This window comes from Chionomys nivalis, chromosome 4 (assembly GCF_950005125.1).
Source record: "Chionomys nivalis chromosome 4, mChiNiv1.1, whole genome shotgun sequence".
Lineage (NCBI taxonomy): Eukaryota > Metazoa > Chordata > Mammalia > Rodentia > Cricetidae > Chionomys > Chionomys nivalis.
The window spans coordinates 92,309,779-92,424,061 of NC_080089.1; the positions used below are offsets into that span (position 1 = coordinate 92,309,779).

General features: G+C 41.6%; 2 protein-coding genes and 1 pseudogene across 4 annotated transcripts; 2 read left to right on the plus strand and 1 right to left on the minus strand.

The window, feature by feature from the left end:
- The first annotated feature begins 1,958 nt into the window (after positions 1-1,958).
- On the plus strand, positions 1,959-59,109 carry Pcolce2 (procollagen C-endopeptidase enhancer 2). The gene is made up of 9 exons (XM_057767559.1): positions 1,959-2,195; positions 2,925-3,033; positions 32,509-32,764; positions 38,254-38,378; positions 41,528-41,664; positions 43,793-43,947; positions 54,592-54,675; positions 56,680-56,847; positions 57,003-59,109. The coding sequence occupies exons 1-9, from the start codon at positions 2,116-2,118 to the stop codon at positions 57,131-57,133; spliced, it is 1,245 nt and encodes a 414-aa protein (XP_057623542.1). The 5' UTR covers positions 1,959-2,115; the 3' UTR covers positions 57,134-59,109.
- On the plus strand, positions 49,055-52,676 carry LOC130873043 (ubiquitin carboxyl-terminal hydrolase 42-like; annotated as a pseudogene).
- Positions 59,110-66,113: 7,004 nt separating the features above from the next.
- On the minus strand, positions 66,114-113,924 carry Trpc1 (transient receptor potential cation channel subfamily C member 1). 3 transcript variants are annotated; one of them, XM_057766736.1, is made up of 13 exons: positions 113,239-113,924; positions 103,631-103,785; positions 97,373-97,474; positions 92,143-92,345; positions 87,079-87,210; positions 84,625-84,820; positions 81,400-81,736; positions 79,230-79,369; positions 77,556-77,699; positions 71,991-72,166; positions 70,337-70,538; positions 69,904-70,098; positions 66,115-68,157 (listed from the first exon to the last, which is right to left on the minus strand). In XM_057766736.1, the coding sequence occupies exons 1-13, from the start codon at positions 113,456-113,458 to the stop codon at positions 67,930-67,932; spliced, it is 2,430 nt and encodes an 809-aa protein (XP_057622719.1). In that variant the 5' UTR covers positions 113,459-113,924; the 3' UTR covers positions 66,115-67,929. The 3 variants fall into 3 exon arrangements, with proteins under 3 accessions (XP_057622721.1, XP_057622719.1, XP_057622722.1); XM_057766739.1 differs by lacking the exon at positions 113,239-113,924 and adding an exon at positions 103,885-108,919; XM_057766738.1 differs by lacking the exon at positions 97,373-97,474 and having other exon boundaries at positions 66,114-68,157.
- Between the last annotated feature and the right edge of the window lie 359 nt (positions 113,925-114,283).

The following is a 114,283-nucleotide window of genomic DNA, read 5'->3' on the forward strand; positions in this document are numbered from 1 at the left end:
TAGAACTGTAGTTCCAGGTCAAATATGTGTTTTTAAGAGCAAATAACATGGTTCTTAATAAACTTTTAAAATCACATGGTAAGATCTTTTTTGTGAGTGTCAACAACAGAATGATCCATGTTAGAACCTTTTACTTCTTAGTGAGAATACAAACACAGCCATTATCCGATAAATTAAGAAGAGAAAATAATTCTGTATATTTGTGCTCAAGCAGTTTTCAATTTATACATGGTTAACACTTATTTATTTTATTTTTATTTTTTTAAAATCCTACAAATAGAATAGTTTCAGGCATGAAAACTCTAAACCATTACTAGAAAATGAAGTTTCACTTTAGATCCCCAAACTATGATTTTTTAATAAACCATCATCTACAAGGTCTTGACTTTCTGGTAGCTTATTCTGAGACTGTGTATCAAATAAACAAATTAATTTCTTCTTGGCTCTTTTAAAGAAGTTTTTACTAAGTTGAGGGTGTAAGTTCCAGAATATAATGTAAGCTGCCAAATTCTGTAATTCCTTTTACAAAAAATGTCATACAGGGTGTGGTACATTTAGGGAATTTTTTTAAACTTGTAATTCCTGGTAAAGTTTTTTTTCCCCTTGCTTTAAAACAAAAACAAAACAAGCAAACAAACAAAGAGCAGTGATAAGGCAGGAAGGGGCTGGAGAGATGGTTCAGCGATTAAGAGTCCCAGCAACCCTTCCAGAGGACCAGGGTTCAATCCCTAGCACCCACATGGTAGCTCACAACTGGCCAGTTCTAGGGGATCTGATATCCTTTTCTAGCCTCCGTGAATACTACACACAAACGGTGCTCAGACATACATGCAGGCAAACCACCCAAACATGTAAAATAGATATTTTAAATTATTTAAAATACTGATGCAATCTAAACTCTGAAGAGGGCTTCCAACTTTCAGCCTGTAGTCTTTGCTTGCCAGAGTGTTAAGTTCTTAACATTACAAACTCATTATTAGCAATTAAGTCTTTTAAAAATATTAGTGTGTGTGTGTGTGTGTGTGTGTGTGTGTGTGTGTGGTGTGCTCGCACCCATAGAAACCAGAAGAGGGCATTAAATCCCAAAGAACTGAAGTGTCTAACTGAGCTGCCTAACATGGATTCTGGGAACCGAACTCGAGTCCTCTGAAAGAATGGCAAGCACTCTTAACCTCTGAGCTGTTTCTTCAGCCTCAGAACTGGAGTCATAAAAAAGCATTGCCTTAATTTTTTTTTCCTTACCAAGAAAAAAGTAATTTAAAAGGAGCAACACTGAGGAAGTCTCACAGTTAAGTTATATCTCCCATGGGTGACGAGTCAATTCTGCTGCTCTTGGTCTTTTATGGCTCTCTGGTGACGTGCCACAGTAAAGGTAAGACATTTTTCTGTCATTCAGTAAAGCCTCGGTGGCACAAGGCTAGAACTGCCCTCGTCCAAAGTGTGTAAATATTTTAACTCATCAATAAAGTTTCCTTTTCCAGCCGTTGGGGTAACTCTTCAAATAACAGACATGCCCGAAGAGAAACACCATTTTCAGAAGCTAACGTGGGTGGTGAGATGAGAGGATCTGACATTTAATGACAATTCACTCACAAATCTCTTACTTGGAAACGCATGTGGAAATCTACCCACAAAACTATCTCTCTAGTCATTGTTACAGTCCCGTGAACACAGGTTCTAGCGCGTGTGTATTTAAAGCAAGCATAAGAGCTGGAGGTCCACTATGGAAGGATCTCTTTACTTGTCCCTTGGGGCTGCAGTTCCAAGAAGACAAAGGACGGGGAGGGGGGCTCCCCAGCAGGCCCGCTGCGTTTTACTTAAAAGCAAGCTGGGGGCAACCCCCCGCCCCCACCCCGGAGAACCACGGCTGGCCCTGGGTACCGCTGGCTGGGCTCCCTTCCCCCGCGGCCGCCCCGGGGGACAGGCCGCGGCCCCTCCCGCCGGAGAACAAACGGGACATTCAGCCGCCGCCCGCGACTGCCAGGGCGCGTCCCCCGGGGAAATTAGGCGTGGAGTCGGCCCCGAACGCCTTCAAAAGCGGCCCTCCCGCCGGCCGCGGCGCACTTGGTACCTGGCTGCGGGCGCCGAGCGGGATGCCGCAGTGAGCTGCCGGCCATGGGGGGCGCGAGCGCCTGCATCCCACTCTGCCTGCTGCTGGCTGCCGCGCAGCTGGCCCGGCCGCAGACCCCAGAGAGGTAACACCCGCCTGGCCCTTCCCGCACCCCTGACCCCGCACCTCGCCACCGAAGGCTGGCGCTGCGCCCCCCCCCCCCCCCCGGGCCACCACGTGGCGCGGCTCCCTCTCCCTTGCCTTGCCTCCCCGCTGTGTGCGGGTGCAGGGCACACTCGCGCTCGAATGTGCTCCCTCCTCTTCCCTGCTCTTTACTTCCCAGTATGGCCAATCTAAGCGAACCCAGGGAGTCGCTCTTTTAAGTCCTCACTAACATCCAGGGAAGAGGACGGCTAACTCCCGCGTCACCTCCAGCCGCCTCTGTCTTCCCCTTTCCCTGGGCGCGGGGAGGGGCGCACGGAGAAACTCAACTTTCCGAAAAGGGGAGAAAGCAAGGCCTGTCTCCAAATCTAGGAACTTACAAACTTTATATTTACCACGACTTTTAAACCATGCGACTCCCCCAGAGTGTCCCTCACCGGTGACCTGTCCCACTCTCTCCAGTTAAATCATGCTATTTTTATACAATACTCTCTGTGAGTGGAATATCTCTAAGTTAATGGTGAGTTTGGATGAGTTATCAGGCTATGATTTCAATATTCTAAGAGCTGGCAAGCTTTCAGATTTTTTATCTCGTGCAAGATTTTGCCAATCAATATTAACTCGTTCCTATCAGCTCTTACACCTTTCTGAAATGCACATTAGATTGCTAGACCGTGTTTCAATTTAAGTGTTCTCTCCTCTATTTTCCCAGACCTGTTTTCACATGTGGCGGCGTTCTCACCGGAGAGTCTGGATTTATTGGCAGTGAAGGTTTTCCTGGAATGTACCCTCCAAATAGCAAATGTACTTGGAAAATCACAGTAAGCATTCCTTTTAAAGTTGTTCTTCTGGACGTGGGTACTGCAAAGAGTGCACTGTGATGCAACCCCCGCCCCCCGCCCCGCCCCGTGTCAGGATTGGGTTTAGCGGGAGATGCCTAAGAACGTGAAATGTTGCGTTTACTTCATTTGGGAGGTTTTTATTAAGAAAGCCGGTGGTGTCCTGCAATAGCGATCAGACCTGGCTCAAGATATGGCTGAAGGAAGGAACCCCTCAAGCAGATGTTTCTGAGTTGGTTGAGCTTTATGAATTCACGATTAAGGCTGTTTCCAATCAGAGGTCTGTTGTAAGGACCTTTGACAGCTAGATGCTGTTCATGCCTGCATAAATCCCTCGTGGGAAATAAAAGATCAAAGTTTTGACTTCTTTATACTCAAGAGAAGAACAGCAGTTACCACCCTGCTGCCGTCATTCTCCCTTCTTAGGAACCACCACCACGGCAACCTAAGAACGGAGAGTGCTAATGAGGGCTTAATAAAATGCCATGGTGGTCAGCGCTGGCTGTATTAGCCCAAGTCAAGGCGAGAAAGCAGATATAGACACAACGAATGTAAGCAAAGGTCCGGATTTAGAGTCAGCTGGCTGAGCCATATTTCTAGTCATTGCTGCTGTAACTTTTGTTGCTACCTTCACTTTGCTGTTGCTCTTGGTAAGTTATTTGGTATTCAAAAAAGCCCATGTAGTCAGGACATAACACCCACCGATTGTGATTTGTTGTGTGTGTGTATTTTATGTTGCGGAAGGGTTCACCAGGGCCTCATATATGCTAAGCCCCGGATCATGTTTGAAGTACTTAAATGAGCCAAGTAATTAACAAGTGTTTCACAGAATCCACAGAATCATTCTGATCGCTGTTTTGCCTATTTTATAGATGGGAAAGCTGAGGCCTAACAGAATTATATAGAGACATTGATTTGATAAGCCCTCCTTCACCTGTGGTGCAGTGATGTTTGGCAGACTGATTTGGGAGGAAGACCCCTCCATAATATAAAATTTGACTTTTTTTGGTACATTATTGCCCACCTGTAAAATCTCAGTGAATGGGTACAGACTTCATTATGTTGTTACAGCACATGAGACGTCCCAGAAGCAGCTTTGAAATACTGATATTGTTAATAAATGTGAAATAAGACTAGGAAGCAAATGTAAGATGATTTGGCTTTATATTGTCGTTGTGTTTTCATTGTGACTCAGTGGTTTTGAGTTCAGAATGATCCAAGAGGCATCATGTGTCTAACTAGACGAAATTCATGCTTGGTTGTGTAGTTGGGGACGGCATCGGACTTTCATGAGAGAAGTGTGTGTCCAGGGAAGATGTTTCTGGATCAGGGAGGGCTTTGCTTCAGAGGAGGTGCAATTGCCAAAAAAAGAGAGAAAAAGAAGGGCCTAGGGGTGGGGCGGTGGAATGGGTGTGGAGTGTTCAGGGGTGGGGTGGAGAAGAGGTTTAATGACCTTAAGAACATCGAGGAGGGCAGTGTGACTGGGACAGATGAACAAAGACCAAAGTCTGGAGAGAAGTGGGGAAACCGAGCCAAGAGGATCCTGAGTTTGAAGCCAACCTGAAACCCTGAGCAGTGAGTGTTGGGGGGAATGACAGGTGCAGGGGGCTGGGATACTGTTAAGGGTCCAGGAGAGGATGGGGTGACTAGGGTTCTAAACAACAAGAATGGGGCATCTTTTGCCTTCAGTATTTCATAGGCAGATGGACATACAGCCAGGGTTAGGTGGCACCAGTTGAGAGGCCCATATGCCAACTTGTCCCCTTTCCTTTGTGGCTTCTGTCCTAGACAGGGGTGACTTCTGCTGGGGCCTTACCCAAAGCCTTCTAGAAAGACTTTCTCAGAGCCAGCTGTATTAAACAATGTTCTCTAGATAATTGGAACCAATAGTGTGTGTTTGTGTGTGTGTGTCTGTGTGTCTATGTGTCTGCATGCTAAAAGCAGATCTATTAGGCTGGTTTGTACATATGGTTTGGGGAGTCCACCTGTGCCTGTCAGCACAATAGACAAGCAAGGAAACAATCAACTCAGTAACCATTCAGTCAACACAACTGGGTACCTCCGCAGTCTCAGTCTGGCATTGGGAGCCTGGAGGCTCCCTGGAGAGCAGCTGGAAAGCAGAGGAAGCCAGGGTGTGATGTCAGTATAGGATGGCGGCAGCGGGGACAGATACACTGGCTCCCCAAGAAGAGAAGGCAGGGTCGTGCCTACAGCTGTTTCCTCCTGCCTCTTTACATCTGAGGTGCTGGGGAGATGGTACCACCCTCAGTCACTCCTCTCTGAAAGACAAACAAATGACAACCCTCCCCTGATAAGAAACCCAAACACCTAAAACCTCATAGATGTAGTGGGGCTGTGGGCCTCTTCCCACAGCCCGGCTCATGGCTGCCTAGCTAGCTTATGCCCCGAAATAACAACACAAGCATTGTATTCTTTCAAACACTGCTTGGCCCATTTCTGTTCATGTATGTAGCACCCCAAGGTGCGCTTACCGTGAAGATTCTAGCCTGTCCATCCTGGGTCAGAGCTTCATCGTGCCTGCTCTGGAGAGGAGAGCATGGCGTCTGTCTCTCAGAGGAGCTGCCCTGCATCTGAGCTCACTTCCTCTTCCTCCCAGCATTCTATTCTGTTTACTCCACCTATCTAAATTCTGCCCTATCAGATGGGCCAAGGCAGTTTCTTTATTAGCCAATGACCTTCCTCCATCATTTCCCCTTTTTCTGTTTAAACAAAAAGGAAAGGCTCTAACATAGCAAAATTACATATAGCAAAACAGTTATCAAGTAAGAATTACAGTTACAATATTTACATCTATTTTATCTTTATCATAACTAAAGAAAACTATAACTATCTATTCTTCAACTCTACCAAAGACTCCAGAAGGATATAATATTACCTAAGCAAACAAGAAATAAGCAACTTCTAAACTCTAGAAATGACAGAGACATCTCGCTGCCTTGACAGTCACCCAAAGTTTCTCTGTACCGTTGGGGCATCCATCTTCGGCCTAAAGGCCCATAGTTTCCAACACACATTTCCATGAAGCAGGAAATTTCAAAGTCAGTTCAGTCACTATCTGCTGTGTCCTGCAGAATGTCTCGCAGACTCCTTCATGAATCAGGAACCCCGAAAGATCATCTCACCTTTAGGCAAGTTCAGTAGTCCTCTCTCTGTGGGTTCTCTGTGTCCAGTTTATGCAACAGTCCAGGCAAGAGCAATTTCTTGCCCAAATGGCTATCAAACTCCATAAGGTGCCTCTTCGATGCCCATCTTCTGCTTGAAGTAGATTGGTGCTTCCAGGAGCAGAGTGTCTCATTGTCATGAAAACCCTAAGTTATTAAAACATTTAAAATACCATATTCTCTAGCCTTTGAAAGATATGATGAATGCCTATCTGAAATATATGCATGCACATCTAGAAAATCTAACATGACTACAAACTTGACTATTATTGATAATTATTCATTAACAACTTATATACATAACATTTTTAAATGAGCTACACAATCACAATACCTTAATCAATATCAGAAATATATATACATATAACAAAATTGACCTTAAATTTATATCAACAAAGCAAAATTTATATCAATGTAAATTATTCGTATCTATATCATTTCCCCCTTTAAATGTAAAAGAACATTTATAAACAATATATGGGAACATGGGCGCAGTTTTTTCTCTCCAAACTGCTTCCTGCTGAATGGGGGCGCTGTTATTCAGATCTTTCATGGAGTAACCTGTGTGCCAGGGTCATCTCAGTCGGCAGTTGAGTGAAGTAATTTTCTGAAGGTGTTCACAGCAACCTTTCAGGAGGGCGTGGTCTATCATACCATATTGGAATAGAAAAAATCGACAGGGTCTCATCCTCTGTGAAAACAAAAGAAGAAACTCCTTTCCAAAGCATCATGTCCTTAGATTCAAATTTTAAAGTCAAGGTATTTTGAAAATATCTATCTTGGATTAGTTCAGTAGCATTTATAAACAAATATCTTTTAGCATCTGTTGCTCCTTCCTCAGCATTCAAACAATTCAAAGAGAGCATAATAGCATACAGTATCAAGATTCTCTGTGTATTTTCCATCTTTGTGCAGCTTTATTTTAACTCTATTTTGTTTACTTTTACTTTTATTTTATATTTTCTGTATATCTTCGTCCTGGAATAACTCTTTAGACCAGGCTGTCCATGAACTCACAGAGATCTGTCTGTCTCTGCCTCCCAGGCAGTAGGATTAAAGGCTTGTGCTACCACACCTTGAAGTCTCAGAGGTCACTCTCCCTCTGTCTCCCAAGTGTTGGGATTAAAGGTGTGTGCTACCACACCCAATTACTTCCTTATTTTTGTTTTTTTTTTTTTTTACTTTTAAGAACTTTATCTTTCAGCCTGCATATATTTTTAAACACACTGCAAATCATTTAAAGTTTTCTTTGTCTTTGAATCTCTCTTTACTGTATATCTCTCTTTTTCTGACCACATGAGTCTTTAATTTACCAAGCAATATCAGTAGGATGAAAGCCGTGGCTTTGATGGCTGGATCCAGCCATTCCTTAGCTTTCCAGCCTCGTGGCTGAGGTACCGGCTGTAGCCATGTTTATCACCACAACTCTCTGGCGTTTCAAGGTCTTTGCCAACAAGCAAACTGCAGCATTACGTCCACAGACAACAATCAAGTCCTCTCTCTGTAGTCGGCCCTCCTGCCTCAAACAGTCAGAGTTTGCCCTGGCAAGACGGCCCAGAAAGCCAGCATTTTAAATAAAACAGCACAACTTTTTTCCTGCTACGGCTGAAAACCGAAAAGCATGCATTCAGCTTTTCATCAACACCGTTTAAGTGTTTCATAGCAGGACCTCTTAAAAGGGCAGCAAGGTTTGCAGCTAAAGCTGAGTCAGGAAGCCTCTCTTAGATGAGAGCGCTTGCTTGCCTCTAGCAGGCAGAGTAGAACCGAGAAATTGCTACTACCACGTCGGGCGCCAGATGAAGGCGCAAGTCATAAACAATCCCACACCAGTTTGGAATTGTGATTAATAGGGTGGTATTTATTTAAAGGGGAATAAACTTACAGATCACGGTCCCAGACATAGACACGCCCTGAGGTGTGTCTTCTCTGTGACTCGAAGTTCCATCAGGTGGACAATCAAGATCAAATGTCACCTCAATTGATCCCGTCCAGTTTTCCGCTCCTGCAGCAGTAAAGCAAGAGTGGAGCTCCACTGGAACTCAATATTACATATTATATTATATTAATGATTATATATGTGTATGTGGGCGTACATGTACACATATACAAGTTGAAGTCAGAGGTTGACATCTAGTGTTTTCTTCAACGCTTCTCCACCTTACTTTGTGAGACCCTTCTCCCACCCGGTGTCTAGACTGGCTGGCAAGCCCCAGGGCTCGTCCTCTCTCTGCCTCCCCAGCTACCGTCATCCTCCACTAACAACAGACTTTACGTCCCCCTCCCACCCCAACCTTTCCAGCTGAAGATGTGCACAGCAAGGTGGATCGCACCCCTAGATGGTTTCCATGAAGCTGCTTCATCAGTGGGAAAATAAGGACGTCTGATGCATGTTTTAAAAGTTGTCCCAACCAAATGTTTTAGCTCCTTGTCTTGGCCTTCCTGGCATGGAAGAGCAGCTTGCATATGGGACGTTTATCTTTTTCCTGGTTTTCATTTGTTTTTTGTTGCCATGATAAAGCTCTGACCATAACCAATTTGAGGAGAAAAGGGTTTATTTCATCTTAGACTTTACAGTCCGTCATTGAGGAACTCGAGCAGAAATCTGCATGCAGGATCTTACGCAGAATCATGGAGAAGGGGTGCTGCTTACAGGCTTGCTTCCTCCGCCTGGTCCAGCTATTTTTGTTATATAGCCCAATCTCACTTACCTGGGCAAGGCACTATCTATATCTACATATCTGTATCTCTATCTATATCTACAACTAGATATAGATATGAATATTGACTGCTCTGTCAATGGGGAAATGATATTAGTCCTCCATAGTTGATGACTTAATCCTGTTGACTCAGCCTTGTCAATATTGATATCAATATCTACGTGTAGATATATAGATCCCTCCTGTATCAATTAGCAATAAGAAAATGCCCCACGGGTGTGTGACATAGGCCTATCAGATGGAAGCAACTCCTCAGCTGAGATTCCCTTCTCCTAGTTGGCTCTGGTTTGTGTCCCCTTGACAAAGACTAACCAGCACAGGCCCGATAGAACTCACTTCCCTCAGAGGTGGGGATCAAACTCAGGGTCCTCAACAAACAAAACCCTTGCTGTACAACTGAGCTAGATTCCCAGCCGCCATCCTAGCACTTTAAATTCTAGGCAACTTCGTGGATGACAGCACGGTTGTCCACACGGACTGTATAAATTAAATCAGTTCCATTGCTTAATCACAGTAGCCACTTTTGAGTGCTCAATAGCACTCCCTCTGTCCTCCCTCTCCCGCGTGTGGGACTACACGTTTGTGAATATTTCCATCATTATAAAATGCCCCTTTGGGCAGTTCTAGAGAATTTTAGGGATTGGTTTTCTTGTGGACAGACATAGGGAGAATGGAAGTGCTCCAGACTGCCTAGCTGTACTTCTGCCCCATCAGTGGGGAAGTGATATTAGTCCTCCATAGTTTGATGACTTAATCCTGTTGACTCAGCCTTATCATTCTGACCATCAACGTACAGTGGTGGCCATAGCTGGCTGGGTTTTAGTACTTCATCTGGCTGAGTGTGTTCTTAAAAAATGCATGTCTAGACATTAAATCGGATGAATTGAGGGTTATGAAATAGTTGGATATTTTGTAATCCATGGTGAGAGTGAGTGTTTCTTGACTTCCTGTAGATGCTAAGGCTACAGGCAGCTAACCACATGAACATCTGCATCAGATGCCAGAGCCTTGCGCCTGTTGTAAGGGGCAAGGATTGAGTACAGTTCAACAACTACCGTCCTTGGAAAAATGGAGATCAATCTGGTTAAGCAGGTTTGAAATAAAAGATTGCGGTGAGACTGACATTACCCCGAGGACTGGAACATGAAAACCACATGCCAAACCCAGCAGCAAGAGCTGAAACTCCAGATCTTGGCACACTCCCACCACACTGGGTTACAATGCTCCTTCGCAATGATGTGCAGAGGATGATGGGACGTATCTGAGATCCTCAGAGAAAGTGGGGAGGCAGCAATGAACCTGGGCAGCAAGGACTTAGCCAGTGTAGTGATCTCACTGACCAGAAGCCTTTACAGCATCCCCCATCCCCACCCCAGGCGAGCCCAGGTGATGTCAGAAGTGGTGTGAGCACATGAAGAGGACCGTGAGATGCGGGCTAGTGAGAGAAAGTCCTCCAGACCTCTGCAGTTCTAGCTCCTCCGCGACCCTGGCATCTGAATCATCATCCTGTGGAACAATTTCTGGATAAACCTAGCACAAACTCGGAGAATCGCTGAGTTGTTCCCTGGTGCTTTCACCCGTTGCCTGTCCCTTCTATAATCCCCTCGGCAGGGTTAAAGAAACAACTTGAAACAATCACACTCTTCTTCTGTAGGAAAGTCAACAGCCGAAGCTTTGCTTACAGAAGAAACTATAAATTACAGGAAACTTGAAGCCCAGAGCCTTCTGGGAACTCTTGAACATGTATAGGAATTGTTTAAAATTAGTTCCTGACCTTAGAATCCAGCCCACTATCCAAATGTGTAAAGGGATGCTGTTACTAACGCTGGGTCTGCAGAGATGGGCGAAAGTCATTTTATTCTTAGGTTTTAAGCCGGACACAATTGGCATATCAGTTTGAAAATGCAGAGGTTTACGTGTAGAGCTCAGTTGTCATGCATTATGACTAAAATCACAAAGTTTTTACTCTTTGTAATTGCTTCATTTATTAAAGATGTTTGAAGTCAGTCGCTTACTTAAAGTTTTAAATATTAATTTCAGCATGAATCTGATTTGGAGAAAAAAATCAGCAAGTCTTTGAGTAATTTATTTACGTTTCTTCTGCAGAAAGACCCTCGGCTGCCTGACCAGGGCACGTACTGTCGTTTCATAAGCTACCAGCTTTATTCTGGCCAGCTAACATTTCCTAGACTTACCGTGTAATTCGTGCTACTAAGATGATAATGCATGCCTTCAGCCTTCGCATGTACTGAGCCGCTTTATCTCATTTGCACTGAACTCTGAGTGGGTGAGGCCAGCATTAATACACCCACTTCACAGACAGAGAAACAGTTATCTGCAAAGCCTTTGTTAGATTTGAACTGGGTGTGACTTCTTACACCTGTAGTCCTAGAGGTAGGAAAGACCCATGAATTGGGGTCAGCCTGGTCTTTACAGTGAGGTCCTGTATCAAGAAAAGTAATCTAAACAAAATTTGTACCTTGCCTAATAACATTGTGTCTATAAACACCATGAAAAGAATCGCAATTTCCTGGCTCAGTACTATAATTAGCTGTGCATGTACTTACTTACCTCTTGTATAAACATTTACCTCAATTCACTGAGTGTCCTTGTATAGGTGTTGCATTGTGCCGGCCCCCTGGGTAAAGAGAAGAGGCAGGCTTTCCATCCCCAGAGAGTTCCGAGCTGGTAAGGAGGAGATAAGGAGAATCCCTGACAGGAATATTTAGAAGTCGTTTTGCGGCTCACTCTTAAGGAGCTTTATGTGCTGAAATTTTCGGAGACGTTGTAAGGTTTTGGATTTACAGGCCAGCTTTACATGTGCCTTGGTTATTTTCAAATCTGAATAATAATGAACCCTAGAGAGGTATTTCTGTACCATTGCCTTGAGGGTAATCTTATAAGTTATATCTGTTAAAGTCATCATACTGAGTCTGTCTGCCAGAAGCCTGGTTACATTGAAATGGCGTTCACATTTTGCTTAGAGAATTTATAAATTAAAAGGGGGTTGGGGCTTGTTTCTTCTCAACAATTTTTATGTGGTTAAGGAGAAGAAAATCAGCAGGGACAGACATGGTGTTGTGGATGTTTGAATATATAGTGATGTTCTAGGAAGACCAGTGGTAAGTATATAATTTGAGAAAACACAGAATTAATTTGGGCAGGAACTCAGCATTTAAGTCAGTTAATTATACCAAAGGGTAAAAAAGGGGCTCTCCAATCATTGTAACTATTATTTGTCTGGAATAGCCTCAGCAGGGAAGAGAGAGGAATGGGATTTGGGGCTTAGCCACATATTTCCTGACTTTTGGCTGCACATAGGATTTAACATTATATGGAGACTTAAATTCTAATCTTAAGTATTTTTTTAAATGAACATATACATTTCTCTGATAGGCACAGCCATTTAGCCACCTGAGTAATAATTTTATCCAGTGCTGAAGTTGGTATGAGTTACGCCGGAGGAAAGCACAGCTGAGTGAGATCACTAAACCAGATTTGCATCTTCGAGCTTGGGCATCCTATGGCTGGGCCGAGAGTGTGCAACCATTGCTTGTCTTGCGTTTTAAACTGATAACGTCTAATTCGGAAGCTTTATGAGTCTTAAAGTGGATAAATTCCTCCAGTGAGGATTCAGTTACTAAGACACTAGAATTACAAAGCTTTCCTGTTGCCTCTGGGCCTTTGGGGAAGGACAGATACAAACCCTAAATAAATAAGCCAGTGGGTAACACTTTCCCAATGGGGCCCAGGCCACTTTTCCTAAATTTGTTTAGTTTTCTGCTTGCTTTTGAGGGCATCTGTTGCCTCTTCTAATTTTGTTTTCCTTTGCTCTTTCAGATGGAAGTTAAGTATGTTTTTATTGACTGGAAACCCGGTGTTTTATACATATACTTCTTTATTCTGCCTGTGTTTTTAATGCTGTTTTCAATCCAATGCCTTTAAAAAGCTTAATGAACAGAGGAAGGAAACACGAAAATGAAGTCTTCATGTTTTTCTTTTTTGACAGAAATTCTTTTATAACAACATTGTCAATGGAAAAGGCATTCAATAAAGGTAAACAGCCAGGGAGGATTTTTTTTTTAATGTGTTATTAGAAGGACTGACAGATCCCTTTCACATCCCTTGATCATGCCACAGTTCAATTTATGGTGTGAATCCAGTGGTAAAGTTGAGTTGTTTCATGATGACTTTGCAAATTCCTTAAAAGCAATCAGTGAAAAAGTGGGCTCCTTGATTGGTTTCGTTTGCTGAAGACAAATGCAGTGTCAGAGGCTTTGACTTTTCACATCCTTAGAGTTGTGTGCGCTCCTACAGATGGTTGCTGCATCCTGAGAGTTGGGCATGCTCTTGCTGATGGTTGCTGCATCCTTAGAGTTGGATGTGACCTTACGGATAGTTGCTGCATCCTTGGAGTTGTGCATGCTCCTGCAGATAGTTGCTGTGCTGTGTTCTTCATGCAGAGGGATGTTGTTTATGAACGCAGGTAGAGCCTGAAGAGCAGCCTATGAAAGCATTCACTACCCTCACATCTCTACCTCAACAGTGCAATTATGCCTTTGGGTATCTCCAAATTTCTTACTCTAGGAACTTGGGGGAAAACAAGTGTTTTCCTCAAATACTTTATTCATTAGCTCATGAGCGGCAAGTCTTTGACAACCTATGTAGACATCCTGAATAAGCCAGAGACCTAGAACAGTGTAGTTGGAATCAGAGTGTCCTAAAGCGAAGTCCTGCCACTAAATGTCACCCCTCTCTCACCACCATGCCCCAGGCTCCCTCCCCAGGGACACTGGACATAACCAAATAGTGTGTCCCCAAATGTTCATGGCTAGAGAGATGCATTTGTCAAGGACAGGCTTTGATCTGACCAGGCTGAAAAGCAAGGCACGCAGAAGCCTGCGGCAGCTTTACTGTTAGGTACCCCTGGAGATGGATGCTGAGTTTGACTGGTAGACACAGACTTGCCAAAATCTCTGGGCTACAACTGACCTCTTCTGAAGGAACCATAATTTATTAATTCACTAAAACTGTTCATGATGCACCCACCTGGTGAGAGGTCACATCCCTGAATAGGAGCACGGATAGGCATGGTGAACGGGGATCAAAATATTGGGTTGTGTGTGTGACATTTCTTGGAGCCTAGAAGAATAAACACTGGAGAGTCATATGGATGTGGGCTTTAATCCCTGTTTACACATTTGCTGGGCATACGGAGAAATTTCTGGAGCTGGCACCCTCTTGATGTGAGGACTGGAGTAGGCATTAGATGGGAGGCCCCTTGGCACAGGGCGAGAGGTGTTGTTGATCTTTTTTAAACTACTTCTCCAAGGCTGTAATGAGGAATGAAAATGTGGTGTTTGTGTAGAGCTTGCCTGCAAGCCAACTGGTTTCAATCTGGATGGTAATCCCTTAGGGCATGGCGAATTCCCGTCGGAAATGTCTCACTGTGTCCTTTCTTCATTTAAAATACGATCTTTCATAAGATTTCATCCACAGAAGTGCCTCCAGCCCTCCCTTCCCAGCCAACTCCCATCCCGAAACCAACCGAGGGTTCCTCATGACTTTGAAACTGGAGTGTTGAGACTCAGAGAAAGGCCTGTCAGTGAAACTGAGGTAGGGTGAACTCAATGGAAGGGCATGTGTCTGTTTGTGCGAGGTCCTGGGTTCTGCCCACAGGACTACCTTAAAAACATTGCAAGGATTTTTCTGTCTTTAGAGATGGAGGCTTTATCCTCCTTTGGAATTCCAAATTACCAAACAGGCCCCTAGCTACACAAACTAGCTAAAGGGATTCCCCAGGGATTCCCAATGAAGACACATCATGACCTCATGTTTAAGGTGTGGTGTTTGGAGCCAGACTGCTGTGCTCCATCCCCAGCCCTGCACTTGGAGCCTCCAGAGATTAGCTTCTGATTGCTGTGCCTTCAGGCTTCCCATGTCCCCCAACAGAGTTTTGAGGGGTCTAGAGAAACAGAGAATGATGCAAATGTGATTTGTGGGAGTGGCCTAGGGAGAAAGAAGTCCTGGCTTTTGCCCAAGTCCTTTGTCTTCCTTTCTCCCCTCTCCTCCCCTCTCCTCCCCTCTCCTCCCCTCCTGCATTCTTCCCTCCTTTCCCTTCTTTTCTCCCTTCCCTCCCCATCCCTTGCTTGTCTCTCTCTTCCCTTCCTCCCTCCCCCACCCTTTCCTTTTCTTTGTTTTCTATATTGGGCATCAACCCAAGAGTCACTGACTACCTCCCCAGTTCTGCCTTGGTTTTTAAAAATGTACATTCTAGAGCCCAGGAGGTGGTGAAATGTTCATAAAGTCTCAGCGTTTAGGAGGCTTGGACAGTAGGATGGTGAAATTAAGGATAACCTAGGCTTATAATGAATTTGGGGTCAACCTGGGCTACATAAGAAGATCCTATCGCAAAAAAAAAAAAAAATCAAGTGTCTTTGGAGTCTGAGGGGATGATTTGTTCAGTAAAGTGTTTGAGCTGCAAGCATGAGGACCGGAGTCCAGATATTCATCACTCAAGTTAAAAACCATAATCCTGGGTATAGTGGCACCTGTGTAGAACACGCTTACAGGGTAGATGGAGACAGGAGGCCTCTCGGAGCTCACCTGCCAACCAAGGTAGCCAAACAGTGAAATCCAAGTTCAGTGAGTGAGCCTGTCTCAGAAAAGGTAAAAAAAAGATTGAGGAAGGCACTTGAGTGTTGGCCCAAGTTCCATGAATGTGTGCACTCACATGCATACACGCACACACACATGCAAATGTACATACACACACACCCCAGGTGGTATAAAATCCCTTCTTAGGACCATCATTCTGTGAGTATGTCCATGGGGAGACTTTCAGGCAGCTCTCAGAAGTTGTCTTCAAGGACGACTTGTTAGACTATTAGTGAAAAAGTCACCTTGGAGGTCCGGGTCCTCAGAAGACTGTTTCCTGCTTGCTCATAGTAACCGCAGGAGAGAATCAAGCAAGAACCATCCACCTGAGGCCACTTGAAAGAAAATGACCCCCAAAGTGAGTGACACTTGCTGGAGCAGGTGTGGTCTTGTTGGAGGAAGTGTGTCACTGTGGAGGGAGGCTTTGAGTCTCATATATGCTCAAGATACCACCCAGAGTCTCAGACCACTTCCTGTTGCCTTTGAGTCAAAATGTTGGACTCTCAGCTACTTTTCTGGCACCATGTCTGCCTGCACGCCACCATGTTACACCACGATGATAGTGGACTGAGCCTCTGAACTGTAAGCAACCACTCCAGTTAAACATTTTCCTTTATAAGAGTTGCCATGGTCATGGTGTCTCTTCACAGCAATAGATACCCTAGCTCAGACACCTATGAATTCCCAGTATCACAAAAGGAGAATATCGTTGTCTTAAGCCATGAGGCTTTGGGGGATCTTGTTATAAGCCATAATTACCTAGATAATTCCTTCCCAGCTGAATGACCTTGGTCTTGTTAGTTACCCTCTTTGTCCCTGGGTCCCCTTATCTGTAGATGGGAATAATTCACTCCTTCATAGGACTGTGCTAGGTCTTATAGTATTACACGAATGGCATTAAGTACAGTGTCTAGGGGCCTAGAGAGCTGGCCCAGCAGTTAAGAGCACTGGTTGCTCCTCCACGGGATCTTGGTTTGATTCCCAGCACCTACATGGTTGCTCACAACTGGCTGCAATTCCAGTCAAAGAGGATCTGTCATCCTCTTCTGGCCTCCACCAGCACCAGGCATGCACACAATACACAGACATCCATGCAGACAAAACACCCACACACATGGGAAATATAAAGTTTAAAAAGCACAACACCTAGTGCAGAGCAAACCCTAAAATAGTATTTTTTTTCATGAATTATTTACTGAACACTTAGTGTGAGTCAGGTTCTGCTGTATTCTGGGGTATGGTAGGGGAGACTGCATTGGATAGTGCTTCCCAGAAGCAGTGAAACGGGTAGAAATCAAGGAGTAACAAATGCTGAGAAGACAGCATGTGGGCCGTGTAATGAGGATGGCAAACTTAACTCAAATGGGGTTGATGGTGTGGGGACATCTGAGTCTCAGCTCAGGTGTCACAGAGCTCATGTTCCTCAAAGAATGTGTGAAATTGCACTGCTCCAGGTGCAGATAGTTTAGTCTGTGGGGTAACCCCTCTCTGAGTCTCTGTTCCCTCAATGTGGTGCACACCAAGCCCCCAGTCCATCTGTGAACCAGAAGGCCATGCCTGGGGCTCATGGCTCCCTTCCCAGAACATACAGAGAGAACCTTTGTCACAGCACTGATGGATCACGTTCTGTGCTCCCTGTCTGTTCGCTAATCCGTGTCCTCTGCTACACTGGAAAGCCTTTGAGAACACAGCCTTTGCAGTTTCTTTTCCTCTCTGGAATGTCCTACCCCAGCCCCACAGAGGACATGGAAACCTAAACCCTCCTACAGTTTAGTCCTCTGCTCACATGGGAAGGCCTCAGCTGAAAGTAGAAAAACAACTTGAACAACAACCACAAGGTGGGGGGGAGGTATGGAGGGAAATGGGGGGTGGTGGGGGAGGGTTCAACCACAAACTACTCTACATATGTAAGTTTCAGCATTGAAACAGCATTAAAAACCAAGACAATCTGTCTCCTCCACAAGTTACAAATATCATAATGATGGTACCCAACGAAAATGACCAGTAAGAACTCTCAAGGAATTCAAAAGAATGACTTACGTAAGTTCAATCAACTCAAAGAAGACATGTGTATACTCTAGGAGAATGAAAAGAGAGAGAAATTAGATGAGGACATCCATCTAAGATACGAAAATAGAATCCAACGAAGAGATAGAATTGCTGAGACCTAACCTGAAATAACGCTGGAAATGAAAAATTCTGTAAGCCAACGAACACCTCATGGGAATTTCCAACAAAATGGATCTGAAAGAACCGGGTGGGTCTCTAGGTGCACCTAACCTACAAAAGTTAAAGCAAGGTGATGTAAATGATCTAAACAGACTCACAGCAACTGAGATGAACTCGGTAATTATAAAATCTTCCAACTAAAAGATGCCCAGGGCCAGGTGGATTCTGCTCAGAATAGTACCAGACCACCACAAGAACTAAGACCAATATTCCTCAACTTATTCTATAAAGTAGAACAGGAAGGACACTTCTAAATTCTGTTGGAGGTATCACCATCCCTGATTTCAAGTAATAAAAACAGCATGGTACAAGCATAACAGCAGACACACTGATCAAGGAATAGAACTGAGGACCTACATAGAAGTCCACACTCTTGTAGCCTCCTGATTCTCAACAAAGAGGCAAAAAAATAAGAACAAGAGCAAAAACCACATTGGAGAAATGACAGCATCATCAAGAAATGGTGCCGGTCAAACTGGATAGTTCCATATAGAGGATGAAACTAGATCTTTATCTGTCACCCTGCACACAACTCAACTCCAACTTCAACGTAAGACCTGACCTGGTACCCACTTCTGATAGAGGGGGAAACAGGGAGGTTTTAACTTAAAGGCGTAGAAGAGAATTTCTGAGCGGGACTCTGGTAGCACAGCCCATAGGAAAGTGGGACCTCATGAAATTAAAAAGCTTCTATACAGCAAAGGAAATAACCTAGATGTCCCTCAGCTGATGAATGGATAATGAAAATGTGCCAGATACATACAATAGAATATTATTCAGCTGTAAATAAAAACATATTTAACATAGACAATCTAATATAGGCATAGCGGAGACTCGTATTTCAAAGCAACCGTTTAAGAGAGTGGGTATGCAGTGCTGGGGATTAGACCCAAAGGATTTGTGCATTCTGTCCCAAATGAAGTGAATTCTCAGCTCACAGCTTGTCTTTTCTAAGCATCACCCGGATGCTGTTTGGAGAACAGACTGTGGAGTCTAAGAGGGGAGGCCAGTTAGGAAACTTGCTGCAAAATATGAAAAACACTTTCTTGTGCTAAATGTTGCCAGGACTCTGTTCATGGCCGCAGCCCAGATGGAAGCAGGCAGCCTTGTAGATTGGAAGTGTGATGTGTTCATCAGCCGAGCATTTGTGGAATGCTGGATTTTGTGAGAAGAAATGACTCTGTTACTTTTGGGTTCTTATTTGATGTATTTCATCAAAACTATCTGAGGAAGACAAGAAACACGTGTGGCATTGTTATGAAAAATCCACGTGAGTCTGTTTAAAGGGTATCAAGGATTCATTAAGATATGAAAGAGGGGGGATACACTCACAGATACAGGACATGGTAAATCCAGTTACAGAGTCCTTGGAAAGCTGGGGACCAATCGCACACTGCTTCACGCCCACCTGACCCAGTCTTTACCACTCAAGAGAGAGCAATCCCCTCTGTCTTTCCACGTAAGAGGTTATGAGAAGCACCGCCGCCTCTATCCGGCCAAGGTCATGGGCTGTGTGAATACCCACTTCAGGGCATTCTTGACATCTTACTGTTCTCAATTGTGAACTCGTAGAGATAAACAACAAATGCTTTAAGGCTAGAGTGTTGGCTCTGGTTAAGAGCTTTTCTTAAGGACCTGGGTTCAATTCCCAGCACTCACATGGCAGCTCACAACCACCTGTAACTCCAGTTCTAGGGATCTGATGCCCTCTTCAGGTTTCTGATGGCACTAGGCATGTACATGGTACACAGACATACATGCATCCAAAACAGTCACACATATAAAAATAGAATTCATTTAAAAAAAATCTCTCTTTGAGGTCATTAGCATAAGGACTGTCATACATTAGAACCATCTTTCTCATGTGAGCATGGTACTGTGTTCATCTGAAAATGTCTCAGCTCAGTGAATGTTAGAATTGAACTCAGGTCTAGCATTGATGGACAGTACGTGTGGCTAAGATTCATCGATTGCCCTTGGAGGCCAGAAGTGACGCTGTCATCCTGACAATGTTGTCATGGGGAGCAGAGAACTCACACTTAGCCTTCATCCTCTCCTTAGAGCCCAGTACATGACCTGACACAGACAGTCATAGGGCTTGACAAATATTTGGTTAATTATTTTTTAAAAATTGGCTCACTTTCACAGGGGGTGCTAATTAATAACACAACTTCCCCTTGTTCCTTGCCCCACCCTCAAGGAACTGAGTTCATACCTGAAGGGTTTAAGCTCATGTCACTTCTTGGTTTTATGACCTGCTGTGATTCTTTTCAGGCCTCAAAGGTACTTTCTGAACTGAAGCCAGGGACCACAAGTCTGGCTGGAAATGTAGCCCAGTGTGGGTTCATGTTGAGCATGAGTGAGGCCCCGGGTTCAGTCCCTAGCACCACATAAACCCTAGCATTCATAAACTGGAAACCAAAACAAACCAAAACAAACAAACAAACAAACAAAAAACCTTACTTTAGAGCCATTGAGGGAACTATCAAATTAGCCATTGATAAACCTTTTGTGTGTGCTGGAGATGGAACTCCTGGCCTTGAATATGCTTGACCAGGGCTCTACCACAAAACTGTAGCCCCATCACTGATTCTCTTTTTATTTAGAGAATTAAAAAAAAAATGTATGTGTACATATGTGTGCCTGGTGAGAGTGTGCACACCACATGTGTGCAGGTGTCTGCAGAGGCCCCAAAAGGGCTTTGGATCCCCTGGAACTAGAGTTATAGATGGTCGTGAGCCATGTGATGTGGGTGCTGGGAACAAAACCATGCCCTCTGCAAGAGCCTATAGACTCTCTTGGCCACCAAACCATTCCTCCAGCCCCCACACTGATATTTCTAACCTATAAATGGAGTGGTGATTATTTAAAACTAAGGACACAGATGGTAAAACTAGCAAGATATGTGTGTGGCCCATAATGAGTTACTGGATTTTTCCAGTAGGTAGCAAGGTGGCAGACTGTGAGTACATTTCAGGTAATTTGTTACACGGATCCATAGCAAACAGTTTCAACTGGTTCCTAAGTAGCAGGTTTCAAGTCGGCCCTTAACCAGTGGTTTTATTGTGACAGTATTTTTTATTTACTTCTATTTTATATATACGGGTGTTTTGTTTGTATGTATGTACACTTTGTACAGTAATGAACAGAGCCCAAGGAGACCAGAAGATGTTGGATTCCCTGGAACCCAAGTTATAGATGGTTGCAAACCACCATGTGGGTGCTGGAAATTGAACCAGGGTCCTCTGCAAGAGCAGTCAATGTTATCTCTCCAGCCTCCATAGTATCATCACGTTAGCCAACCTTTATCCATAGTGAGTGGACAGTGAGCACTACTCTGAACTCAGCTGACTGGCAGATAAATAGACACGTTATTATATCATACAGGTCTTAGCACCTGCAAGGCACGTGGGTTGGCTCTCTTCTCTATGACGAAGACTTTATAACATCAGCTCCAAGGAGGGAGGGAAGACTCATTTCGGCTCACAGTTTCAGAGGTTCCAGCCAGTGGTCACTTGGCTGCTGCTTCTGGGCCTGTAGCAAGGCAGGAGCATGACAGGAGCACCAGGTGAAGCTGGTTGCTTGCTGAACGACAGGCAGGAAGGAGAGAGAGGAAGAGGAGAAGGAAAAGGGAGGCAGGGAGGCACAAACCGTCAGTAACCTACTTCATCCAACTCAGCCACCTCTCTTATGGTTTCTCCCACATTGTGACCGAGAATTCGTCTCTGCAGTGAGAAGTTAAAACACTGAGCATAGAACCCGAAGACGGCACCTGATGGTGGGGAGACCTCCTGGGTTGGCGGAATAAATTTTGTGAAAATGGCTATATTACCAAGCAGAGCTACCAATTCAATCCAATACATAAGAAAATTGCAATGATCTCCTTCACAGAAGTAGAAAAACAAAACAAAATAACAAAACAAAACCAATCCTTCAACCATTTGGTTTTTTTTAAAGCTGGGGATACATCTCGGTTGTCAGAATGATTGCCTAGCATGGAGGAAGTCATGAGATCGATCCCCACCCCTCAGCCCCACTGTGTTTTAATTCTTGGTTCCTCATCTTCTGCTCTGGAAAGCAGTAAGAGGGAGTCCCTGCTTCCTTCCTTCCTTTATTCTTTTGTTTGTTTCTCTGTGTAGCCCTGGATGTCCTGGAGCTCACTCTGTAGACCAGGCTGGCCTCGAATTCAGAGATCACCTGCCTCTGCCTCCTGAGTGCTGGGATTAAAGGCGTGCTCCACCACACCTTTACTTCTTTTTTATTTCTTTAAAATTGCACCTGGCCATCTTGAAGCATTGCTGCCATTTCCATCAGTGCGGCCAAGGCCTTCGCTGAGAGCAGACCAAGTTTAAAAGTCTCTTCAAATTTTGATCTGATGTCTCTAAATTGTCAATCCTAGAGAACTTTTAAAATCTAAGTACAAAGAAAAGAATCTAATAATAAGACGTACATCTGAGGCACAGCAAATCTGGTTTGTACATACACTCTGCCAGGAGGGAGATGGCTGGCACTCCTGGGTGGCTTCTTTATTGAGATCACTCTACCCAAAGTGACAGTGACCTCCAGGCCCCAGAGAGAATGCCCCAGCCCTGAACAGTGTTGTTTTCTTTCATTCTTCAATCAGCAGCCAGGACTCTGTTTTGCTTTCATGCCAACGATAACTCCCCCAGGGTATTTCTGAGGAGGTGGAAGCTGCTCATAAGTTCTCAGACACATTACAAAGAGAATGTGTGCATCGCTGTGCACTCTGAATGAATGAGTTTGCAGCTGCCAATCATACCTAAATGGAGCTGTTGTTTTTAAGGGTCGTAAGAGGGGATGGGACTTCAGTTTGGAAAAACTGGCCTGACTGACATTTGAGCTCTCAGGGGACTGTGGGACCCTTCCTAGGGATTGTGGCCTAAGGGGTGGGGTGAGGACAACACCCCCCAGGCCTGGCTTCCTGGCACTGACTAAGAAGCCCCACAGCATCCTGCACTGCCAGCCAGCCCCTCAGGTAGTGACGTGGGTGGCAGGGGGGGGGGCTCTGAGTGAAGGGGCTTTAATCTTTTCGTGAACTTAGGTCAAGCTCTGTGGTTGAAGAACTAAAACCACGGAGGACACCTAGAGATGCCAGGCACACCACACACCATTCCCGGCACCCACAGTGGCCTGTCCAGCCACGTGCGTCAGGCCCTGCACAGCAACAGTGCCGAGCCTCCTGTCCTCTCTCTCCACTGGTGTCCTTCTGGGTTTCCCTAAGTGTGTCATTCACCGAACATTGAATTAAATATCCCGCCATCTGAACACACTGACTCACTCTGCCTCGTTGTGCTTAAATACCATGCTAATTTATCCATTTTTCTTCTGTTTTCAGTTTCGTTATTCTTTTTAAAGCTTTTTGGGTGAGGCTAAGTGGAAGATAATTCAATTATTTTGAAGAGAATTTATAACAAAGTTAGCTAGGTTTCTCCCTCACCTCCCATGACCCCTCCTCCCTCCTCACCCTTGGTTTTTGAAATAGGCTCTCACTATGTTTCTAGCCCGGGCTTGCTTTGAAGTCACTATCTTTTGCCACAGCCTTCTAAGTACTGTGGTGACAAGCAAGGTTTTTTTTTTTGTTTGTTTGTTTTTGGTTTTTTTTTTGTTTGTTTGTTTTTTTCTGAGATGGGAACTCACTATGCCCCAGAGCTGCCTATGGAGGCTAGTTTGGCTTCACACTGGCTTCTGTCCTTCTGCCTCTGCTTCCCAAAGGCTAGGATTATAGGCTTGTCCATCACACATTCTAAGCATCCTGGACTACTGGCAAGAGCTTTGGAATTACATGGGGGAGGAAAAAGGAAGGAGCAAGTGCTATGCACAGCCAGTCATGGTCATATGGGTCTAGTTGACCCATTTCTTAAGTCTGCTTCTGTGGGACCCAGCTGGCCCCAGGAAGTCTTTATTGCCTGGAAATTGGTAATGTGGTTATTATCTGTCATTGCGGAAGGAGGATCACTATTCTTGGAATTCAAGATGAGTTGAGGCAAAAATGACAGCCAGAAAAATTGAGTGGGTTAGAGAGACGAAACTGGAGGTTGACAAGGCCAGAGCCTTTGTGGCAGTCACTTTGATTGCCCTTTGATATTGTAGCATATGATTGTAACATCTTAATCTCAACATTTTCAAAAATAAGCCATTGTTCCCTCTGCCTCTCTGCATGTCTTCTAAGGTTAAATAACGCACGTTTCTTCTCTTGACTGTGTTTCTGATGGTGCCCATGGCCTTGCTGTCTCCAGGATACCTTAATGAAGTGTCTCTTCCTTGACATTGTTCCTCTGGTCTATCGTCACCTTAAGTAGGCTCAACTTTCCCCCACCATGGCCACAGTGAACTCAGATAACAATGACGTCTCTCCTTATTTCCCTCTGTAATGTGTGTGTGTGCACCTACCTACTAAGTCTGCCCATGTTGACGACATCCAGTGCAGGAGAAAGTACTGGAAATAGGAATTAATACAGCTTTCTGTTGTTAATATTCTGTCAGTCTTAAAATGCTGGGGCTGAGGAGATGTAAAAACCCTCTCCGCGTAAGCCTGATGACCCGAGTTTCTATCTCGGAACCCAAGTAAAAACAGTAGTGCAATTATCTGTAATCCTGGCATGCTTGCGAGAAATGGGAAGAGGAGGCAAGAGAACTTCCCGAAACTCAAGGGTTGGCTTGGTTTACCAAGCCATCCAGGGTCCGTCTCTGACAAAGTGGAAAAGCAACGACCAACATCCAAATTCGTATGTGCATTTTATGCATCTCTCTCTCTCTCTCTCTCTCTCTCTCTCTCTCTCTCTCTCTCTCTCATTCTCTCATTCTCTTTCTCTCTCTCTCTCTCTCTCTCTCACACACACACACACACACACTAATAGTAGGAAAATAAAATAAATTACTCACAAGTCTTGAGTTCATCAATTTCTATGAATCTATTCTGTAGAGATATTTTCTTAAACACAGGATTTGTGTAATTACGTATATATCAACAGAATGGATGTTCCTGAGGAGAAAGTGGAAACCATGGGCTATTGATGCCTATATTGGGAGGGTTTCATGTTAGAGACTCAGAAAACTAAGCAACCTACAAGAAATGCAATTACCACCCTAGAGAAAACAAATTCCATGAGAAATTGTGAGGGCACACAGTATTGGACCGTTCCTTCTTGAAGGCCAGAGAGTTCAAACCCTTTCTTGCTCCTCAAGGAGGAACAACAGGATGTTTGACCAAAGGTGTGGCTACGGCTACTGGATGCTTTGCTCCTCAAAAGCCATACAAGGGTGTTTGACTTAGGGCGTGGTGTTTTGAGCTGTAAGGAGGTAACTATGCTTGCTTGTTCTTTGTGTCATGGAAGACTTCTGCCGGGCCCTTTTGATTCGGGTATGTAAGGACTGTGAGTTATGAACTCAGGGCTTTCTGTTACAGTATTCACTGGAAGCCCTCCTGACTCTACTGTCTCTTGTCTGTTTCTTTCCTCAATCCACACGCCCCTTCTCAGGAACGTACGGACCAGTTGGGTCAGATTCAACAGGAAATATAGCATTTTAGTTCAACAGTGATGTTTACAGGAAGGTGGTACAGGGAAATCTGCATATTGATTTAACTAGAAATTTGATGGAGGTGTATGGGGAATTATAGGAAGCAAAGAGGTAATGAGTAAAAGAGATAAACCAAGATGAATCACTGGAGGTGAGTCCTACAAGGGCTAGCTCGGAGTTAAACTGGTCACCTGTGAGAGGCAGATGCCAGGGATGGGAAGATGGCCTGGGCTGGAACTTCTCATTAAAGCCTGCAGTTCTGTTGTAGATTATGGTCAGTAACATTCATTTTTACAGAGAAATTAGATTTTCAAATAATCGAGTTGTCTCTTGAGGCAACTGTATGCAACCCCTTGAAGCCTTTTTACTCATGGGAGAGGATGGGATGCTCATCTGTGTATATTCTGTTTTAATTATTCAATTACCTTGCCATGACCTCAGAAGGGAAGGGTTTTTGTTTCAGTCCTTGTAAAATACCATTATAATTTTATATTCAGGGTCCATTACAGATCTACCCAGTTAAATTCCAGATTTCAGAAATATTCTCGAAAGTGACATTTCAGGGTTCCCTCCTCCCTTCTTTAGGTTGCTGGATAGAGGCAGGCTCTACCTTACAAAGGTTTGGCAGTATCACACTTCGGATTGTTTAAAAACGCTCTGAAGGCTGGGCGAGAACAAGGGTGGTAAATGCTGCTGCAGAATCTGGTCCTCGGATCCTGTGCAGAAAGCCAGGCATGCTCTCCGGGGCTTGCAGTCCAGTCAGCGTAGCCTAATCAGAGAGTCCCGGGTCCCAGTGAGAGACTCTCGCAACACAAGCTGGACAGCTCTTGGAGGACAACGCCTGGGGTGACCTCTGGCTTCCACAGGCTCGTACTCCTGCATACACGTGTGAACCCATGTGCACGTGTACACAGCCTCGGAAACACGCACACTCGTGCTCGCACACACAAAGAAGAAATCTTCAGTGCTGTATGATGAAAGGGCTCTACTAATAAAAGTCTCCTCTGGCTTTTATTTCCGTTGTGCTTAAAAGTAACTGTGACATGGGCTCTGAGTTTAATGTAGGGACACTTTTTCCTTCCCCAAATCTCCACCCATTGTGTTTATCTTGTTCTGGATTAACTCATCTTGACAACTTCTGGAGATCTGCAAGAATGTCCTAAAATGACTTTTGAAGAAGAGAAATCGGCTTCCTTTAGTTTTATGGCTGTCCGAAGTCTTTCGTCAGGAAGCATAGTTCAGAAAAAGAAGTTACGACCTCTGCCTTTAAAGTTCCCAGCCCTGTACACATGGTTGAAAGAGTATGACAAAGGAGACCCAGTGGGGCAGGCATAGCAACCTAGCCCCAGGTCCCGCCGCTCATCTCAGCGAGGTCCAGCCTGCTCCAGGAAGGCATTGCCAGGCTCTGGGCCACATGGGTTCTTGGAATTCTATTCTTTCTTCTCTGTTGGCTATGACTGTCCTTCCCTGGTATTTAAGGAGCACTTGTTGATTTGAAAAATAGATCATCAGACAGCACAGAAAAGCCTAAAACTCTTCTCACCTAGATCAAAATGAAGAAAATGAAGATAGAAGTGTTTCCCTCCTCCTCCACCTCCCCGACCTTCTCAGCTGCCTGGGCCTCCCTGCTGTGTTTAGTTACACAGACAGATCTCAGAGGGGTACTGTCTGGCTGTGCACTCTGAGGTGGAGGCTATGGCAGAGAGCATGGCGAGACATGCGGTGACTGGTGGTCTGCCAAGGGGAGAGGAATATGGGCTCTGGCAGGGAGAGAGGATTGATAATTCTTCCTAGATATGGCCTAACAGGGTGTGGGAGGCAGGTTCCTAGAGAAGATGTGTTTGGCCCAACTTTGAAATTGGGGTGGGAGTCAATGGTTGGAGATGAAGGGAAAACTATATTCCAGGAAGGGAAAATGCTCGTGGAGAGGAGGAAGGGGTCAGTTTATGGTCTCAGATCAAGAAATAGCTGCTGGACGCTTCTTCCCCAGCTGTCCAGCTAGGTAAAGGCGTCAGGGTAGTGGTGGTGGTGTTTAGAGACTAAATTTAGAGCTGTAGTCTGTAGTGTGGATCTTGAACATGCCCTGAAAACACACGCATGGAAGCTTCAGCATTTAGCCTCGGGTGTCATTAGGACAGTGGTTCACAGCCATGTGGGTTGTGACCCCTCTAGGTTCACCTAACACCACCCTGCATATCAGATATTTACATGATGATTTTTAACAGTAGCAAAATTACTGTTATGAAATAGCAATGCAATAATTTTTTGGTCGGGGGTCACCCCAAAACAAGGAACTGTATTAAAGGGTTGCAGCACTGGGAAGGCTGAGCCTGCAGGTCCCTGCTTTGAGCCCCTGCCCTGACTTACCTGGACAACAGCCTACAAGCCATAAGAGGGGCGTAAACCTTGGCCTCCACAACTTGTTTTTGGCCATGTTGTTTTATCAGAGTCATAGGAATCCTAACTGAAGCAAGGGCATTTCCGGAAATCAAGATCTTGGCCCCTTCATACTTCTCTCTTTCACTTCTTGGCTGCAATGAGCCTCTCTCGGCACCGCCACATACTCCTGACGGTGATATGTGACTTCGTCACAGGCTAAGAGGCAACAGCGTAAACCTGTGAAGGCCTCTGCCCAAATAAACACCGCCTGTTCTTATAGTTCCATCATCCCAGGCAGGTCACCACTATAGAAAGCTGACAAGCACTCTGTGCCCCGGTTACTCTGCATTGTCTCACTTCTGTGATTAATCCAAATGGCTCACGCCCCTCTACAGTGGCTTGTATTTAGTTGTATATTAATGAAGTACGGCTTGCCAAGCACACTCTACATAGCTGTCATCGGGCAAAGCTGTTCCTCCCTTGGCTATTTTCAGAACCTGCTTTGTCTGGGAGGCACACCGTGATGTTTGCTTATAAAGAATGTATAGACAGACACCCATAACAGCAACAACGACAGCTGCATGTCATGGAGGTGTTGGGGAAGGACAGCCGGCCGATTCATGCCACTACCTGGGTCGCTAGCAGAAAGCACTGAGCTTCCCTAACAAGCAGCTCCCCCGAATCCCAGTGGCCTGACCTAGCACGTAGTTCTTGATCTCTGTGAGAGGCTGTACTGGGCAGCGGAGCTCAGCAGTAAGTCCTTCCCTGTGAAGCTGTGCCATCTCCTAGGACCTCCTATTTCCTGCGCTGAATCCTTCCATTAAACCAGAACTCCAAAGGGATTATACAGAATATTTGATGCATCGCTTCTGCTGATCCAGATCTCTTCACATGGCCCCATTCTTCCTGCAAAGAAGGCTGGGAAATGTGAACTTCCTATGTGATTAGAGAGAGGAAATGAGCTTGAGAAGCCTCCCCTTAGTCGCTCCCAGAGCCAGGTCATGGGGAACACTGTGGAATCCTCCTTCCCTCTCGCCTGTCAACCATAAGCCTGAGAGGGGGACAAGGCAGAAGAGGTAACAGAAAGCTTTGTATGGGGAGCACGAGCGGAGACAGCCCTCTGCGAGACAGACTTCAGTGAATCAGCTCAACTTTATTCCAGAGTGAAAAGGGATATATAGGTTTGGGGAGCTAGGGGACAAACCCTAACTTGCAGTAGGTGGCACGCTCCAATCACAAGGCTTAGTATGTGGCCATCGGCTCCTATAGCAGAGCTTCCAGCACAAATCTTCTTAGCAGGGGTCTGTGCCAAGGGTCAAGTGAAAGGTGAATCAGGCATCTGGTTTTAGAAACAGCTTTTAGATAAGGTCAGTCCTCCATGCCCAGGAACATTCTCCAGATAAAAGCGGGTAGAGATCAGGAAGCCTTGCTGGGGATGGGGGGAGTTTCTATAGTACCAACTTCGAGAAAGATGCCAGGCTATGGCAGACGGCGACCTCTAACCAGCCAGCAATGTATTCCAACAAAACACAGCAAGCTACAAATCTCGGGCTCTGCCACAGGCTTGCTAAGTGGCCTTAGACAGTCATTAGATGTCTCTTCCTGTTCCTAAGGTCAGTAATGTTTGCTCTGTATTTTTAAGTGAGTTTACATTTTGCATAATGATACGCATGAACGGTGGAAATCACAGCCCGCCGATTGCCAGAATGCAGTCATTTGCTCAACGGATAGCTTCCGAGCACCGTGCTGGGTGCCTGTAGGTAATTCTGCTCTCTACACCATCCCTGCTGGTGGTCATACCGGTGCCAATAATCCGTGAGGAAGTAGTCGGGCTATGTGATGCTCTTGGTCAGGGTATGGTGCCTGAGGGCTCGGGTAGACCTCCGTGAAGAGGTAAGCCTTAGCTGAGACCTAAGATAAGATGAATTTGATAGAATATCAGGAGGAAGCGTTGGCCAAGCAGCGCTCCTGAGGTGGGAGCCATCTTTGGAGTGCTCCTCAAACCGTAAAGTAACTGCACGGTAGCCAGACTGTTTGGGATGGATGAGACATGAGATGGCCAAGGGCTGCATCAGGTAGGGCCTTGACCTCTTTCTCCCTCGGTTTCCATCACCTGGGCCGATACCAGCGGCAGCTCCGTGGAGTCACCGGGAGTGTTTGTAGGAGACAACATGGACAGTGTTTAGAAATGTACCTGACACCCAGAGTTGAGGGTTATTAGGGTTCCAAACGCAGCAGGAAAGTTTGGGGCGGTTTCCAGCAGGGCAGCGTGCCTGGCTCTCTGTAGACCCCAGTGGATGAGTTTTCTCCCTCCTGCACGTGAAAGGAGTTTAAAATTTTCGGTGAAACTCCCAGGAACAAAAGGAAATGTTCAGAATATTATGTGTTTCTTCTATTAAAATTGTTGTATTCTCTAAACATTGGCAAGATTGCCCTTAAAAATAGTATAAAGATGTACAGGGGCTGTATAGGAGCAAGACCTTGTCAGCTTCTGATTTATTCCCATCTTGAAAAATAACCAAATATTTATGCATACTTTTAACATAAAATTTTCTGGACCACATATGGGGCGCATGTGCGGTGTTGCAGTGGGCTGAGCACCTTTCTTCTCAAGCTTGATGTGAATAAACTGGCCTGAGCGTTCCCATGTCGGAAAGAAGAGAAACCCTGGAAGTTGGAAATGATGGTTTAACAAAACAACAACAACAACAACAAAAAAAAAAAAACCAAACAAACATGGTGCAGAAACAGATCTGTTCTCTCAAGTAACAAGTGATGCTTTGGTGGAGGAGAGCTGCAGACCGGGAGCAGAACCAGCTACAGACGTTTGGCCTCCGCAGCAAAGCTGCCCATGGGTTTGCATTTCGCTCATCCTTCCCTGAAAATGCAAACTGCCAACTTCGAATGCACTTCCCCTGTGTGCTGGCAGGAGCCCTGGCATCAAGTGACTTGGCAAGCGTGCCTGTGACAATAGGACATCCCAGGGGCTGTGGGTGAACTGAGGTCATTGCCGCAGCCTTTGGCCTTGGTCCACACAGAACTCGGCTGTTGATCGGGGAAAGCACGGACATGGGATTTGTTTCTCCTCCAGGCAGATAATGAATCCCCTAGCCAATATCATCTCACAAGACAACAGCGTCATCTAATTGCCACCAAAATAAATAATTGTCAAGTGTTTGCATCATATGTGAGCCTTTGGAGAAGATTTGGAATCAAAGGTCTCTAAAGAGCAATGCCTGGCTTTTGTGAGAAACCTTAAACAGTAAGCTGCACTTTCTCTTAGGTTCTTAGGTCATATCTCTGGAGTTTCTGATACTTGCACAATTAATACAAATCTTTAGCAATTAGAATGCAAGCATGGAGTGCTGGAATATGTGGCTTAGTTGGTAGAGTACTAGCCTGGTGAGCATGAGGCCCTGGTTCAATTCCTAGCACATTCTAAACCACAGCCTGGTGGCCTGTACCTGCAGTCCCACCATGTGGGAAGTAGAGGCAGAATTTCACATCATCCAAAGTTACATATGGAGGTCAGTGCCAGCCTGGACTACTTGAGACCCTGTCTCAAAGTGTGGGGGAGGGAATGCCCTCTTGGGATTTTACCACCACAATTTCCCCTGTGGGTTGTATATGGGTTTGACAGAAAAATTAAATGGCACTGAAAATACATTATTTTACTGTAGCCAAACAAAAGGTGCCCTGGGGAAAGCAGGTCGGTGTTAGTGTCTCTGGCCTTTCATTCTGAGGCCCTCCAGATGGATGCAGAGCCAGTCAGCTTAAACTTGCAGAAATGTATTTCCAGCTTTGACCTTTGTCATATCGTGGGTACAGAAGAAAATCCTGAGCGTGAACTCCTGCGGTTGAAACTCACGCGGTTGAAACTCACGCAGTTGAAAAAACAAAGCACATGATCTGAACCTTAGGGCGGAACCACTTGAATAAAGTAAAAGCCACAGGACTGAGACTGGTGACCCGCCATCCCTCCAAATGCCTTGGTAGACATTTTCTCCTTCCTCCTCACAGGGCAAAGACGGAAGCACCGTTAGAATTGCATGGGGAAATTACAACAAGAAAATAAGACAGAGGAAAGATTGCTGGGCATAGAAATCCAGCGCCACCTGGTAGACACACTTGCCACCCAAGGAAAACAGATCAAAATGTTTTAAAGTGTAGTGACTTTTTTTTTAAAAGAAGAGATGAATCAACAAATATCCAATTAACTTAATATAAATTTTGTTCATTTTTTTCCTGGCCTCAGTCAAACTACCTAAAAATTCACGATACAATTGCCAAATAAGCTGTTAACTGTGAACTTTACAGAAGCATACTCTATAGTGAGGCTGGCCTTTGTTTCATTTGCAAAAACTAAAATAAAATAAGATGATGTTTCAAAATGTTTCTTTGTCTGGAACTGGTATTTTTTAAAAACAATGGCGCCATCATAGTCCAGTATTCTGCGGCTTTGAGATAAATTCTTTTACAGAATAGGTCCCAGGCAGTGTGCTGGGAACTCTTCCTGGTTTAGTTTAGCCCTGAAAAGAACATCACCTTGAGTCACTTACTGGTTTATGAGTGTGTGGTTGCTGGGATCCAGCCCAGAGTTTCACACATGCAAAGACTCTGCCCTGAGGCAGCCCCTCTCCCCCACACCCCAACCCCCACCATACCACCCTGGTGTACTTCTATCTTTGGTGCTGATGGACCACAGATGTTGCTTTTTTGATCCAGTTTTTTATCTGGCTCTTTTTTCTTGACAGGTCCCCGAGGGCAAAGTGGTTGTTCTGAATTTCCGATTCATAGACCTGGAGAGCGACAACCTGTGCCGCTACGACTTTGTGGATGTGTACAACGGCCATGCCAATGGCCAGCGCATCGGGCGCTTCTGTGGCACATTCCGACCAGGATCCCTCGTAGCCAGTGGCAACAAGATGATGGTGCAAATGATTTCCGACGCCAACACTGCCGGGAGTGGCTTCATGGCCACCTTCTCGGCTGCTGCCCCAGATGGAAAAGGTACCCGTTTTCACACAGGGGCAGTTACAATAATGATGGCGGGTCTTGGGGATTCATTACCTACTGTGTGTTGGGCATCGTTCTTGGCACTTTATGTTTCCTCCTACAAAGCACAATAGCAGTTCTCAAAGTGCCAAGGAACGCCAACAAGTTACTAAGAGATCATTCTGCAAAGTCTGTCCTTTTCAGAAAGTCCATATGTATTCTTGTAAAAAGTCAAATATTAAATTCATGTGGTTGAATGAGAAGCTTGAACGTATTTTCAGAGCCATGCAAGCCACGACTTTACCTCATCCTCCGCAAAGGCATCACCAATGGTTTCTACATCTTTCTCTCCGTGTTTACTTACATTCATGTACTTTTGTGGCAACTCTTTACAAACCTAAGTGAAATCACATATCATTTCATAACTCTCATTTTACTTAGCGCTGTGTCTTGGGATAGTTGTAGGAGCTCTCCTAGGAAGCACTTTGAAGGAAGACTGCGGTGGGCAGGCTTACTGAATCCCAGCCCTCTGCTCCAGGGTACTTGCTCAGCTGCCCTGGGTTTGCTCATAGTACCACATGACTAGATTGAGAAGTCAAAAGAACAGGATTGAGGGCTGGCAGTACAGCCAGAACACTGGGGGAGAAATCCTAGCAGGGTGCTAGACAAAAGCATAGAGTTCAAAACATACACAGAAATCTACCCATGTCTTTGACAGCAAAACTACAGTTTCAGGAATGAGGAGCTGGAGAGATGGCTCAGCCATTAAGAGCACTGACTGCTCTTCCAGAGGGCCTGGGTTTAATCCCAGCACCTATGTGACAGCTCACAGCTGTCTGTGACTCCAATTCCAGGGGACCCAACACCCATGACAAAACACCAACGCACATTCAAATAAAATAAAACACTACAATTTAAGGACAAAGGCTCGAACTAGAAAATACAGAATTTGATATTTATAATTTGCCTACCAAGTGTCCTGGAGGTTACAGAAACAGTTCCCCACAAATAGAAGTTACCAGGCTGAAATAGCAGCCTCTGGTCACTGCCAGGGAGATAGACTGTTTAGCTGTAGCTAAATGTCTACTAGGAGAAAAGTGATTTTTCACAGGAATAGAGCAGACTCTAGAGTATAATGCAGCCCATTCAATGCTACATATCCTAGTGAAGAAAAAGGCAGTCAGTAGAAAACCATCATAAACCAGAGGTTGCCGTTAGCAGACGAATGCTTCATCTTTCTACTGAGACGTTTATTATATTTGTGCACTGGTGATTTCTCTATAGAGAAATAAACCAAAGGGGACAAGTGGAAGTATAAGACAGACAGACAGACAGGTTTGAGGAATGGCTCACTACAAGCAGTACTTTAAGCAGCTATTGTGAATCTGTTTCCTGGATCCCAGGAAGTCACCCAGGAAGCTGAGGAAGGAAGATTTCAATTTGAAGGCTAGCCAGAGCTACAGAACAGACCCTTTACTGGGGGGGGGGGAGCTGGAGTTGTGGCCTAGTGCCTAGTGGTGGGGTGGGGGGTGGAGGTGTGGCCTAGTGGTGGGGTGGGGGATGGGGGCTGGAGGTGTGGCCTAGTGGTGGGGTGGGGGATGGGGGCTGGAGGTGTGGCCTTGTGGCAGAATGCTTGGCTATCTTGTACAAAGTCCTGGGTTTAATTTCCAGTTTTGAGGGAGGGAAAAAGGTTTCAGGATTTAAAAGGAATGTATGTAGAATAAAAATAAGAAAAGTGAAACAGAAACTATAAAAAAGTAAGATGATGATATTAGAACTAGAAAATACAGAATTTGGTATCTCATAATTTACCTACCAAGTACCCTGGAGGTTGCAGAAACATTTCCCCACAAATAGAAGTTACCACTCTGAAATACCAGCACAGAAAAGATTGAAGAAAACGGAGATCAAAAGACCAGAGAAGTAGTATCAAATTGCCTAACGTATTATGTGTTTTATCTGTAAAACAATGATAATAGTTGTTAGGAATATTTCCTAAGCGAGCTCTCTGACGACGCAAAAATTCCCAATCAAGCCAAATCAAAACAAGCCGAATTAAGAAATATCCAGGTTTAATGGGAGATCTGCGCTCTCGGGTGGCCCCGAGGGGGAAACGGGAAGCCACAGAAAAGCAACCCCCGGGAGGAAGAAAGGGGGACCACGTGTTTTTCTTTTGGGGGATCACTTAAGTACCCTGGGGAGTGGTCCTGACCCCACCTCCAGGGAGGGGTCAGGACCTGGCCTGCTGGGATTTGAAGTCCAGACCAGGCCTGGGATAGATGCGAGGGACTGGGGCCTAGGCTCCCAACCTAACAATAGTACAGAAACAAAAATATAAAGAAAAATGGCTTAGGTGCACCTAGATTGAGCAAAGTACATGAATCGATGCAGCCAAGAAGACAATAAACTCTAAGTAGGTTAACTAAAAAGGAAATATAAAAATAAAAAATGCTTAGTCCATTATAACTGAATCACAGAACTCAAAGGATAAAACTCCTAAAGCCAAGTAGACAGACCGAGAGAACGAAGAGCCGAGCTTGGCCTTCTGTTGTGAGCACCGGAGGAAGCAGAGGGCACGGTCATGGCGTCCTCCAAGTGCTGGTATGATGATGCCAGGTATCTTCTCCTGCCTGCTTTCCAACAGGAAAGTGAAGGGAAGCACTCACAACGCGTGCTGTGAACATCTCAGAGACATTCTCATCCTGTGCCGCAGGAAATGCTGATGCAGACCATGTCGAGGGAAATGACAGCAGGGCCCGGTCTGAAGTCAGTGAAGGACGCCCCCTGGGAATGGTTAGCATAGACGAGCACATAGTGTGTTGTCTTTTGATCTCTTTTCACGTGTGTTCATGACTAAAACATGAACATTGTATTGTGGAAGACATAATAATGTCTTATATTTGACAACAAAGGACAGCTTAAATGCAGACACACACATACACACACACACACACATGAAAATGTCCGGAATGACCTATGTATAGGTTATAATGAGTTAAGTGTGTAGAGCTCCATTAAAACCAGAAGATCTATGCTTAACAGACAAAGGATTTAAATAGAATACCGAAATTGCCCACGTAAAGAAAGCTTGAAGGAAGAACGCATGTAATAAAAGGTCTGAACAAATTGAAAAAAAAAAAGCAACAGGCACACTAAACCCAAGACATCCATAAATACACTAGATGTAAGGATTAAACACTCAAATAGAAGAAAGCTATTGTTAGGACTGATCAAAAGCCAGTCCAGACACATGTTGTTTATCAAAAGCCACCTGAAATACAAAGACCAAATAGACTGAAAGTAGAAATATGAGAAAGACATTTACTGTGTGAACTTCATCAAAATTAAAATCGATATGTATTAAATTATACCATTACAGATATGAACAGGCAATCCACAAAACTAGAGGAAATATTCACCAAGTGCCGGTTTATACTCAGAACACATAAAAATAGCACCCAACAGCAGAAGAATCTCAATAAATACAAACTGAGCCAAACACTTGTACAGCATTTCACAGAGTACGCTATGAATGGCCAATGTTGTTACTCATCCGAAAAATGCTAAGTGAGACAGTGAGGGGCTGAGAGATGGCTCAGCGGTGGAAAGCACTGGTTGGTCTTCCAGACGACCGGGAACTCTCATCCCAGGAGAGCTGATGCTTCCTCTGGCCTCTGTGAGCACTGCACAGGGTGCGCAGATAACCCCAAATAAACATCAGCAGAAGAACAGGTAGTAGTAATCTGAAGTACAAGTGCTGATTACGCCACCTGGAAGACCCTGTTGGACATCGCAGAAAGGCACAGAAGACCAGAAGGATGACCCTACGGGGCTCAGCCCATACAAAGCTCTGCATTAAAATTAAGGTGCAAGGTTTTTAAGGAGAGTGGCATGGCAGGAGTTTGTGATAGATGGCGTCTGTGTTACTCAGGAGCGCGGCTCACAATGGGTGTGTTCATCTGTCAGTCATACAGAGGTTAAGATTGTGAATTTACCTCCCCCAGCCTGTGACATTAAAAACAAAACAGTGAAGCGGGTGATGGGGGTTGGGTAGCAACAGGGAGAAAACAAAACCTGTAACTCTTGACAATGGCTGATGGGGACACAGAGGACTTTATATTCTGTCTACTTTAAATGCTTTAGGTTTTCACTCATAGTTTAGAAAATATCCTAAACTCAATTCTTATAATATGGTTTCTTAAATTTAAGTATGTTTTAAGAATCTTCTATGTCAAAGAAATACTTTGTTCCTTTAGTCTCAACTCAGTTATTTGTAAGTTAATTCTAAGTGAAATTAAATTTGTAACTTTATATCAAAATAGATTTCTAAAACTATTTCCTTGACTTAACAATATAAATGCATTACATGCCAGGACATGTCAGTACATGTGTCTAATGCCTAAATTAAGATTCTTTAAATATTAACTGTGGTCGATTTTAGGTGGCGGGACTGGGGTAATATTTTACTTGTATGCTTTCCTGTACTGCTGAAAGTTTATAAGCGTACTTTTGGGTGGGCATGGCTGTGTGTATACATGGTCATGTGACCCTCTATGTGTGCACACACATGTGTGTAAGACAGACATCAACCTCAGGTATTGCTTCCAGCAAGCCTCCACCTTATTTTTGAGATAGGCTCTCAAAGGGGCATCTGGAGCTTGCCAGCTGAGCTCGACTGGCTGGCCAGTGAGGCGCCAGGGGCTATGTGCCTCCACCTCCCCGGGGCTGGGATTGCGAGCACATGCTACCATGCCTGGCACTTTTTACTGGGTTCTGGGATTCAAACTCGGGTCCTCAGCAGCACTTTGCCACTTGGCCTATGTCCTCAGACCTGTATATATGTATTCTTTTTATGAACTGAAGACCTCTACAATTTATAAGTGTTACTAGATGTTATAGTAGTTTTATATATGTGTGTATATGTGTGTGTGTGTGTGTATAATACTAGATAATAGTAATGAAAATCGTGTATAACAGCCAATTTAATTTTTTCCATGGAACTTTAATATATAACCAATGAACAATTGCCTTGAGAATTCTTAGAACCTGATTCCTTGCACTGTCTACAACTATGAATGAGTGGGAATTTTTTGTTCAAAAAGAGGAGGAAACACCAGAAAAGCTGTGGTTCTGATTCCATGCCTTCCCTCTCTTGTGACACGCCAGGCAATGACAGAGTACTCAATGAACTGGCTGTAGGAATGAGGTGTCTGTTATCAGAGCGGTAGGAGGTGGAGGCAGGAGGACCAAAGCCAGACTCGACTACATAGTGTACTCATGGCTGGCCTAGGCTGTGTTAGACCATCTCAGAAACAAACAGTTGGATGTGGAGAGCAGATTGTATGATCGTTTTCTTTTTAAAGAGAAAACTGAGCAGCCCCTACCATTGCCTTGACGTGCTGTGATACCCCTGATGTTCTCATTCCTGACCTCCGGGTGATTGTACGGACTGTGACCTATGTTAGGGTATAAACTTGTATGTTCTTCATATGTAATAACCTCAGGAGACAGGTACTGTGGAGGACGCCTTGAGAAACCTTCCGGCTCTTTTAAAACCCCCAACTGGCCAGACCGAGACTACCCCATAGGAGTTACTTGTGTGTGGCATATTGTTGCCCCGAAGAACCAGGTAAGGCTCCAGAAAATGTGGCGAAAGTGAGTATGTGTGAACTGGCCCCATTGTGAGCCCCTGCCTCTGGGATTTGAGAGTTAAAGACGCAAGCTAGGAAAGCCAGGTAGACACCAGTACTTATCCTTACGAAGACCAGGCTAAAGTTGCCCTTGGCACTCTGACTTGCAAAGCCATGGATTCTGATTTTTCTATTATGTAATTATAACTTTCAAAACAGTTTTGAAAATACAAATTATAAGCAAATTCCACATAGGACCGTGCAGGCCTGGGGCAGATGCGAAGCACAAGAGGCTACAAGCGTCAGCACCTAGCAGTGTGGGGAGGAGAGTCCTCAGGCATGCGCACCCCGCAACTTCTCCATTGCTCAGTCCCCCCACCTCGTCCAGGGCAGGCCCCACTCCAGCAAAGCCAGGCAGCAGCCACAGAGCCTTCAAGGAACCCCCATCTCTGGTGATAGAGCATCAGCTTTTGGGGATCGGGGTTGTTTGAAACAAAATGTGTACAGATTCCACATCTGTTCCTCTAAAGCAGTGGTTCTCAACCCTCCGAAAACTGCGACCCTTTAATACAGTTCCTCGTATCGTGGTGACTCCCAGTCATAAAATTTTCTCATTGCTACTTCATAATTGTTAAGGAATGTAATGGAAATGCCCGATACACAAGATGTCTGATAAACAACCCTAAGAGTCAGGACCCACAGCGAGGACCACTGCTCGAAACCAGTCCGCTGAGATCCAGTGTTTCAGTACTTATGAATATGTGATTGCATGAATTTCTGACCTTTCTAGGAACCACCACATATCAACTGTAGGACAGAATATGATACAGGAATAGATGGGTCTTTACTGTAGGAAATTTTAAGAATAAATTTTAAAGTTATTATTGTTTCACATACTACTGACTTTAGTCTAAACACTCTCTGGTGAGCATGCTAATACTGCTTTCTAAATTATTTGATTGAGTTACTTTTATTTTCTGTGTATGAGTATTTTATCTATATGTATGTCTGTGCACCAAGTGTGTGCCTGGTGCCGGTGGAGACCAGAAGAGCGAATCAAATCCCCTGGAACTGGGGTTACAGATGATTGTAAACGGCCATGTGGGTGCTGGGAATCGAACCCCAGTCCTCTGAAAAGACAACCAATGCTTCTCCACACCGAGCCACCTCTACAGCACCATGATACTCTCCACGTGTTTGTTTCTAACGTCAGTTATGATCCAGGCAAACACACTATGCAAGTCACTGGGGTGAACACCATGTACATAAAATGCAGACATCCACACTGTGACCATAGCTCGAATCTCAGTCTTCATTTAAAGACTAGAAATAGAGGCTTTTAGTTAATAATGAAAAACTACATGTCTGTTGAAGGGATTGCAGTTTATAGTAATATTTAAAAGTGTATTTTTTAAATACTTAAAACCATTATGTAATTCTTGAAATTGTGTTGATTTATGACATTGTTAATATAGCTGACCAAATAAGGTCAATATCATTAGCTCCCAAATTACGGTCGCATCTCTTCTCTCATGGTTCTTCCCCCATTATTGGGAATTTCGGGTTTGTTTGATATCACTCAGTTGAATTTTTCACCAGCATTGAGGTATTTGGAACCCACAGGCAGTTCTGTCCAAAGAGGAAAAACAGCAGGAAAATTAAACCCTGCAGAATTTCTGTGCAGCCTCTGGAACGTTCTTCAAATGCCTCTGGAGAGGTCCCAGCTTTCTCCTCTCTCCTCTTAGTCCCTTTTAAGCGCCTCTCCAAAAGCTCTTTCATTTTTAGGGCAAGAAAGTTCAGCCAGTCTTTAAATGGAAAGTATTTTATTAGTTGCTGGTGAAAAGTCAGTGGCCCCAGTGGAGATTTTGAAACATGGTTGAAAGCAATTTTTAGCATGACTAAGGCAGAACTCCCCCGCCATAAAGAGGCAGGTGAATATCACATGTATGACTCTTACGATGCAATCAGAATTGGCCTGTGTCAACTGGAACACCATTGCTCATGCTGCCTTTGCTCGGACTGATGTGCAAGCATCTTCTTGGGAATGAATACCCTTCATCTAGTGGGAATTAATTTCCATAATCCTCCATGAATTAGCAGACAGGTCTCTGGCTACCTAGAGCCCAGCAAGACTGGATAGCCGCTGAGCGCCACAGGGGTTAGTGACCCAGGGAGATTTTTCTACTGAAAATGTTCCCAGCAAAACTGCTTGTTAAGGGTGGTAGGGGAACAATGATGGTTTATGAAATTAAAATGTTCTAGTCACATGAATGACTTAGGACACTGTTCTTAGTACTAGAGGGGAACAAAGGAAACGTTTAAAAACTCACTTTGTGTATTAGTTCTTCTGTGCATCCTCTTCAAAAATCACCCCTCGCATGACTGTACTTGGAGTGTGCGCAGTGCGGGCCTCACTCTTCAGCGGCCCTAGTCAGCTCCACGTGACTGTACTTGGAGTGTGCGCAGTGCGGGCCTCACTCTTCAGCGGCTCTAGTCAGCTCCACGTGACTGTACTTGGAGTGTGCGCAGTGCGGGCCTCACTCTTCAGCGGCTCTAGTCAGCTCCCCGAACCTTTCATCCCAAAGCTGACTCCTTTACATAAGATGAGAACGTTTGTCTCCTCTCAAAAGGAGAAATCTACACGTCTCATGACCATACACACCATGCACACATGCCACACCCAGATCTTAGACAATACTTTTGATTTCTGTTCATTGTTTTCCAGAGAAGAATGGATTTGGCATACAGGTCCCTTTATCACTCCAACACACACCCGGGTTTCAGATGGAACCCCCCTTTTATTCTTTTTCTCCTTAGCTATTTCTCCCTATTGAGGCATAGTTGGCAAATAAACATTGTAAATACCTACAATATAGAGTGTGATGCTTTGATGGTGCATAGCTTATGAAATATTACGATTAAACTAATTAGCATATCCCTCATACAGCATGGTTACTCTTGTGGTTGCGCACCTTGACAACGTGTAAAGTCTATGCTCTTAGCAATTTTCAAATTACCTTATTATTATTATTATTTATAGTTGCCATGATAGATAACCATATAGTTACCATGTAGTTATAACCATATATACCATAGAGTTACCATAATTTCAAGTTACTGACATTTCCATGCTGTGCGTTCCCTGAAGCTTATAGAGCTAAAGTTTGAGAAGTTCGATGTGGAGAGAGATAACTATTGCCGGTATGACTACGTGGCCGTGTTTAATGGCGGGGAAGTCAACGACGCTAAAAGGATTGGCAAGTTCTGTGGTGACAGCCCTCCCGTGTAAGTAGTGCCTATTTGTACTTAATCTTTTAAGGACTCTAAACCTACGTCCTACTAAGTTCCCTAATTACCTTTATTTTCTGGAAAACGTCATGTTGTTTGCTGGCAAAGGATTGGGACCCCTAACAGTGGTACCCTGTCCACCTTCAGCAGCAAAGACCAGGCACCCAAACACGGGGTCCAGCAGCCACGTGCACACATGGTGGCAGGGCTGGCGGTGCCTCAGGGGCAGACGCCCCCACCCGTGTCACAGACCTGCTAAGGGAGCTCAAGAATCAGGAAGAATGGGAGCTTCTGAAAAGAAAAGAAAGAGCCAGACACTCGTTTCCCTAGGAGGATCCATGTAGCGCTGAAACACTTGTTCCTCGGTGTCTATCAGAATGCTGGGGAAAAGCCACGTTGACTCGTGTTGGGGGCTAGCCTGGACTAGACACTGCCCATTGGCTCTGATGATGGGATGTGGGCACTTAACCCTCACCTAGTCATGCCAAGCAAGGCCAGCTACAGACTGGGGGGAGGGCATGGTGGGCGGGGCGAGGGGGGAGTCTGGGAACTGGCATTTGACCTGCCCCACCCCCATCCCTGAAAGTACACGGTTGAATGTTCCAGACACTGGGGTGGGAAAGGCTTTGTTTGCTGTCCCGAAATGTACCTCCCTAAAGGGGAACTTGAGCTATTCTGAGCTCCCCGTAATTCTGCTGTCTTATGCCTTTTTTTTCTGCTTCCCCATTTGAGGGGTATGTAAGGAACTGTGATTCTAATAACTCGCTGGCCTGGGTCGTCAGCCCCTGTGGCTCTCCTGACCCCAGTTTTAACTCATTCCTTTTGTTATTCCTTTATTTCTTAGTCCTCAGTCCTCCTCCCGGAGATGTCCAGAATCCCGATACAGCTGACCGGGTTAGACTCCTTTCTCGCCTTAAAGGGGGAGAAACATCTGCCACTCAAATATTTTGAATGATTTCTGTGGCTTTTTCTTCTCCCCGCAACCATTTTGAATGAAAAGAATATATTTTCTCTATTTGCTGGAGACGGTGTATCTGTCACCGCCATGGGCCAGCAGCAGGGGAAGCAAGGCCTTAAGCAGATCTCCACCAGATAAAACTCCTGGCTTTGTCATAAGCTTTCAGCTTCTCGGTCCATGTCTCCCCTTCCTAGTTGTTCCTAATGTCAGCTTGTAGATGCAGTGCTGGGTTCTCAGTGCACTGTGGTCCTGTTATATTTCCACAAAGCACCACAGCAAAAATCTAATTTTGTTACTAATTTTGATACTCTTCCTTGAAAAAAAATCAATTTCTGATACAATGTCTCCAAGTTAGTTCAAAGAAAAGTCAAGGCCTGGTCACCAGATGGGCACCTGCCTGTGAAGGCCAGCCTGACTGGACTCCATTGTTTCCTATAGGGAGTGCTTGTAGCAATTTATCATTTAAACAAGATTAGTGTGTCTTGTTTGTAATTGTAGGTGAGAATCATGTACAGGGAAGTTTAAAAAAATTATTTCATATTTTCATTTTCATTTTCTGTTTTTGTTTGCTTGCTTGTTTATTTGTTTTTCCAGGCAGGGTTTCTCTGTGTAGCCCTGACTGTCCCGGAACTCACTCTGTATACCAGCCTGGTCTTGAACTCACAGATATCTGCCTGCCTCTGCCTCCTGAGCACTGGGATTAAAAGTGTGCACCACACCACCCAGCTTAATTCATGGTTTTCATAAACAAGTTCAAATGTTTCTGTTGAAAGCTTGAATCCCTGAAGCATTCTTTGCACGGTCCTAGCTGCTTTGGGGATGGGAAATGACGGAGGTCATAGGACGCCTGCTTCTGCTGGTCCCACACTCGCATCACACGGCTTTCACTCAAGAAAGAGGCAGTCCACGGTTCTTCCCTCTGGTCTGTTCAAGAACGAATCTGCCTGCTCCCAGCCTTTAGTCCTAGCACTTGGAAGGAAGAGGCCCGAAGGTCTCTGAGTTCAAGGCCAGCCTCATCTACAAAGCAAGTTCCAGGATAGCCAGGACTACACAGAGAAACCCTGTCTCAGAAAAACAAAAACAACAACAAAGAAAGAAAAAAAGCTACAAGATTTGACATTTTCAGAGAGGTATCATGTAAACTTATTAAAAGTGTTTCTCTCCTAGGCCGATCGTGTCTGAGAGGAATGAACTTCTCATTCAGTTTCTATCAGACTTGAGTTTAACAGCAGATGGATTTATTGGTCATTACAAATTCAGGCCCAAAAAAATTCCCACAACTACAGCCATGCCTGTCACCACCACGTTCCCCGTGACCCCAGGTAAGTTCTGCTGTTTGCAAGTTGGCGCTAATGCTTTAGTTCTCTAAAAAGAAGTCTTTGGAGGTAGAAACTCGTCTTATTTTCAGGCAAAATAAGAAGGTACCAGAAAGAGAAACAACTAGATGAAAACTTGGGCGAGACGATAATGAAATCTCATGGATAAAAGAAAGGCAGGCAAGAATGCTAACCAGCTAGTGGCTTGCATTAGCCATGGGCGAAAACAATGGCCATCTAAGACTTACAGGCAAGCAAGCTGATTATAATATAAACACTATCTTTATTTATAAGCCCAGAGTTCCCTTACTGGTACATGGCAGAATTCTTCCCTTCATTGGTTTTTTTTTTAATTTAACATAATAATTGGCACGTATATGTGACATATAGAATTTGATCCATGCATACATACATACAATGGTCAAACCAGAGTAACTATCATTTCTGTCTCCTTAAATATTTGCCGTCTCAAATCTGAGCCCATCTCTTCTAGTTCTTAGAATATATAATACAGGACTGGGGAGGTCTGCAGGAAAAGGTGCTCGCTATGCAAGGGTGGGCCCTGACTTTGCTCCCTGGATCCACCTAAGTGGAAGAAGAGAATCCCACAGAGTTGTCCTCTGACCTCTGCAAACACACCTTCCCGTAACAAATAGAAGGTTTTTAAACTTACTATTTTAACTGTGTATAATACAGTGAATTATGTAGTCACACTATAGTGCTGCTGGATTCTAGAACAGTCTTCCTGTTTATAAGTTGATGACTGTGGTCCTGGGTCACCTTTTCTTCCCTCTCCCTTCTATCTACTTACAATTTTCATTTTTATTAGAGAAAATTCTATTTTAGGTTAATGTTCTAGAGCCTTGATATCTGCCAGTTTTTAACAACAGCCGGTTTAAAGATTTGGGTTTTTTTTTTCTGCATCTAGAAGATGTCATATAATATATGTGTGTGTGTAATATATATATATATATATGTATGTATATATATATATATATAAAATGAAGTAAATCAAGCGAAACTGTTCACTAATTACAGAAGCTGCAGACAGTCATGATCTAAGAAGTTACAAAGTCAGAGGGGCCTGATATCTGGTCTCTGTGGCCTAACTGTTCCACCCTGTGGGAATTCAGGAACTCAGATTAGAAACCTCAAATTAGGGCCAGGATTAAAGTGAGAGATAATAGCTAGGCTTTCTGCCCTCCTCTGATAGAACACAGGCGCTCCCCAGAGGCTAAAGAAAGCTTGGTACTAAATGAATAGTTTACAAGTTAACAGCTTTTGTATGGCTAGGATTTTACAGCTTTTCCCCTGTTAAGTCTGAGCTTTAAAAACCTAAGTTGAAGATTTAATTGAAGATTCTTTAGCATCAAAATAAACTATAAATGCAGAAAACTTTACCATTCTAGAATATTATAGTTTTCTGTCTGTCTCAGTTTATCCGAATAGTTAAAGTTTAACAAAATGAGCAAAGATGGAAAATCTAGACAGATTTTGCTTTCTCTGAGCACTCCACAAATCAGCCAGCTTGTGGCCTGGCTGCGCGCCGCCTCATGTCGTGAACTTTCTGGACAGATCCACGGTGCCAGTGGCTTTCTGGCTTTTAGCTCCAACTTGAACTTTCTCTAAAACTGCAAATGTGGGTTGCAGGGAGCTCCCAACCATCTCATGAAATCTTGTCAGGCTCAGCTTGCCTTGAGCACACCCTCTGCTTCAAGCCTATAGTCTTGTTTGCTCAAGCTCATCTCGAGCATCAGGGGACATTCTCACGGTCGCCTCTGCCTTCCTTTATCTTACCTCATCACTAGCATCTCCCAACCCAGCATGGACCACATCGCGAATGAATGAAATGAATAAATTATAAGGAGCAACACGATGAGCATGCTCTTTAGCTGTTTGGCTAAACTATGTTGTGACACAAATACAGAGACCAGCGATGAGCGGAGGACAGTGACAGGCCCTGGCGGCTAGCTGGACAGTATCTCCTAAGTTGCTGGCTTGTGCAACTGGGGGGAGAGGTTTCTGTTCCCTGAAGCAGATTGGAAAGCAGGATTCACAAATGAAGGCTTGAAGTGCCTCTGAGACACATTCAGGAAGACATTTGGGCTGCCAGGCCAGAGAGGGAGGTGTATATAGAGTCTGGGTCATGAAATGCAATGGGACTTCTAGGGCCGGGGAGATAGCTCAGTAGTTTAGAACCTGTTCTTCCAAAGGACCTGATTTTATTCTCAGAACCCACAGGGTAGCTCACAACCATCCCTAACTCCAGTTCCAGGGAATTCAACCCCTCTTCTGACCTCCAAGGGCACCAGACACGCATGTGCTGCACATATATGCATTCGGGTAACAGTATTCATACACATAAGAAAGTAAAGCAGTCTTTTTTTTTTTTTTTTTGTAAAGCAGTCTTTAAAAGAGAGGAGTATCTACCTTGGAGAGATTCTGGTACAGGGAGGAAAGAGGCTAGAACTGAACTTTGAGGAACTCTAACTTAGCAAGGAGGAGGAAAGACACACGCAGCTTAGGCCCTGGAAGATGATGCCTTCAGAAGAGGTGGTCAGCGAATCTCCTGTTGATGAGACAAACTGGAAGGGCTAAGGTGTTTGTGTTTAATCTGTGACCAGGGGTTTTAAATAAGTGGTTGCAAAGCAGGCAGAAAGCAGTCAAGGTGGGGCAAGGAACATGTGGATCAAAGTGAAGAAAGAGAAAGTTCTGGCAACTCATAGCACACATTTGGTCCTTAAAGGAAAGAGACGAGCACATTAATGCCAGTGTGATACAGTGACAGAGGGGACAGAAGGAACAAAGGTGGACATTTTCTGCTGTGACTTCTGTTCCCTCTGAACGCAGGCAGGGTCGCCTGCTGAGGAGGAGAAGGCAAGTGGCAGCACTAGCAGCTGGGAGAATGGAACGCGGAAAACAGCTGTGGAGGTGGGCCAGTCAGCCGGTTTACCAGGAGCCTGTCTCTTTCTGGTTCACGTCTGTGAACTCAGTTGACTTGAATGCAGGCACCAAAAAGAGCATTCTCCTGCAGAACTTCTGGGGGTTGAAAGAGAGAGGGAACAGGACAGTTTACATGATTGTAAAGAAAACGGTTGGCTGGAAAACAAACTGTAGAAACCAATTGATGTAACTAAGCAAGTAAAAGCAAGCTAGCATTGATTGACTAGGGACCATGTGGGAGCTCAAATCACTGACCCTCTAATGTTGGGATGGGGTAGCCATTAGATTAAATAAACAAGCCTGAAAGAGAGGGGGCTACCCAGGGTATTAGGATGTGTAAATATCGGCAATACATGATTTTACTTGAGGACTTGTGAGCCTGGGTTTGAGTGGTAGATGGACCAGAGGATAGTCCCTAAGGAGCCTGAAACTAGAACCACCCATGAAAATGGTGGACCCTTGAGGGTTCGTCCATGAAGAGGATGGACCCTTTGGAGATGGTGTAAGAAGGCATAGGGAGAAAGGCTGAGAGCCAGGGCCAAAGTTCCTGAGTGCAGAAATTGAAATAAAGACCAGAAGATGAGGTAGGCTGTTGTGAAATATTTAGTTCAGGATGTGTTACATTCGTTTATGCTGTGGAACATTTGTTTTAATGATGCGAAGAAGTGCTGCATTCTTTTATGTTGTATTTGTTTAACTCTGTGAAGCTGTGTTACTTTGCCTGCCTAAAACCCCTGAAGAAATACGTAGAGATTCAGAGACACACACAATCAAACACACAGGAATCCCATAAAAAACCAAAACCATAAAAAACAAAAGCCAAACAAAAGGATCTATGAAGCTAAAAAATTGCTTTGCTGTTGAGTGTGTTTTCTGTTGGCGTCTACTGCTGGGTGTGGAACTGGGTATGCACTCATTGGGTCATTTCTTTCCCCAGTGAGACTCCTTTGGGTAAACTAATTTCTGTGTTTTTGTAAGGACAGGAAACTTTGTAAATACAGTAAAAGTGTGATGGTCACTCAAGGCAGTAGTAGACTTTCCCCTGGAATCTGAACTGAGGTGTTTCAGGTAGTGTTGACCGAGCTGATGGGGCCTGACTGTCGGCTGAATGAAGCACTGAGTTTGGACCCAAAGCTGCAGTTCCCATTGAACCTCAGGCTAACACTGTCACAAACACCTCAGAGATATATATATGTGTATATATGTATGTATGTGTATATGTATATATATATATTTGAATTATTATAATTCAATATATATTATAATATAATTGAATTGAATTAGTTTTTGGCCACTGTACATTTAGGAACCTTTGAGCATTGCCAAACTCTTCGTGACCCCCCTCAATCAATTACAGAACCCCATATGAGCTGCAATGCAGTCTTAGCTGGGGTTTCTGTTGCTGTGATAAAACACCGTGACCAAAGTCTATCTACTTCGTCGTACAGCTTATAGCTCAGCATCCAGGAAAGTCAAGGCAAGAACTGGTACAGAGGCCATGGAGGAGAGCTGCTTACTGGCTTGCTCCTTGAAACTTGCTTGGTCTTCTTTCTCATACAACCGGGGACCACCAGCCCGGGGATGGCACCGCCCACAGTGCATGATCGTTAGTCAAGAAAATGCCCTAGAGATTTGTCTGCATGCCAGTGTTGTTATGGAGGCGTTTTCTCAGATAAGATTGTCCTTTCCCAGATAGGTCTCAGTTTGTGCCAGGGCGACAGTTTAAGCTGTGAACTAGATGCACTTTTGCCTCACTAGTTAGGGCAAATGTTGCCTATGATCATCAAATGTCACCTGCAGAACAAAGTCACCGCTAACTGAGAGCCACTGTGGTTGGGTCTAATTTTACCTGTAACTTGTGCCTCTTGATGGATGAATCCAATAACTGTGTTCGTCTCAGCCCTTGAGACCCTTACAGCCAATACTGCGTTCAAAATTAATACTCAGTGATTCCTGGCATCAAGCCTAACACTTTACATGTAAGCTCCTGAACAATGGCATCTAGATTGCTTGCATATTTTAAATAAGAATTATTTAGGGGTGCGGCGCTGACCCAGAGGCGGTGGCGGTGCCCGGATGGAGGCATGTCATTGTTCCCCGCCGGGCGGCTGGGCTGTGTGCAGCGGCCGAGGGGGATGGAGCGAGTGCCGAGCTGGGTCAGGGTTGAAAAATGACCATAGTTGACAAAACTGAACCTTCAGACCCATCAACCTGTCAGAACTAGCCTGGCAGTTCTGAGGCAGTCTCACCTGAAGACATGGACACAGGCTCTGCCAGCTGGGGTGCCGTGTCTTCAATAAATGATATTTCAAATCATACACTTTCTTTAGGGCCAGTGCCTGGTGCTGTAGTTTATTCCAATTTATCTGTACCTGATAAGTCAAAACCATCACCCCCAAAGGATCAAGTCCTAGGTGATGGCATTGCTCCTCCTCAAAAGGTTCTGTTTCCATCTGAAAAGATTTGTCTTAAGTGGCAACAATCTCATCGAGTTGGCACTGGGCTCCAGAATCTGGGCAATACCTGTTTCGCCAATGCTGCATTGCAGTGTCTGACCTACACACCATCCCTCGCCAATTACATGTTATCTCATGAGCACTCCAAGACATGCCACGCAGAAGGATTTTATATGATGTGCATAATGCAAACACACATTACCCAGGCACTCAGCAACCCTGGAGATGTTATCAAGCTGATGTTCGTCATCAATGAAATGCGACGTATAGCTAGACACTTCCATTTTGGAAACCAAGAAGATGCCCATGAATTTCTTTAGTACACAGTTGATGCCATGCAGAAAGCATGTTTAAATGGCAGCAATAAATTGGACAGACACACCCAAGCTACCACCCTAGTCTGCCAGATATTTGGAGGATACCTAAGATCATGAGTCAAATGTTTAAATTGCAAGGGTGTTTCAGATACCTTTGATCCATATCTGAACATAACATTGGAGATTAAGGCTGTTCAGAGTGTTACCAAGGCATTGGAGCAGTTTGTGAAGCCAGAACAACTGAATGGAGAAAACTCGTGTCCACCAGTGATATTAGATCGGTGCTTAACCAACAAGCTTATGTGCTCTTTTATATCAGGTCACATGATGTGAAAAATGGAGGGAAACCTGCTCATCCCACCCATAGTCCTGGCCAGTCCTCTCCCCGTCCAGGAATCAGTCAGCGGGTAGTCAACAACAAGCAGGCAGCACCAGGGTTTATTGGACCCCAGCTACCTTCCCATGTCATGAAGACTACACCACACTTGAATGGCACCACGCCAGTGAAAGACACGCCAAGTAGTTTGATGTCAAGCCCTAACGAAAACACCAGCATCAATAGGGCCAGTCCTGTTAATGCCTCGACTTCTGTGCAAAACTGGTCTGTCAGCAGGCCCTCAGTTGTTCAGGAGCACCCCAAGAAACAAAAAATTACCATCAGTATTCACAACAAGTTGCCTGTTCCCCAGGGTCAGGCACAGCTGAATAACAACCTCCATGGCCCTTCGCTGGAGGCCCCCAGCAAGGCAACACCCTCCTCCACCATCACTAACCCTTCTGCAATACAGTCTACCTCGAATGCATCCATGACATCTGTTTCCAATAAAGTAGCAAAAGCAGTTTCCCCCAGTGAACCCTGTTCTAAGCCCATGGTGAACGGCAAGGCTAAGGTGAGCTCCAGTGTGCTGGTCCCCTATGGGGCTGAGTCCTCGGAAGAGTCCGACGAGGAGTCGAAGGGCCTGGCCCAGGAGAATGGTGTAGACTTGATGGCCAGCACTCCCTGTGCCAGGCCAGAAGCTAAAGACGAGGACAGTGAGGCTTCCCCTCATGAGCTACAAGAATCCGTCACGCTAAATGGTGCTAATAGCTCAGGCAGCGACTTGAGAGAGAAAGGCCTAGCATTTGACAGTGCCAGCTGTCAGGTCCAGCCCGATACACACACAGAAAACCTCTTTTCCAAACTTAATGGTCTTCCTGGAAAGGTGACGCCTGCTCCTTTACAGTCTGTTCCTGAAGACAAAGTCCTCGAGACCTTCAAGCTTACCAACAGGCAAAGGGCCCATCGGGTGAAGAGAGTTGGACTACAACAGGGGAAAACCCCCTCCCCCGAAGGACCCTGTGCCACAGCTGGAGCCCATCGCTGATGAGAAAGGTTCTCTCGAGACACCAGAGGCAGTTACCAATGGGAGCATGAAGACCCCTACAACCATGTCACCCCTGGATCCCACCATCAACTGTACCAAAGAAGACTCCTCTATTGTCTCAGCTACCTCAGCTAACTCTGTGGAGGTTCTGCCCTCTGGCACTGCTCCTTGTAACACCACCGGTACTACTTTGGGGGATACCCCACTGCCCGAATTGTGTGACCCTGATGACTTGACTACCAACCCGAGTCAGCCACCCCAAACAGTGAAAGGGGAAATAGCTGAGAACCCGCAGGACTCCACTTTGGCTGAAGCGGTAGAGAGACTGAGTCCGGCTCCCTCAGGACTCACAGGCGAGGGCTATGAGCAGAAACTCTTCCTTTACCTCAGCACAGAGGGCTCCGAGGAGGCCGAAGATTCATCTAGAAGCTCGGGGGTCTCTGCAGACACAATTCCCCCTCCTCAGCCTGACTGGACCACCAGCTCTTGTGAAGGGGCTGCTGAGCAGGTTCCCGGGGAGAGAGGTGATGGAAGCAAGGTGGGACCCAAAGTTGAGGAGCCTTCCCCAGCTAAGGCAAAGGTGAGCAGCCTCCGGAAAGTGGGTCGAGGACATTATCAAAGCCGGAGAGAGCGCTCCTCCAGTGGGGAGCTTGGGAGGGACTGCAGGGCCCGGACGGAGGACCACCCCCTTAAGAAGCGATGCTGCTACAGTCCAGAGCGGCCCAAGCAGGAGCGCCACCCCATTAATACTACTGTAATGGGGGCCAGCACCTGGGCCATGGTGACAGAGACAGCCCTGAGCAGCGCTCCCTAAGCAGATACAGCCACCATCACAGGACTGGAGCCGGTACCACCATTCGGAAAATGAGCATGCCTGGGTCAGGGAGAGATTCTACCCAGACAAGATAAGGTGGGACAAATGCAGGTATTACCACGACAGGTACACCCCATACACGGCCCGAGAGTGGCGGCCTCTGCGTAGTCGTGAGCATGAAAGCACTGTTCAACTTGGGCGTCCACACAAAGACAGCTACTGGGGCCGGAAAGGCTGGGAGCCGCAACCTCGGGGGAAGGAACGGCCCCACTTCCATAGCTCCATCCCCAAGAGAAGGGCCATGCTGGCTGTGCAGGACAGCAACCACAGCTTCCCTGATCGCTTTTACGAACACGAAAGTGTCAAGTCAAGGAAACGGAGGTAAGAGACTACAGAAAATGATAGCCGCCTAGAAAAAAAAGCCCACAAAAATCTGGAGAAGGACGCTTTAGAAGAGCCAAGGGCGAAGAAGCACAAAAAATCTAAGAAGAAAAAGAAGTCCAAAGATAAACACCGGGCGCGAGATGCCAGGCATCAGCAAGATTCCGATTTTTCCAGAGCATACTCTGATGCTGACCTCCATAGACATCGGAAGAAGAAGAAGAAAAAGAAAAGACATTCGAGGAAGTCAGAGGACTTTATTAAAGATGTTGAGATGCATTTACCGAAGCCCTTGAGCTATGAGGCTGTCGGCCATTTCCAGAGAACAGAGGGCACCTTCCTGCTGGCCAATGGCCTGCCTCTGGAAGACAGTGGCTCTTTCTGGGAGAAATCTAAGCATTTAAGGATGGAAAGCTGGCCTGACAGGTGTCATCTGTCAGAGTATGGCCAAGGTGATTAACGCCCCAGCCTCATAACAAAAAAAAAAAAAAAAGATTATTATGATTCAACATCTTCAACAGAAGCCATCCCCAACCCAGCTTAAATTATAAACAGAAAATGACTTTGTCCAAACTGTGTGGTGCTTCTTTAGTAAATACTGTACAGACTTTACCATGGACAACTTTTTTTTTCAGTTTTTACCTTTTCTTAATTGCCCTTATTCCAAATGGATTCTTTGTACACTGCTGAATATTGTAAATTACCGTGTACATAAAACCACACTGAAAATAATGCCCTGGAATAGACCATCTCAGATGCTGCTTAGCTACAGACTCAGGTTGACTACTTGTATTCCATGTAATGTTCCTCCAAGCTAGACATCTGGTGCACGGCCAACGGGAACCATGAACTTCAAAAGGACAAAACGACAGTGCGTCTATTTAATTAAGACATTTAAAAACCCAAGCTCTCATCCAGACCTTCGAGGGCTTCCTCTGCAATGTCTGATACTAGAAACTAATTTGCTTCACATTTTAGTTGTATTCAAGATTTGAAGATGTATTTTATAGACAAGTTCTGTTTTTGAACTTGTGGAACTATTCTCATCAATTTACCAGTTATGATGAGTATTTGCATTATGAATGTATAATCCAGACATTATTTGTAAAGCCTACAGTATGTTTTTATTACCTTAACACTTTTTATACTGTGTCTCGTCTCGACAATATGATATTGGAATCTGAGTCGTCAGCTTGATCCCTTCAAGTTTCTAGTTACAGACAAAAATCATACTGTGATTTTATTTTTAATACGGATATGCTATCAAACTGTGATACACTTTAATTCACTGGTCCTGCATCAGGAGATGGGAGTGGGGAAAGACTGTACCTAATACAGTGTGTATCTGAATAAAATAATCTGTATGGTTATACAGTTTGTGTTGTTCAGAGATGTCTAAAGTTTTTTTTTTTTTTTTTTTTTTTTTGGTTTTTCGAGACAGGGTTTCTCGTTTCTCTGTGGCGTTGGAGCCTGTCCTGGAACTAGCTCTGTAGACCAGGCTGGTCTCGAACTCACAGAGATCCACCTGCCTCTGCCTCCCGAGTGCTGGGATTAAAGACATGCGCCACCATCGCCCGGCAAGAGATGTCTAAAGTTGATCTTTGTTTTTTTTAAGATCAAAAAAGCACTTGCCCCACTGTATATACAGCATGTAAGATTTATATAGTATATAAATGGCAGCAAATTAAACGACTCTGTCTCAAAAAAAAAAAAGAATTATTTACATATTTACACCAAGAAAGCACCTCTTGCCCGCATGAGAACGCCGTAGAATTCCTCCTGTGAAGAATTAACCCGTGCTCTGTCAGTTCAGATTTGTCATGCTGCTTTCCTGGTTTATTTTTGTTTGTTTGTTTGTTTGTTTATTTTCCCTAAGCTGGGCACACAAGTCAATTCTGTTATAGTGCAAGGTTCATATAAAGCATTGGTTCTTAACCTGTGGGTCATGACCCCTTTGGCAAAACTCTACTTCCCAAAATATTTACATTATGATTCATAACAGTAGCAAAGTTACAGTTATGAAGTAACAATGAAATAATTTTATGGTTGGGGTCAGCACAACATGAGGAACTGTATGTATTAAGGGGTAGCAGCGCTAGGAAGGTTGAGGACCGCTGACACAAAGGAAGAAGAGAACAAGGCTAAATTTGGATTATCTTTGATCTTAGGTTTAAAATTCAGTGGAGAGTATTGAGTTCCTGTGAGAAAGAACCGTAGTTGGTAGCATGAAGAATTTCATTGCAGTGGTGGGTTGGTGGCTCAGGGACATGAATGCTAAGTTCAGGTGACCAGATTCTGATATAAACACCAATTACAGTGGAATTCGTTTTCCTGAATCTCACGACTCCGTTCTTTGAATTTCTTCTTTGAATTAGGTTTAAAACCCACTGTGGCCCTGTGTCAGCAAAAGTGTAGACGGATGGGGACTCTGGAGAGCAATTATTGTTCAAGCAACTTTGGTAAGAAACAGAAACCAGCCTTTCTCGCTAATGAGAAACTTGAGACTGTGTACTTAAGCTCCAAGGCACTCCCTCGGCTTGTCTGGTGGAGGTTCGGCAACACCGATCATTTACCCACAGAAGCATAGCCCTGTCTACCAGAGTGTGTCCACCTGTGCTCTTTGAACTGTGACTTCATGGTGAGACGAGTAAGCTTTAGAAGCAGTGCCCCCTTCCCCATATCAGTTTAATAAGTTGACTCTTATACATGACCCTGCCACTCTGTATTCTGGCTAACTTCTTGAAAAAGCCAGTACAGTCTTTTCGCCCTATGTTTCTTTTTTATGCCTCAGAGAATGATTTTCTCACATCTGGAATTCAGCTTAACTACACTAAATGATTAAACTCACATCCAAAAGCTGGCCTCTCTCAGAAGGAAGTGCAAGTATCTTCTCAGCCGCGGGGTTCCAGCGTGCTAAGGGAAAATGTGAAAATCTGCCGTCTGTTTGACGCTCTTATAAACTGGACCCCAAGGAGGGAAACTCAGGTGCTTGGGGTTTCTAGGGGACTTTTCCCAATTAGGAACTTGCATCATCGTGAAAAGCATTTGAGAATCAAAGATGCCAAATTTAATGTTATCGGGAAAAGACAGATGCTGCACTCAAACAGGTTATCAGAAACAAACGTGTCCCCGCTCCCAAAGTTCCTGCTCACTTTCAGTGCCCTAAGTGGCAACGGCCTGGTGCCCAGGGACTGTCTTGTAGGGAAGGGGTGAATCTCACGGCAGTTTTCGTGCTGAGTTCAAACGGCTGCATAGAAATGTAAGCAAATATTGCCAGGTGTGTCTGCGACCACACCCAGGTTAGTCTTCTTCGGGAGACGGGCGAGGAGTTGCATCTCTGTGCCTTGGGGAACCCTCCCCCCATCTTCCTTGGCTACAGATGACATTGCTCAGTGACCTCCAATACCAGGAGCAAAGGAAGGAGTGCTAGGACTTGGGACTCTAGGAGCCTGGCGTATTACATAGCGCTGGGGCTCACACTGCCCTGCGGCATTGTTACCTATGTCTAGAACTAGATTTAGCCTGTCTATGACTCACTTAGATGGCACAGTGACAAACATTATCCCCAAGGACAGTGAGTTCTCAGCTGTGGATGGAATCCCTCCCCAGGGGCAGTTTTTGGTTCTATTAGGGAGTGCTAGTACAAACACACCAGCTCACTCTTTAAGTTATAGCTCAGTTCTCGACTTTGATTTTCTAAATGAAATAAACAGCTAAGTACTCATAAGTGAGGTTCATAACTCTATCCATTAAGTGGTAATCTAACCACATGTTAGAATATTTTAAGAGGGTCTCCATTTCTTCTTCTTCCTTCTTCTTTCTTCTTCTTCTTTTGGTTTTTTGAGACAGGATTTCTCTGTATAACAGTCCTGGATGTCCTGAAACTCACTTTGTAGACCAGGCTGGCCTCAAACTCACTGAGATCCCCCTGCCTTTGCCTCCCAAGTGCTGGGATTAAAGGCGTGCACCACCACTGCCTGTTGAAGGAGCTGCAGGCAGTGTTCCTGCCACCCAGCTCCTGGCCACCTGGCTAGCTTATGCCCCAAAATAACGACACACAAACTGTATTCATATAAACACTGCTTGGCCCATTTCTATTAATGTATGTAGCACCACGAGGTGTGCTTATCAGGAAGATTCTAGCCTATGTCCATCCTGGGTCGGCGCTTCATCCTGTCTGCCCCGGAGGGGGGAGGCATGGCGTCTGTCTGAGGCGTCTTACCTCACTTCCTCTTCCTCCCAGCAACTCTGTTCTAACCTATCAGGCCAAGCAGTTTCTTTATTAATTAACCAATGACCTTCCTCCATCAACTGCCTGACTCAACAATCCTTTTCTAACCTGCATTTTAGCCACCAATTTTGAGCACTCTTTAACATTAAATTCTCATTTCTGAAATGTAAAAGGTTGAAAATCATTTTCAGCTCTGTTTGGATTTGCCTTCACCATCTGCTTTCCTCTACAGTGTTAGCTGGCACCGTCATCACAACGGTCACCCGCGGTGGGAGCTTGCACGCCACAGTCTCAATCATCAGCATCTACAGGGAGGGCAATCTGGCCATTCAGCAGGCTGGCAAGAACATGAGCGTCAAGCTCACTGTGGTCTGCAGGCAATGCCCGCTGCTCAGAAGAGGTGAGGACGGAACAGATAGCCTCTCTGAGCCAGGCAGCAGCTGGGGTAGGGAAGTGGAGTTGAGGTTAACACATTGTCCACTTCTGATGGGGAGGGAAGCCTTCAGTCATGAACATAAAGAAAAAAATACTTATTTTTATATTCTCTTTTTTTAGGTTTAAATTACATTATCATGGGACAAGTGGGTGAAGATGGGCGTGGCAAAATCATGCCAAACAGCTTTGTCAAGATGTTTAAGAATAAGAACCAGAAACCCATGAACGCCCTGAAGAACAAGCAGTGTTAGTCTGAGCTCAGGCACTTCAGCTGGACTTGTTCTCCGCCTCTGAAAGAGCTCTTCTCCCCACATAGAAAAAGGTCCATACGGTTTAACACTGAGCATTCTGAGAGATGGGGCTAAGTTACTCCTCACGTGGTTTGCCCCACTCCAGTGTGGCTGGTGGAAATTCTGAGCCTGCGCTGTGAGGAGCCGCTCTCTGAGACCCCTCCCACCCGCTGCCTGATGGGGGACAGCAGCAAGCACGGGCAGCTTGTAATATACGTCTCTGTAGAAAGATATTCTAGAATTGAGTTGTATGAAGATATAAGAAGGGTTTTATAAAGTGCAATATTTATAATGATATTTGGTTACCTTTAAGCATTTGCTCTGAGGTGTCACATTTTTTTCTCTTGCATTTTTTAAATCAATGCTTAATAAAAATATTTTAAGAGAGTACACGGCAGCCAGTAAACTTGTTCTCCCAGAAAGTAGAGCTGTGGAACCACTCGTGTTTAACAGGGTTCACGGTGTTATTTACTCATAAGGTTCTCACCGTGTCAGCTCAGAGCTGGCACTCTAAGAATTCCAGGGATGGGACTCTGATGCAATTATAATTCATTGCCAAGGCATTGTAAGCCCAGCACTGGAAATGAAATACTCCTAAATAGGGAGGCTGGGGAAACTGAGTCAGGCAGAACCATAGAGCTCCAGGTTCAGTTAAAGACCCTCAAAAAAATGAAGAGAGTAAATGAAGGTACACACACATGCACACGTGTGCACACATGCAAGCACATGCACAACACACACACAACAAGGGGAGAAATATGCTTAGAACAGAAATTGAGTCAAAAGTGGCTATAAATAACAGACAACATTAACAAAGCTGAAAGTTGCTCTTTTGAAACAACTAATATAGCTCAGAAAACTCTGCAAAGATTAAACATAAAAAACAGTAAAGAGTAGGGGCTGGAGAGATCACCCAGGGGCTAAAAGCACTGGCTGTTCTTCCAGAGGACCCAGGTTCAATCCCCAGCCATCTGTAACTGCAGATTCCAAGGAATCTGACACCCTCTTCTGGTCTTTTTGGGCACTGCATGCATATGGTCCATAGGTGCACATACTGTAAATTACCCATACGTGTAAAATAAAATAAAGATAAATAAAGTTTTTAGAAAAGAGAACCAGGTAAAACCAATCTTATAAATAAAAGGGTACCTTTTCTCAGGTATTATAGATTTAGTAGTATTAAGAGTTCTGGGCACAGTGGTGCTCACCTGTAAGGCTGAAGCAAGGAGCATCACTTCAGCCAAGAAAGAGAGGCCAGATAGTAAGACTGACACACTTACTTCCCCCCCACCCCTCTCTCTCAGCAAAGCGATGATACTTAGATGGCATTATGAGCTCTTTATGCCTACAGGTTGGAAAACGTGTATGAAGTGAGGAGAAATGTAATTCCTGGGATGCGGGGAGGGGTGCCTAGCAACACAGACTTAAGTAGAAAGAGACATCCGATAAGTATTTTAAGAATGATTGTCCTTCAAAGAAACTCCAAACTCAATTATCTTTATTTGTAAAGTTTATTAGGCATCTAAGGAACAAGAACTGTGCACCTAACACAAGCTATCCCAGAGTGTATGCAAGAAAAGAACACGGGGAACTTTCTGCGAGGTTAATAACCTTAATTCTAAAAGTTTAGCAGAAAATAAGCGCCAGGGAAATATCCAGTCTCAGTTCATTTAGGAACATAGGTGCAAAAGCTCTAAACAAAACCTTACCAAACAAAATCCATCAAACAAACAGATAGAGTTCAAGTAGGGCGTAGCCTAGGAATGCGTTCAACAGGTGAAAAGTCAGTGGGTATCCTCCAGTGCACTAAGAGCTTTGTGCAACTGAACACTCAGAATCCTAAGAGCTCTACAGGTCTCTTTCGGTACCATTCTTCTTAGATGAGATATATATACACCAAGGACGATATAGAGATAGAGATAGAGATAGAGATAGAGATAGTTAGATAGATAGATAGATAGATAGACAGACAGACAGACAGACAGACAGATGATAGATAGATAGATAGATAGATAGATAGATAGATAGATAGATAGATAGATAGATGAGATAGATAGATAGATAGATAGATAGATAGATAGATAGATAGATAGATAGATAGATAGATAGATGATAGATAGATAGATATAGAGATAGAGTTTACCTATATTATATATAATATACATGATTCTACATAATACCTATATAGTCCTAAAATACAAGTTTCCATAGCCGTCCTTTGCTATCTTTCTTTGGTTTTCCTAGATGATGTGTCAGGTTCAAGGAGACAGCAATCACATCAGGTGGGTGGTGTAGAAATCTCAGTCAAAAGATTTATCTTCGGAAAAGTTCCATCCCACAGTGCAAGGGGCACAGCTCCCAGACAGTTCACAGATGCCAGGCCCTTAGGTGCTTAGGTAAGCCCAGAGCTCTGGTTCTTCGCTAGATATTTCCAGTTTGCTATGGGCTCTCCTAGTCCAGATGTAGTTTGCCAATCAGAGCTTAAGCTTTTAACCATAAGCAAATTTGCCTAGCAACAGAGTTGACATGCCACATTATCAAATTGCTAGGTAACAAATTAGATAAAACTGGGAATGCAGTGCCACTGGTCGAGGGGTTGCCTAGCAACTGGGGATGTGGTGCCACTGGTCAAGAGGTTGACTGGCACAAAGCCTTGGCGTGGGTCCCCAGCATAAACCAGGCGTGCGGTGCGCAGCTGCAATCCCAGATCCTGTTAATAACACATAAAAGGATAAATCTGATTCCACATTTTTTTTCATGTCAGAAATAAGCCTTGAGTAATCTGTGAATAGAAGAAAATATCATCAATGTCACAGGAAACCCTTTGGAAAACTTCATGGCTAACTACTAAAAGCATTTAAAATTAACGACCGAATGATTATTTTATACACTTTTGTATAAAATGACCATTTCTATTAAAAGTTGTACTGGAGGATCTAGACAGTGTAGGGAGGGGAGAAATGAAGGTACGATGCAACAATTGTAAAGGAAGGAATAAGGTCAGTGTGAAACAGAGATGATATGTTATCCAAATAAAAAGCTCTGCTGAAGAAACTTGCAGGTAAATAAAAAGTTGTTTTATCATTAAAGGGAGAGCTGGTGAGATGGTTCAGCAGGAAAAGACACCACCAAATGAGCCACAGAGTCTGATCTCTAAAACTCACATAATGGAAACAGAGAACTGACTCCTGCAAATTGTCCTCTGGCCTCTACATGCATACTGCAGCATGCATGCCATCATACACAAACACACATGTGTACATGTGTCCAAGCTAAATAATTTAAAAATGCAATTTAAAATAAGAGTTTCACAGGTTTGTCTTAGATATAAAAATAAGCTCTAACTTCAGGACAAAATACTGAGTATATTGTACTTTATCATTAAAAGTTTTGAATTAAGTACCATTCACACTTAAATCCTCTTGCTCTGTTTTAACATCGGATCTGACTATGTAGCCCAGGCTGGCTTACAACTTGCTATGTAGCTTAGGTTGGACTTAAACTCCAGATCTTTGACTTCAGCCTCCTCAGTGCTGAGACTGCATGCCCATGTCACCATGCCTAGTTGGTGGAACCTATGACTGCGTCCTCATGGATGTATTCACAGGTATTCAGAGCTCTAGTCAGACTGTGTTACATTCAGAGAAGTTCGGAACAGATACAGAAATTGATCCCTTGTATGTCTTTTGCCTGAGATCCAGTGCAGAAATATTTACAGAGACATTTTAATGCTATAACTAAAATTCTTGATATTTTTCCTTTGTCGTTTGTTTTTCCTTTCAAAAGCAAAGTAACTTTAAAAGGCTAACATTTGATTAAATATAAACTAGAAATAATGTCTTTTGCTTGAAGGATGTCTATGGTATCCTGATAGTGAGACTTAATTCGATTTCGGAGACAGAGCTTTTAGGAATAAAAACCTGTTAGGATCATTTACAAGATAAGGCTTTATACATCTGACTTATCTAATAAAAAAATAATGTCAGTGGTTACATAATGCAAGAAAGAGCCTCCTAGATGAGAAGGGAAATTACTTGGATTCCCATGCACAGTGTATGGCCAGAACTGCAGTGTGTGTAGAACGAGAAAAGCAAGGAGAATCCTTTCTGAGATCCTTGAAATGTGTCCATATTATTTACATCCACATCAAACAGGAAACTCTCATCACACCTCGCTCCCAACTTCATGTCCTCCTTTTATAATTTCTGTGTATTTTTAGCCCAGTGAGTCTGCTTGGTGCTGCTTATATGCACAGTCGTGGGGCCACCCACTGGTGCAGGAGGAGCTTCCAGCTCCAGCTGCCGTCAGTCCAATAGTTCCTCAGGTAGGGTGGGACCCCATGAGCCATTCCCACTCCATGCTGTCTTGATCTTATGCAGGTCCTCATGTAGGCTCCCACAGCTGCTTTGAGTTCACTTATCAGTGAACAGCCATGTCATGTCCAGAGGACAGCATTTTCAGAACATTTCCCCATCCTTAGGATCTTACATTCTTTCTGCCCTCCTTTCCACAATATTCTCTGAGCCCTGTGTGGGGGGCTGGGAACTGATAATGTCGCATTTATGGCTGGGCATGCAGTTGCTTACACTCAACTGTAAACAGTACTGCATCTCTGCATTAATCCCTGCCCATTGCAGCTGGTGACCAAGCTTCCTCCATAGTCTTGCCATTGTTAGATCTTGCCTGGCAGATCGTCATTGTAGCTTGCAGAGCCCAGCACAGGAAAGAAACGTTGATGAAGCAGGGTCCCTCTTCTCTAACCAGTCTGGGTGAGCTTCTGGGGGAAGTCCCCTGTCTCTCTCCTCTCCCATCTTACCATAAGAATGCTGGGATTACAGACACATAACACTGTGGCTGGGTCCAGCTTTTATGTGGATTCTGGGATCTGACTCAGGTCAACAGTCAGCAAGTGCTTTTGCCTGCTGAGCCATTTCATGGGCCCCTTAAATAACACTCCTGATGGAGGAAGGCAGAGAATGAATTGTTTGCTAATTGCAGAATGAAGAGAATGGAACTTGTCCATAATTTTGATTGCCTAGAACACTTTTTTAAAAAAAAAATGTTTTCATCCTTATAAATAAGCCTGCTGTTTTACTTCTTGTGTTCTTATAATTTAATATGCATTGGAAACCATGTCTCCTGAAAATGACAATTTTTAAAGTATACAAAGAGAACAGAAAACATTTCCCAATTTTTGTTTGGTGTGGTTGGTGTTCATCTTCAAATACAGATAAAAACAGAATAAATAACATGAAATTATCAAATGAAAGAGAAAACCTTCTAAGAATGTCCTCTAGAAACAGTATGGTGGGAGAGTGTGATAACCAGAAAGCGAACATTGACTTACCAGTGAGAAATTCAGAGCAACCATGATCCCTAATATTTTCTTAGTGTAATTTTTCTCTTTGTGTATGTATTCAGTTTGCATATGCATATGGAGGCCAGAGGTTGACATTAGGTGTGTTCACTTGCTAATATATATAATATATTATATATGTGTGTGTATATATTAGTATCTATATACTAATATATAATAGATATCAATTAATAGTATATATTAGCACACGTAAAACATATATACTAATACATATACATGTTTATATTATGTGTACATATTAGTATATATAGTGTATATATTGTGTGTATATGTGTGTGTATGTACATACACACACACACATATATATTAATATGTGTATGTTGTCTCATTTCCCTGATCACGCATGCGTGGAAGGCACACAGAAGTCAATGCGTGGTACCTTCCTCTATCCCTCTCTACCTTATTTTCTGAGACAGGCTTTCTTATTGAGCCTGGACAGCTACTTTTAGCCAGTGAACCCCTGAGGTCCACATTCTTCAATCCCTGAGTGTTGGGGTTACAGGTTTACACTACCATGACTGGTTTTTATCTGGGTGCTGGGGATCTGAAGTCAGGTCCTCCTGCTTGCATAGCAAGCTCTGTACCCACTGAACCATCTTCCAAGTTCTCTAGCTTGAGAAACCTGAACGTGGTCCTCACTCATTCAACAAGACTAGTTGGGCAGCAAGCCTATATCTATGCCTATCACCGAACCATGGGTGGGTGCTGAGGATTGAACTCTGGACCTCAGGCTTACACAGTAAGCACTTCACCAATTGAGCCATTTCCTCAGCCCTTGTTAGTTTAATTCTGAATTAGGCCTGGTTGATTTACTTCTCAAGGCTGACAAACTCTATTTTGAGTTTTAGAAATATACTGGGGAAAACAATAATTTGTAAGTCTTAGGAATCCCCAGGCATTGTGGTGCACACCATTAATCCCAGCATGCAGGAGGCAGAGGTCTACAAAGTGAGTTCCAGAAGGGATAGGACTACACAGAGAAAACCCATCTCAAAACAAACAAACACACAAAAGTCTTAGGACTCAAAAATTCCCTTGACTAGGAAGTGATAGTATGTATCCATTAGAGATGAGACAAAAACATTTCCAGTTTTACCTTTTTATCAGACTAACAATGATTAGCAATTGGTTATATGTGTCTTCTAATGATCAATAATTACAACCTCTACTTTTAGGAATAATAGTAATCTGAGAGAAATTTGAACCAATTACTAATTATGATCAAGATACAGATCTTCATGGGAGCAGCAATGTTGCAGACACTGGGTTTGTTGACTGGTGACATCCCTTATAGGAGGAACTGGAGAGGGTACTCTCATCTGAGGGTCCAGCCACTCCTAATCAGATTTATGCAATTCTGCCCTAAGAGCACTTGGCCTCAGGATCTCTGGGAAGGGCTAGAGTACACAGGCTGGGAAGACTAGGGAAAAGGGCTCCATCTGTGCAATCATGGGAAGTCATCATTCATATTTAGTGCAGAGTTTCCAGCTTTGAAATCATTCATGTTCCCGCCTGTAACCCCATCCATTGTTCTATATCAGTAAGCCTAATAAACTCAGTTTTCCCAGGGTGAACTTGAAGGGGCCAAATGGGTTTGTCGTTGGAACTGTAGGACAGGAGGCCCTGCTTAGTGCTCCCCACAGGGACACAATTCCCCAAATACATGGACAATAGATCTTCGTGTTTATTAAAATGCAACCCCACTGGATTCTAGTGCTAGAGATCACTAAATATCGCTAAGAAGACCTGAATAAACACAGGTGTGTGGACTGAAAGACCGCTAAAATGCAAATTCTTTCCAAGTTAGTCTAGATTTAATGTAACTCCAATCAGAACGTCACTTGGTTTTTGTTTAGAAATTGACCGTTCCAGTTTGTGTGAAAAGGCAGAGCACCTGACAGAAAAATTCGTTTTGACCAGTACTGCGCATGTGGCGATTATCTGTGTGCTCTTCGTTGTGCCGCTGGATCCAAATAGCAAGTCTTTCCTGCTCTACAGCAGATTAGTTCTCCTGCAGAAGCCAATTGTAAGATTTTGTTGTTTTCTTAACTCTTTTAATCCACTACAGCATTATTTATTTTTCATCAGGTTGACACAAGGATAATCCTAACACACTAAAATTGACAGTGCAAAGCAGGGGTTCTCCATGTTGTTGTGGCTAGTCTGCTGTACGCTCTGCTGTCAAGGCTGGCTTAGAACCCTAAAATCCTCCTGCCTCATCATCCTGAACATTAGGATTATAGGTCTGTGCCACCAGGTAAAGCTTAGAATTCACCATTTTAAATAAAAGTGTACTTTTCTGAGTTGTGCTGCCGATTTTCTTTCGCAGCTCCTGTGAGCCACTGGTTTGATGCCAGTTTCTAATGTTTTCTCCTGTCTGATGCTACATGGTGGAGTGTGCAGTCTACAGTCTTCTCAACTAGCTTTTTCACTTTTTAAGATTCATCCATGTTATTCCAAGTATCCTGAGTCTATTTGTGGTGGCTTTATGTGTTAACTTGCCTAGGACTAATTTCCTTTTCCAGAATTCCCCTAGGAGTGACACAGCAGTTCTTTTGTTCTTTCTGCCAGGACTTTTCTAACTCACGTGGTGTGCGGACTCATTCATCTCCATGATGTGAGGCAGCAGCACCTTTCTTTGCTCCTCCTTCAGCATCTGTGATTCCTGAAGATGTGTTATCAACACACTTCCAAAGGCAAGTGACAAAAGGCAAGGGCACTGCCACAGGATATGACAGCATGCGGCTGCAGGCATCTTCATGGGTGCCAGCGTGTCTTTGCTCTCTTTGTGTCTGCCTTTCCTTCTGAGCTGCTATCTCAGGGCCTTCTAACACAGGACACAAAGACAACAGAACCAAGGAGTACAACGTCAGACCCAGATATGCAAATATGTGTGCGTGCACACACACGGCATACATGCTTGTAACTCTGCCTGAACGTGGATCTTTTAATCCTAGATTTATACTATGTAAACATAAAATTTAGTTACCCATTCACTAGTTGAGAGGCTTTTAGTTGTTTTCAATTTGGGACAATGAAGAAAGTTCTCTTGAATAGGTCACATGCAGATCTTTGTGATGTGGATATATTAATTTAAAATATGCTATACTAGGGAAGGGCTAAGAAGCTAATAGTTAAGTGTAATAGCTATGGAAGTGGGAAGTGTTGCTAAGTGTCTGATATTGGTATTTTGCATTTTAGACTTTTGTGGCCATAAGTTTAAAAAGTACTAAATTTTATCAATGTATATGAATTATATCTCAATTAAAATTTTTCTTATGTGTATGAGCGTGGATGCTGTGTGACACATACGCATGTGGATGTAAGGAGGCAACTATGTGGGTGGCGGGGGTTGAACTTGGGTCATCAGGCAAGCATCAGGTAAGCATCTTTCCCCACTGAGCTATCTTGCTATCCCCGTATCTCAAACTTAAAAAGCAGTGAGAGGTTAGAGAGATGGCTCATTGGTTAAGAACACTGGCCATTCTTCCAAAGGACCTAAGTTCAGTTCCCAGCAGCCACATGGCAACTCACAAATGTCTGTTACTCTAGTTACAAGGGATCCAACACCTTCTTCTGGTTTCTGTAAATACCAAGCACATGCATGGTAAACAAATATAAACACACAGGCAAAATATTCCCACATTTAAAATAAAGTAATTAAAAAATAAAAAGCAAGCAATAATAAGTAAAATGCTAATGCTCTATCAATTTATAATCTAATGTCAAATTTTATTCACCTTTTTTCTTACAATATGCTATCATTCAAAATATACCTCATCAGTAATTCATGCACACAGTAGGCACTCTATAAATTTTTTTAATAATTAGGTATTTTTTAGAATGACTGAAAATCCTGATATAAAATCCCAATAGGGAAGTGCATAATTCCATTGTAGACAAAATATATAATTTTACAATAAACATTTTTATAAGAATTTGCCCCAAAGAGGGAACACTTAAACTTGAACATTAAAAACATGTAAAGCAACATGAAACCGAACACTAGGTTACTCAGACGCCCCCTGGGTAGGCCAAGGGCTGCATGCACCCTGTGCACCCTCAACAGCAGCTGACACTCAGCTAAGGAAACAAAGCACATTCCTCACTGGCCATGCTGCAGGGGTCTGAGCAACAGCTGGGGAGACCCTTCAGCCACACCTCATATGAACACCGAAAAGAGGTCAGATACACTTTTTATTTTCAAATTGAAAAAACAATACTTTACAGCTCAAGCAGCAAGCATGAAGTCACTTTTCTAAAAGCTGTGTTAAACTCTGTGGTCAACACTTCGGAAGAGAGCTCAAGAACCTTCATCTGAACTTGAAGCAGCTTTTTTCAAGGCCCAGATGCTCTCCAGTCCTGCCCATTGTGACCACACATGAAGACAAGCAGCTTATACTTTGTAACTTACTCAAGCCTGAAAAGTTTGAAGGAAAAGTTAAAACTAACCAAATGCCTAGAGAAGTAACTTTGCAAATGCATAAATATGAACAAATATTCTATGGCTAAAAGACGTCTATCCTTTTTCAAAAATTACAGAATTCTATAAATATTTAAATATATGAACTATCTCAATACAGAGAACTATGTATAAAATATTAAGTCAAGAAACAAAATTAAAAATATAAAATTATTGTAACCATGTAAAAGTAAAATACAACAAAACAATAAAAACAAGGTGAATTTAGATTGATTGAACTAAATAAATTAATTCTTTGTTTGTTTTTTTGAGACAGGATTTTTCTATATAGCCCCAGTTGTCCTGGAACTTACTCTGTAGACCAGGCTGGCCTTGAACTCCAAGATCTGCCTGCTTCTGCCTCCTGAGTGCTGGGATTAAAGGAGTGTGCCACCATGCCCGACTTAAATTCAGATATTCATTAGAGACTTTTCTTTGTTGCTTAAGATTATAGCAAAAGAAAAAAAAATGTGGTATTTTAGACAAAACTATACTCTTAAACAATAAATATTGAACTCAGTGTGAACTCCTAAAACAGGAGATTTTAAACATCGTGAACTCTACATTTCAAGTGTCTCTTAAGGTAGCTGCATTTGCTGATATTCATTTTATAAAAGGGAGTGGGCAATGTGTACACTGATAGCTGCCCCTCAAACATTACAAATTTTAAGCACTGACAAACTAAAAAAATCCAATAGCATGCAAACAAAACCATTTACTTATTGTGTTTTGCTTCTACAAAAAGCCATAGACAGGTTTTAAAAAACTAACGCTATATACATATTTTACATGACATATATTTATGCTATAAATATTTAAAGAATGGCTTTTGTGTAATTGTTTAGGTCCATATATATCTTATTAGTTTAGTTGTAAGGTATGCAAATACAGTCTTTCAGATTTGTTATTAGAAAATGATTAATTTCTTGGATAAAACATAGCATATTTAGAAGTTCGAAAGCCAAGCAAATCCCTTATTTCATTTCGGAATTTTGACAGATCTTGGCGCAGTTCATTGAGATTCTCCACAGTGGCCTGGTCTGTGCTCTGCATCTTCTGTCGCATAGACGTCAGGTAACGATGCACTAGGCAGCACATCACTTTCTGGTAGTTCTCGTCTCTCTTTTGCTTCAAGTTTCTCCACTCCTTCAAAACAAGTAATCACATGGTACAATGACTGCATAACAAAGTATGTGTAAGTATATTCATATATATGTAAGAAAATATGTATACACATTCATATATACATATGTATTTGCAGAACTGAGGAGTGAGTTCAGGGCTAGACACATGCTAGGCAAATGTCTACAATCAAGCCATTCTCCAGCCCCAGAGACAATATTTAAATTAGGTAAACTTTATATATTCACAGATACATATTTTCAACACATTTAGAGGACAGTTTACTTTGGTAAAAATCATAATCAGTACACGTCTAAAACAATATAACCTATGTATCGGCCCCATTCACTCTCCTTTAGTCCAATTACATCGGAAAGAATTTAGTCTCAGTAATGCTCAGTCTACAACAGAGACTCACAAACTACCACCCTAAGTCAACAGTCTACAACAGAGACTCACAAACTACCACCTAAGTCAACAGCCCATTTCCTGTCTTTCTTTCCTTGTGAGTCAAGAATGGTTTTAAAGATGAATTCTGCAATCAATTTTATAATGGACAACTCAATTTTTAACTTGAATTAAGCAAAATTTTAGCCCTATCACAGAGAAATCTGTTTTCCCTAGTAACTTATTACAGTGACTGCTACTTAGCTATTATATTTTTATTTCATCTGTAAGTTTTTTGGAAAAAAATTCTCTTACATAACTTCTTAGATGGTGTTTTTGTTTTGCTTGGCTTATAAAGTGTAAAATATTTACTCTCTGGTCCTTTAGGAAACTTACCAATCCTTGGTTTACAAGCAGCATGTACTAGATAAGAAATACTCTGAGTAACTGTCAAGACCTAAAAATGGTATGAACTAATAGTTATTCTTTAAATCTATAGTGAAATACTATGGGATAAGAGTTCATGTATTAGGGAAATTTGAAAACTAAGAAAAGAACCAAACCAACCCCAAAATCCTTAGTTTTATTTCTTATTCTCAATTATTTATTGAATCTTTATATTAGATACAGCATCCATTAGGGATACAGTGGAAAACACGTGAGGATAACCCTTATCAAACTTTCATATTTGTGTTTTAGTTGTTTTTTAACAAAATATCAGTTGTTTGATTTTACCAAAGGAAGAAGACTCAGGAGCCAGATGCTGGGGTGGAAACCTGCTAGCTCAGAGAGGCAGAAAAAGCACTCAGACGACCTTCCTTCCTTCTCAGCTGGCATCCCAGAAGGCTTCCCACCTTCTCCTCCTCTGTCTCAAACAAGATTTCTCAAACTGGATGTTCCTCCCTTCTACTTCCTGTGCGTCTCCCTATCTATCTTACTCTCTATAGTCTTTTTTTAATAATCCTATGTTCACTTCCTGTCAACTGGCTACTTGCTCAGCCTCCTGATCTATAGTTAATCCTGTTTACAATATTTAAGCAGAACGCTCTTGGATTAAAGGTTTGTGCCAGGTCTGAGCCATACCACAATTAGAAACAGGTTTTTCCAGTAAATAAGGCAATTTCTCGGGGTCATAGTGTGATGAAGTATCCTGTAACAAACACCTGAACTGGGCATGGTGGCACATACCCATCATCCCAGCCTATGGTGGGCAGACAGGATTGCTGCAAATCTGAAGCCAGCCTGGTTTACATAGCAAGTTCCATGTCAGCTACGGCTATATAGTCAGTAAGACTACATCTCAAAAAAATAAAACAAAGAAAAAATAAAAGTGAAATTAGCAATTGTAAAACTGTGATGCAATTCAAGCTTTTAATTTCTCACCTTTAAACTGTTTTGCCGCTTGACCTTGCCTTTCGACGTGTGAGAGCAAACCCACTTACTGAGGCTACTGATCATATAGCAGATAGTCTTTGGTGAAGGAATAATGTTGAAAGGTGGGGGCAGTGTACATTTGTCATCAAAGTAGCTAAGCCATAGCTTTGCTCGAGCAAACTTCCATTCTTTATCCTCATGATTCTATGAGGCAAGGAAAAAGCAGGATAGAAAAAGAACACAAACACAAACGCATATGGACAGGTTGGGGAAAATATTGATTAAAACTGTCTAAATGTCACCACACCTTACAGATTAAAAATTGGCCAAAGATGTGCAATTATTAGACATTATATTTTTAAATCTATATTTAATTCCGTAATTCTATAATCTTCAATGATTTGATTTCATGCACTTCATGTCATTTGGAGAGAGCACTTACTGCTATCAACTGAAAGCTCTTATGAAGCATGGCTACCAGCAGCTTCGTAAGCACGATCACAACCACGACGTTGTAAGTTCCAACAATCACAGCTCCAACAAAAGACTGCAGTTCTTCTCCATAGCTAAACCTCGTGACAAAGATGGCCACATGTGCTAAGGAGAAAATGTACCAGAACAAAGCAAAGCAGGTGCCAATGAACCTGTAAGGGCAAGTACAGTCTGTTTAAAAAGGAATTAATTAGCAAGAACAGATAATGCATTTATATCAAAATTATACATATGAACCATTAATAATTTTGCATAATGCATTATAAAATAATTTTGTTGTGTTATTTTTACTTCCACAATATATATAGTCATATCTTAAATGTTATTTCTGTTTTATGTGTGTGTGCCTGAGTGCATGTATGTGCATCACATGCATGCATGATGTCACAGAGGGCAGAAGTGACACCAGATCCCCTGGAACTGAAGTTATAGTTGTGAGCCTTCAGGTAGATGCTGGAAACAAAACTCAGGTCCTCTGCAACAACAGTAAGTACTCTTAACCACTGAGTCATCTTTCCAGCCCCTAAAGTCTTATTTTAAATGAGAAAACACACCCAAAAATATTATTCCTATTTATTTTTGCTGTCTTTTATTCTCAACACAGCAGTTCATAGGTTATCTAGTTAGAGTCTGCCAGTCTTTGCTTCAACCTTCAGATGACTGTATCGCAATAGCCCCAAATCAGACAGCAAGGTCCTATATGATCATCCCTATTACCTGTTTATCCTGGTTAGCCCAGAAATTTTATTCTTCAAATGAGAGGACATACAAAGTACCTAAAGAATTGTGGCACACAATATGAACACAACAGATATGCAGTACATACTCATCCGTATTTTATTTAAGGCTGAGGAGAATAAGACTGGGGATGCAGCTCTCTGGTGGTTAGCACTTGCTTAGCACATACAGAAACCTGGCTTGGATCTCCAGCACTGGAAAAGGAACCTGAGGGGAAGTATTCTGTTTACTTTATAGTGGCTGTACCTGTACCATTCTTTATGATCCACTGGGGGACTGGCCCTTAAGTTCTAAGGATTCTGAATTCTATGACCTCTCATGAAGTGTTGAAAACATGAATGCTCTGGGCTGTAATAGCAACCAATAGCTTCTACAGGTATTTAATAGTTTGGGGGCGGAGATGCTGAGCATTCTAATATATGGGATGAATAAAAGAAATTTCTCAAAGTGCTAAGAGTATAAATTTGTCAAGAGTTCTGTTCAGACAATCTTCAGTAGAGAAGACACATGCAATGACTTGGAACTACTACTGAATGTCCTATAGGTAAAAATGATGAAAAATGAGCATTTGTTAAAGCTTAAAGACATTTAAAAAGGATTTTTTGAAGATCAATTTAAGTAGCTGGGCATTGGTGGCACACGCCTTTAATCCCAGCACTCGGGAGGCAGAAGCAGGCAGACCTCTGTGAGTTCGAGTCCAGTCTGGTCTACAAAAGCTAGTTCCAGGACAGGCTCCAAAACTACAGAGAAACCCTGACTCAGAAGAAAGGGGGAAAAAAATCAATTTAAGCTCTATTCATTCAATGACTAACCCGTACAGAACGCAGCAGCAGAAAGCCCATCTGGTAAGATTTGAAGCTACTCACGAGTGAAAGGTGTCGTTGCTTTGTTGTTCACAGAAGATGCCGACACAGTCCTTCTGCTCTTTGGGAGTGTACCCCTTGTCATAGAGTTGTGTCAGTCCAATTGTGAAGGAAAACAGAACAAGAAGGAACATCCCCAGAAATTTCCCAAAATCTTGTAACATCTGTCCCATCGAAATCTGTAGACATATCATAAGGTGTACATTAAAACTATTGGGAAGCCGGGCGGTGGTGGTGCACGCCTTTAATCCCAGCACTTGGGAGGCAGAGGCAGGCGGATCTCTGTGAGTTCGAGACCAGCCTGGTCTACAGAGCTAGTTCCAGGACAGGCTCCAAAGCCACAGAGAAACCCTGTCTCGAAAAACAAAAACAAAAACAAAAAACAAACAAACAAACAAAAAAAACTATTGGGAAAACTATTTATTTAATATAAAATTACCCAGGATCAAAAGGAAGACTAACACACGAGCCACAAATCATATCCATTATTTCACCTGGCTGAAATATTTCAGTATGTTAAGAACATCAAAACTCCAGCTGTAGGAAAACAAAACGAAGCAAAACCAACAAACCCAGCTATCTACCAAAAAGCCATTCTAACCCGACCAGCACCGTGAGTGTTAGATGCACAGCCCTTGCCAGACGAGGTCTTCAAAGGTTATTATTGCTGTGGAGGGAGACATGGAGATCTCCGCCTACTTGTATTATTATTGCTGAGACACAGACTACCCATGACCAGTCTTGCCATAGGACTCACAAACCTGCCTCAGTTTCCCACACACTAGGATCATGCAAGCATCACCATTGCTGGTAATACAGAGATTGTTTAAAGGTCAGTTGGTAGGAGTGAAAAAAGGACTCCCTGAAAAATCTCAAAGAAAATCAGTGCTTATATTTTTGTGACTTCTTAAAGTTTACAAATATGAACTCATTTCAAAACGCAACATTTCATCTGCTTTGTGGCTGATTCCCAACCTACTCCTAAAGAACAGCATCAGCACCAGAACTAGTTTCTTCCCAAGAGTAAGCGTCGCTCCCTCCCATCCCCTTTGTAAGACAGTACCAGGTGTGCAAATCACTCTAGCACCAAGAGTTAATAATGACTATCTTCTATACATTCGCATAGGGGTAATGAGAGGCTTTATTCGAGGCAAATTTTATTTTCTTTAATACTCCTCAGTGTCTGAAGATTAGGTAGTTTTAATAAATCTTGATTTTTAAAAAAAAAATGGAATATTTGTGGGGTTTTTGGTTTTTTTTTTTTTTTTGTGTGTGTGTGTGTGTGTGTTTTGATTGTTTGGTTTTTGAGACAGGGTTTCTCTGGGAAACACTGGCTGTCCTGGATCTTGTTCTGTAGACCAAACTGACCTCAAAATATGTGAGAAAGAGAAGAAATGTATTTTCCTTTTTAATGTACTAGAAGTAATTCTAGTAGGTCACTTAGGAAAACAAAGCCATTCATTCAGACTGTGAATATTCATAATATAATCATACCTAAGTGTTGTGATATTTTGTATGTGTTTTAACAAATAAAGCTAGCCTGAAGATTAGAATGCAGAGCTAAGCCACTAGAGGTCAGACAGTGGTGACACACACCTTTAATCTCAGGACTCAGGAGACAGATGGATCTCTGTTAGTTTAAGGCCACCCTGGGCTACACAAGATTGAATCTGTCTAAAAGAGAAACAAATCACACAAAAGTGATCCCAGCACTCGGAATCCCACACTTTAATCCCAGCCCTAGGGAGGTGGAGACAGGAGTGATATGGCTGGGCAGAGAGAGGAATATAAGGTGGCGGCGGGACACACACACACACACACACACACACACACACACGACAGGAGAGCAGTGCAGCCTGAGGAGCAGTCAGTCTGAGGACAGGATCAGCCCTGTGGTCTGAGCACTGGTAGAGGTAAGAATTCTCAAGTGGCTGGTCACTCTGCTTCATAATCCTTCAGCTTTCACCCCTGGTAGCTGGCTCTGAGTTTTTATTATTAAGACCAATTAGAATTCATCCAACACCTAAGTCAGCAGGAAATGTGCTAAGGCAGTAATAAAGCAATTGCTTTTGACAACTTCAGGAAAAATGACCTTTGAAAAAATATCTGGCACTATTCACTTATTTATAAATAGAGTTTTTTTTAAGTAACTACTTACAGTGACATAATCTTAATTTTTAAAAAACTTAAGACAACTAATTAAAAAATAAGTGTAACCAACTTGAATAGTAAAGTGAGCTACTACAGAGGGAGAACACCAGAAACTGACGTTAGTTCTTATAATACAGAACTAAAAATAGTACAGTGGATATCACAGTAGTGGGCACTGTCTGGAATACTAAACACACATGTGACCGGTAAGCAGCTTGAGGATGGAAAGGTCATAAGCATTATGACATTTTGTAAATATGCTATTATCACAAAAATGAAAGTGTAAAGAAACAAAAAAGGAAATTAAACTATCAATACAGAGGTTTACAAGAGTTCATTTTAGTGCAGACCAAGGAAAAACACTCTTGGCTGTCAGAACAATAGAAGTAAAGCTGGGTGTGGTGGAGCGCATCTGCTCTCTGGCACCAGAGGTTGAGGCAGTAGGATCACAGAGCCCAGGGACTGTAAAAATTGTTTCTTCTACTTGTTTAATAAAATGCTGATTGGCCAGTAGCCAGGGAGGAAGTATAGGCAGGACAACCAGGCAGGAAGTAGAGGTGAGGCAATGAGAACAGGAGAATTCTGGGAAAAGATTCAGTCTGCAGCCATCATCCAGACGTAGAGGAAGCAAGATGAAATGCCTCGCTGAAAAAGGTACCAAGTCACGTTGCTAACACAAACCAGAACTATGGGCTAATATAAGTTATAAGAGTTAAGAAGCCTGAGCTAATATACCAACCAGTTTATGCAGACCTCTGTGTGTTTCTTTGGGAATGAACAGCTGTGGGACGGGGTGGGACAGAAACCTCCGTCAACACCTAAGAGAGAGAAAAGTGGGCTGGGGACATGGGTCACCAATAATATGCCTCCTACACAAGCATGAGGATCCCCAGTAACCATGCAAAAATGCCAGGTGTGGTCATTTGCAAGGAAGAAAAAGGAGATAGACAGATTCCAGAGCTCACTGGCCACACAATACAGGCAGTCAATGGGCACCAACTTCACTGAGAAACCCCGTTTTAAAAAAAATAAGGTGGAGGGCAATCAAGAGAGACATGTGAAATCAACCTCAGACCTCCATACATATGTATACGTACAAATGAGCACACACATAAATTTTAACTGAAAAAAGAAAGAGGCAAAGAGTAAGAGAATGACAGAGAGAGAGAGCAAATGGGGCGATCATAAACTACTATGTACAACAAATTGGGTAGTCCAAATAGACAGATTCCTAGATATATACAACCTCAATAATAAGTCATGAAGATAGAGACAGTCTGGATAGATCTATAACAACTGAAAAAACTGAATCAATAATAAAAATCTCTTAACAAGGATCAGATGACTTTAGTGAAAAACTATGAAATGTTTTCTAAAATTTAATATAAATCCATTGTGAAGAATTTGGAAAATGTTTAATTCATTTTATAAAGCCAATGATAAAAATATCATTTATATCACCCTGATGCCAACTGCAGACAAAGACTACAAGAAAATAGTTATATAGGCTTAAATATCCCTGCAATAAACATATAAAATGCTTTACCAAAATAAGGGCCAGTAAGATGGCTCAGCAGATAAAGGCATGTGCTGCCTGGTCAGACAATTGAGTTAGGTCTGTAGAACTCACATGCTATGGAACATGCACATATATGGTGACATGAATAAAAATAGCACCCATAGTCTTATATATTTGAATGCTTGGCCACTGCGAGTGGAACTGTTTGAATGGATTAGAAGGTATGGCCTTGTTGGAGGTCTATCACTGGGAATGGGCTTTGAGCCTTCAAAAGCCCACGTGAGGCCCAGTCTCTGTCTCTCTGTCTCTGTCTCTGTGCCTTGTCTTTCTCCCTCTCCACCTCCTCATAGCCTTCTCCCTACTCTCCCTCCCTGTCCCTGCTGCCTGTGGATCAAAATGTAAAGCTCTCAGCTCCAGGGTCATGTCTACTTGTGTGTTGTCATTTCTCCACTATGTTGGTAATGGACTAACCCTCCGAAACTATCAGCAAGCCCCTAATAAATGTTTTCTTTTATAAGTGTTGCCTTGGTCATGGTGTCTCTTTACAACAATAAAACACTAAGACAGTACCCATACACCAAAATATTAAAAAAAAACAAATGTAATAAAAATTATAAAAGAAAAAAGTCTTTACCCAAATACTATCAAACCAAACTCAATAGTACATGAAAAAAGCACATATATGTCCCAACTAGGATTTATCTTTGGCATACAAAAAAATAATTTATGAGGAACAAATCAGGAACTAACATTCCCCAATGGCTTCTGCTTCAGTTCCTGCTCCAAAGTTTCTGCCTTGACTTCCTGCTTTGACTTTTTTCAATGATGGACCTTGAAGTAGAACTTTAAGCTTAAATATTCCCTTTCCTTTACAAGTTCCTTTTGGTCATGGTGTTTATCACAGAGAGAGAAAGAGAAAAAAAAAAAAAACCCAAAGAACAATAAACCTTATCTAAGACAGAAATTGGTACTAGGCCATGGGACACAGCTGTGACAGACCTGACTGTGTGTTTGGCAGGACTGTGGCGGCAACTGAACTATTCACATCTATCATGTTATTTCTTCCTCTTTAATTCATCTGGACTTTTTTCCTTTTTTCTCTTTTACTGTCTTATTTTGATCATTTTAAATGTCATTTCATGTCCTCTGTTGGTTTATTAACTCTAACTGCTTTATTTCATAGGTTGCCTTAGGGTTAATGACACCCATCTTATCACAGCCTAGTTTTAAGTGATATCATATCACTTTGTATACAGTAGAAAGAAAGCCTTACAATAGTGGATTGCCATTCTCCCAGCCTGGTCTTTAAGTTCATATTGCTATTCATTTCACATGTATATATCTATGTATTAAAATCATATATATAGTATTTTTTATTAAAAGTTAACTATCTTTCAAAGTTAAAATATGAACTTTATTTTGGTAAAAAAAAAAAAAAAGACTTTTTTGATACTGCTTTTTTTGGGGAGTGGTGGTTGAGACAGGGTTTCTTTGTGTAACAGCCCTACCTGTCCTGGAACCCATTTTGTAGACCCGGCTGGCCTTGAACTCACAGAGATCTGCCTGCCTCTGCCTCTGTGACTGCTGAGATTAAAGGCATGTGCCATCATCGCCCAACTTGTTACTCCTGTCTGTGAAGCATAGCAATTATTTTAAGGATATCTGTGGCCAGAAAATGAAGAAAGGACCAGAGCTTGATTGAACCAAAGGCCATTGGACCACAGCTTGATAAAGTTTCAATTCTTGAAAGAAAATTACTTATGAGCCAGAAGCAAAGTACTTGCTAGTCATTTTCAAATCCCAAGTGTAGTTTTAACACCATGAGAACAGTGTTGAAGTGAACAATCAGATACAACAGTAGTGGCATGTAACAAACATTATTTAAGACCTTTGTTTACCTGCAGTGGACCCAAAATCGAGCTGGTTGTATACATGAAAAAGAGCCGAAGGTAACTCAAAACGTTTGCAAATGCAAAAAGCCCTTCTGCTACAAGTGTAGGGTGGAATGCATCCCAGTCCTTCCGGTCAGCAAAGTCATGAAACTGTAGGCAGAAAGAGAAGCCAAAGTCGATTGGGAAAATGAAGAGATATATGAAATGTCTGAAAGAAAACTATCATAACTGTCTTCTTGTAGAAGACTTAAATAATGTTTTAGCCAAATAAAAGCTTTCCACAGATACTAGGAAATAGCACTTTATATGCAGAAATTTACCAGAAATTGTTTGGTTAAAAAAAAAAAACCACAACATATCATAAAACTTATCATTAGGGGCTAGAGATATACAGCTCAGTGGTTAAGAGCACTGGCTGCTCTTCCAGAGGTCCTGAATTCAATTTCCAGCAACCACACGGTGGTTCACAATCATCTATAGTGGAATCTAATGCCCTCTTCTGGCAAAAAGGCACACTGCAGATAAAGCACATAAATAAATTTTTTTTTAAAAGCAAAATAAAACAAAAAACACTTATTATTACACTTTTTATGAGTGAAATATTGGCAGGTTTCCTCAAATTCTATAACACAAATTGTGAGAATGGATGCTGTCAACTAATCAGATGCCATACTAAACCTAGACATTTGACTCAGGAATTTAGAGCAAACCACAAAAGTTGCCCCTCTTTCAAGTAGAAAAATGCATTGTTATAGCTAGACATGGGGCATCTCCTGTCCCAGCTGTTCTGTGGGACTGTTAGCCACACATCCTTCCACTCTTAATGTGTCCTGTTTGGATTAGAAAACTACTTCTAGCACTAAAGAACTTAGTCTGAAAAATGAATGTGACCCAACTATCAGGCCATTCATTTACATATGACCAATTTTGATTTTTTTTAGAAACTTCTCACTTCAGTCATTGAATCTCTCCAACCAACATTTTAGGAAACAGATGTTAAATAAACCGGTAAGAATCACTTTGCTCTTTCTGTAATCTATAAATAGCCAAAATAAAATCATGAAATGTTATATATCTTAGTCCCTTAAATGTGACACCCCATAGCTAACATAGAGTTTATTACAGTTTCTGGCTCTGAGAAGCCATAAATATTGATGAGTGTAAAATTAGAAGAGGTCTTACGTATGTATGGTAAATGAGCTAAATGAAGAAATAAGACACTTGGCAGAAAGCAAATACCTGGCATCTGTATTGAGATCACCTTTTAAAAAACACCATAATCTTAGGTATGTTGCCTAATATCTCTAAGTCATTTTCCTATTTGCAAAATGAGGATAAGGAGAATCTTCAAGAATTCCTGTGAGAATGTAATTAGATACAGTATATCTAACATTGAGCACAGAATCTAGCATATAGTAGGTAACCATCAATTGTGAGGATTAAATTAAATGCAGTACATCTAACACCAACCATGGGACCCAACATATGGCAGGTAACCATCACTAAAAAGGTAAACCACTCAAACTACTGAAAAAGTAAGCAACTAGATCCACACAGATTACTTTAAAATGAAGACACACCAGACACAGATTTGGGTTTCTAGTAACTCTGAGTTACATGGCTAAGTATATTAGTCCTTTAAATAAATGTGTGTATCTTTGATTGACAGTGAACAGTCACCTTGTTGTGAGCCACCACTTTGAGGGCAAAGGTTGCCAAGTAGAGGGAATTCATGACAAAGCTGAGCTGATTACGCGACTCCTCTAAAAAGTCTTCCAGCCCTTCATACCAGAGTCTCTTAATGTCCGACCAGATCATCCCTAAAACAGTAAAACAGCAGATTCGTTAATTCAATAATAAACTAAATAATACTTGAAGAGCAAGAGTTTATAACACTTGGGTTAACTATAGCTGTATTACAAAGGCGCTTGAGCTGGGGGGTGGGGGAGAGAAGAAGAGCCTTTTAGTGAAAAGCTTTTAAAATTTGAAAGAAAAAAGAAAAATAAAGGAATTCTCTAAAAGACCACAAATAAGCAATAAGATTCTACACAATCCTTTACTTTTCCACCAAAACAACAAGGTCCAGGACAGTTAATCCCTGAAGAATGTTATGTAAACATTTATTAAATATGTAAAACTCATAAAATGTTTTTTAGAAAATAAAAACATTTATTATTTCAAACTCTTATCATTTCCTTTTTTTGTTTGTTTTTTGTTTTTTTGTTTTTCAAGACAGACTTTCTCTGTCGCTTTTAGAGATTGTGCTGCAACTCACTTTGTAGACCAGGCTGGCCTCGAACTCATGGGATCTGCCTGCCTCTGCCTCCCGAGTGACGGGATTAAAGGCCATGCACCACGCAGACTATTATCATTTCTTCAGAGCTTATATTTCCATGACAAAGAACTGACCTACAGACTGAGTCACAAGGGAGCTCTTTAAATTTCAATGCAAATAACATCTTTATAATATAAAGTGAATTATAACTACAAAACTTGGTAAATTCTTAGTAATAAAACCACTGATACAGCCGGGCGATGGTGGCGCACGCCTTTAATCCCAGCACTCGGGAGGCAGAGGCAGGCGGATCTCTGTGAGTTCGAGACCAGCCTGGTCTACAGAGCTAGTTCCAGGACAGGCTCCAAAGCCACAGAGAAACCCTGTCTCGAAAAACCAAAAAAAAAAAAAAAAAAAAAAAAAAATGTCTGAAAGTGAAATTTAAGTTTTAAGATACCTAAAAAAAATATATGCCATATACAAAAGAGCATTCACTCATAAAAAATTATACTTTCTGCTTAATAATCATTAACATAGTCCAAGAATAAATGATTTTTAGGGCTAAGGAGATGGATCAGTTGACAAATTGCTTGCCATGCAAGATTGGGGAAGTGAGTTCAGATTGCCAGCACAGACATAAAAAGCCAAGTGCATCAGCATACATCAGTAACCCTAGTGCTGTGGAGGCCAAGACAGGCAAATCCCTAGAGCCAGCCAGCTTGTCCACATTGGTGAAATCCAGGTTCTGTGAGAGACCTGTCTCAAAGAACAAGGTGGAGAACAACTGAGCAACACATTCATCCAACTTTGACTTTTGGCACCTCTGCATGTACATGCACACATGTATACATAAATACAATTTTTAAAAATAAACTTTTAACCTACAAGCTGCAAAGCTCAGTTATGTGTAAGCATGATGATTTGAGTTAGAGTCCTAGCACTCACACAAAGCCAGGGATGGCAGCATACACATGTAATACCAACAGCAGAAACAGGAGGGTCACAAGGGCCTGCTGACCAGCCAGAATGGTCTAATCACCAAGTCCCACCCCTCAGTGAGAAATAAGGTGGATATTCCTAAGGAATAACACCCAGGGTTTATTGCTAGCCTCTATTACACAAGTACACTACTGTGTAAGAGGAAATCAAAATTTCCACCCGGTAGAGAAGCTTCTTAAGCAGGAAGGTAAACAAATCCAAATAGTTTTAAAATTCATGTATTTAAGAAATACAAAGTTATAAAATCAGGAACATTAACCTTCATAAAAGTATGAGATAAACTGGGCGGTGGTAGCGCACGCCTTTAATCCCAGCACTCGGGAGGCAGAGGCAGGCAGATCTCTGTGAGTTCGAGGCCAGCCTGGTCTACAAGAGCTAGTTCCAGGACAGGCTCAGAGAAACCCTGTCGTGAAAAAGAAAAAGTATTAGATAACTGATCATGAAATAAATAAATAAATGTTCATATTTTAGCTGTGACAAAAGACAAAATTGCAAATTGAACTCCATGTTCATAATGTCACCAAGCAAGGAATATTAAATAACAAGGCAAATCTTTCAAAGTCACTTGACACTTACCAATAATCCACAGTATGAGAAGGTAGTCTATTCTCTCAAGGGCCGGCCCCATTGTATTTTTCTTGTCTTCATTGTAGACTAGTGAGTACAGATTTAGTAACAGCAAGAATGTGAAATATGATGCTCCATGAATAATAAATTTCATAAAAGGTGTGTGAATGATTCTGCCAAATTGAGATTTGGGAGCTATCAAATAACATAGAGACAAAACTGGCCAGAAGATGCCAACTGTCAAAACAGTCATTATCTTCTTACAGGTGGGCTTACGGCGGTAACCTGACATCTGTCCAAACCAAACGGTGTTCAGGAACTGCTGGCAATTTGACTGGGAGACAAACTGAAGAGGACATACAGAAACATAAAAAACAAAAAAGGGAAATAAAACCTTTAAATAGTAACTGGATGATATTCAGTCTTAACATTAGATGAAAATACCTTACATACTGTAATATGTCTTTTTCCTCTTATAACTAAGAGTGTAGAGGCTCAGAGCATAGACTATGGAGCCTGATTACACAGTTTGAATTCAAACTCTAGCACAGACTAGATAACTATGAATAAGTTTTCACCCTCTCTAAGCTTCCCAGTCCTCATCTCTAATATCTGGATAGCAATAGTAGCTCCTCATAAACTAGTGAAGATTGAGCATCAAATTCTTAGTATACCACCTTATTCACAGCACAATGCCATTTTAGGGATCAAAAATATTAGCAACCTACTGCATTGAGCTGATCATATTTAAAGACTATCAAGAGCCTTTATAAACCAGTACAAAGACAAACAGTATGTATATGTTAATATGCAGTCCATACAGACAGCACTAACTAATCTTTGCGAAAGTGCTGGCTTTAGCTTCTGGGTTGTGAGAAACTCAGATGGCATGACAAAAAGTGGTCCATGTACTAGATCTCTGCACACTTCATGAAAGTCCTGGGAGGAACTTAAACTACATCAGAGACATTGACTGTAGTGCTGAGGACTGAAGCTAGGCCTTGTACGTGGTGGACAAGCTCTACCACTCAGCTGCAGTCGCATCCTCAGACCAGGTTGGCTCTTGGCTTGTGATCTTCCTGCCTCAGCAGCTGGGATTACAGGCCTGAGCCATTAAAAATACTCTCTTAAAAATTATTTTTCAGCTTTATTTATGTGTACGTATGTTTTACCTACACATATGTATGTACACCATTATATGCATGGTATTCACAGAGGTAAGAACAATGCATCAGATGTTTGTGAACACCATGTGGGTGCTGGGAATTGAACCAGGGTCCTCAGCAACAAGTGCTCCAAATCACTGAGCCACTACTCCAGCCCCTTAAAAATAAGACACTCTTAAACGTGGCTAATGGTGAATTTCATGTGAGAAGAAAATCTCAAATAAGAGCAAAATGCTAGTTCAAGTACAGAAGTTAATTTGTACAAGTTACATAGAGTTTCTTAGCTTACAAATTTAAATGGCAATATTTTCTAATATAACGTAATCAGATTTCATATTACTAAAGTATAATCATATTATTCAAGTAATGTAAAATAGCATTTTGTGAATATTATATTTTTAAAAGATTTTGGTGGCACACGCCTTTAATTCCAGCACTCAGGAGACAGAGGCAGGTGAATCTCTGAATTTCAAGGTCAGCTTGGTCTACAGAGCAAGTTCCAGGACAGTCAGGGATATACAGAGAAACCCTGTCTTGAAAAGCAAAAACAAAATAAGATTTATCTTGATAGTTTAGGAATCTAATTCACAGAATTTTAGCCTGCAATAAAAAAACAACTGCACAGCATCCTATCATGCGTATCAAGAATTTTTCTAATATAACTATACTCATTTTAGCAATAATTTATGTCATTCTTTAATTTTTTATGTGTATAAACACTTTGCTTGCACGTATGTCTATGTACCAGTGTGTGCTTGGTGCCCACAGAGACCAGAAGAGAGCATTGGACACCCTGAACCTGGAGTTAGAGACAGCTGTGAGCAGCCATTTGGGTGCTGGAAGATGAACCTCAGTCCGCTAGGCTATGTTCCTAACCACTCAGCCATCCCTGCAGTCCCTTACTTCATCCCCCATTTTTCTGTTTGATTCCAGTGAGATACCACTTTTAGCAGCAGCCAGAACTTAGGGGATGTCACCTTTCCGTAGATATTAAAGAAAACTCAACCCTAACACTATACTTGACATCCCTTAATTATATTATATTATATTTTAATTATATAATATTATATTATTTTAAGTAGTATCTAGAATAACAAGATTTAAACTACAAATGTGCTAAGTCTACAGTGGCTTGAGGCATGGAACAAATATTCTCTAATATTCCTGTCATCAAGAGGTGGAGAGAGGAGGAAATCACTGTTACCATCCGTCCTTTAATTCAGTAACCTGTGATTACTATAGCCAGCAGAAGAGACTACATTCTAGCAGAAGGGACATAATATGACCTCTGAAAGGCTTCTTTCACCTTCTTCATATAAATACTGACTTTTAGGGGCTGAAGAGATGGCTTAGAGGTTAAGAGCACTGACTGTTTTTGCAGAGGTCCTGAGTTCAATTCCCAGAAATTACATGGTGGCTTATAACCATCTGTAATAAGATTTGGTGCCCCCTTCTGACCTGCAGGCAGACATGCAGACAGAACACTGTATACATAATTAATAAATAAATCTTTTTTAAAAAAAGAAAGGAAGGAAGGAAAAGAAAAACAAAACAAAAATCTTTACCAAAAAACAAACAAACAAACAAAAAAACCAACCCTGACTTTTAGAGTTAGGAGTTGCCCTGTAAAAAGGTCCTCCACCCCAAAGCCACCAAGCTGTAAAAAGCTCAAGAAACAAAGACACACGAAAACACACCAGTCAGCCCTTAGCTGCTTCTTGGCCCATGGCCTCACTGCCTGCTGTAATTACCATGCTCTTCCCAGGTTTCAGTTTTGAGTTCTCAGGAGCTCCACTTTCTGTGGACTCATCCATCTGAGCACCCATCTGAGACCATGCTATTCATGGTCCCAGCTAATGGTCAGACCCCAGAGTTCCGAGGGACCACCCTACAAACAGTATCTACTTCTATTTTCAGATGCTAGTATGGCCCTTCCTTCAAGTTGTATATACATTGTTGAGTTATGAATGTTTTCTATATTGTTACAACTTTTTTTATTTGAGAACCAAACAATAAATAAAATAAAGGTAAAGAAAATAATTTAGATAGATCACAGAAACCTTCATACCTCCTTTTGGTTATATTTGATAGCAAGTTTTAGACGACTTAAATTCATTCTTTCTTCTAGTAGTCCCCGTTTGTCAAGAGGCTCATCACTAGATGTATGGTTTAGGATAACTTCCAGTTCACGTGAATTCCGGGCTTGTGCAAGCAAATCTTTAGCAAACATTTTGCACTGACGGGCTAGTTCTTCATAATCATTCCTATAAAATGTATAGTCTGCTATTAGGAATGTCATTCCCACTGCCCAATGAGATTACACCACTAGAAATTACTTTACTCAATGATCTTTAAATTCTGACAGGACCACAGAAGATCTGCTCGTTTCCTGCGACAGTCACAGGAGTCTCCACAGCTGTGGAGAAATAAGCTTCCTGTGCCCACATTGATGATTTCAGATGAACACAGTATACTTACTATATTGATACCCTGAGAAATGCTTATAAAACTTGGTCAATTTTTCACCTAACTCACTTCTCTCGTTCTCTGTAAGATAGCTAAAATTTCCCTTGACATTATTCATATAAACAATATTTTTGATATTATTAGATGATTTTTACCTACGGTAACTTCAATAATCCACAATGTACACACTACTTCTAACACTGATCAAGTATTGTGACTCATTTAAAGTGTTCACTTGAGTGAAATTCACAATGGCATATCCCAAGGAACTCTCTTCAGAAGTACTAGTTTCCAAACCTTACTGCTGTCTTTGACTTACTTATAAAAACTATACTTAACATAATTTATGAGAAATGAAGATGTTTTAGTACATAATTATGTATTAAATATCAATTACATTAAATTTATAACTCAGCTAAACAAAAATAAGTATATTACAAACAACTATGAGTCATGAATCAGAAGCTGGATTTTAGAAAATAATTTTATTTAGCTTTTTCCCTCATGTAAAAAGCAAGGTGAACAGAAAGGCTGCTTAGTCTTTGCACATGGCAAAAATTCCTGTGAACTGGCTATATGTAGCTAGACTTAAAATTCACAACTTTTCCTTAGAGGCAACATTTTTCTCATTCTTTGCATTACTTCATAACCTGTGAATAATTAGTTGTTCAACAATTAGTTCTTCAGCAAATGAAATATTTATTATATTACATGCCTTTTGATTTAGGAATATAAATGCAGATGGAAACATGCATCAAAGGTGTTATTGCAAAGGCATCTCATTTTTAAATGAATATTTAATAGACAGCTAGAACAAAATCTGTTTAATCTCTAATAGATTACAGGACAATTAAGTGGCTGTATAGTAATGAGCAAAGATATTGTTCCTTAAATATGACTTCATGAGGTGATGGAGGAAGGTCATTGGTTAAAAAATAAAGAAACTGCTTGGCCCTCATAGGCTAGAACATAGGTGGGTGGAGTAAACAGAACAGAATGCTGGGAGGAAGAGGAAGTGAGCTCAGATGCCATTTCCTCTCCTCTCTGGGGCAGACGCCATTTCCTCTCCTCTCTGGGGCAGACGCCATGCCACTGCGCTCCAGAGCAGACGCGAAGAAGCTCCGACCCAGGATGGATGTAGGCTAGAATCTTCCTGGTAAGCGCACCTCAAGGTGCTACACACATGAATAGAAATGGGCCAGGCAGTGTTTAAAAGAATACAGTTTGTGTGTCGTTATTTTGGGGCATAAACTAGCCAGGCGGCCGGAAGCCGGGCTGTGGAAAGAGGCCTGCTGCTCCCCACAACAATGAGGATTTTGTCCCCTTTTGTTTTGCTTTTGTTTTTAAAGACAGGGTCTCACTTTGTAGCCCTGGCTGCCTGGAATCACTAGGTAGACAAGGCTGGCCTGGGAACTCACAAAAGTGAGCTCTGCCTCCCAAGAGCTGGGATTAAAGGTGTGTGCCGCCACGCCCTATCCTCGTCTTATGAGTTCACAAAGTATATAGATGTCATATCGAGTTTTTTTTTTTTTTTTAATGCAATGTACTTAAAGAATAGTAGTTCTAAACATGAAAACTTACATGTAGTCTTTTGTAAGTCTCTGGACTCAGAACTTTCAGGAACACACTATGAATGTTTGTATTAAGGCTAAAAAAAACCCTGTGCTTTCTGATCCTGCTCCGCAAGTGTGAAAGAACTTTGTTGACTTTCAAGATGGGGTCACATAGGCAACTGTGATAGGAAAGTGGGTTCGTGTACAGTTCCTGTTGGCACTTTGAAAATGGGAGCTGGTAGGAGGGTACTAGAAATACTCACCATAGGAGGACTGCAAGGTTTGCCTGGGGACTGTGTGGTTACAGAAGGGCAAAGCACAGAGGAGGAGTCAACTAATCAGCACCAACATGTTACTTTGATAGAGAAAGAAAATTCCAAATGGCAACAACATTACTCATCTTAGATTAACTGTAAATAAATGCAAATTATCATGCAGTCTATAAACAGATTGAAGCAGAAGATTCTACAACAAAAGACATAACGACATCCATTCTTCCCCACCTGAATTCCACCTCCACAAGGCTGAGTTCTTTTAAGTCAGCACTAAGTTCAAATGCTCTCAGGATTGGATCCTCCTCTGTTAACATTATTAGAGCTGGGCTGGCCAGACATCTATAGATATCAAGACGAAACCTGTGATAAAATTAGATTACACAACATAAAAAAATTGCCCTTGTTAGTTTTAATATGTAATGTTTATAAACTTATAAAGTACAAAACATTAAAATATGCTTATTTCTGTAGGGGAAGCCCAGCCAATCACCTTGGTTGAAGGGCAGGGTCCCCTGAGGTTATTTTTTACTTATAAAGATTGTGGGCGTGCTCCCTGCGTTCCCTTCTGTTTTCCTGTTCTCTGTGGGAACCTCGATTTTGTAAGTCCTTCCCTTATTAAAGCTGAATATTTTATTATAATTTCTGTCTGCCGTTCATTTACGCCGTAACATCTTGGTGTCCAACGTGGGGCTCGAACCCACGACCCTGGGATTAAGAGTCCCATGCTCTACCGACTGAGCTAGCAACTCTGTCGAAGGAGCGGCGGGCTGCATTCCTGGCACCCAGCCACCCGCACGGCTAGCTTTACCCAAAATAATTACACAGAAACTGTATTCTTTTAAACACTGCCTGGCCCATTAGTTATAACCTCTTATTGGCTAGCTCTTACATATTGATCTAACCCATTTCTAATATCCGTATTGCCACTTGAGTGTGGCTTACCGGGACGAGTCTAACGGGCATCCATCTTGGAAAGGAGAGTCATGGCGACTGCCTGACTCGGCTTCTTTCTCCCAGCATTCTGTTCTGTCTACTCCGCCTACCTAATTTTCTGTCCTATCAGGCCAAGCAGTTTTCTTTATTAGTTAACCAATGAAAGTAACAGAAAAATACAAGACCCACCTCCATCATATTTCAAGATAATTTCCCTAACATTTTGAAAAACAAATACTGGAAAATGTTGTCCACTGCTCTAAGTTACCAACTCTTTTCAAATATTCAAAATTTTGGCTACCTTGATATAGCTGTAATTTCAGCTCTTAGGCAGCTGAGATAGGATTGGGAGCTTGAAGGTTACAAACTAGGTTTCAGGCCAACATAGGATACACAGCAAGAGCTACCCATACCTGGAGGGGTCATAGACCAAGGAGAAGTACTGCTGTCATTTTCCTGGACCAAAATCATTTCAAAATATTTGCCTTCATACCCACAGATGAGTGCATCTCGTGTGTCTCATTAGATAACCTTCTTTTTCCAAAAGATTAGACTCTTTCAGAAACCCACAATTGATCAAAATGCAGATCAGGAGCTGTTGGGTGTTCAATTTTTATATATCTACAAGGCAATCACTATACCTCAGGTTTGGGGGAAAAACACAGGACAGGTGGGAAGAAAGACTAAGAGTCAGAGGCCCAGACTCCATGGCTACAGACTGTCCTCTAGGCATGACAGTAAAAATGCCCCATGAAATCTCAATACTGTTTTTCTTCTTTGGTTTGAGACAGAGTTCCTATGTGTGTAGCCTTGATTGTCCTGGAACTCACTCAGTAAACAAGGCTGTCTTAGAACTCACAGAGATCTGTCTGCCTCTGCCTCCCAAATCCTGGATTAAAGGTATGCACCACCACTAGCTCAACAATATGGATGCCTAAACAAGACCAGCATAAAAGCAACACAAGCTGATGTGCCAATATAGAGAGTAGACATATCATACGGTCCCATTCATAGATTAAAAAGCTGCAGGCGGTCAAAGCCTGTTGAGAGAAGAATTAATTTCCTCCAGGAGTACATTCTGTATAGGATATCCAATCCCAAATGGTCAGTCCTGGACACATGTGCATATAAGCAGAATTAAATGGACTCAGTAGATTACATATATTGCTAGGATTCAGTCATTATGCTAGCCTGTCACCTGGCAGGATGCACTCAGGCAGTACCCTGGACAGCCCAGGGTCCTATGGCTGCTTCGCTACAAAGTTTGTACACAGGTGCAAAAGGTCCCTTTAATAGATAAGTTCTGCCCATTTCTGCAAGTAGGTCTTTGTCTCTCTGCCACCCTCTTCCCCCTCCCTTTATCTCAATAAAACTCCCCACTTAAGCTCTGTCTGCATGACCTGTCTATCTCTCACCCACTGCCTGGGCTCTCACTCACCAAGGTCCCTCTCAGCACAGGTGAGAGACAGACCAGGCAGACAGAGCTTATGGGGTAAGTTTTACTAAGAGAAAGGGGGGAACGGAAAGGGGAGACTGGTTTCTGGGAAAAGGAATAGCAGAGAGGAGAGACAGGATACTGTCTGCCATGAACGTAGAGGTGACACTGTTAGGTCCTCAAGGGGCAGGGCCAGATTCACCTGGATGCTAACCACCAAGGTCCCTCTTGCAGAGTCATATCACATATAGGCAATGATAATAATTAAGAGACCATGGCTTTAGGAGGGGGAACACAGCAAGAGCTCAAGAGGGAAGGGAGGTGTGGGAATGATACAGATAGAGCACATGGAGGAAGTTCTCAAAAAAAGGAAAAGAAAAAGAAAAAAGAACCCATAATTTAATTGTACTTATGACTATTTAGAACACTATTTTTGTTTCTCTTCAGATAAATATTTCCTGTTAAATTTGTCCGTTGCATAACTATATTAAGACTATAAAGCACAATGCTTTAAGGAAACAAAAATTCACTATGTTAAACTGAATATTCCTTTACTTCTGAATATCTTAGTTGTAGGAGAAATAATATGTCTATAATTTCTATCACCTAATATTTTAGTTAGTCTGGAAAATGTGAACATAAATACTTTAGTGGTTTAATTTAAAACCTACATTGAAATGATAGTTACTTTGTAGTCTTTTATTGTTTGTTTTGTTTTGTTTGTTTTGTTTTGTTTTTCGAGACAGGGTTTCTCTGTGGCTTTGGGGCCTGTCCTGGCAATTGCTCTGTAGTCCAGACTGGCCTCGAACTCACAGAGATCCATCTGCCTCTGCCACCCGAGTGCTGGGATTAAAGGCATGTGCCACCACCACCCAGCCTTTGTCATCTTTTTAAAAAAAAGACAAATGATACAAAAAGGAATGATCTATAACATAGTTAAAGTAGATTTCCATTCCTGAACCCACATAATTTTAAAGGACATGTACTAACTTTTTATTTTCTTTGTTATGAATTTTTTCTGTTAGAATTCTAAATTTATGGATTTATAGAATTCTAAATTTATGGATTTTTTAACTTATAGTTTTATACTTAAAAGCAAAATTAGTCTATATTCATGGATACTCAAGAGGCTGGGGCAGGATTGCTGTGGGAGGTCCTTCTGTCTATGTGTTGCTTTTATAGGTTAATAAATAAAGAAACTGCTTTGGCCTATAGCAGGGCAAAACTTAGCTAGATGGGGAAAACTAAACTGAATGCTGGGAGAAAGAAGGTGGATTCAGAGAGAAGCCATGTAGCCCCGCCAGAGACAGGCGCCAGAACATTAGCCGGTAAGCCACAGCCTCGTGGTAATACACAGATTAATGGAGATGGGTTAAATTAATATCTAAGAGTTAGACAATAAGAAGCTAGAGCTGATGGACTAAGCAGTGATTTAATTAATACAGCTTCTGTGTGGTTATGTCAGGTCTGAGCTGTTAGGCAACCGGGAAACAAACAAACAAACAGTCTCCCTAAATCCACATAAAAAACCTGAGAGGGCTTGGAAAGGAACTCTAGACACTAAAAACAAAGTTTAGCTGCAATTTTTTTCAGATGGGCTGGGCTTGCTGGCAGCATGTTACAGTTCCCTTAAGAGAGGTCTTTCTGATTCAGTAGTAGCAAAAAACAAACAAACAAAAACAAAACAAACAAACAAAAAAAAACCCTGCATGGTTTCAAAACAGCAGCTCTGTGCTGCCAGCATGAACTCTTTCAGAAGGCCAAGTATTTAACAGGGGTTTGTGGGCAGCGTGCTGCAAGTTACTGTTGAAAGGAGGCTACTTGTTGGTTCCTGGCTGCTCAGTCCCAAATAATCACACAGATACTATATTATATAAATCACTGCTTGGCTTATTAGCTCTAGCTTCTAATTGGCTAGTCCTTACATTTTAATTTAACTCATCTCCATTAATCTGTGCATCACCATGAGGTCATTGCCTACCAGCAAAGTTTCAGTACATCTGTCTCCAGCAGCAGCTCCATGGCTTCTCCTGACTCTGCCCTTCTTTCCCCAGCATTCAGTTTAGTTTTCCCCAACTAACTTTGTTCTCCTATAGCTGTGCTTTAGGCTCAAAGCAGTTCCTTTATTAACTGATGATATTTACAGTATACAGAGGGGAATCCCACATCAAGTTACTTGGTGGCAGCATGGGCCACAAAGTTATCAGAGTTGAGGTAGTAAAGACGGCTCCTACCTGGCAGTCTCAGAGGCAGTGAACAGACTTCCACCATGTTGGATTGGGAGGAGCAAGCAGGTAGGGTCATATTTGCCCTAGCAATGCCACCACTTAGGTTTTTAAGAGGTGCTTAGCATTTTAAGAAGCTGTCATGGTCAGAAAAGGATTACAAATACGCAATAAGGATAGATTCAGACATAAAAGACCTCTAAGTGAGACACAGTGTATTTATAAAATGTATGTAGGCTTGAGGGAAAGGAGAAAAAGAGTAAAGAGACAGTAAATGTCATATGAAAGATAATAAAATAAATATTAAACTGTGGAAAAAGTAATAGAATAAGAAAAATAAGCCACATAAAGATGAAAAATACACAGAGAGTCTGGATTATGTATATTATTGTGTCTTTTTTGAATTTTTTGACTGTGAAGGAGCTAAGTACAGAGAGACATTTCATTGTATGGACTGCAAAGATAAACCAACATAAAGGTATCTTGATTTCAGAATTTGGGTCTAAGGATATGTTGCTTTGGAAAAGAGGTTCTTCTTTTGTTTCCACAGAGGATGAGAACCTGTGGAATCCTTCCAGACTAAGGCTCCCAAGCACATTTCTCAGAAATTGCACTGAGAGAATATTTTTTTAAAATAATCATCATTGACATGTACCTTGGTACATCACTCTTCTACTTATCAAACCCTCATTTTCTAACCTGGAATGTCTGAGGCTGTCCTTTTTGTTTTTTGCAGAACACAGCATGCATTCACAGCCAACTGCATGGGGCTTGGGCAAAGACACGTCCTGTTTTAAAAGCATGGTAAGGATTTCATAGTTGTTACGATGAGCAGCTAAAATGACAGGGGCAACATCCATTGTTGTTGAATATTCAGGATTCTGAATTCGTTCCATAAGTTTCTGAAAAATATTCATACAAATGTCCAAAGGTTATTATCTGTGGCATAAAAATATACTTATCTAAAAGATGGAATAAAAATAATATCATATAAGAAACTTTAGAATTGTTGTAAGAATAATACATTTTACTTCAACTCATTTTTTGAAATTTTAAAATTTCAATCTAATTAACAAATGCTATATAATATAACATAATCTTCAATAGGCAACATTCCTAAAGTACAGTTCCATTTTCCTAAAGAAGCAAGGGTGTCTAAAGAAATACTTTAAGAAAAAGTAGTAATTAAAAAAAAAAAACTAATAGGTACATGCATGATAAGGAGAAAGAAGAAGAATTTTAGGAAAAGAATAAAATGGAAAAATAGAATGTTAAAAACAGCAATAGTATAAATGCATGAGAAAAACTAAAATTTCTACCTGTGTGGCCAGTCTTGTCCTACAGACAGTAATGAAGCTACTTTTTTATACAATCCAAACTCTGCATAGTCTACAACCCGTCACAAATGCGCAAGATCACTACAATCACAGTCAATAACTAATGAGAACTGCAACTGTTAGTCATTTATCCTCCCATTTCATCCCCACGGTGAACTATTAGACTGAGTATAATTAGTAACCATGAAGAAACTGAGGCTCAGAGAAGTTAATGTGCCTGAAACATAACTAGCACAGGGGCCAATCACATCCACGTCTGTGTTGCTCAGGACCCTGAGCTCCTCCCACTACAACAACCCTTTCGCCTACAATGGTATGAAATGAGAAAAAGAAACAAAAAACTAAAAACATTAGTAATTCAAGAATCAAGATTAAAGAAAAAGGTTGACTATTTTATGACTATTGCATATTCTTTCCAATGCTTCTCACTTTTTTGCAGAGGTTTCCCTGAGAGCTGTTTGAGTCCAGGGTAAGCTCATCAAGTTCACATTTTGGTAACTTTTATTAACACTGTAAAAGTAGTGTACACTCATTATAAAATATCTGAAAAATACAGAAAAGCAGAAAGAAGAATAAAAATACCCATATTCCTTCTACTCAAATAACATTTTACAGTACAATATTTCCTTCTAGTCCTTTCTTTACTTCACCCCCTCTGAAGGATACACTTTGCATAAATCCTAGTGTGCCTAGCACCAGTGATAAAAACAATAGTTCTTGATAAAAGCAATAATTCTTAATACTTCAAAGATCAAAAAAAAAATAATCTCATTGCTCTAGAGCCCAGGATCTTCAAGGGACAAAATCATGCACAGAAATTTGCATGCAATTTAAGGAAACTCACAGACTCTGTGTTCAAGATACTCTGCAATGTAAATGACATTACAGCAAACTGCTATGAAAATAGCCTTTTAGAAATTTAGGACTACCTCATTAGCATAGATCCTCCCCCAAAAGTAGAAATATAGGTCAAAAGGCCAGGAAAAATTAGAAGTTCTTGATATATAATGTGAAAGTCTTTTCAATGGTTTATAGTCTCGATATAGGGATGCATCCATTTCATACTATTGTTTCACTCACAGAAAAGGGGACTGACATTATTAATATGCGTGAAAAACAATAAAATTTTAATTTATTTTCTTTTAAATACTGATAAGTTTTGATATTTTCTGATATGCTTTTCTTCTTTTACAAAGTTTGTATACTTTTCAATTATTTTTTGGAGATTCATATTCATGAATTTATGTAACAGTTACATAAAAGCCTAAAATTGGCACCTTTTTCTCATAGGTTGAAAAGAGTTATATTTACTCCCAGGCTTAAAGACCTAACTGAAAAGTGGTCCTGTGTTTCCTATGAAGCATTTTATGCCAGGAAAACCACTATGAGACGTTAAAAAATTAAAGCTTATAATTTCACTGCTGATAGTATGACCTACATATTTTCAAATAAATAGCCCATATTTTAGAGTTAATAGTGAAAAGACAATTCAACACGTCAAGGCTATAGGATGAATTCACTGAAGTAGTAAAAGAAAAATATATTAAAATATTTGTGTCTGATTAGAAACAAAAAAGTTGTTAAAAGGTGATTTTAGAGCTGCTGTAAATATTCAGATAAAGACGGAATAAATGACCTTGTCAGAGACAGAGCAGCAAATGCTTTCTTCACCGACCAGCTGGGGACTGCCAAGGCTTTCAACTGCTGAGAACAGTGGTGATAAACTAATATTTGCCACTGTTCTAACGGCAAATAGCACTCCACCTTGCTCCAAAGACAGAAATGTGTTCCCAGGCTAGAAGGTGGAGCAGGACTATAAAAATATAGCAGAAACTGCAGGATGAATGGCAGACATTGAAAGGAACTATTGTCTTTGGTCTGTTAGTGAAAGGACCTCCTTTTAAGCTACCCCCTTTTATGTCATTCTTATTGGTTTCTTTCCAACATCTGAACTAAACAGTCACACTTTGTTGTTGATGTTGCTAGATTTTTGTTTGTTTGTTTTTTTGAGACAGGGTTTTTCTGTAGTTTTGGGGCCTATCCTGGAACTTGCTCTGTAGACCAGGCTAGCTTTGATCTCACAGAGATCACCTGCTTCTGCCTCCCAAGTGCTGGAATTAAAGGCATGTGCTGCCACCACCTGGCTTGTTGTTACTAGTTTTTAAACTGTATGTGTGTGTGTGTGTCTATGTGTGTTGCTAAAGGCTGCATGATAGACAAACACCTTATACTATTTATAACATCAGTTTTTTTTTTAGTGGTCCAAATGAAAGTAAAATTTGTTTAGTTCTTAAAAATATTTTTATTCTGATTACAGTTAGATGATAATCCCAGAAACTATTTAAAAAGAGTAACTGATTACTATACCTTCAACAATAATAAATGTTAAAACTTTTTAAATTCAATGTACAAAAATATCTCATTTTAAAGTAACATTATCAATGACTATCTTGCTACTAAGAAAACCAATAAAATATTTTTTAAATACCTAATTAGGTCAATAGTAGAAATGACTACTATAAAGTGACATTTGGTTATATTTATATAGCTTTTTTCTGTGTGCATTTTTAAGGATTTAAAAAATATTATTTATTTTACATGTATGATTATTTCACAAGTATATATCTCTGGGAACAATGTCCATGCAGTACCCAGAGGTCAGATGAAGGTGACAGGTACCCTAGAATTGGAGTTGTAGATGGTTGTGAGCTACCATGTGGGTTCTGGGAATGGAACCAGGTCTTCTGCAATAATAGCACGTGCTCTGAACCACTGAGCATCTCTCCAGTCCCTTTTCTATGTATACTTTTAACCATCAGTTAATTATAAGTATAGTTCAGTGTCCTCATTTTATCTCATTTAATATTTTTTTCCTAAAACTTAATTTAAGATTATTATCTTTAGCTGGGTGTGGTGGCTAACACTTCTAACCCCAGCACTTTAATGATAGGGATTTAGGTAGGGCAGGAGGTTCAGGAGTTCAAGATCATCCTTGGTTATTTAGGGAGTTTAGAGCAGTTTGGGATACATTAAAGTCTAACTCAAAATATTTTAAAGTCATTTTAATTATTGTCTTATATTCCAAAGTTTATATATACAACTATTTATATTTCCTGTCTTGTCTTTTAGAATACTTATCTTTTTTTTCCTCTTGTACTAGGAAGGTAATCAAGGGCATGCTAGGTAAGTGCTCTACCACTGAGATACCTTTTGGACATTTAGGACATGCCAAACAGTGTTCAAACTGCTACACATAAAATAAAAATTAATGATTTGCTTATTTCCTTCTCAGATTTCTAGAGGAGAGGTGTAGGAGGTCCTTCTGTGTTTGTGTTGCTTTCATTGGTCATTAGAGAAACTGCCTTGGCCTAGTTGATAGGGCAAACTCAGGTAGGCGGGGAAGACAGAACAGAATTCTGGAAAGAAGGGCAGAGTGGCAGACGCCATGGTTCTCTTGCCCAAGATGGATGCTTGTTAGACTCATGCTGGTAAGCCACAGTCAAGTGGCGATACATATTAACGGAGATGGGTTAAACTAATAAGTGAGAGTTAGCCAATAAGAGGCTACAGATAATGGGTCAGGCAGTGTTTAAATGAATACAGTTTCTGTGTGATTATTTCGGGTGTAAGCTAGCTGGGCGGGATGAAAAGCAGGCCCTCTCTCCTACAACAGAGCAGACAGCACTAGGCTAAAGAACACAAGTATCTTTCTTGTTTATGATATACCTTTAAAATATTTTCCAAAACACCTGATTCTGCAATAGTACACAACCATGGCCACTTTTCTTAATTTGGTCAAAAATAAGCAAAACTCAGTAACTTGCTTGATTAGCAATTATACTTTAAAATTTTATGTTTTATCTTATGAAAATTTCTAAATGTTTTTTTCTAATAGATTTTGGTGCTTTCTATCACTTTTTTCTATTACTACTACTACTACTACTCATAATAATATTTATGTATGTAAGTATTTATTCATTAAGATAGTGTTTCTCTATGTAGCCCTAGCTAGCCTGGAAACTTGCTATATAGACCAGCCTGGCCTCAAACACAGAGATCCTCCTTACTCTGCCTCCCGAGTGCTGGCATTAAGTGTGTGCTGCCAGGCCCAGATCTATTATTAATTTGAGATACTTCCTGGAAGCCTGTTTCCCAGTATCCATCGTTCTATAGTGCCCAACGCCCAAAATTGAGGCGTAACTTCTGAAACAATGAGAATGTGGGCCACTGCAATTCTCACCTGCTGTTTTTAAGCTACAACAGTTCTTCCACACCAGCTACCTAAATACTATCTACTTTGTCTTCCTTTTTTATGGTTTCATACTTGTACATCTTAAATCTATCTAGAAACTAATCTGCATTTTCAATGAAATACTGGTTCACACTGACATAATATTAACTAATTTTAAAAAGGTTTCCAGAAAGCAAATTAATTATTGTCTCTACTTACTTCAAAGTAATATTTTACAAAGTAAAAATATCAATACTTTTAAAAACAAAATAAACTGGGGAGGGGGAGAAAAGATGGCAATGGGGCAGGAGATCTACTTTGGCTTAAAAATCCAAATTAATAAATATTTAAGAGTACTGACTACTATAGTTGGTCTTGGTGATCGTTTTGGTCGATGATTAAGTAGTATATCGACAGCTCCCACTACTTCAGAGTCGATGGCCACCAAAAGTGCATCTGCGGACTTTAAAAAAATGAAAGTTAAAATGAAAATGGAAGATAAAAATGTAAAAGTACTTTAACTAATTCATGGTTATTTTAAAATTCTTCACACTGTATTATATACAGCAATATTGGATTTTAAAAAATTTATATTGTCCACATAGTACATTTGCTTTCCAAATCAGTAGTACTTCTTTTTTTTTTTTTTTTTTTTTGGTTTTTCGAGACAGGGTTTCTCTGTGGTTTTGGAGCCTGTCCTGGAGCTAGCTCTTGTAGACCAGGCTGGTCTCGAACTCACAGAGATCCGCCTGCCTCTGCCTCCCGAGTGCTGGGATTAAAGGCGTGCGCCACCACCGCCCGGCATCAGTAGTACTTCTATGTACCACAATGTACCATTTTTGTTCTGGTTTCAATGCACAACCTGATAAAATAATGACTATTTCATAGAAGGGACTCTGTATGGAACAGTGCTAATCCATGCAATGTTTAAAGCTAAAAACAAAAACAAAAATACCTTCAAGATGTTTTATCTTGAACCATGGACCAAAAATTTCCTAAAATTCTAAATTTATTAAAAAATTACCAGGAACTATTAAGTAAAGAAATATGTTGGATAACATCATCAGTGCAATTCTGAGGAGAGGAGAGAATACGAAGATATGCAAAGGCCCTCTAGTCTCATCTTCAAAACATACACGCCCGATAGAAACGGTACAATTTGACATTGTCAGCACTCATCAAGCAGAAACCACAAAAAATTCAGTTACCAAAGTTGTTAGAGTCATGAAAGGTTTACAGTTCCAGTCGCAGCCTACAGTGGAGACCTACTTCTGAGCAGAAGTGAACCTAATATTAGACTCAGGACTCAGGGGCTCCGCGCTTCCTTCTAACAAAGCCAACGTGCTACTGGCAACCAGACACCAAGTTTTGGATCCCTTGCTTTTTGTCTTTTTTAAGAAAAACTATAATAGCAGAAGGAAAAACGAGGTAATGAATGATGATTTAATCTTAGAAAATGTCATAATGTCAGCACTCTTGCCCCGGGAATGAAACTATAGCAGATCTGTAGCATTCTTTATAGCTGCATAAAATAAAGTTTTCACTGTCCTTATTTGAATGTCAAAAATAAGACTAAAAATGGCAAGTTTTAGTGGGATATTTAAAAATAGTATTTGACAACCCAAAATAAGGGCAGGAATTCTTTTTAAACTCTAGGAATCACTAATGTTTTCCTGTAGGAAAAATTTCCTTGCTAGATGAGAAATTTAATCTCTTGAAAATTTTAGTGTTCATTAGATATGGTCCTAAAAAGTGCAAGGACTTTTTTTTTCTTTTTTCAGCTTCATCTTTCCCTTCAGTTTTAGCATATTAAATCAGTTGAAGTAAACAAACTTTTAAAAGCAAGGACCCAGTATCCATTATTACTAGATATAGTATCTACAGTTTTAAATTTAATCAATAAAGCTAACTATAGTAATGCCACTGCTCTCAAACACCTTGCAATTCCAATAATCTAAAATATAGTCATGAATTTTTTACAACTCAAAACAACATCACAAAACAAAACAAAACAAAAAAAAAACTAACAACAACCCAAGTCACAGAGTAACATCATAGACATTATTTCCTGAAAGAGACAGGCTTAAGCACTTTGACTTAAGATTTGTCCATAAGTAAAGGGCAGTGGCTTTCCTAAGCATTCCTCAGATCTTTACTGAATAAAAGAACAGCTAGAAAAAAAAACAAGAAAAATGGGGAATAGAAAAAACTAAAAGTTGACAACAGAAAAATAAAACACCAGTAGAACAAAATCACTGTCAGAACACAGAAGTCTGCAGACTTTAATGCTAGGACAAATTATTAATAATTTTTTAGACCTCTACAGGAAAGGGCAGAAGGGGAGAAGGGAAGAGAAGGGAGGGGAGTGGAGAAAAATGTATAGCTCAATAAAAACAATTAAAAAATAATTTTGGACCTCATGAAGCAAAGTAAAATGATTACATTCTCAACTCCAACTAATGATGGCAAAGTTAAATTATATTCAGGCACACTACTCAATAAAGGGTAAAGAGGTATGCTAATATTCCATGCTTAAAAGGATAAGCTTCAGCTATGAAAAGTACTTATATTAACATAACTAAAGAGTGGCCATTCTATATAAACAGTATGTTACTTGATAAATAAATGACAGTTCTGAAGGAAAATACTTTAATTTAAAAAAATAAATTTATTTGAGACACAGTCTTAAAACCAGATTGGCCTTGAGCTTGTGTTCCTCTCGCCCCAGCCTCCAAAGCGCTGGGATCACAGGTGTGTGCCACCATGCTCAGGTTAAAGTATTCTTAAATACTTGCAAGCATACAAAACATTCTCACTTATTTTTATTTCCCAATTTCTAAGCAAACTGACCGTCTCCACTAAAATATATTCAGTACATAAACTTACTATATTTGAAGCCACTCTTTCCTTCTCACCTCAAAACTTGTCCAACAACTCCTGAACCTTCTACCCTCAGTGTGAGAAGATACTTATATTTCCTTTCTACACCTGATTTCCACTTATAGTATATATTAATTCTCTGTAATATTCTATAAGAACTTAGTACTTCATCCAGAGTAATATTAGCCCCACATCCCACAACTTGAGATTGTTCTCCCTTTGTTGATTTTACTTGATCTTATCTTTCTATTGTCACTAAATGTTTTCTTTTTTATTTCACGGTTAACATTCTTAAATTAAGGTATATCATGTTCCCTAAATATTTCAGCACCATAATTTCGAAATCCAATGACTTTTTCCTTCCTTCCCAGTCTAACCTAAACTTGAACACCATATTCATCTATCTAAAATAACACAAGACACATACCATATTTTCTATCAAAATGTATTGAATGATACCTAACTATCTATTATATAAAACACAGATCCTCCCATTCAAGGCCTTTTTCACCAGTTTTGTTTTATTTTTCCTGAGTATTTCCATTACATCACAAGCCCAGTGCTTTATTCTAAAGGCTGTGAATTCACTGTCTCAAAAAACACACTTCATATATCTGCCTTACATTCTTTCCTGCATCCCCTGTCCCTTAACTACTTCTAAGTTCTTGAATAGACTTGGATAACAAACAGGAAGAACATGGACTCGAGAACCAGAACCTAAGTGCAGACCCCAAGTTTGCCATTTACAAAGTAAATCCAGGCAAGTTACTTAATCTTTCTGAAGATCAGGAAGACAAGTCCACCGGCACAAAGCAGGGCAATATAAATGTTAGCAATGGTAATATTTCTTCTTTTTTTGATTTTTAAATTTTATTTTATGTGTATGAGTGTTTTGGCTGCACATATGTCTGTGCACCACAAGTGTGTCTTGCGCCTGAAAAGGCCAGAAAGGGGTGTTGGGTCCTCTGGAACCAGAGTTGCACACAGATGGTTGTGAGTCATCATGTGGGTGCCAGGAATTGAACCAAGGTCCTCTGCAAGAGCAACAGGTGCTCCTAATCACTGAGCCATCTCTCTAGCCGAATATTAATATTTCAAGGCCGAGCTCAATAGACACTCTTCAGTGAAATCTTTCGTAAAACTTTTAAAAGATATATTTTTAGGCTGGGTGGTGGTGGTGCATGCTTTTAATCCCAGCACTTGAGAGGCAGAGGCAGGAAGCCAGTCTGTCCAGGACAGCCAGGGTTACACAGAGAAACCCTTTCTCAAAGTAAACAAACAAGACACATTTTAATTATATGAATGGTGAGCAATATTTGCATGTGAATGCAGGTGCCTGTGGAAGCCAAAGGTGTCAGTGCCTCCTGCAGCTGGAGTTATGAGTTATTTGATGTAGGTACTAAGAACAGAACTGGAGTCTTCTGCAAGAGCAGCAAGTACTCTTTACCATTTAATCATCTCTCCAGTTTCAACACATTAAAAAAAAAGTCCCCTCCACCTCTTCAGCACTAGGGATCAAAGACAGAGACTTACACATGCTAGACAGAAACCTAGTTTTCTTGATAGCTCCAAACCATAATGGTCTTATTATATTGCTAAAATATTTATGTTTGAATTGCAAAAAGTTTAAGTATAAAATAGGGCCTTCCCAAAAGCAGCTCTATTGACATTTGGGTCATTAAGTGGGTCAAAACCATATGGGTTTTGGTGTTATTGCAGTACCTTTCCTGTGTGTTTAGTAACATCTACAGCATCTACCCACTAGATATCAATAGTAATTTGTCCATCAACTATGAAACTAAAATATCTCCAGATATTGCCAAATATTCTTTGGTACAGACAAAGCTGGTTTTTTTGAGGACCACTGTTGTAACCCAAGATAAAACAAGAAGTATTTTGTAACTGTAACACAATATACAAGCATCAAGCATTCTTACCACTCAGCACTTATTAAATACAGTCTTACATTTAAATTCCCTTGTAATCCAGAGGTGCTTTAGCTGTCAATTCATTTTAATACCACTGGTGAATAAGTCATATTTTCCGTATTCATTTCCACCATCACACCCAGCTAAGGTCTTGGACATTTGCTGGCTGACAGAATGAGGCACAGGTTACTTGGACAGAATACAGAGAACTGGAAAGAGCATGGGGTTTGCAGCCAAAAGATTAAATTCAAGTATTAGCTTGCCTTTACTAATTTTACAACTCTGGCAATCCATTAAAGTCTGTGAGCCTCAGTTTTATGATCTCTAAGATACAGCAACTAGATAGTCTGATTGTGATGTTCAAATATAATCAAGAGTGTGAAAGAATCATGTTGCTGGAGAATTAGTATGTATATAAAACCATATGTGTAAATGCAGTTATTATAACATTTCTTATCCAAAATAATCAAGGACTGAATTTCTTTATAACTTTGTTTTCTAGGTAACTGAAGCTTATGCCTTTAAGTGTTTAAATTTAAATTTTAAATAATTTTGATGAAAGTTTTCTGCTTTTAAAAGATACATATACATATATACATACATAAATATATATGTTCTTTCATCTAAGGTTTTAGGTAGTGAATATAATTTAACTTTTCCTTATTCATGCTAAACCAGTTATAAAGTTTAACCACCAGGCAGACACTCAGTGCTAAAAATCTCGAATTAAACAATGTGAGTGGTCCCATGCTTCATTTTGCTCAGTTACAGCTCTATGCTCCCTTTTATGGCCTTTCTTGATACTCTTCAGATCAAAAAGCAAAAATTTTAAGTTTGTTAAAATGAAATCTAAAATGAGAAAAAGCAGGCTGTGAAGGAGAAAGGAGAAGTGCTCTACACCTGAACGAAATCCAGAAACCTCAGCTCAGAGGCCCTTCTCACTTAGCTTCTTGTTGTACTCTAGGTGGTAGCTAAAGTGGCTAGGTACCCAATTTCCCTTTCTACCCCAAGAGTGTGTGTTTGTATACTTATATATAGACATATATACATATAAGTCACTCACAAGTTCACATTATGATATAAATCATAGGGATGTAGCTAAACCTGCCTATCACACTAAGAGCAATCGCTGCACTTCCTGATGTCAGTCCAAACGCCACGCCTCATTACAGCTGCAGCAGAGGAGCCAGAGCTCTGTGCTATGTTCACCATGAGTGACCCAAAGGGAGAGGACATAATGCCATTAATGTGTCCTTCAAGGTGTGCACGCATGCCTGCTCTACCTCAAGGGACATGAAGACAAAGGGCAGGTTCTATCATTCATTTTTAGATGAAAGCAAACTCTACATTTCAAACAAAGATAATAAAACCAGAGAAACCAAATCAAACTGTAAGTTGTTTTGTGAGAAACATTTTGTTCATGTGTCTATAAATAACACGGGCCACAGAAAACCCTGTCCCCTGGCACTTCTATAACACTTACACTATTTTTAGTATTAATACAAATAGTTATCCTATCAGTAATAAAAATAATGTCATCTTTAATAATTCATGATCGTTTACTTTTGTCTGATGTAGGGAAAGGAAACAGGAAGAAAAACACAAATAAATTTAAAATATTACATTTTTAAATAGCTTATTTGGGATTGTTTTGTAAATTCTTTAGTGGCTTAAAACCAAATAGAAGGTGGAAGGCAAAGGAAGAGAGAGTAAACAAAGGAAAGAAGAAGAAAGTAAGCTGGAGGAAAGAGGAAAGCAGGCATAGCTAACATTTCTTAGACGCTACTGGATAAAATCATCTAGCCTTGTACCTGACAACCGTAGTCCAAAAGCAGCTGCAGTATATCCAAGCTTTCGTTTTCAATAGTTATGGTAACAGCATTTCTCCCAAGCACATCTACGCAATTTATGTTCAAGTCACCTGAACTGTTTTCCTCCAAAATCTTTTTAACCATATAATAGTCACCTAAATAACAATATACAAACATACTTTAATATTTAAGACATTAAACAAGAATGAGTATAAGAAAATTTTTATCCTGCTGAATTAAAAGATTAAAAATACCTAAACTCAATTTTGCTTTGCATGTGGACATGTGCACAGAAAATGTGAACATTTCCTGGAAAAAAAGTATATCTTGATAAAATAATACACATATAAGCAGCAAATATAAAACACTAGCAGAAAAAAATAAATGTGTATCATGTTATAAAAATTTCTTACTTAAACTTCTTTACCCGATGTTATAAGGAGAAAAACTTATAGAAGATATGTAGGATAATTTCATAAAGAATAACCCAAAATACAGTCAGACAGCTCTTATAGGAAAATAAAATGAAACTTAGAAGGAATTAGTTTTGGATCTCATACACACATTTACTCATGCATCATATTGGTTAAAATGGAGAACAGGAGAGAGAATATTAGAAAGAGGGGGAAAGCATACATTTAAAAAGTAGCATGAATTTGACAGTATATATAGACAGGGCACCTAAATTCTTACTCCTTTCTCCCTTCTCTCTCTCTCTCTCTCTCTCTCTCTCTCTCTCTCTCTCTCTCTCACACACACACACACACACACACATGCACATGCGCGTGCACATCCCATCTTGTTAAGGAAGGTGAGGTGTAGTGTTAATAAACAGGGACCATCCAGCTCACAGAACACCAAGCTGGGGCTAGAATGACTGCTTGGCCTATCAGCAGCAGGCAGGCTATCTTCTCTCTGACTGAGGTGAACACAGAACGATCAGTCCATATGAGGACAATGGGAATTACTGTCACCAAAGGTGCAGTTTATTTGCCTGCTGAGACTGTGCAGGAAAAAAGAGAAATAAAAATCCAAAGGGAAATGTTCATTATAGAAAAGAAAGCAAGGGGATACTTGTTTCATTTTACTTTTTAAATACAAAGTGGATAAACGATTTTACATAGTTATTCCTTAGATGTCTGTGAGTAAGAAACAGGGAAAGAATAATCAGAGTGGAAACTGGAAAGAGAAAAGAAATACTTTCATGGTACACAGAGAGAAAACATTAGACTAAATGAATAAGAAAAACAATATTGCAGCTAAGGTAACAGATTTTATTGTGAAAATGTCAGACTTCCTAATATGTTAAATACCTGTTTATGTTTTAAAAAGAAATGGAATAATAGTTTTCTTAATAATACATCTCCTTAGATCTCAAAAATAAAAAAACTAGTCATGAAATAATTTCCCCCATAGCACTAATTAACATTTAAATTCCACTGAAGAAGCAATGTTCTTAGTCTTGAGCTGTGCCAAATGACATCACTATTGCCAAAAATTAACATTTAAAACTATTTCAGACAAATCAGCTTTTAAGCTTAGGGTTAAGAAAACGCTACCCATAAAACTCCGCTTTGCTATCCTGGTATATCTAGGTGAGGTCACTCATTTAAATTCACCTTCCTGGAACTCAATAGACTTTCCACATCTAAGGTCATTGTGTTTCATTAATCTTGCAATATTTTCAGCCACTACTTCTTAAACGTCACTCTAGCTACTAAAGTTTGTATCTGCAAGTGATATGCCATAAAGACTAGAACAGTTATTAACTTTGAGGATGGATGCATATGTGAAAAGAGGTTAGAAAACTTAACAAGACAAGAAGCAGGCTAACTGCCCAGATGCTCAAAATGCCTGCTATACCAGATGACGTTTTCCTTTCATAGTAAACGTGTTTGCAAGTCATATTTCTTGCCTTTGGAAAAGCAATATAATTTGCTTACTTTTTTGATGGTATAGTTAGCTTTTTTAAATTTATTTTTAATTGTATGTCTGTTGTGTGTGTGCAATGTGGAAGTTAGAGGGTTGAGTATCTTCCTCTACTGCTTTCTATCCCCACCCTCAGCCCCAGACAGGATCTCTCCCTGAGCTCAGAGTTCACTGACTGGCTTAGACTGGCTACCACCAAGCTCCAGGGATAGGCTTGCTCAGGGTTACAGACTTAACATCAATACACTCTGCTTTTTACATGAAAGCTGGAGATCCAAACTCAGTCTTCATGTCTGCAGAGCAAGCACACTTTATCTGCCACCTCCAGTCCCTAGTTGTCTTTGTTCAACAAAGAAAATAAAGTATTTCTCAGTCTACTCCATAGGTGGTGCACCAATGCAACAGCAAGTTATCTCAGTGAGACCTCTAAGCACCTCCCACACTCATTCACCTGTCCCTGTGAACACAGTTAACCTCATCCAAACTATTATCAATCCTTTTGGACAGTGAAACAGCCTCCTAACTGATAGAACCACTGAAGATTTTCTCTTGGACTAAATCCTAAGCCAGCTCATGGTCCCTTTTTTCCCATATGAAGAAGCTTCCATAGCCCATAAGACTTGGCCAAAACATTTCCTTTAGCCTACGATGCTCCACGATGCTCCACGATGCATCACTAGCATGATCTTCTGCAAATACACACCTGAGGAAAGTCATGGCTGTTGGTTCATTTGAACATTGAACATAGATAGAACCCATTTCCTGGTCCACGTGAAAAGACAGCCATCTAACCACCTTTAGTGCCAGGTAACAAATACACACTGGTTTCTCATAAATCCCCCCACGTTTTCAAAGCCATCCATTTTTTGTACATTTCCCCCTGCTGTTTCATAATTTTTCCATTCCCTGACTCTATGGAACCCCCACTCACTCCTCTCTAACCCTTTAAACTAACTGCCTCTGTACAAAATGAACTTGGATTCAGTTCACAATGGGCTCTTTTCTGTATTATTACTCATACAATGCTTTACATTTTGACACAGGGGGTCAACAAAATTGTTCTGAAAAGGGGCCAGGCAGTAAAATATGCTATGTTTTGTGGATATGACATCTCAGTCACAATTACCCAGTTGCGTTTGCACCAAAGCAGGCACAGACCACATAAAACAAATGAGGATGTGCCCCAATAAAGCTTTTCAAATTTTACAGAATTTTTATGTTTAAAAATACCATTCTTTTAATTAGAAATGTTTTTAAGTATCTGAAATATAAAATGTAAAGACCAGTCTGAACTCACAGACTTTAGAAAAAGAGTTGGACTTAACTTTTGAATCAGTTGGTCACCCATGGTCTAGCCCTACCTTGTCAGTCCATTCTGTAAAATTCAAAGCATATCAATCTTATGATTTTTTAAACATTCTCAATGGACACAGTGTTTACTGAATTCTAGGAATCCCACTGGAAACTGGGCCATCAAATAAATAGTATAAAAAAATTTCAAGGTGATCCCATAGACCCTCAGCAATAAATTTACTCTGCTCAACTCTTATAAATGTTGAGAGATGTAGAGTAGAGAAATATACAATATTATTTATAAAGATGATTCTCTATTTTCTCACTGGCTTCTCATCTGACTTTCCAACATATGAAGATAAATTTCATCATTACTGATGACAGCATTAATGCTGGTCAGTTTTATCACATGTGGGGGCTCGTGCCTATCACTGCAGAACCCGAGAGACAGAAGTAGGACTGTTGCAAGCTGAGGCCAGGCTAGGCTACTTACACCCCAAATTCCAGGACAAACTGGGCTAGAGACTAAGATTCTGTCTAAAAAAAATCCCAGCTCCCCCAACTCCACCAAAAACGTTGACCAGTTTTTAAACTTTATATTAACCAAACAGAACTTGAAGCTAGTTATAAAGTGTGGGAAACTTTGTGTCAAAAACTTACAAATCTTTTCAAACCAAACTTTCTACAAAAACCTTTGGACCTGAAATTATAACATTTTACTTAAAATGTTCCTAATTAAGGCAGGCAGTGGTACACACCTTTAATCTCAGCAGACGGAGGCAAAGGCAAGAAGATCTCTGAATTTGAGGCCAGTCTGGTCTACAGAGCAAGTTTCAGGGCAGCCAGGGCTACATAGAGAAACTGTCTCAAAAGAAAAAAAGTCTCAATTAATATTTAAAACAGACAGAGGAAAAAGCTTTGGAACCCAAAGAAATTCTACTGAACTCATAAATAATTGATATGGTACTGGAATCTTTTAGTCCTAATCATTCACTCCGGATTTTAATGTTATCATTTATTGCTTCTAAATAGTATTTGAATTTTTCATTACCTATATTAAACTATTATTCCTAGTCTTAGACTTCTTAACATCATTAACTTTGATGGAATTAGTCTGAAGAAGACATTTATAATACTCTAATGGGGCAAGAGAATCTCCGATTACAACAGGGCTGGTGCATTCAAATTTAATCTTTCAGCCTCATAATACACTGAGGTTTCACTTGGATAGTTTGTTTTCAACTTCCCAGGAGAGAGTGCTCTGTACTAGGAATAGCCTATCTTCCAAATGTCATATGGGCCATTTAAGATAAACTGAACATTTGCTCAGAGAGATCTATTATATACACAATTATAACATCTTTTTACCCTACTGTTCCTTACTTCTGCACAAGAAAACATCTTTATAATAGAAAAATTCCTAAAGAATATTGTTGTAGTCAGTAACTCACTAATAACAGCTTTTTGTCCAATTCCTTAACACAATTAAGAACTTCATGTATATATTTTGATAGCATGGCAAAGAGCAGAAAATTAAAAATAGGAAAAAGAAACGCATCATGAGATCACTACACAGGCCAGTAAGGCAGCTAGCTGCTCAGGCACCGATCATTAAAGTCACTGAGAACCACTCCCTATGGCTACACTTCTCAACTAGTACATTCCACAGCTTTGTTGATTTCCGAAGATTCCCTGTACAGAATGCATATGATCTGTAACTAGTGATACTTCACGAGCTGTTTAGAATGCCTGTAACAACCCTAATATTCTTGATGCTAATTATACTCTTATCATCCCTCCTTTCTGCAAATTATTTTCCTCGTTGTACATATCATTTAAAAAAAAAAGATTTTTATTTATTATGTATACAGTATTCTACCTGCATGTCTGGCTTCAGGCCACAAGAGGGCACAAGATCTCATTAAAGATGGTTGTGTGGTTACTGGGAATTGAACTCAGAACCTCTAGAAGAGCAGTCAGTGCTCTTAACAGTTGGGCCATCTCTCCAGTCCCAGTGTACATATTAGGTGCTGCCTAGCAACACAAAACTCCACAATACTCAGGAACCTGCATTTAAATCATCCAAACCACTCTCCTCTCTAACTTTACACCCTTCAAATCTCTTCCAAAACAGAAAGTACATATAAACATCTTAAGTAAGTATTAACACAACAGTGGCACGATTCTCAAGGAAATGCTGCGCATTTTGAAAGCTTCCTGAGCCCCGAGGTACACAGAGCTTCTATAGAAACTTAAAGTACCCTTCCTTAGAACACAGCAAGCCCACCTCAACGGTGATGGAACACAAACTAGGATGGCTCCAGGGTACAGGTGAAGTTCTGCCCTCCCCCACCTTCTCCACCTCCACAGTGAAATGTTCAGAAGGGACTGCTAATGAAAATACAAATCTTCTGCTAATACTCCACATGCAGCACTGGCCGAGAGTAAATATTCATTCTTCCCTACTCGGCATAAGCACTAATTAATGATAGCAACAAACAAAAGGCTTACATTCACACATATGTTTTAAAGCATCATCTACTTAACACTTTAAATGAGAAAAAATAAATACATACTTAAATTTAGGTGCTTCCTAAAACTTTACTTACCCTTTCAGCAGGCAAGAGGCCTTAGGGAGATCAGAGGCTCCCACAAACAAACAGGCTAATTACCACACTAACTCTCAATAAGAAAAACATGGTGATCTACTTAACATCAGTGACACAAAACATTTATTAGCAGCTCTTATTCAGTTAGCTTAAATTAAAGCCTCTCTGTCTACAAAAAACTCACATATATACTTTGTAGGAATCTTATTTGGGTCTTGAGGTAGACTGTCCTAATTTTCTGAGAAAACGCCATACTGATTTCCAAAGTAGCTGTACGATCTACCTCAAGATCCAGCAATAACATTGTTGGGTACATACCCAAAGGATGCCCAGTCATACCACAAGGACATGTGCTCAACTATGTTTATAACAGCATTATTTGTAATAGCCAGAACCTGGAAACAACCTAGATGGCCCTCAACCAAAGAATGGATAAAGTAAATGTGGTAGATTTACACAATGGAGTACTACTACTCAGTGGTAAAAATGACATCTTGAAATTTGTATGCAAATGGACGATCTAGAAAAAAACATATTGAGTGAGGAAACCAAGACCCAGAAAGACAAATATAATATGTACTCACTCATAAGTGGCTTCTAGACATAAAAAAACTCAACCTACAGTCCACAATCTCAGACAACCTAGACAACAAAGAGGACCCTAAGAGAGACATACATGGATCTACATAGGAAGGAGAAAAAGACAAGATCTTTTGAGTAAATTGGGAGTTTGGGGGTCACAGAAGAGGGTAGATGGAGAAGGGGAGGAAGGGAGGGAAGCAGAGAAAAATGTGTAGTTCAATAAAAACAATAAAAAATACCCTTCTTCAATATAGACATTGGTGAAGCTTAGAAGCACTCTCATATTGAATACTGACAAGAATACATCTCATAGAACACAGGTGAAGATGTAAATTGGTGCTAAAAAAAGAACTTGGTAGATTTACATAAATTTGATAGGTTTATATAAAACTCTGCTGTACATCAATAGTACAGAAAATTTCAATCCAATTTTCCTTATTATTTTTAATACAAAAAAGGACCAAGAGTTAGCTTTGAGATGATTCTGATCTATTTTGATGATCCACAAGAACCATTACTAATTGGTTAATACTTAGATACGCAATTGCATAGATTGACGGAACTAATTTACATAAAAGTTGGTTATTCCAAACCATAAACTCTCTCTCTTCCCTATTTTTGTTTCCTCCTTACTCTGTACACTGTTTATTTTAAACCGCCATTCATTCACTAAAACACATACAACCACCACACTTTTGCAAATTTTCTTTTAAGAATCTCTAGCCTTTATTTTAGAAGACTATACTACAAATAGTTCATTCATGTAGAAAGGATTGTTAAATGTAACTAGTTGATTTTTCTGACCCTATTAAGGATCTCATGCTTGTTTTTTACATTTACACAAAAAACAAAGTTTATAAACTATCCATACAGATAAGAGTTAATTTCCAATTAGTACATCCACATAATATGGATGCCTTTTCTAACATAAATTATTTTAAAACCTTCAACTATAATCAGATCAATAAAACATACTAGTGGCTTGACATATATATACATACATATATGTATATATATACATATACAAACAACAGATCTGATATATGGAGTTGTGAGGATTAAATTACATGGAATATGCATATATATTATATATGTGTAATATATATATTTTAAAGTAGCAGTATTGGTGATTGAACCTAGGGCCTTGTTCATGTTAGGCAAGTGCTTTACCGCTGAACTATACCCCAGTCCCTCTGAGCATTAGATGAAATGGTCTACAAAACGCGTGAGCACTCCACTCCAAAGCTACTTTAGTAAACGTTTGCCATTTGGGCTAATGAAGATTTCACTGTAAAAGTGGGAGTTAGAGCTATTTCAGGAATTTTTTCACTTTTATATTTGATTTGGATGTTAAAATGTTTTAACAATATTAGTGATTATGAACATAAACAAAAATACTTGTTCCTCTAACTTCAACTCGTTTTTAAAATAAATGCAAATTAAAACTTTATGCAAGAAATATGCAATTTCTTCATCATAGTACATTAACCCCGTTCTACTTGTGCATATCTCCAAGGCTTTTAATGATGCTATAAATATATATGCATGTATCAGATGCCAGTTTCCATAGATAGATAGACAGATATAGATATCTCAAACTGTTTCAACAAGTACTATGGGCAGATTATAAAACTTTTATAATTAAAATTCCTTTTGAGAACTCTCATGCAACCATTCTAAATATATTTATCACAAAAGTACCTGCTCCAATCATATTCCATTACAAAACTTTTCTGTTCTCAGTTTGACAAGAATATCAAATTCCCTTTCCTAACATACGTTAAATAATTACACAGTTCACTACAATAAAAGCAGTGTTCTTGACTGCTGTAGTACAACACCATCATTTACTTTCTCCTTTTAGATAATTTTTGAGGGAAACAACTCAGGCAAAGCACTTGGGGGAAAATTAAATAATTTATATAATCTACAGATCACAATTTTGTGACATTACAGACATACATTTTGTATTTCTTTATATTTCTAAGAGTAGTCAAAGTCGCCTATGGTAGACTTTAACAAAACGCTTATTTATTTAATATTACCACGTAAAACATAAAAGTGAGTTGGCAACAGATATAAGGGGACTTTGTTTACATGTCAATGTGCTTTCAAAAAAGCATAAATAATTGCCTTTTGCCTTGCTAAGATCAAGTGTAGTTGTGTAAAGAATGAAAAACTATTTCAAAAGCTTTAAAAGGCTAGGGAGACTGTTGTTGACTTGAGCAAACATATGTAAACAAAACCAAAATCTTCTGTAACTAACTTTCCCACAGTGTAAGGTGGCCTCTAAAATTAGGTTTTGGAAGTCTGCATGGTTCTAACAAGGTTTTCCTAAACGAACACAGCCTTTGCACAACAAACTGCTGAATTGAGGAATGACAATGTTTTAGGACTTTTTTTTCCAGTTAGCAGCCAAATGCAGTCTGAGAGCAATCAAGTTCCCACTCCTGCATTACAACGCATCACTCGAAAGCATGCCTATCTCTTCATGTGGCCATAAAGTGATCAGTTTCTAGATTCAAAAACAGTATACTGCACATATTTTGCCTATACTTATTTTTCATTACCTTTGCCTTCTACCAACTCTCTGAAGCAATAAACCTTTCTCCCTATTTTTTTTTTAAATACCAATACTCAAAGGGGGTTCCATAAGTTTAGGGAAAGTTTTGGAAACTAGGGCAGGATTTTTCCTGTCTCATCTTGATTTCATATTATTTCTGCTTAGGATAATGGAATACCTAATTCCAGTCAACTGCAGCAGGCACTGGCAGCTGATGCTAAACAGAAGTCTTTAGATTAAAAAACAAAACAAAATTGCAAGGTGGCAGCCCATGTATTGGAGAAATCGTAAGGGAAATAAACAGAATTTTCGAGTTAGAAGATCCAAAACTAGCCTCTGTCTCCCAAAGATAGGACTCCAGCCTGAAGTTTGTCAGTGGCAGCAGTGGGGCAACTTTGGGATCAGGGCACCCAACTAGCCACCAAACACCCCACCTGCAGGAGTCCATCGCCCCCGCCCTTCCTGCCTGCTGGCTCCTGCTCAACCAGGCAGAAGTCCTGCCGGTCTCAGGTAGGGAATAGCCGCTGGGCGCAAGAAAAAGCGGGAGTGCCGGGAGTAAGTTGAGGCACGGGCAGGACCCAGGGAGTGAGTCTTAGGGTGTCCAGAGGCGGAGAAAGGGGCCTAGCTCTCACCCTTGTCGCACGCCAGCAAGAAAAGCTTCTCATTCAGGGTGTTCTCCTCCTTCACCTCCCGCACATCCTTCAGCGCCATCACTTCGTTGGGCGACGAGGAGGATGGGGAGGAAGGCAGGGAGGAGGAGGAGACGCCCGAGAGGTCCGTGCTCGGGTACAGGGCCGCCATCATCGCGGCCCACGACGGGGGTAGGCCAGGAGACGGAGGTTGGGCCCCCATGGGCGCCGACCCCGACCCCAGCCCCGCCCCAGAGCTGGAAAACGGGTGAGTCGTTCCCAGGGCCACATCTGCATGCGGCCCGTTGGCCCCGAAGGGCGTCGCCTCGCCTCGGAACCAGCACTCGCCCTCCACGGATAGCCCCAGGTTGGTGGCCGCACCGGCGCGACCCCGGGGCCAGCGACCTCTGCCCAGCCGCCGACGCCCCGGTCGAGCTGGTCCGCGCCCGTCCGGGGACGACAGAGTGGAGCGCGCCAGGGCGGCAGCGGTGCGCGGGGCCGTGCCAGGAGCCGCGGGGGCCGCTCAGGGGGCGGCCCGGCCTGGGAGGGAATGAGGGGGCCGCCGGCCGAGGAGCTCGGCGCTGCGCCTCGCCGCACGTCAGGCTCCGGGGCTGTGGGGACCGTTGGCCCGGCTGCACCCGCGGGAGGCAGAGGCTCGCCGCTCTCTCCTCTTCACGTCATCCTCAGCCCCGCGGAGGCGACGACACCGGGGCGGGGCTGGAGGCGAAGCCCGCCTCGAGGGGGCGGGGTCTGACGGGGCGGGACTGGTGGGCGGGGCTCCAGGCCTGACGCCCCGCCCTCGTCAGTCGCCTAGCGCCCCTGCAGCACCTATAGGAATCCGAGGAGGGGCATGAGAACGACCTGGTCGCAGTTCTTAGGTTGCAGATTAGCGGCTGGTGCTGCTGCTGTCGCTGCTGGGGCACAGAAAGTAAATACACCGCACTGTGCCATTGAGCTTTTGAGGAATTGTCCTAGAGCCTGGCCAAGCAACCCGATTTTGGAGTTTGTGTTTACGTTACCCTTGTTCCTAAAGGCCGTTTATAATTTT

What these genes read in the sequence shown, in the direction of transcription:
- Pcolce2 (XM_057767559.1), top strand. Translation starts at nt 2,116, where the DNA reads ATGGGGGGCGCGAGCGCCTGCATCCCACTCTGCCTGCTGCTGGCTGCC. An exon ending in TGTGGTGACAGCCCTCCCGT is followed by an intron (nt 41,665 to 43,792) that starts GTAAGTAGTGCC and finishes TTTCTCTCCTAG; the next exon opens with GCCGATCGTGTCTGAGAGGA. An exon ending in ATGCCCGCTGCTCAGAAGAG is followed by an intron (nt 56,848 to 57,002) that starts GTGAGGACGGAA and finishes CTCTTTTTTTAG; the next exon opens with GTTTAAATTACATTATCATG.
- Trpc1 (XM_057766736.1), bottom strand. Translation starts at nt 113,458, where the DNA reads ATGGGGGCCCAACCTCCGTCTCCTGGCCTACCCCCGTCGTGGGCCGCG. An exon ending in TCTCATACTGTGGATTATTG is followed by an intron (nt 79,370 to 81,399) that starts GTAAGTGTCAAG and finishes TTACTGTTTTAG; the next exon opens with GGATGATCTGGTCGGACATT. An exon ending in AAGTGGTGGCTCACAACAAG is followed by an intron (nt 77,700 to 79,229) that starts GTGACTGTTCAC and finishes TTCTGCCTACAG; the next exon opens with TTTCATGACTTTGCTGACCG.